Source organism: Eleutherodactylus coqui, chromosome 4 (assembly GCF_035609145.1).
Source record: "Eleutherodactylus coqui strain aEleCoq1 chromosome 4, aEleCoq1.hap1, whole genome shotgun sequence".
Classification (NCBI taxonomy): Eukaryota; Metazoa; Chordata; class Amphibia; order Anura; family Eleutherodactylidae; genus Eleutherodactylus; species Eleutherodactylus coqui.
In genome coordinates this window covers 51,310,082-51,454,260 of record NC_089840.1, presented here as the reverse complement: position 1 = coordinate 51,454,260, position 144,179 = coordinate 51,310,082, and the positions used below count along the sequence as shown (strand labels likewise).

Here is a 144,179-nt window from a genome sequence, read left to right as displayed (position 1 = left end):
TCACCATTGGACAGATGGCAAAAAGACATGACTTAGATCAATCATAAACAACACCAGACAGACAATCATCCAAACAACATACATGCACACAGCAGAATAACCAGTGCCCATGTGAGGGCGGGACCAGAATAACTACATATCCTTTATCACTGGTTAGCAAGCTAGGGGAAACACCACACCATTGGCCAATCAGGCTATACATCACAGGAGATATTAAAGAAGAGAAGAAGGAAATATTATACACTGATAGATTCCTGGTGGACAATTTCTAAGTGAACCTCTTCAATGACAGGAAACCCAGGGGGATTTTCGACAGACATCTCCTAAAGGACCTTCTACATCGGCTGAAAAGAAGCATTCCAAAGTGCCTAAGATACTGTCATTTGGACAAAGCTGACGTAAAGACACCATCTTGGTTCTACTCCCTAATTGCGGCTGGCGTGCTGCAACACTGTGTTTTTGAAACATAAAACTCCAGATCACTGTTTTTATTCACACAGTCAAGAGTTAAATGCTAGAAATCTGGCTGCCTGGAGCCACCACTAGGGGGAGCTCACAATAGATGAAAAATATATGGATCTGTATGCACTGAGCTTCTCTTCCTGGTGGCTGTGGGCAAATTCATAGAGGGAAGCAGTTCAGTGTCAGGCCTGCTCTTACTTGAGTCCTTGTAGTAGTTGCATTGTCTTATCTGTATGAAAGATAGGCCACTGATGTACGTAACTAAGGTTTTCTTAAAATCTATCAAATGTTGAAATGCAGAATCCAAAATACCACAAAAGCACGCACTGGAGACATTGATAAATGCACCCATCTGATTCTTTATTTTTATTATTTCGCAATACATATCCTGTAAATGTGGATTAAAGCATCTGTTCTCACCACAATATCAAAGTATTTATATATCAAAGCTCTACAGACCGTCATGGTGCACATACGTGTCATATTTCCCATTAGGGCACTCAGCCGGACAGCTGTAGAGGGAGCGGGAAGAGAGCATCGCTTTATTATTAACTGGCAATGTCATGAATGAGCTATATAAGTAATATTTCAAGGCCATGCGCCAACTGAGACTGCTAATGACAGACCATGCTTAAACCACCTTGGAGAAAGTTATGAGTGACAACCTGAAGTCATCTATGCCCCTTCTGGGCAGTGACTAGTCCATTCAGCCACTACATTTATCCATTTTTGGGAAATCTCACTGACCACTATTGCAGTATTGGCTTCCCCATTCCATACTATAACTAGTAAGAATTGCCTTTCAGTAGTCTTGAAAGGCTTTCCAACAACCCATATGACAGCTGTAATGGTAATCATTGGTGGCTGTAACGAATGGTAAACAGATGAAATAAGAGTTAAGTAGACTTTACAATGCAGGATAATCAGCAAAACAAAAGGTGATACCCACAACTTCTCTGTCACCAAGGAGTGGGCAAGAAAATCTACTGAACATGGGGGGTATAGGCACTAGACACCACTGGCTGGGGCAAAAAATATCCAATGATCACCAAAACTGAGGCAATTAATCAATGGAAACCACATAATTCGGTACGAGATCACTAGATTTCACAGACCAGAGCACAACATCATTTCATAAGCTGGAATCCACTAAATGATCTACTAAATACCACATTCAGTAGACTGGAGCCAGAAAAACACTGCCTGAAAAATACTAGGCTGTGAAATACCAAAACTACTGGACACCAGCAATGGGGTCCTAAACCAGTAGACACCAGGCACTGAGACACTTAACCACTAGACACTACAGATTAAGACACTAAACCACTAGGCACCAGGGACTGAGACATTAAATGAGTAGACAAAAGGAACTCGGTCACTAAACCACTAGGCACCAGGGACTGAGACATTAAATGAGTAGACAAAAGGAACTCGGTCACTAAACCACTAGGCACCAGGGACTGAGACATTAAATGAGTAGACAAAAGGAACTCGGTCACTAAACCACTAGGCACCAGGATATGACTAACTAAACTACTCGACACTTGCAACTGGCTGACTAAAACATTACGCAGCAGGGCTGAGACAATAAAGACTAGACATGGGGACTGGACCACTAAACCAATGGATACCATGCAGTAGAACACTAACCCACAGGATACCAGAGACCGGGTCATTAAAGCAATAGACACCAGGGATTAAGGCAGTAAAGCAGTGGACGACAGAGACTGGGTCAATAAACCACTAAATTAAATTTGAGAGTATGGAGTGGGAGCGTTATAGTCTGCAATCCGTTAAGGGTATACGTTAATTTTGGTAGAATGCATCGCTGCGCTCCTTTGATTCCCTATGGAGACGGATTTCTGTTTATTAGCAACGAGGCATGGCGCTTGACGCCAGCCTCGGACGCCAGTTCTCCAATGGAACGCACCGCTGCGTTCCTTCTACAGAGCGTGTCTCCGTACACAGGTCACGTGATATGGCCTCTAACGTCGACAGCTCAAGGAGGCGTTTTTTCTGTTCACCAGTCACGAGGTACGGCCTCTGATGCCAGCCCCGGACATTAGTTTTCTAATGGAACGCATCGCTGCGCTCCTTTTGTATATAGCGTGCCTCCGCAACACGGGTCACGTGGTATGACCTCTGACATCGACCCCGAGACGCTCTATAGCGCGTCATGATTGAAACGTCATCTTCCGTAGCCAAAATGGCGCCGCACACCGGAATCAGGCACAATTCCAGTGACCTTTGGGGAAAGGTATGTAATTAATGATTGTGCTATTTATACCATGTTTTGCTGACTTCGTTTATGCTTGAGAAAGGCGTCTAGAACGCCGAAACGCGTCGCATATTGTTCCGCAAGTATTGTTTGTTTTTTACATGAGGCTGTGACCTCTGATTGTACCAATAAATGCCGTTTTGGTTCTTATCTGGAATTGACCGTTGAAATCTTTTAAGAAAATCGGTCTTTTTCTATGTGAAGTAGCGCAGAATTTCCGTTTTTTTCTGTCTATACCTTTGTACTATCCAACCTCTTATGGGGTACGGAGTTTTTGGTGAAATCTGCAGCTCTCCAGTGATTCAATTCAGTGGATTTTGGGAAAGTAAATGCTATATGCACACCGGGACACTGGGTGCTGATATGATCACCTTAGGGTGACATGTCTGGCACCAGGTGAGTCATTATATTTTAATATACATCATCTTTAAAGTTGTTTGGCGCTCTCCTTGACTCATATTTTCTGAATTCTTACGGTTTCCTATCTGGAATCTGGATCCTTCTTTTTGGATTGGAGCGACAACACGATGGATTTCTTGGAGAATGGGTGGTCTCATCTTCCATCACGCTTTTTGGCGGAATTACAGAACTTTGAGAAGAAACCCGAGAAACTCAACGCATCATCAATCCCATTAAGGTTTGAAGGGGATTTAAAATGGGGTACATTTCCGGAAGAACAACCACAATTGAAAGGAACTTTTAAATATGACCTTAAGAACAGTATACATGCATTATGGCGTCATGCGATTGACTGGTTGGCCCTGAATATTTATGTGGAGAATAAAATTGTACCCAGGGGTCTCCGGGTCAATATAGGCCCAGCATTCCAGGGTGATGATACATTCTCTGGAGAATGGCACCTGATGCTTGGTACTTTTACTGATTTGATATTGGCGAAAATCATGACAAAAAGAAAAAGTCTGATGATTGAAGCCCTGCAAAGGGTGGCATTTATAGCAGATTTTTGTAAAGAGGATGATTTTAAGTTCACCCTTAGTTCTATGGAGGATTTGGAAAAAAATCTATTTAATAGGAAATTCAATAAATTTAGCCGTGACTCAGCTGACTATGCACAAGAAAAATACTTTGCATGGGATTGTAAAAAAGTTAATACCCATCCCAGACCGAAAAAGAAGAGTCATAACCATAATAGGTATCATGTTTACAATCCCCCTTATAGGAAGCAAGGGACCTATCAACAAAAGAACACTAATGTGCCAGAGACTGGAAAGAATTCATCACAGGGGGGTACGACAGTGAGAAGCTGGTCTGGGAAAACCAGCGTCTTTACGGATCAGTTGTATTTTAGAAAGTCCCACAACAGTGGACCTAAGTATATAACCCCTGAGAAGGATGAGAGCAATAATAAAGATAGGTACCCAAATAGTAGAAATAAACACATTAAAGCGAAGATGCAACACTGGACTGCGAATTTGGTCCCTAGCGACCATTTGTCGCCTGTTTCCCCCTTGACTACAGCTATTAAAGTTAATAAATCAACTCAAGTCACTAGGGTCTCGCGCCTTTCAAGTATCCCAGAAATAGTAGAGGTAGACCCTATCCAAGAAATACCCCTAATAGATCTATCTAACCATAGTTCTGTTTGTTCAACTCCCGGAGCAACAACTTTGTTATCCTCAGTACCCTCTGCCTGGAGGATTGACAATTTAAGCAAGACAGAGAATGTGAACCCTATTGATGCAGCGGACCTTGAAAAGGCTCTGTTAAAATCCCCTCTGGCAGACTCTCCACCAAATTTTACTGACATGGGATCTAGATCTACATCTGGAGATAGTATGCCAGTGGAGATTCATACTAAAACACCAGTTCCGGTTAAAGTATATACAAGTAGAGACCCCCTTTTTCCATTACTGGAGCCCACGGCACCCCGAGTGGTTCCCTCCCAACATACAACCGGGGCCAAAAACAAAATATTTCAGTTTTATCAACCACTCCCATCCATCAAATCCTCGAGGAAACGAAGCCTCGAAGACGTAGAGGTAAAAGAGGGGGAAGAAGGTCTAAACGAAAGGAATTGGTAAAGAAGGGGAAAATGATAAATGTGATTTAACAATTAGCAATGAGAAGGCGAGGTCTATGGGGATTTTCAATATCTCCAGTCATATTTTAAGAATTAAGGAAGCTGAGGTTTTAGCAAAGGGCCTTTCCTTTAGTCCTTCTGTGAGTGCAAATTTATTTGATCTTTTTGTTGACTTGAACCATTTTATAAGGAATCTAACAGTGACTCGTTTTTTTTCTATTCAAAAATTGAAAAATGAATATAGAGAAAATGATGAATTTGACGTGTTTAATTTGGAAGATCCTATACCCAGTGGTCTGAAAGCACCCAGTAGATTTTTTCCGTTGGACAGCAAAGGTAATCATATTAATTTATTTTACCAGAACGTAATGCATGAATTTTCGGAGCTATGTACCAAGGAAAAAGGTTTAAAATATAATTTAGATAAAAAACAACATTTAGCAATAAAAGGATTAACAGAAAATCCCAATATTGTCATAAAAAAAGCTGATAAGGGAGGAGGGGTTGTAATTATGAATCATGAGTATTATAATCTTGAATCACTGAGAATTTTGGAGGACCCTGTATATTATCAAAAACTAGACAAAGATCCTACATCCCTTATTTCATCTAAATTGCAATTATTGGTGGATTTAGCTGTGGAAAATAACTGTTTAACAAAAAAAAGAAAGGGATTATATCTGTATCCCTAATCCTGAAGTACCATTTTTTTAATTTTCTACCAAAGATCCACAAAGACGCAAATACCCCCCCTGGTCGTCCGATAATTGCAGGGATTAATTCAATCACTAGTAATTTATCTCAGTTCATAGACCATCACCTACAGAAATTTGTTACCACGTTACCATCATATATCAGAGATACTGGTCACATTTTGTCAATAATCAAGCAATTACCATGGAAAGAAAATTATATATGGTGTAGTTTGGATGTGACCTCTCTATACTCCAACATCCACCATCATCAGGGAATTAGAGCAGTACGATATTTTTTAGAACAAGATCCTTTGATGCCAGTACAACAAAGGAAGTTTTTACTTGATGCAATATATTTTATACTAACGAACAACTACTTCACTTATAACAAAGCTTTTTTTCAACAAATTAACGGTACCGCCATGGGTACCAAATTTGCGCCAAGTTACGCAAATTTGCTAATGGGCTTTTTTGAAGAAAAAGCTTTCAAGGATGATCACATTATCCTACATCGACGTTTCATAGATGACATCCTGTTAATTTGGGAGGGTGAAGCAAAAGATTTAGAACAGTTTGTTATAGAGTTGAATCGTAATGATTTCAACCTCAAGTTCACAAGTCATATCAGCAAAACTGAAATAATTTTTTTAGATTTAGTTCTAACATCTGAGAGTGGCCTTATTAAAACCAAGACACACTTCAAACCCACTGATTGTAACAGTTACCTAAACTTTGATAGCTGTCACCAAAAGAGCTGGAAGGTTAACATACCTCAGGGGCAATTTAAGAGAATTAAAAGAAATTGTTCCTCATTAGGAGACTACAAACAGCAATCAAAAGTCCTTATAAGTAGATTTCAAGAAAAAGGCTATCCCTCTGAATTGATTATGTCCGCATATGAAAAGAACTTACAAGACATACCCTCGGACGAACTCTCTACACAGAGTAGGGATAGTACCGATATAACTATAAACGAAACTAAGAGTGAGTTTAACAACAAAAAAACGTTGTTTATTACCAAATATAATGTACAATACAAGAAAATCAAAAACATTATGGAAAAACATTGGTCCATTTTAAAACAGGACCCATTTCTTCAGGACATTATTTTGGATAAACCAAAAATCATCTATCGTAAAAATAGGACCCTGCATAATATCCTGGCTCCATCAAATCCGGATAAATTCCATCAAAAAGAACAGAATTTGGTACATTCCAATACAGTAGTCGGTACCTATAAATGCCTGAAGGCTCGCTGCAAGTGTTGTTCAGTAATAGTACAAGGGAAGAAAGACATCTTTGTAAATCGGGAGAAAACGTTGATGTGGATTAACCAATTTTTGAATTGTGGTTCATCTTTTCTTATATATCTTTTAGAATGCCCGTGCGGCCTACAATATATTGGGCGCACAACTAAGACATTAGAATCAATCAGCATAGACACAATATCCTAAAGGGCTTTCAAAAACACAGCGTCTCACAACACTTTTTAGAGAAGCATCAGAAAAACGCGTCTTTGCTAAAGGTTACACCAGTAGAATCCATTGCCTCTCGGTCCTTTTCTCGTTTAAAAACACGAGAAATGTTTTGGATATTTCGTATGGACACCCTGTTCCCCAGGGGTCTAAACGAATCTCTAGAAAAAATCTTTTGAAAATAATATACTAACTGGTACACCTTCTTTAAACTGTATGGGTATAATATAGGCCCTCTATTAACTAAACCTATATAGATTAATATGATTATTAAATATTATTCATTTTAAGCATTATTTATACTTATTTAAAGGACTATATTTTATTAAGATATTAATCAATTTTATATTTGACAATAGTTCTTTATATAATGATTGTTAAACAATTTTTATAAGTTTCTATAGTGATTTATTATAACAATAACACGTGGAAACAGTAATTTTTATATCATCAATAGTGCTGCCCCTCCTTCCCTCCTCCCCCCCTCCCTCCGCCCTCACCCCCCCCCCCCTTTGTTCCCCTCCCCTTTTATTTCTGTAAACACAGATTATGAAAACATTAGTAGTCTATGTATAAATGAATAGAGAGTATGGAGTGAGAGCGTTATAGCCTGTAATCCGTTAAGAGTATACGTTAATTTTGGTAGAATGCATCGCTGCGCTCCTTTGATTCCCTATGGAGACGGATTTCTGTTTATTAGCAACGAGGCATGGCGCTTGACGCCGGCCTCGGACGCCAGTTCTCCAATGGAATGCACCGCTGCGTTCCTTCTACAGAGCGTGTCTCCGTACACAGGTCACGTGATATGGCCTCTAACGTCGACAGCTCAAGGAGGCGTTTTTTCTGTTCACCAGTCACGAGGTACGGCCTCTGATGCCAGCCCCGGACATTAGTTTTCTAATAGAATGCATCGCTGCGCTCCTTTTGTATATAGCGTGCCTCCGCAACACGGGTCACGTGGTATGGCCTCTGACATCGACCCCGAGACGCTCTACAGCGCGTCATGATGGAAACGTCATCTTCCGTAGCCAAAATGGCACCGCACACCGGAGTCAGGCACAATTCCAGTGACCTTTGGGGAAGGGTATGTAATTAATGATTGTGCTATTTATACCATGTTTTGCTGACTTCGTTTATGTTTGAGAAAGGCGTCTAGAACGCCGAAACGCGTCGCATATTGTTCCGCAAGTATTGTTTGTTTTTTACATGAGGTTGTGACCTCTGATTGTACCAATAAATGCCGTTTTGGTTCTAATCTGGAATTGACCGTTGAAATCTTTTAAGAAAATCGGTCTTTTTCTATGTGAAGTAGCGCAGAATTTCCGTTTTTTTCTGTCTATACCTTTGTACTATCCGACCTCTTATGGGGTACGGAGTTTTTGGTGAAATCTGCAGCTCTCCAGTGATTCAATTCAGTGGATTTTGGGAAAGTAAATGCTATATGCACACCGGGACACTGGGTGCTGATATGATCACCTTAGGGTGACATGTCTGGCACCAGGTGAGTCATTATATTTTAATATACATCATCTTTAAAGTTGTTTGGCGCTTTCCTTGACTCATATTTTCTAAATTAAATTTGGGGACCAGGTCACTAGCTGACTAAACACTAGAGATTAGGCCACTACCTAATAGACACTCTGGGCTGGGGCAGTAAACCACTAGATACGAGAAACTGGGACACTAAACTAATGGAAACCAGAGACTTCAGCACTAAGGCAAGAAACTGGGTCCCTTAACCACTAAACACCAGGGAGTGGGTCACTTAACAAGTAGACACCAGGGATTAGGTCCTTAGAGGGAATCTGTCAGCTACTTTGAACCCTATAATTTTATGGGCTAAAGGTAGCTGACATGCTGAGTCCAGGAACGGAAGTTTTATCTTTACCTTCCCTTGGTGTCAGCTGTCAAACCCGCATCTAAATGCTTCCTGCTGACAGCTGGGGAACGGCGGGGCCGGTAAGTATAATATTTACATCCCTAGACTCAGCATGTGAGCCACTTCAAGGCCATAAGCTTAGTTTATAGGGCTCAAAATAGTTGACAGGGTCTCTTCAAACTACTAAACACCAGGAACTTGGTCACTAAACAACTACACACCAGAGACTTGGGCACGTACTGACTAGACACCATGGACTAGGGCACTAACCCATTGCATATCAGAAGCCAGTGCTGGCTCCAGGTTTATGAGGGCCCTTGGGTTTTTCTTTCCTGTCATTTTGAGAATGCAAAAATGAAATGTGAACAGACCCTAAATAAGGGCAACTGTATTAGGTATAGTTGATTGTCTCTGTATAGGAGAAAGTACAAAGGACCTAAAATGCAGGCAGTATTGGGTCCTTCCTCCTTCGGGGGACCCCAGCATTTGCCTGGCTTAGTTGAATGGTTATGATGACCCTGTTAGAAACCAAGCACTAAGCCCCTGTACAGTGGGCACTGAACCAATGGACATCCTCCAGGAAAATCAGGCAGTGGTTGGAGTGGACACATTTTGCCAGACTTGTCTTAGGTACCAACAACTCTTGTCTTAATACCCCATTTGATCATATTGGCCTCTACTATATTGAGTACAACTTGACTGCTCTTTTTATGATTACGGACACACTGAGGCAGATTTACTATTAAAAAACATGCCAATTTTCTGCTTTACACATTTATAATGTATTTTAGACGCTTTTACATATTTTGGCTCTGAAAAGGAGTATGGCTTTATAGGAAAGGGTGTGACATCATTGGAATGGGGTGTGCTGTTGTGTGCCAAAAATTGGGCCAAAATGGAGTAAACTAAGCCAATTAACAAGTGGTATAAAGTTTGAAGTATCTAAAAATGTACAAGATTTATCCTCCAGCAAAAGTCACTGTGATAAATCAGGTTTTTTAAGACTATCTAGTCTAAATTTGCACTATTAGACAGTAAATCTGCACCAATGAACCCATAAAGTTGGTTGGAACAATGCAGGTTTAATAGGCCAGCTTTACTTTACTCTCCCTTCCTTCTATTGCTGCTTATTATTATTTTTTTGCATTGAAACATTTTGTACAGAAAAAGCACAGAGTTTGGATGAGAAATATCATCTCTGCAGGTGGCAGAGTTTATAGTCCTCCTCAGGCTTGTTATGAAATTCGTCTGTACGGCTCGCCTGTCTTGGGATTTGCACATCCAGTGGTTAATACTCACATTCAATGTTTGCAAGCACATATATTCATTCCGCTATTCACTATTCAGGTGTTCTATTATGACCCACCATACTGTATATTTCACTCTGACAGTTGACTAACAATGTATGTGCATAATTTAAACTACTCTGATGTATGTTAATTAGAGATGAGCGAACGTACTCGTCCGAGCTTGATATTCGTGCGAATATTAGGGTGTTCGGGATGCTCGTTACTCGTAACGAGCACCACGCGGTGTTCCGGTTACTTTCAGTTTCCTCTCTGAGACGTTTGCGCGCTTTTCTGGCCAATTGAAAGACAGGGAAGGCATTACAACTTCCCCCTGTGACGTTCAAGCCCTATACCACCCCCCTGCTGTGAGTGGCTGGGGTGATCAGATGTCACCCGAGTATAAAAATCGGCCCCTCCCGCGGCTCGACACACATGCCTTGTGACTTAGCTGAGGGAAAGTGCTGCTGCTGGTGCTGCTGTAGGGAGAGCGTTAGGAGTCAGTGTAGGCTTCAAGAACCCCAACGGCCCTTCTCAGGGCCACATCTACTAGTGTGCAGTACTGTGTTAGCACAGTAATTTTTTTTTTTTGTCCAAAATTGGATCTGCAGAGCATTGCGCCCAGCAATAGGGACAGAAGTGGGGGTTAGGCAGGGAGAGTGTTAGCAGTGAGTGTTAGGCTTCAAGAACCCCAACGGTCCTTTCTAGGGCCACTTCTATCCGTGTGCAGTACTGTCCAGGCTGCTGTTAGCAGTGTTGCATATTTTTTTTTTTCTCAAAACCGGCTGTGCAGAGCATTGCACCCGGCATTAATACTACAGGGATAGAATTGTGTAGGCAGGGCCAGAAGACATTTATTATTCATTGAATACACGCAGTGGGGTCTTCCCTTTGCTAAAAAGGAAAAGAAATTATATTTGGCCTGCCTGTGTCAGTCCTAAGGTCTCCGTGTACGTGTGTGCTGCGTGTACTACGTACAAAAATCAGACGCAACCAGCTACGCTTTACTGCAGCCTAGCGCCATTGTCTTTCCTGACTGGCAAATACCTGCTCTGCTAGAGTTAATAACTCTGCTACACTATAGTTGTGTGACACTTTTTGAGGGCCACACCACAGATATTAAACTTCTTGTTCATTGAATATACGCAGTGGGGTCTTCCCTTTGCTAAAAAGGAAAAGAAATTATATTTGGCCTGCCTGTGTCAGTCCTAAGGTCTCCGTGTACGTGTGTGCTGCGTGGACAACGTACAAAAATCAGACGCAACCAGCTACGGTTTACTGCAGGCTTGCGCCATTGTCTTTCCTGACTGGCAAATACCTGCTCTGCTAGAGTTAATAACTCTGCTACACTATACTTGTGTGACACTTTTTGAGGGCCACACCACAGATATTAAACTTCTTGTTCATTGAATATACGCAGTGGGGTCTTCCCTAAGCTAAAAAGGAAAAGAAATTATATTTGGCCAGCCTGTGTCAGTCCTAAGGTCTCCGTGTACGTGTGTGCTGCGTGTACTACGTACAAAAATCAGACGCAACCAGCTACGCTTTACTGCAGCCTAGCGCCATTGTCTTTCCTGACTGGCAAATACCTGCTCTGCTAGAGTTAATAACTCTGCTACACTATAGTTGTGTGACACTTTTTGAGGGCCACACCACAGAAATTAAACTTCTTGTTCATTGAATACACGCAGTGGGGTCTTCCGTTTGCAAAAAAGCGAAAACATTATATTTGGCCTGCAGGCTTGCGCCAATTTATTTCCTGCCTGGGAAATCTAATCACTGGTAATACAGCATGCTGAGGGGTAGGGGTAAGCCTAGAGGACGTGGACGCGGCCGAGGACGCGGAGGGCCAAGTGAGGGTGTGGGCACAGGCCGAGCTCCTGATCCAGGTGTGTCGCAGCCGACTGCTGCGCGATTAGGAGAGAGGCACGTTTCTGGCGTCCCCACATTCATCGCCCAATTAATGGGTCCACGCGGGAGACCTTTATTAGAAAATGAGCAGTGTGAGCAGGTCCTGTCCTGGATGGCAGAAAGTGCTTCGAGCAAGCTATCATCCACCCACAGTTCTGCGCCGTCCAGTGCTGCAAATCCGAATCCTCTGTCTGCTGCTCCTCCTTCCTCCCAGCCTCCTCACTCCACTACAATGACACCTGCTCAGGAGCGGGAACACTCCCAGGAACTGTTCTCGGGCCCCTGCTTAGATTGGGCAGGAGTGGTTCCTCTCCCACCAGAGGAGTTTATCGTCACTGATGCCCAACCATTTGAAAGTTCCCAGGGTCCGGGGGAAGAGGCTGGGGACTTCCGCCAACTGTCTCAAGAACTTTCTGTGGGTGAGGAGGACGATGACGATGAGACACAGTTGTCTTGCAGTGAGGTAGTAGTAAGGGCAGTAAGTCCAAGGGAGCAGCGCACAGAGGATTCGGAGGAAGAGCAGCAGGACGATGAGGTGACTGACCCCACCTGGTGTGCAACGCCTACTCAGGACAGGTCTTCAGAGGGGGAGGCAAGGGCATCAGCAGGGCAGGTTGCAAGAGGCAGTGCGGTGGCCAGGGGTAGAGGCAGGGCCAGACCGAATAATCCACCAAGTGTTTCCCAAAGCACACCCTCGCGCCATGCCACCCTGCAGAGGCCGAGGTGCTCTAAGGTCTGGCAGTTTTTCACAGAGACGCCTGACGACCGACGAACAGTGGTGTGCAACCTTTGTCGCACCAAGATCAGCCGGGGAGCCACCACCAACAGCCTGACCACCACCAGCATGCGCAGACATATGATGGCCAAGCACCCCACAAGGTGGGACGAAGGCCGTTCACCGCCTCCGGTTTGCACCGCTGCCTCTCCCCCTGTGCCCCAACCTGCCACTGAGATACAACCTCCCTCTCAGGACACAGGCACAACCGTCTCATGGCCTGCACCCACAGCCTCACCTCCGCTGTCCTCGGCCCCATCCACCAATGTCTCGCACCGCACAGTCCAGCCGTCGCTAGCGCAAGTGTTGGAGCGCAAGCGCAAGTACGCCACCACGCACCCGCACGCTCAATCGTTAACCGTCCACATAGCCAAATTTATCAGCCTTGAGATGCTGCCGTATAGGGTTGTGGAAACGGAGTCCTTCAAAGCTATGATGGCGGCGGCGGCCCCGCGCTACTCAGTTCCCAGTCGCCACTACTTTTCCCGATGTGCCGTCCCAGCCCTGCACGACCACGTCTCCCGCAACATTGTATGCGCCCTCACCAATGCGGTTAGTGGCAAGGTCCACTTAACTACGGACACGTGGACAAGCACAGGCGGGCAGGGCCACTACATCTCCCTGACGGCACATTGGGTGAATTTAGTGGAGGCTGGGACAGAGTCAGAGCCTGGGACCGCTCACGTCCTACCCACCCCCAGAATTGCGGGCCCCAGCTCGGTGGTGGTATCTGCGGCGGTGTATGCTTCTTCCACTAAAGCACCCTCCTCCTCCTCCTCCTCCTCAACCTCTGTCTCGCAATCTAGATGTGTCAGCAGCAGCAGGACGTCGCCAGCAGTCGGTGTCGCGCGGCGTGGCAGCACAGCGGTGGGCAAGCGTCAGCAGGCCGTGCTGAAACTACTCAGCTTAGGAGATAGGAGGCACACGGCCCACGAACTGCTGCAGGGTCTGACAGAGCAGACGGACCGTTGGCTTGCGCCGCTGAGCCTCCAACCGGGCATGGTCGTGTGTGACAACGGGCGTAACCTGGTGGCGGCTCTGCAGCTCGGCAGCCTCACGCACGTGCCATGCCTGGCCCACGTCTTTAATTTGGAGGTTCAGCGCTTTCTGAAAAGCTACCCACGCTTGTCAGACCTGCTCGTAAAGGTGCGCCGGCTCTGCGCACATTTCCGCAAGTCCCACACGGACGCTGCCACCCTGCGCACCCTGCAACATCGCTTTAATCTGCCAGTGCACCGACTGCTGTGCGACGTGCCCACACGGTGGAACTCTACGCTCCACATGTTGGCCAGGCTCTATGAGCAGCGTAGAGCTATCGTGGAATACCAACTCCAACATGGGCGGCGCAGTGGGAGTCAGCCTCCTCAATTCTTTTCAGAAGAGTGGGCCTGGTTGGCAGACATCTGCCAGGTCCTTCGAAACTTTGATCAGTCTACCCAGGTGGTGAGCGGCGATGCTGCAATCATTAGTGTCACCATTCCTCTGCTATGCATCTTGAGAAGTTCCCTGCAAACCATAAAGGCAGCCGCTTTGCGCTCGGAAACAGAGCCGGGGGAAGACAGTATGTCGCTGGATAGTCAGAGCACCCTCCTGTCTATATCTCAGCGCGTTCAGGAGGAGGAGGAGGAGGATGAGGAGGAGGGGGAAGAGACAGCTTGGCCCACTGCTGACGGTACCCATGCTGGTTGCCTGTCATCATTTCAGCGTGTATGGCCTGAGGAGGAGGAGGAGGAGGATCCTGAAAGTGATCTTCCTAGTGCGGACAGCCATGTGTTGCGTACAGGTACCCTGGCACACATGGCTGACTTCATGTTAGGATGCCTTTCTCGTGACCCTCGCATTCAACGCATTATGGCCACTACGGATTACTGGGTGTACACACTGCTCGACCCACGCTATAAGCAGAACCTTCCCAGTCTCATTCCCGAAGAGGAAAGGGGTTCGAGAGTGTTGCTATACCACAGGACCCTGGCGGACAAGCTGATGGTAAAATTCCCATCCGACAGCGCTAGTGGCAGAAGGCGCAGTTCCGAGGGCCATGTAGCAGGGGAGGTGCGTAGATCGAGCAGCATGTACATCCCAGGCAGTGCAACAGTCTTTAAGGGCCTGGCCAGCTTTATGGCTCCCCAGCAAGACTGTGTCACCGCTCCCCAGTCAAGGCTGAGTCGGCGGGAGCACTGTAAAAGGATGGTGAGGGAGTACGTAGCCGATCGGACGACCATCCTCGGTGACGCCTCTGCCCCCTACAACTACTGGGTGTCGAAGCTGGACACGTGGCCTGAACTAGCGCTGTATGCCCTGGAGGTGCTTGCTTGTCCTGCGGCTAGCGTTTTGTCGGAGAGGGTGTTTAGTGCGGCTGGGGGAATCATCACAGATAAGCGTACCCGCCTGTCAACCGACAGTGCCGACAGGCTTACACTCATCAAGATGAACAAAGCCTGGATTTCACCAGACTTCTCTTCTACACCAGCGGACAGCAGCGATACGTAAGCAATACGTAGGCTGCACCTGCGGATGGAAGCTACGTTCTCTCTCACCATCCAAAACGGGGACATTTCTGCTTCATCAATCTGTGTCTAATATTCCTCCTCCTCCTCCTCCTGCTCCTCCTCCTGAAACCTCACGTTATCACGCTGAACGGGCAATTTTTCTTAGGGCCACAAGGCCCACTCATAATTTTTCGAAACAATTTTTAGATGTTTCAATGCTCTGAAAAGCGTTGGAACTTTAACTTGAACCAATTTTTCGTTAAACTGGGCTGCCTCCAGGCCTAGTTACCACTTAAGCCACATTAACCAAAGCGATTAATGGGTTTCACCTGCCCTCTTGGTTGGCCATGGCCAATTTTTTTCAGGTACATTAGTACTGTTGATACAGCAATTTTTGTGGGCCCTCGCCTACAGTGTAATCAAATAAATTTTTAGCCCACCTGCATTAAGCACGACATTACTACCTCAGCTGTGTTGGGCAATGCAATGGGATATTTCTATGTACCGCCGGTGGCTTCCTGGCACCCACCCATGCTGTAGGTGCACACGGAGTTTTTACTATATCTGTACACTTGAAAAGAACCCCAGTCTGACTGGGGCATGCAGTGTGGGCCGAAGCCCACCTGCATTAAGCACGACATTACTACCTCAGCTGTGTTGGGCAATGCAATGGGATATTTCTATGTACCGCCGGTGGGTTCCAGGGAGCCACCCATGCTGTAGGTGCACACGGAGTTTAACCTACATGTGTCCACTTGTAAAGAACCCCAGTCTGACTGGGGCATGCAGTGTGGGCTGAAGCCCACCTGTATTAAGCACGACATTACTACCTCAGCTGTGTTGGGCAATGCAATGGGATATTTCTATGTACCGCCAGTGGCTTCCTGGCACCCACCCATGCTGTGGGTCCACAGGGAATTATAAATGCATCTGTTTCCACTTGTAAAGAAGCCCAGTCTGACTGGGGCATGCAGTGTGGGCCGAAGCCCACCTGCATTAAGCACGACATTACTACCTCAGCTGTGTTGGGCACTGCAATGGGATATTTTTATGTACCGCCGGTGGGTTCCAGGAAGCCACCCATGCTGTCGGTTGACAGGGACTTCACAATAGGGAGTTGTACCTGCCTGTGTCTATGAATTAAAAAGCCCGGTCTGACTGGGGCATGCAGAGACACCTTGACAGAATGAATAGTGTGTGACACATAGGTTCCCCATTGCTATGCCCACGTGTGCAGCTCCTGATGGCGGTGGCACAGGATTCTATTTCTCATTGCTTCTGTACAGCATTGTGGGCTATCGCCCCGCCACACTTAAAGAGGGTCGCTGCCTAGCCGTGCCAACCTCTGCAGTGTGTGCCTGCGGTTCCTCCTCATGGCAGACGCACTTCTAAATAGACATGAGGGTGGTGAGGCATTAGGGCAGCTGAAGGCTGCGCAGGGACACTTTGGTGTGCGCTGTGGGGGGGAGGGGGGGGCGGTTGGGCAGCATGTAACCCAGGAGAAGTGGCAGTGGAGTGTCATGCAGGCAGTGATTGTGCTTTGTTGGAGGTAGTGTGGTGCTTAGCTAAGGTATGCATTGCTAATGAGGGCTTTTCAGAAGTAAAAGTTTTTGGGAGGGGGGGGGCCCACTCTTGCCGCTATTGTGGCTTAATAGTGGGACCTGTGAACTTGAGATGCAGCCCAACATGTAGCCCCTCGCCTGCCCTGTCCATTGCTGTGTCGTTCCCATCACTTTCTTGAATTGCCCAGATTTTCACACAAGGAAACCTTAGCGAGCATCGGCGAAATACAAAAATGCTCGGGTCGCCCATTGACTTCAATGGGGTTCGTTATTCGAAACGAACCCTCGAGCATCGCGAAAAGTTCGTTCCGAGTAACGAGCACCCGAGCATTTTGGTGCTCGCTCATCTCTAATGTTAATACGACAAGTGTGGAAGGTGAAGAAACCTGCTATATATTATGATGGCAATAACAATGTCAAAACAGTTACACCTACAGCATCATAGGGTGGGGATATCCTTTAAGGGTACGTTCCCACATAATAGGTACCGCCAATTTCATCCAGCTGCAGTTGACAATTGAAGCACAATATTGTCGATAAGGTCCAGAACCCTTTAACCCTGCATTATCCCAGTTTATTTTATGGCTTTATTGTGCCTATGCTACAGCCTTGGTGGATTCTTCTGCATGTCTCTATATATAAGAGAAGGTCGCCCCTGAGGAAGTAAAGTACCTGAGGAAAGAAAGTCCCTGAAGAAGCAAAACCTTCAAAAGGTCCACAAGTTCTTCTCGATTCTTGTTTTAAAGTTTTGTCTTTTTTTTTTTGTTTTATAACCTCTGCATAGCTCTCAGTGAATAATAAAAAACCTTCCAACAAAGTTCACTATTAGAGATGAGCGAACGTGTTCTTAACGAACACTTACGCTCCCGGACACCGGCTTTGCCGAGGACTTCAGTGTCCGCGCGTAAAGCTTCGGGGGGCGCCGGGGGGCGGGGAGAGGCGCGGCGGCGCGGGCGGCAGCAGCGGGGAACAGGGGGGAGCCCTCTCTCTCTCCCTCTCCCCCCCACTCCCCGCCGCACCCCCCCCCCCCCCCGCGCTGCCACGGCGACCCCCGAACTTTTTTCGCCCGAGCACGGAATTGCTCGCAAAGTTCGGTGTTCGGGCGAAAAGGGGCGGAGCCGAACACGTTCGCTCATCTCTATTCACTATGCATCCAGATCAAAAAAGTCACCCACCTACAAATCTCCAGAAGAGATCAGGACCACCCAAAAATGTTGAAGAGCACATTAATATTTTAGCCTCTTCATGAACTAGTAAAGGTGAACCAAGATGTCACAGATTTTCATTGTCAATTTCTAGAGTCACAGTCACTCTGGATATGCCAGTTAAGGGCCATCACCGCTTGGCTTTAGGCCTATCCTGTTACTCTACTGAATCAACAGGAAATCCAGAGACAAATGAGTCAGAACTTGATATTATGACTTTCCCTACAAAATGTATGATGGCTGTTGGGACAACTTTTTACAGAAGGTGGTCACAGTGTATGTACAAGTGACAGGTAAGGGCCATCATCACAAGATCTTTGGTCCAAGTTATTCTACTAAATAGACTTGAAATCTAAGAGCTACTGAGCCAGAGTTAAGAATTATGAGTTTTACACCATCACAAAAGCATAAACAATCTAGAACAACTAGATATTAATACCAGCAGACTGCTGACCCAAACCAGAACTTCCAACAGGCAGATGAAAAACTTGCGCCCTTTGAGAGGAGAGGCTGGAAAAAATATACTACAATAATTTATTGGTTGGCTGGGGGAACCACCATTGACCAAAACCCACAAAGACAGATGTGTGTTCATGTCAGCGCCCACCATCGAATGACAAGTTGCATGTGCTGGCACCACAATCACATGGACCGATACTGACATTATGACATCCCCTCCGGATAGTGGCTGGTGCGCGATAAAAAATTATTACAGTAGCTCTAGAGGTATCGGTCCAGAGACATCATTTATTACCATACTGACCCAACCATCCAGGCAAAGAATGAATGGAAAGGTGGCTAATTTTCTCTCCATTCACTTTTACGGGACTTCTAGAAACAGTCGAGCATCATTTGTAGAGATGAGCGAGCACCAAAATGCTCGGGTGCTCGTTACTCGGGACGAAATTATCGCGATGCTCGAGGGTTCGTTTCGAGTAACGAACCCCATTGAAGTCAATGGGCGACCTTAGCATTTTTGTATATCGCCGATGCTCGCTAAGGTTTTCATTTGTGAAAATCTGGGCAATTCAAGAAAGTGATGGGAACGACACAGCAACGGATAGGGCAGGTGAGGGGCTACATGTTGGGCTGCATCTCAAGTTCCCAGGTCCCACTATTAAGCCACAATAGTGGCAAGAGTGCCCCCCCCTCCCAACAACTTTTACTTCTGAAAAGCCCTCATTAGCAATGCATACCTTAGCTAAGCACCACACTACCTCCAACAAAGCACAATCACTGCCTGCATGACACTCCGCTGCCACTTCTCCTGGGTTACATGCTGCCCAACCCCCCCCCCCCCCCCCACTCTGCACGACCAAGTGTCCACAGCGCACACCAAATTGTCCCTGCGCAGCCTTCAGCTGCCCTCATGCCACACCACCCTCATGTCTATTTATAAGTGCGTCTGCCATGAGGAGGAACCGCAGGCACACACTGCAGAGGGTTGGCACGGCTAGGCAGCGACCCTCTTAAAAGGGGCGCGGCGATAGCCCACAATGCTGTACAGAAGCAATGAGAAATATAATCCTGTGCCACCGCCATCAGGAGCTGCACACGTGGGCATAGCAATGGGGAACCTATGTGCCACACACTATTCATTCTGTCAAGGTGTCTGCATGCCCCAGTCAGACCGCGTTTTTTTATAAATAGTCACAGGCAGGTACAACTCCGCAATGGGAATTCTGTGTGCACCCACAGCATGGGTGGCTCCCTGGAACCCACCGGCTGTACATAAATGTATCCCATTGCAGTGCCCATCACAGCTGAGGTAACGTCCGATTAAATGCAGGTGGGCTTCGGCCCACACTGCATGCCCCAGTCACACTGGGGTTCTTTAGAAGTGGACACATGCAGTTACAACTCCCTGTAGACCCACAGCATGGGTGGGTGCCAGGAAGCCACCGGCGGTACATAAATATATCGCATTGCATTGCCCAGCACAGCTGATGTAACGTCAGCTTTAATGCAGGTGGGCAAAAAATTAATTGGATTACACTGTAGGCGAGGGCCCCAAAAAATTGGTGTACCAACAGTACTAATGTACGTCAGAAAAATTGCCCATGCCCAACCAAGAGGGCAGGTGAAACCCATTAATCGCTTTGGCTAATGTGGCTTAATTTGTAACTAGGCCTGGAGGCAGCCCAGTTAAAATAAAAATTGGTTCAGGTGAAAGTTTCAACGCTTTAATGATCATTGAAACGTATAAAAATTGTTTACAAAAATTATATGACTGAGCCTTGTGGGCCTAAGAAAAATTGCCCGTTCGGCGTGATTACGTCAGGTTTCAGGAGGAGGAGCAGGAGGAGGAGGATGAATATTATACACAGATTGATGAAGCTAAAAGGTCCCCGTTTTTGATGGTGATAGAGAACAATGCTTCCATCCGCGGGTGCAGCCTACGTATTGTTTAGGTATCGCTGCTGTCCGCTGGTGGAGAAGAGAAGTCTGGTGAAATCCAGGCTTTGTTCATCTTGATGAGTGTAAGCCTGTCGGCACTGTCGGTTGACAGGCGGGTACGCTTATCTGTGATGATTCCCCCAGCCGCACTAAACACCCTCCCCGACAAGACGCTAGCCGCAGGACAAGCAAGCACCTCCAGGGCATACGGCGCGAGTTCCGGCCACGTGTCCATCTTCGACACCCAGTAGTTGTAGGGGGCAGAGGCGTCACGGAGGACGGTCGTGCGATCGGCTACGTACTCCCTCACCATCCTTTTACAGTGCTCCCGCCGACTCAGCCTTGACTGGGGAGCGGTGACACAGTCTTGCTGGGGAGCCAGAAAGCTGTCAAAGGCCTTAGAGAGTTTTCCCCTGCCTGTGCTTTACATGCTGCCTGATCTCTGCGCCTCCCCTGCTACCTGGCCCTCGGAACTGCGCCTTCGGCCACTAGCGCTGTCGGATGGGAATTTTACCATCAGTTTGTCCGCCAGGGTCCTGTGGTATAGCATCACTCTCGAACCCCTTTCCTCTTCGGGTATGAGAGTGGAAAGGTTCTCCTTATACCGTGGGTCGAGCAGTGTGTACACCCAGTAATCCGTAGTGGCCAGAATGCGTGTAACGCGAGGGTCACGAGAAAGGCATCCTAACATGAAGTCAGCCATGTGTGCCAGGGTACCTGTACGCAACACATGGCTGTCCTCACTAGGAAGATCACTTTCAGGATCCTCCTCCTCCTCAGGCCATACACGCTGAAAGGATGACAGGCAAGCAGCATGTGTACCCTCAGCAGTGGGCCAAACTGTCTCTTCCCCCTCCTCCTCATCCTCCTCATGCTCCTCCTCCTCCTCCTCAACGCGCTGAGATATAGACAGGAGGGTGCTCTGACTATCCAGCGACATACTGTCTTCCCCCGGCTCTGTTTCCGAGCGCAAAGCGTCTGCCTTTATGCTTTGCAGGGAACTTCTCAAGAGGCATAGCAGAGGAATGGTGACGCTAATGATTGCAGCATCGCTGCTCACCATCTGGGTAGACTCCTCAAAGTTTCCAAGGACCTGACAGATGTCTGCCAACCAGGCCCACTCTTCTGTAAAGAATTGAGGAGGCTGACTCCCACTGCGTCGCCCATGTTGGAGTTGGTATTCCACTATAGCTCTACGCTGCTCATAGAGCCTGGCCAACATGTGGAGCGTAGAGTTCCACCGTGTGGGCACGTCGCACAGCAGTCGGTGCACTGGCAGATGAAACCGATGTTGCAGGGTGCGCAGGGTGGCAGCGTCCATGTGGGACTTGCGGAAATGTGCGCAGAGTCGGCGCACCTTTCTGAGCAGGTCTGACAAGCGTGGGTAGCTTTTCAGAAAGCGCTGAACCTCCAAATTAAAGACGTGGGCCAGGCATGGCACATGCGTGAGGCTGCCGAGCTGCCGAGCCGCCACCAGGTTACGGCCGTTGTCACACACGACCATGCCCGGTATGAGGCTCAGCGGCGCAAGCAGCGGTCGGTCTGCTCTGTCAGACCCTGCAGCAGTTCGTGGGCCGTGTGCCTCTTATCTCCTAAGCTGAGTAGTTTCAGCACGGCCTGCTGACGCTTGCCCACCGCTGTGCTGCCACGCCGCGCGACACCGACTGCTGGCGACGTGCTGCTGTTGCTGACATATCTTGATTGCGAGACAGAGGTTGCGTAGGAGGAGGAGGAGGGTGGTTTAGTGGAGGAAGCATACACCGCCGCAGATACCAGCACCGAGCTGGGGCCCGCAATTCTGGGGGTGGGTAGGACGTGAGCGGTCCCAGGCTCTGACTCTGTCCCAGCCTCCACTAAATTCACCCAATGTGCCGTCAGGGAGATATAGTGGCCCTGCCCGCCTGTGCTTGTCCACGTGTCCATTGTTAAGTGGACCTTGGCAGTAACCGCGTTGGTGAGGGCGCGTACAATGTTGCGGGAGACGTGGTCGTGCAGGGCTGGGACGGCACATCGGGAAAAGTAGTGGCGACTGGGAACTGAGTAGCGCGGGGCCGCCGCCGCCATCATACCTTTGAAAGCCTCCGTTTCCACAACCCTATACGGCAGCATCTCCAGGCTGATAAATTTGGCTATGTGGACGTTTAACGCTTGAGCGTGCGTGGTGGCGTACTTGCGCTTGCGCTCCAACTCTTGCGCTAGCGACGGCTGGACGGTGCGCTGAGAGACATTGGTGGATGGGGCCGAGCACAGCGGAGGTGAGGGTGTGGGTGCAGGCCAGGAGACGGTAGTGCCTGTGTCCTGAGAGGGGGGTTGGATCTCAGTGGCAGGTTGGGGCACAGGGGGAGAGGCAGCGGTGCAAACCGGAGGCGGTGAACGGCCTTCGTCCCACCTTGTGGGGTGCTTTGCCATCATATGTCTGCGCATGCTGGTGGTGGTGAGGCTGGTGGTGGTGTCTCCCCCGCTGATCTTGGCGCGACAAAGGTTGCACACCACTGTTCGTCGGTCGTCTGCAGGGTGGCATGGCGCGAGGGGGCGCTTTGGGAAACAGTTGGTGGATTATTCGGTCTGGCCCTGCCTCTACCCCTGGCCACCGCACTGCCTCTTCCAACCTGCCCTGCTGCTGCACTTGCCTTCCCCTCTGAAGACCTGTCCTCAGTAGGCGTAGCAAACCAGGTGGGGTCAGTCATCTCATCGTCCTGCTGCTCTTCCTCTGAATCCTCCGTGCGCTCCTCCCTCGGACTTACTCCAATTACTACTACCTGAGTTATAGACAACTGTGTCTCATCGTCATCGTCCTCCTCACCCACTGAAAGCTCTTGAGACAGTTGCCGGAAGTCCCCAGCCTCATCCCCCGAACCCTGGGAACTTTCCAAAGGTTGGGCATCGGTCACGACAAACTCCTCCGGTGGGAGAGGAACCATTGCTGGCCATTCTGGGCAGGGGCCCGGGAACAGTTCCTGGGAGTCTGCCTGCTCCTCAGAATGTGTCATTGTAATGGAGTGAGGAGGCTGGGAGGAAGGAGGAGCAGCAGCCAGAGGATTCAGAGTTGCAGCAGTGGACGGCGCAGAACTCTGGGTGGTCGATAGATTGCTGGATGCACTTTCTGCCATCCACGACAGGACCTGCTCACACTGCTCATTTTCTAATAAAGGTCTACCGCGTGGACCCATTAATTGTGAGATGAATGTGGGGACGCCAGAAATGTGCCTCTCTCCTAATCCCGCAGCAGTCGGCTGCGATACACCTGGATCAGGAGCTCGGCCTGTGCCCACACCCTGACTTGGGCCTCCGCGTCCTCGGCTGCGTCCACGTCCTCTAGGCCTACTCCTACCCCTCAGCATGGTGTATTACCAGTAGTGCAGAAACAGAACGCTGTAATTAAATGTGCCGCTTATTGGCCTGTGGTTGGAGGCTGACTTCGCTTACGGAACGCACAGCAGAGGCAGGAAAGAATTTTGCGCAAGCCTGCTGTAACACTTAGCTGGCTGCGTATGAATTAGGACAACTACCCCCAGCAGAGACCCAGTACACTTGTGGACAGGAATACAGCGGTGATGTAAGAGGCAACACAGAGGCAGGAAAGAATTTTGCGCAAGCCTGCTGTAACACTTAGCTGGCTGCGTATGAATTAGGACAACTACCCCCAGCAGAGACCCAGTACACTTGTGGACAGGAATACAGCGGTGATGTAAGAGGCAACACAGAGGCAGGAAAGAATTTTGCGCAAGCCTGCTGTAACACTTAGCTGGCTGCGTATGAATTAGGACAACTACCCCCAGCAGAGACCCAGTACACTTCTGGACAGAAATACAGTGGTGATGTAAGAGGCAACACAGAGGCAGGAAAGAATTTTGCGCAAGCCTGCTGTAACACTTAGCTGGCTGCGTATGAATTAGGACAACTACCCCCAGCAGAGACCCAGTACACTTGTGGACAGAAATACAGTGGTGATGTAAGAGGCAACACAGAGGCAGGAAAGAATTTTGCGCAAGCCTGCTGTAACACCTAGCTGGCTGCGTATGAATTAGGACAACTACCCCCAGCAGAGACCCAGTACACTGAGGATGGTCACAGGCAGCCCAAATAGATTTTTTTTCCCAAATGTTTTGGGAAAGGCCCACTGCCTATATACACTAAATATGTCTTCTGTCCCTGCCTTACCACTACTGGCCCTGGACAATGTAAAATTACTGCAGGACGCAATGCTCTGCACGGCCGATATACAAAAAAAAAAAATGTACAACACTGCAAAAAGCAGCCTCCACACTACTGCACACGGTCAGATGTGGCCCTAAGAAGGACCGTTGGGGTTCTTGAAGCCTAAAATAACGCTCTCCCTATAGCAGCTCCGGCACCAGCAGCACTGTCCCTGAACTATGTCAGAATGCATCTGTGGCGAGCCGCGGGAGGGGCCGATTTATATACTCGGGTGACACCTGATCTCGCCAGCCACTCGCTGCAGGGGGGTGGTATAGGGCTTGAACGTCGCAGGGGGAAGTTGTAATGCCTTCCCTGTCTTTCTATTGGCCAGAAAAGCGCGCTAACGTCTCAGAGATGAAAGTGAAAGTAACCCGAACATCGCGTGGTACTCGTTACGAATAACGAGCATCTCGAACACGCTAATACTCAAACGAGTATCAAGCTCGGACGAGTACGTTCGCTCATCTCTAATCATTACATGTTTCCCCAACCCCCATTGAAGTGAATAGAAAAAACATGCTTCCTTGGCTGTTTCCACAACTCCTAAAGAGCCCATGAAGAGAGTCTCACTGCCCCCTTTCTATTTATTCTCTGCCTATAATATGGTTTCTAGATATCTGTAAAGAGCTATTAGTAGTCCAAGGTAGAGAACACCTTGAGTACAGTTGTTCTTAGACATAACTGGACAAATGATCTTTGCAATGCAGAGTACAACACAGTATATTTGCTATATGCCCTGATCTGATCAATATACTGAGAAACGATGGGAACGTTTATATGATTGAGAATCTGTGTTTACATCTATGGCACAATGAGGTGGGTGCAGAGCAAAATAAGCAAGTGCATTGTTCTCCAAATTAATAACTTCCCCCAGTTCCTTGCCCAGGAGACTCCATTCATCTGCTCGTTGAGATAAGTCTTGACATTGTTTTTGCACTATAGGTTGAGACTGATTCAGTGGCCCAAGAACAGAGTTGTGGCTTCTTGCGACTCGAAACCTACATAACAAGGAAGTCCTAAGGAAACAGTGGGCAGAGAGATGTTAATGACAGATTGAGGGCTGCAGATTCCAGACTTTACTGTAGACTGAGGGTAAATCAATTAGATGGAGGTGAACACATATAATGGGGGTAGCCATGTCTGAGAAGTATGTTTGGAATTATTAGTGGGATGAAGTAAAGGATGTTATCAGCAAAAAACACTGGTGGTTATGTATGTGAACCGAGTGTAGAGGATGAAGAGTGGCACTGCTCATCACAACCAACTGGATACTTTTTTTTTTTTCAACTGTGTACCTCTTGACATATGCCAGCTGTGACAGTGTCACAACACAACAATTGTGAGCCAGAAGTGGGTCCAAGCTGACGTCATGACCTATGTGACTGCGGCATCGGTGCATGTGTCTTGTCTTTCAAGACTGGGCACCAATGTGCAAACATCTGTTTATGTTGGGTGTAATTGGTCAGCAGGGAGGTGGTTTCTCCAGGCGGTCAATGAACCATTATAGAAGTGTAAATATTCTTCTTTATGGTAGTGTTCTGGTCTTGTCCACATCCTCTGTGTGTCATCTCTGACTTAGATAGGTCTCTGGTTTTTATATGCATTATCTGGTATTGCACATCTGTTACTTTGTACTGTTGTGTTCATTAATATTTACATCTGTCAATTGTACCCCCCTTTATCATCTAGCAAGATTCTAGGTAGCCCTTAGGTTTCTGGATGTGGGGCCACCCTTATCAGGGTGATCGTCCTGCTTTTAGCAGGATTTTCCTGTATTAGTATGACAGGGCAATATTTCCCTTTCCCACAATAATTTAATTGAGCTATTGATCATTTTGTTCTCTAAAGTATAAATAGTGTGTGCTGTATATCTGTCCTTTTGGACAACTATTAGGGCTCATGTCCACGGGCAAAATAAGAATTAAAATCCGCAGCGGATTTTAACTCTTCTCCTGCCCGCGGATCCGCGCCCCATAGGGATGCATTGACCACCCGCGGGGTACATAAATACCCGCGGATGGTCAATAAAAGGGATTTTTAAAAAAATGGAGCATGAAAAAATCTGGACCATGCTCCATTTTCATGCGGGTCTCCCGCGGGGACGGCTCCCGCGGGCTTCTATTGAAGCCTATGGAAGCCGTCCGGATCCGCGGGAGACAAAAATCGGGATTTACTCACACGCTCCGTTTCTTCTCTTCGCGCAGCGCCATCTTCTCTCCGTCGCGGCCGGATCTTTTTTCTTCGAGACGGCGCATGCGCGGGGCACGTCACCGACGTCATCATGCGCATCCGCCGAGCCGAAGAAAGAAGATCCGGCCGCGACGCAGAGAAGATGGCGCCGCCGCGAAGAGAAGAAACGGAGCCGATGGGAGGTGAGTTTATTCTCATTTATTCTGATTTTCAGCGCTCATGTCCGCGGGGCAGGAGGGACCCGCTGCAGATTCTCCATGGAGAATCCGGAGCGGGCCTGATTTTCCCCGTGGACATGAGGCCTTACGTGTGATGAGGTGTTTATGGTGTCTGGCTCGGATATAACAGCACCATCAAAATGACCAATAGTCAAAATCATTGTTCTGATTTCTAGCAGAGTGTTGTTGAAGTTCTACAGACTAATGTACCTTCCACTTTTTTTTAGTATGCATTCTTTGTGACTCAAAAGAGTAGGAGGATTCATTCAATAGTTTCCCACCCCAACATCAGCTTATTGTCTGTGGAGACACATGGATGGCAAACTTGGCTGAAATTCTGCAACAATTCTGCTGTATGTGATCTCTGTGCAGATGATCTATTGTTGTTTACGGGAGATGGAATTAGATCAGTGAATCCTTCTATGTCCATTTTTTATACATTTGGTAAGATGTCAGGTCTCACTATCAACTTGGGTAAATCTGTGATTCGTACTTTAGATCCCTTGCCGGTGGACTATTCATTGGAACATATGCAATTGCAAATCGTGCAGGAATTCAAATATTTGGGAGTTGTGGCATCTTCTAAGCCTCAAGATTATATTTCTACCAATTGGCTTCCATTGGTATGAAAGTTTGGGGATAAGGTCAAAACGCAGCACCATAATGGAGGCCCATTGTGACCCGTTTCCCATCTGTTTTGTATCTGGAGTTCTTCCGTCTTTCTTGGTTTATAGATAAGGTTGCTTATGTCACTAGACAAACATATAATAAGTTTCAGTACATATTGTACAATTACCAGCTTCAGCCCAATTACTCTGTCTTATGACTCACGTCTGTGTGCGGACAATTTCGCCTGTGCCTTCTTGTACCATGTGCATTGCTTGCTTACAAACATGTGGACCCTAGGACTGTCCAAAATAAAAGTATTATAAAGGGGCCATTCAATATTAGAAAAACATGACTGCTTTCCTCCAAAAACAGCACTACGCCTGCCCATGGCTTTTGTCTGGTATGCAGCTAGGCTCTACTACCATAATGTGAATAGGGCTTAGTGGCAACACCACACAACATACTTAAAACAGTTATGCTTTTCTAATCCTGTATGAGCCCCTTTAGACCTCTTTCATATGGACAGCAGCGATATCGCTTCTATGTACACAGGATTTTGCAGCGTCAGTAATGCTTTTGGCCTCTCACACGGGCGACAAAGTCACGTGATTTTCACGCATTGCGACAAATCGCATGTATGTGAAGCCCATGCTTTCCTATGGGTTCTTTCACATTTGCAAGGTTTTGTAGCATGCAACATTGCAAGTCAAAAACCACGCGGGTTTCGTGATATGCACGCGACTTGTGAGGTTTTGTAGCCCATGTTTCCCTATGGAGCCTTCCTCTCTGTTACATCGTATCGCGCAAACTCCTGGACGAATGTAGGGTTGTGTTCACACAGGGGGCAGACTGCAGAATGGGGTGAAGTAACATATCAAAAACAAAAACAAAAGAAGGAAGAGACAAGCTCACCATGAATACTAGGACAAGAACAAACCTGCCTAAAAGCGAGGTTATCACCTTGATAAAGGCGGCCCCACGCCTCCTGCCTCGACCACTGATTCTAGCACCTGAAAGAAAGGAAACACAAACGGACAGCAAAAAGCACCACTTTGCATTACAGCAGAATTAAAAAACAAAAACAGCACTTAGCTTAGCAGTAGAACTCCAATGAACACGACCTCCCTCCACCAAGGCTGAGACAATATTCAGCAACAACCACACCCCAAAAGCAGTCTTATCTAATGACGGAGGTAGTGTGGTAGGACAGACAAAAGTGTCGTAAAAATCAGGGTAAGATCAACATATGACACAGGAGAACAAAATCAGGGAACCACTGAGGGAATACAGACAAGTGAGACATGTAACACCTAAAGGAATGACAAACCACAGAAACATAAATAGTGCAGTCAGTCAGTCAGTCTACGTGTCGAGAAGAATTTACATAATGATCTGGCCCCTTGGCATAAGCTTTACAAACATGACCCATTTCCTGGACTACGTGAAAATCTGTTTGTAACCCCTTAGGGCTTAGTCACACGGGTGCATCACTGCAGTTGCGGAAAAAGAACACATGACCGTCTCCATTGCCAGCCATGTTCTTTCTTCCGGCACTACGGAGAGTCGTCCACACCTGCAGTGCGGCCGTCTTCTTCATGCAGGAAGACGGGTGCATCAGTGTCAGGATGCGCCCGTGTGACTAACCCTTTAGGCTATGTTTATGTTTATTGTTGTATTTTTGAACCACAATTAAGAACCACAAAAAAACTGCATACGGTATTCAAAAAACCACATGCGCTTTTAAGAAACAGCAAACACAATTAAAAACCACATGTGGATTTAAACAATACATGCAGTTTTTTTAAACAGTGTGCAGGTTTTTGATACGTTTTTTCATTGTGTAAAGTGTGTAACCATATACAGGAGTTACCCAGGTTATACCAGCATGGTTTATATCACTACATACAAGAAGTGTATAACTTATACCAGCTGTACATATATAATTACATACAAGAGATGCCTAGGTTATGCCGGCATGATCCATATCACTATATACAGGGGGATGTACATCTGCTATATATAGTGATATGGAGCATGCTGGTATAACCTGGGTATCTTCTGTATATAATTATATATGCACAGCTGGTATAAGTTATACATCTCCATATATATAGTGATATGGAGCATGCTGGTATAACCTGGGTATCTTCTGTATATAATTATATATGTACAGCTGGTATAAGTTATACATCTCCATATATATAGTGATATGGAGCATGCTGGTGGTATAACCTGGGTATCTTCTGTATATAATTATATATGTACAGCTGGTATAGGTTATACATCTCCCTGTATATAGTGATATGGAGGACGCTGGTATAGCTTGGGTATCTTCTGTATATAATTATATATGTACAGCTGGTATAGGTTATACATATCCATGTATATAGTGATATGGAGCATGCTGGTATAGCCTGGGTATCTAATAGAGGCTGCAGACCTCTATTTTTATCCTTACAAATCAAGGGACCCGAGGTTGGGCAATATCACTTGAAGAGACCCAGAGAATCATCTTGCAGCCAAACATTTCCTCAGCCATGTCTACAATGCAGCCAAAGCAATGATGTTACATAACTTTCCATGAAATATGTTTATTAGGCTGCCTCTGCCTCTTCGGTGACAGAAGAAGGCAAGTGCATCTATTCGTGGTAACTGCGTCAGGTGAAGAGATCATTTTGAAAACTGTCACAAGAGAGTTCTGTACAGACTCAAGAAAGAAAACACTGCCTCGTCTCATCTAACTATGCCTAAGAAAGGAGCCTATGCTGATGTGTAGGATAGAGGAGTGACATGGAACCCCGGGCCGCAGTGCAAAATTTATAACCGGACACCTACCTAGCAGGTGCCATTTATAATACTTATGGGAATTTTGGTCCCCTTTAGGCACCATGGCCTTTGTGCAATGTCTTCCTCTGCACCACCTACAGTCAGCCGGACCGCACTGAGAACTGCACAAGTGTGGAAGAGGATGGTGAGCAATGGGGAGCAAACATTATAAATAGGAATGAAAGAGATTGATTGGAAACTGGAGAAATAGGTGCAGTGAGCATTCATGTGAATGACTGTCCATCCAAGAACTATCATGATGATTAAGACTATGGTGGGTAAGTTTGCTGCCCAAACCAGTAAGTGACTTACTTGTCAGGTAATTGGTATTAACACTTGATTAACCCCTTTACTACACTAAACCAGCGATGCATACATTAGGTAACTCTTTAAAAGGGATTTTGGCTTCGACCTAGATCACCAAGAATGTTGGCATTGACCCCTTAACTTCTCTAGACTGTGATAGTGTAATTAACAATTACTTAATGGAAACGGATGAGCCATATGGCACTTTTCATTTGCTGGAGTGGGGCAGACCAGTAAAGAGCTATTGTTGGCCTATCCTGAGAGTGAGCCATAAGTGGCCCATCCTAGTGTAACATTGTCACTATACAATCATGGACAACCCCTTTGGTACGACCAGCAGGACAGAAATTGGGAAGCTTCTGATCCCACCTGTCTTGGTCAAGCTGTAAGAAGAATTGTGCTTCCACGCACACCTCAGTAACCCCTGAGCCCCGCATAATAGGCAGCCATTGAACTATTCATGCCCTATCAACTGCTAAGATTCAAATTTTTTTGTCAAAGCATCCTGAGGAACGGATCTCAAATGCATCAATTCTTATTCGAATGTACTTCAAAGTGGACATTTCTGGAAGGATTTTGTAGATGGGTGAGGGCTTAAAGTGTCCCACAATTGGGTATTCAATTGTTGTGAGGTATGTACCAAGGATACAGTCAATAACCATTTTTCTAACTTAACCCCTAATGGTATTAGACAATCATTTTTGTTAAGTGACACCCTCTTTTAGTCCAGTCAGCACTTTTTGATGGAACAGATGGTGACCTTAGTGATGGGGTGTATTTAGCAACCCTGGCCTTGAGCACCAAGAAAGCTTTTCCTGTTTCTGATGTATACAAAGAATAAAGTTGGCCATACACTAAAGACTTTAAATGGCCGAAAAGGCTGATTTAGACCAATTTCTGCCAAACACCAGCACCTTTTCGGCACACAAACATACACTGATAGACAGCAGATATACAGTAGGTTGAAAAACCGATCTGCTGTGCTGAATTTTTTTTGTTGTTGTCGGGTGTTTTAGTTGAAAAGTCATTTAAGTTGAATGACAGATCTGCATTCCATCAATGGAAGCCCAGACCAGGCCACAGACTATGTCACAGATCACCGATTTGTCATTTTAACTTATGGCATTGTTATCCAAAAACGGCAACTGTCACAGAATAATAGTGAATGATAAGTCACTCAGAAAACAGTCATCTGACGTCCATCGTGTATGGCTAGCTTATATAAGCACAAGAAATTCTAGGTGCTATGTAGTAGACTGCCTTTCCATGTCACACAGTCTTGTTATAGGACGCTCCCACTCAGGTACAAAAAGTATGAAAAAGCTGCATGAGGAGGCTCCTCAAGCAGGTAGATTAAAAGACAGAGAACATATTACAGTAAACAGTATCAGTCTTTACTTGGCAGCAGAATTAGTGGTACAGTCTTAGACATACAGTTTCAGAACTTGGCAACACCGACTCAGCGTGTCAACCCTTGCAAGATAAAGTTAAAGTTGGAGATGAGCGAGCATGCTCATTTAAGGCTGATGCTTGAGCGAGCATCGATCTTCTTGAGTAACTAATTACTTGTCCGAGCACCATGCGGGGGGAGGAGGGGGGGAGGCGGCGGGGGGGAGCGAGAGGGAGAGAGATCTCTCTCACTCTCCCCCCTGCTCCCCCGCATGGTGCTCAGACAAGTAATCAGTTACTTGAGAAGACCGATGCTCGCTCGAGCATCAGCCTTAAATGAGCGTGCTCGCTCATCTCTAGTTACAGTCTCTTTAAAGATCAGCCCCGTACTGGCATGGCTCCATGGACACGAGTTCACAATGGTATGCACTCACAGTCTCTATGGTGTAAGGTCTTCCTCTCTCTCACCAGTACAGCAGGTCAATGACCATTACTCCCTCAGCTCAACAGGCTGGACTGACTAGGCACTTTTTGCTCTAATGAGGAGGCTCCAGGGCTTCTCTCGCAGCATAGACCTTCAGACTTTACCCAACTCCTGAGGAGGCTCCAGGGCTTCTCTCGTTGCTTACAACTTCTGGCTGCACCCAACCTTGCACAGACCTCTTGTACTTGATTGTGCACCTCACCACAGCAACAACAACCACACTTGCATGCTACACCTCACCATTTGTACCAAGCACAGGCACCACCCTGCAGGCAAGACTTGCCCTACCATTCGTCCATCAGATGCACATGTAGTGACCCAAATGGGTCCTACAAAAGCTCCTTACCTTTAACCCCTTCCCGCTTTAGGGCGTAAGTTTACATCCTGGCAGTGGAGTACTTCCTGGGGATAGCACAAGATCATAAGCGAAGGGGTATACTGTTCACAGTTCACACCACTGAAGAGCCATTTAACCGGCCCAAGGAAAACTAACAGCGCTGTCATATGTTACCAGAGCATCAGCTCTGTCTGTAACCTGAAGAATCCCAGGTACATTTTTCCTGTTAACCCCTTCATGACACGGCCTATTTTGGGCTTAAAGATGCAACAATTTTTGGCGGATTTTCTTCTCCGTATATCAAAAGTCATAACTTTTTTATTTTTCCGTCGACGCGGCCGTATAAGGGCTTGTTTTTTGCGTGGCGAACTGTAGTTTTTATCGGTGCCACTTTTGGGTACATAGACTATATTGTAAAACTTTTTTTTTTTTTTTTATGATAGCAGGGAGAGAAAACGCATCAATTCTACCATAGATTTTTTTTTTTTTTTTTTTACAGCGTTAATCATGCAGCATAAATGAGACATTCCATTTTTTCTGCGGACCGGTACGGTTACAACGATACCAAAATTCTTACATTTTTTTTAGGTTTTCCCACTTTTCTGCAATAAAAACCCTTTTTTTTGGAAATCTTTTTTCTATTCTAAATTGCTGCATTCAAAGTCCTGTAACTTTTTTATTTTTTGATGTACGGCGCTCTGTGAGGGCTTATTTTTTGCGAGACGAGCTGTAGTTTTTACTGGTACCATCTTGGGGTACATACGGCTTTTTTGATCACTTTTATTGCGTTTTTAGTGAGGCAAAATGCTAAAAAATAGCATTTTGCCTCAGTTTTTTAGCGTTTTTTTGTGTGCACAGTCAAAAGCATGTGCAATTTGTTGTACTCGTCGTTACGGACGCAACAATACCAAATATGTGGGGTTTAATTTTTTTTTACCTTTTTTTATGCTAATCTGAGAAAAAGCATAAAAAAGGGGGGTTTTTTACATTTTTTTTTACATTTTCCTTTTTTTAAATTTTTCTTTTATTTTTTTTACATAATTTGAGTCCCTCTGAGGGACTTACAGCACTGTACCGATGATCGCTGTCATAAGGCATGGCAGAGCTACTGCTCTGCCATGCCTTATCGCTTATACAGCGAGCATAGGCATTGGCAATACAGGACGCCAGTGTCTGGCGTCCTGTTGCCATGGTGACAGGCCGGGCTCTCGCAATGACATTGCGAGTTCCGGCCGGAGACAGAGGGAGCGCGATCCCTCTGTGAACTCTTTCTCTGCCGCGATCTACTTAGATCGCGGCAGGGAATGGGTTAACAGCGGGGGGCGCATCTCCGATGCCCCCCCGCTGTTGCAGCGGGACGCCGGCTGTGACTGACAGCCGGCTCCCGCTGCGGGATAGCACGGGATCATATGTGATCCCGCGCTATCTCCAGTACGTAAGTTTACATCCTGTTGCGGGAAGTACCAGGCTGCCAGGACGTAAACTTACGCCCTGCAGCGGGAAGGGGTTAATCATACTCCTAACATGTAAAGAAAATAACCCCTTTTAATGAAAGGCTTGTATGTGTGCACTGATATATGATCACTGCTGACATCAACAAAGAAAGAGAAAAGACAATTATTATGTTTTAAAACTTGGTTTTTGTAATTTCTTAATTGCATCACATTTAACATTTTTGTGCTAATGTAGCACTGGTGTCACGATTTACTAATAAAAAAATAAAATCGCAATAACGCCATGAAGAGGCCATTGTGGCTCTGTCGCAGACGACAGGGATAGGGAATATGAGAGATTTGATAAAGAAGGGTGGTTTCAAGTCACAAATCCATAGAAGAATTTGGGAATATAAATTGATAACTTTTGACACGCTGAATAGAGGGTTAAATTATTCACAAGGAATTATGGGTGAATGGGAGGTATGAGACATCGGTATTAGTGTATCTTGACGCCACCGGAACTAGGAGTTTGACAGGGCTTCCATGCAGGAACGCCACTGTCAAATCCCTAATTGTCGATTGGTGCAAGATGTAAAGGTCCTGGAAGATCCTACCGGCATCAGTGAAAGTCGACAGTGCTGTGATGTGTGTGCGGGGGCCGTTACTCACTGTCCCCCGTCACTGTGTCCTTCTAGCATCACTCAGTCAGTGGTCGCCCAGCGCTGCATAGCCTCCGTGGTGTCTTCCTGCTGGTGGCGCTCACATTTCTTTCTGCCCTGCGTGGTCTCCTCTGCGGATGCCTATGCTAGGATACCTGCTGCCATCTGCGTGTACCGGCTTTAACTGTAAGTCCCACGGCGCTCTGCCCTCCGTCCTGCAGGGCCGGCAGGGAAGAGGTTTCACGCTGTGCTCTCCCTCCTGATGGCCCCAACCCCCGGGTAATGTGAATCGCGTGGCTGCGGGGAAGGAGACGGCGCAGTGGTGTCCCTGGTCAGGCCCCCCCCTCTTAGCATTGTATGGTATGCCGTTGGGGAAGGACCTTGACGGCCCTGTGGTGCTGCCCCTGCCTGCGTTCAATGGGGCACTTAGTGTGTGCTTCCAAGTACGCCTTGTTGGCGCTTAATGCTGCGTCGACAGTGAAGTCGCTTAACGGCGCAGTGGGGCTGGGGCTGGGTACCCCTGCAGTGGTGGCGGCTATATTATTTCTCCATGTCTCCGTAGTGGGCTGCCAGGACCTGTGGCCCATCCAGCTGAACTACCAATCACGTTCAGGGGGCGTCCCCCACTGTCAATCTTGACTCTACCAGGACTTTCTGGTGGCGTCAAGATACACTTATACCTGAGACATCTATAGCACAGATAACACTGCTGGCCTGGTGAAAACACCCATGAACAGTAATTCAGGGACCATAAACTTTTACTCCCTCATCAGTGTCTAGTTAAAAATATTTGTGTACCTCTTACAGCATTCCTGGCCTGACGACCCCCCCCCAACAGTGAGCGATCATCGGCCCCTGTAAACCAGCCTTTATTTAGGGACCATAAACTTTCACTCCGCTATCAGTACCTAGTCAAAAAAGTTTGTTTTCTGTTGCAGTATTCCTTTTAAGTGCGAACCAATCACATCCATATCTGTGCCTTGTCATAAGTATGTATGTTATAAGTGTGTATAAATATTCGCGCCTCTTCGGATCTATTCCCTTTTAGCCTGACGAAGAACCCGAGAGGTTCGCAAGCTCGCTATTACATCATGTATTTTTGTTAGCCATTAAAAGGTATCATATCTACAAGATGACATGCTTTCTCTTGCTGGGAACAATCACAGACGACAGGCAGTCGCTTCAGAGCACCTAAGCAGCCAATCTTGCACTTGCCCCACCCATTACAGTGACCGATTATGCAAGCCTTAGAATGCCTATCGTAATTTGTATATAGACCACTGACATAATGTCCACAGGGGCCACAACAATGTCATTTATATCAATTGCATAATAAATATAGATGAGCGCGTATACTCGCTAAAGGCAATTGCTCGAGCGAGCATTGCCTTTAGCGAGTATCTCCCCCGCTCGAGACAGAAGTTTCGGGTGCCGGCAGCGGGCAGGGAGCTGCGGGGGAGAGCAGGGCGTAACGGAGGGGAGATCTCTCTCTCCCTCTCTCCCCCTGCTCCCTCCTGCTGACTGCCGCTACTCACCGCTCCCGGCACCCGAACCTTCTGTCTCGAGCGGGGGAGATACTCGCGAAAGGCAATGCTCGCTCGAGCAATTGCCTTTAGCGAGTATACTCGCTCATCTCTAATAATAAATATTAGCAGCTGTGCAATAAACCTCAGTAACTACGGCATTTATCTCCCTGCATATAAATAGTCAAGATGTGGGGGGGCAATTGCAGGAACAAGACTGAAGGTACTTTATGTGTGATGTATGTATTGTGCGGCCTTGCAGAAGAAAACTATGTTCCTGGAAATAATTTAATGCAGGAACTCTTACGCTGAATCCTCATAGTCACTGGTTGACTTTGCTGGTTGTCTATGTTTCCTAGTCAGGTCTCCCAGCCTGCCCTGCCATAAAGCTCTCATGTTCTACAACACTATGTGAGATGTAAAGTGGGCAGATTACACAGGGAAGGTATTTTATCTGAGCTACTATGAGGCGAAGGAAGATGTGATAACGATGTGTTAAAAGTCAAGGAGGTGCCAGTGATGAGAGTGCTCAGAGTCACACTCTTCGCAGAATCATGTGGTGCGATGGTTCAGCTTATTCTATGGCATCGTCATCCCTTCAGGTATGGAGACTCCTACTTACTAAGGTTTTGATGTATCATACATTCCATGAAAATATTATGGAAAATGACATTTCATGTGAGGAGATAATGGTGGCCATTATTGGTTGTCATCCAATGTCTGCTACTGCTATATCTACTATAATAGCCCAGAAACAGCTCAGTACCATCATAGAAGACTCATGATCAGTGTTGGATAGTTTAACACTTTCATAACCAGGAGGCAAAATTACATTTTTTTGAGCACTTAAATAACATCTCTGTCTATCCAAAATGTTCTTTTTCTTTTTCGCTAGAACACATAGGGCTTTTTATTGGTCCAAATGTAACATATATTTACAAATAGGGTGTCCTTAACCCTTTCCAATCCAGTCTGATGTCTGAAGACATTATGATTTAAGGCCGTACAGCTCCAATGTTGGAAGACATCAGTCGGGGTTCTCTTACTGTATATTGCCAGCCTCTCTGCTGTCGGAGCCTATCCAACGTATCACCTCATGCAGTACTGGCTTTAGCCAGCATATAGCGCCATTGTATAACGGCAGAAGACGAGTGAGCCCCCTAGGAAAACCAGAAAAGAAATTGGATTGGAAAGGGTTAATATTGTGCATGCAATATAAAATGATCACAGTCAGTAAATAGTTTACCCTGACCAGGGTCAAATAACTCCACAGATGCTGGTTGAAAATAAAAGTCTCCTCTGAAGTAACTTAGTCTTGCAGGAACTTCAGTTAACCAAATGGCTCAATCTGCTAACTAAAATATGCAATCACTGTCCCCTCATCAAATTATTAGCACAGTATCTTTGGGGAGGTTGTATAGAGATAAAGTTAAAACAATATGATTTACTGGTGAAGAACCTTTGTGATGGTTCGCACAATTAACATCACTGAGACTTGAGTATCCAGATACTGGCTGTCGCTGGTGGACTCTCTTCCAATGAAGGCTGAGTGCTTACGGTCGGTTATTACAGATGATCTTTCCCTGGACAACTGGCAGATCTACCTTTGATATTCGCATTACAACAGCTGGGAAAATGAGTTGTGCTCTCTCTTTCTGGTCCAGGAAAATCCAGTTTACCAGTAGTGCTGGGGCAGCTCACTCCTCACAAGGCTCTCTGCAAACAAAACTATTCTACCCTGGCTGCAGAATTTCACAAGTGCAGCTGTAGTTAAACACTGCTGCAGCTCTCAGTAGAACAGTCTCTTCTCTGCACACTCTGAAATGGCTGAGCCTGTCCTTAATACCTAGCAGAAAGCTCAGGACCTGATAGTCCACAGCAAAAAAGTTACAAAAACACAGATGTGTGACCTCTCTCTGAAGTTTCTGGACGGTCTCTAATGTTACTCAGCAGGCCTGGCTTAACTTCGTGAACACTCTCACAGTTCACAATAGTATGCACTCTCAGTCTTTTAATGGCAGACTTCCATTGTTTCAGCAACACGACAGATTCATGATCAGAGGTTCCATAGCTATGACTACCCGACTGACTGGACGCATTCCGTTTTAACCAGTAGGCTCCAGGGCTTCTCTCACAGCACTTATCCAGGCTGCACCCAACCTCTTACACAGCAGGCTTCCAGGGCTTCTTCACTGGAATATGACTCGGGCCACTGTCAAACTTGTACTGACCTTATACACTTGTGGTCCCTCCACCACAGCGACCAACCCCCTTTTTTATACGAAAACAGGCCCTACCCTGTAAGACAAGACAGGCCCTACAGTTCTTCTAAAAGGCACAGATGTTGCACCCAGCGCTGTGCCTTATGGTGTAATCCTTCCAATGGCCACTGTGACCAGGATGGAGACCATTCACACAATGTCAACACAGGGCACAACAGAGACTGTTACATAAGTCAGTTGCACAATACACAATAACAATACATGATATACCTCAGTAGATGTACAATACTCCTCCATACTATACCATTTCTCCTAATAATCATTCACATTGCTTTTCCCAGCAAGCATTACAATTCTACGCCACCTCTTTAAACAAATTCTAACAAGCGTACCATTAAGGATGCTTTCACATCTGCGTCAGAACCTCTGGTTGGTAGTTCCGTTACAGGTTTGGCTCAAACTACTGGAAGAAAAAGCGCTATATGCAGCGCTTTTTTTCATCCAAAAGCCGGTTAGCTGGGTGGAAAGCAGGCAGACCCTACTAAAGTCAATGGGGTCCGTTCAGCACCGTTCGGTTCAGTCCAGACACGGAGCCTTTCAGCTGTGAGGATTCCCCTTTCCTGCTCCCCAAAAGGAGAAGTAAAACGGAATCCCTGAGGGCACCTTCACAATGGCAAGAAAACCACCCAATGTTCTCAAGATGCGAGAGTAAGTGAAAATGCATGATTATGAAACCAATGATTTTCAATGATTTCATTCTCACTTGCAATGCTTTCACTCCCGTGATGCTGCGTGTAAGAAAATTGCAGCATGTCCTTTCTTTTTGCAATATTACCCATTGCTTGCAGTGGGGCTGGCGACAGCAGCACCAGCCCTATTGAAAACAATGGGAGAACTCCACGATTGTCTACCGCGGCTGTGACATGGGGAATCCCTTTCAGCCTCAGCAGGGAAATCCTTCTAGCCTCAGCTGGGGAATCCCTTTCAGCCTCGGCTGAAGAGATTCCCCACAGTGATGCAAGGCTGTTTTCACATGAAAACGCCAGGGGTTTCACATGGATTGTGAGGGTGATATCCGGCTGTAATTCATGGCCCAATATCGCCCTCACCACTGTGAAGGAGCCCTGACGAGGATGTGAAACCACCTTTATCTGACTATGCTAAATTAATTTTTTATAACTTTTTCCTCCTTACATACCAGCCATCATTACCTCAGAAAACCCCTGTGATGTAATTAATGACATCACAGGCATTCTTGGCAACCGCCTAAATGCAAAAGCAGCAGCTTCTATGCTTGGGAACACAACGCTCATCTACAAGGTTTTTCTAGGGATAGGTGACTGTCTATTTCAGCTCCCTGCAACAGTACAGGAACAGACAGTCAGGGTGATGGTCATGCATTGTGGAACATGCCATTAGATCATTAATTTACGAGTGCAGGATATTTAACAAACTGAGAGTATAGAGACAGTGGTCTAATCTAGGATTCTTGCAGAAATTAAGATATTGCTTCTTGTCTTTGGGTGTTTTCCCGACTATGATCCAATTTCAGCTAAAGCACATAAACACGGGATTGTGAACTGATGATATCTGCAGAGATCTGGCACAATGTAACTTTTCGTCTTATTGTCTAGGAAGATTGTGTCTATGTTAGGCATGGCTGCTATATTTATACCAGTGAGGTATGATAAATCAGATGACTCAGAAGTTCAGATCAAATCAGTTTATTAATATTCTAACTTTTATGAGTAGTGCTGTCCATCATATGATCTAGAATTGATCAAAAACGTGCAAAATTAAAGGAAACCTTGAAGTGGTTTAATGTAGGGGCCCCTCACACGTCCCCCCCACACACACACACTGTTTGTCACAGCTACCAACCATGATTCACACAGAACTTGCCGCTGCATCTCCACTAAGTGGCGCATCAAAATAGCAATAGCAGCCAGGGAAGTTGCTAGAGTCTTGAAAGCACGCCAACATGGTTACAGTGGCCCCCTCCATGCCCCAACATAGGTATAATTGCCCCATTTCCGAACATAGTTCAAGTGCCCCCCCTCCATGCCGAAACATAGTTACAGTGGTTCCTCCTTTGTGCCCCAACATAGTTACAGTGGCTGCCCCTTCAGTTCCCCCCATTCACACATAAGTGAGCAGTACCTGCTCGCTTGCCCTGTCGGGTACCGTGTTTACATAGGATGACAGACGATTGTAAACAGTCTTTTGAGTGACTACTTAGGCAACTATTGGCCCTTGTAAAAGTAACCTAACATTCTAGCTGCCTGCCATCACTACTAAGGGGGTGGGGGCGCTCAGGAGCCTACTGTATGCTGTGCTCCCTCTAATGGTGACTGCAGGTAGACAGAGTATTATATAAGTATGTGTCTATACAGGGGATTTAGGGTTCCTTTTAGGAAAAATGGAACTCTGATCTCTATAAAGATATAAAATAAGAAATGAATTAGCACAAAATGCCCTTCTCTTCACTTGTAGTCAACACTTTATTATTGCGTAAATGTCCTCAGCATTATGAAGCCAGGTGTGTTAGATCAGCTTAAGACCCTCTGACACCATCAGTCTCCAGGATCGGACATATTATTGTATTTACGAGTCTGAAAGTTGTTTTCATTACTTTTATGTTACCTCCAAAAACACTGAATCTCCCCATGATACTGAGGGCTGACGTATCTTACAGCTGTGTGTAAATGAAAGAGTCGAAAGAGACTGAAGCGAGAGAAAACAACCCGGTGCACCCTTCTCAAAGTTCAACTCTAAGTATCAAAGAACAAATTATAGGAAACCCATCACCAGGCCATTTCTCTTGCATTACATCTTACAGGCACCCTGATATTACTGGACTAGGGGATAGATTTGTACCAAGTGGGTGGCCAGTGTTACTATTCTGGAGGGGAAAATAACTTTTTGCCCTCTCATCATTCAGCAGAGATGACAAAGGCCTACTTGCCTCGAGACAGAGTCCAGTTCTAAAAAGTCTGAAAGGCCGGGCTTAATTCCTTCTATTCAGTAGATGCAATTGGGACCATACCCTCAACCATGATGGATACATAATCTAATATAATGGTAGGCTTTGTGCTGCTGACTTGGCAGTGGTCTCAAATCTGTGGCTCCTCACTTGTGGAAAATTGCAAATCTCATCATGTTCTAATAATCACAGGATTTGCTACTTCCTCTCCGTCCTCCAAGCCACCCTAGACCTCCAAGAATATTCTTTATTAAGCCATAACCAACGTAGATCATCATGGATATTAGCATGATATCAAGATATTGACAAATAAACCATCCTGGACTTCCAAAGATGACCCCTCGTATATTGATCCCTAACTAACCTTAACCACCATGGATAACAGATATCATCATAGACTTCTGGGAATGTCACATATTAACCCATAACCAACCTGGATCATCGTGAATTATAGATGTCATCTTAGACCTCCAGGAATATTATACACCAACATGCGTAAAGTCATGGCATAGGGGTATGTAAATTGATTATGAAGTGGTGCTACCTCAGGTGATGGCTTGGGAACGCCCGCACCTGTATAAGTTGTCAGGTGGTATCTTGTCAGTGAGGTTGAAAACTGACCAGCATGCTCATGGCAAGGCGACGAGAATTATCGGAGGCATGATACTGGGTGCCTGATGGGTAGGACATTTTATTTTCAAAGCTGTATGGGAATTAAACATTCCTCAATCCACAGTGTCACGTGTGTACCAGGAGTATATCATAGAAGGCAATACCACCCACAATATTGACCACTAAATTATTCCAGACCACCACTGATATCTCAAGAATACTATCACAAAGTCCTAAACCACTGTATATAAAGTGTGTGAGTGTATTTAAAAAGTTGGTTAATTATAATGAAGGGTATGTGCTAAAACCAATGTTGGCATCAACACATTTGGATCTCCCCATTTTGCTCCCAGACAGGTAAAGGTACTTTTACGGGGGGATGACTATTGGCCGAAAAATTGCCAGAAAGAGTGAATTCAAACAATGGTTCTTCAGTGTAAACACGGCCACTGACAGTGACATGTGATAGGTCGCTAGTTGTTGCAGCTTACCAAAAAATAGTCACCGGTTGATCAAAAGTCGTATGGTGCAAAGTCACAAGAGTTTGTATTGGAACGACTTGCAAACGCATTTGCATGGAGATTCCCTCTATGAACAATATCTCTAGGCAAACAGCTAATGAACAATCATCGCTCTGTGTGAAAGCAAATGAATGGCTCTTGTTTGTACACTTCAATGACTTTTCTGAGAGACTATCTGAATGATAGTTGTACCATGTAACGTTGCCTTGAATCTGGTAGCAGACTAGCTGCGCCTCTAACCCAACCCAGTCTTTACCTATACATTTTGAATTCCACCCAGTCTCCTTCGTGCCCCCATACATTCATGATGTGCCCTTAGTGCCTTCCCACACAAAGTATTGCATCTTAGTGCCCCCTCACAATAGGCATACCCCCTTAGTGTCCCCACATGGTAAGCCTTTTCCCTTAGTGCCCTAAACACAGTAATGATGCCCCTTAGTGTCCCAAATACAATACGGATGCCCACTACAAATACAACCTTACTCACCACCCCTGGTACTCCATCCACTTTTCTATTGACAGCCATGTACTGCAATTTTTGTTAGTGTGACAACTCAAAACACAAAAAGTTGCCGTATAAGCCTAACCTGGTTCTAAGCTATTAGTATGAATTAGTCAGATACAGCGGGGAGCTGGAAGTTGGATCCTCGCCTTCTTAAGTGTGACTGTTGTTTCGCGGCAGACACTGCTCTGATTGTTCCCGTCTATCTGACGTGTCTTTAATGTCCGTGAAGAGCATCGATTTGCTGTTGGGGATAAGATATAATTGTTAGAAGTCCATTTAAAAATTCACATGAGGATCACATGTCCTGACATCAAAATCATCCTGGGAGGAAGCACCACTCTGCTCGTTAATCATCTCCCGTCATAAACATCACTAGAGCCGCTCTCATTGTTTCCCACACAGCAGAGTATGGTTATGGAGATATTAAACCCTGTATAGATAATTACAGCTTTGTGTAACATTAATGTACATGTTCATCATCACCGGGGCTTAACAAACACAATGCCAAAAAAACTGTACTAAGTCCTGTCCATGTGCTGTGCTCCGCGCATAGAGCTGGACCGACTGGGCCAGCATTTGGGAACGACCATCAGAGGTTGTCTTACTTGAATCATAAGCTCTGCCCTAAAATAGTGACCACACCTTATGGGCTAATTCCCACGGACGTATTTCTGCCGTGTGTCACGCAGCGATATCCTGCAGCTATTAGGTTCTATTGAACCTAATAGTAGAGATGAGTGAGTATGCCCGCTAAGGTCCATTACTCGAGCGAGTAGTGCCTTAGCCCAGTATCTCCCCGCTCGTCTCTAAAGATTCGTGGACCGGCGCGGGTGACAGGTGAGTTGCAGCGGGGAGCGGGGGGGGAGAGAGGGAGGTCTCCCCTCCGTTCCTCCTCGCTCTCCCCCGCCCCCCGCCGGCCCCCGAATCTTTAGAGACGAGCGGGGAGATACTCGGCTAAGGCACTACTCGCTCGAGTATTGTGCCTTAGCGAGTATACTCGCTCATCTCTACCTAATAGCTTTCTGCCTTTCAATGTTTACACTCTGGAATTCTATTGCGGAATTCCTTAGAGTGAAAGAAATCGCGGCATGTTGTAATTGCCACAGAAAAGTGCGCGGCTGGCTTCCTTTTTAGTCAATGGAAGCCGTCTGTCATGCGATACTTCCGCTGTGAGCACAGCAGAAGTATCACGTGATTACGCGTTACCGCCCACTGCCGACGTGTCATGCTCCAGACCGGACTCGCACAGCTGATCCAGAGAGGCGATTATGAGGTCTTTGGGAGGGTGCCATGTCGGACTCTGCTGAGATAGTCCGCTGGGAGAGCACGGCACGGCACGTATAACAACTACTAGACCCCTGTCACGGGTGGATGATATTGCGATGCACATTCAGGTGCGGTAGAAGGAGTTGCAAAACAATGCAAGTAGAGAATAATAATGTTGGTAAAACAGTAACGATAATAATGCTGTAATCAGATCAGTTCCATTGGTCCAATCTAATTCACATAATGTCACATACAGTTCATCTTGCATAGGCTCCGACAGCAGTGAGGCTGGCAATATACAGTAAGAGAACCCCGATGGATGTGTTCCAACATCGGAGCTGTACAGCCTTAAATCATAATGTCTTCAGAGGTCAGACAGTGGATTGGAAAGGGTTAACACTCTACTATTGACACAGCCTCCTGAAACATGCTATTGCAAGTCCAGGTTGTTAGGTAGGCTCACACTCTTGTATTGCTATCTCAGTCCATATCTTTGAGCAATAAAAGTTTGCTTAAGGCCTCCTTCACATGGGCGATATGGCATCGCCGCAAGAAAATCACAGTGATATCGCATCACTGCATCTTCTCATGGCAATACCGCAATTTTGTAGCGCTACAAAGTCGAGCAACTTTGTAGCATCACATGCAAGGATTTGGGGGGGGGGGGCTTGAAATATAAGCCCTACCCTGAAAGTAAGCTGTAGCTGAAGAAAAAAAACAGTATACATCACCTCTCCTGCACTATATGGGGCGCCACCGCAGCTTCTCCCCGGGTCCCAGCACTGATCATCTTCTTCATCTTCTAGCCAAAGATTAAAAAATCACCAGCTGCTGGAAGAGCCGGCTTTGATTGGCTGACGCTTAGCCAATTGGTTCAGTCACAGCCACTCATCGTCCACTGGCTGTGAGTGGCTAAGCGTCAGCCAATCACAGCCAGCGCTTCCAGGGGGCAGGGATTTTTTAATCCCCGGGCAAACGATGAAGAGGAGAAGCTGCGGCTGCAGCGGAGAGCGCTTCTAGGGTGATGCATCTGTTTTTGTTTTTTTTTTCCCTGCAGCTGGGGCTTAGATTTGGCTTTGACAGTAGGATTTCCTACTGTCAAAATTGCATCGCACCGCACGAAAATCGCTTTTTCATGCAATACGATGCAACAGAGAGGAAGGCTCCAGAGAAACATGGGCTGCAAAACCTCACGTGTCACGGGCATACTGCCGGACCCGCGAGGTTTTTCTGTTGGGTTGCTGCATGCTACAAAACATCGCATGTGTGAATTAAACCATAGGAAAACATGGGCTTCTCATACATGCGATTTGTAGCATTGTAGCAACGCAACAAAATCGTGCGACTTTGTCGCCCGTGTGAAGGAGGCCTAAAAGTCCAAGTTTTTTGGAGCGTAGCGCCCTGCTATGTAACAAGTCAGTTGGCCCTCTAATGTGTTACACACACAAACCCCGCAGCTTTACTCTGTAGGACCGGCGTGTTTTTACAGCCCTGTAGATTAAAGCCCAGACACCCAGGATGGAAAACACGTATGGGTGGTCAGCAAGAGGTTAACATGTTGCTATGACATATTAGATGTTTATAGAATGTTTAGTTACTCTTTAAATAGGTTATCCAGGATTAGAAAAACATGGCTTCTCTCCTCCAAAACAGCACCACCCCTGTCCACAGGTTGTTGGCGGTACTGAAGCTTTGCTCCATTCTCTTCCATGGAGCTGAGTTGTAATTACAGACACATGGACAGGTATAGAAGGATTTTTGGAAGAAACCAGACATATTTTTTTAACCATGGGCAACCCCTTGATGAATTCTTCTGCCGGTAAATGGCGAATTGAGGATAGATTAACGACTTCAGTCCTAAAGACATCATAGGGTGTGCCAGCCCAGTTAGTAATATGAAATGTATTCCTGGCATAAACAGTCAACTCACTGCTTCTGTTTTGTTGATTCCCCTAAGAACTTTTATACATCACATGGAGTATGATGTGCGGCTGGAAGACTCTTCATTAAGAAAGAACTCACTCAATGGATGCTGAGGCATGAGAAGCATGGAGATGTGACTCACTGCATGGTTTAGTAGTAGTCATCCTCTAAACCTAGTGTTCCTGAAAATGGTCAGAACACAGACACAAACATGCAAAAAATTGTGCCCCCTAGAAGGAGTTGTAATTTCGCTGCAAAACTCGGCATGCAGTTATATCTCAGGCAGATATACAAATGACTAAAGTTGTGGTGTGATTAGATGACGGTCTTGTCACCTGAGGCCCTAAAAGTGGTTCCACCCTTGGCTTTTAAAAGGCTCTCGGAGGCTCCTTGTGTGTAGTGACCTCTTCTTTGTGTAGAGCTTGTTGACACCTAGACGCCTCTATGATGCAATCCAAGAGATTTCACCCAGTTACAGAGTTTGAGAGGGGCGCATTATTGGAATGTGAGAAGCTGGATATTCGTATCGATGAATTGCCACCACCTGGGCCGGTCTGACCAGGTGTTGGGATCAGTGGATATGTGAGGGCATACACACAAGGAGACTGGGCTCAGGGCAACCTCATTAGACCACCAGTAGAGGATATCGTCTGATCATCTGACAAGCATGAGCAGCTCCAAATGTTTCATTGTCCGCCATTCAGAGACAGGGGGCGCCATCGTTACAGACCCCTATGTCTGTCTGAACCATTTGCTGGCACTTGGCTGAAGAACATTTGGTCTCACGGTGCCGATTACGTCTACGGTCTTTGACACCCACCCACTGTCACCTCTGTTTGTAGTGGTGTCGTGAACAACGAAACTGCTATGGACTTGAACCTGGTTGTCTTCAGTGACGAATCCAAATTTAGTTTGGGCCGGACGGCCATGTTCATGTCTGGAGACCTAGGGGTGAGCGCTTTAATCCTGCCTTTGCTGTTAAGTGGCACACTGCCCCCACTGCTGGTGTGATGGTCTGTAGTGTAATATATGGTCTGTAATTCATGAATGGGTGTGAGTCAGCGCTGAGCCAATCAGGGGGCAGGTCTGACTCACACCCACTTCACACCCACTGCAGGCCGGCCGCACGGAACTCTGGCTGCCGGGAGCAGGTGAGTATATATATATATATTTTATTTTAACACTTTTCTGGATGAATTGCAGGGAAGGGCTTATATATTTAAGCCCTTCCCGACAATTCATCCCACACTCGCCCGCAGCGCATTGCTTTCAATGGAGCAGGCTGTATTGCCGGCTCCATTGAATGCAATGCGCTGGACAGCTCCGGCCCGTTTCTAATGAAACGCGGCTAGAAGCAGATTTTCGGGCACCGGTCACGTGATTTGCGGATGCGCATCCGTCATGCGATCCGCGAATCGCGCGAAAAAACGCCCGTCTGACTAAGGCCTGAAAGTGAGCAACAAATGAAAAGTAAGCAAATAGTGTGCGACGGCTTTACATTTAGACATAACCATTATCACACATTTTTGTTTGTTTTAACAAATTTTGCGCTCTAGTCATTAACCCTTTACACTTTGCAGCAATAAGTAGGTCTGAACTAGAAAAGTAAGTATTTTATTTTGTCAGTTTGTCTGAAACGTTCACTAGTAGTGGAGGTAGTAACTATGCTGCAGCGTCACCTGCCTGAACTCCTGGAATCATGGCGCTTAACACGTGAGTGCAGATGCCAGGTGAACAAGCAGTGACATTGCCGCAATCACCTGAGTGACGTCATCTGTCACATCAATAGTAATATCACTAGAAAAAGTTTTTAACCACACCCACTTGTAACCCAACAGTTACAGGTTACAGTTACAAGCAGGATAATTCTAATAGTATATTATATCTACCAATTAGGGCTTAAACAGATGATCACACGAGCTAATACGCTCGCCGCTACAGAGCGTATTAGCGCATGAACAGTTGTTTTTTTGGGGGGAGGGAGCGGTTTGACTATTCAAACTACTGCGCGTGAGTTTGAAAAACGAAGTGGGAAGATAGGTCCTGCCTTGTCTTTCCTGCGTGTAGTATTAACGCATGAGAATCTTGATAGTGAAAACGAAATTATTGAAATCAATGGTTTTGTTTTGTCTGGTTTTGAAATTCACGGCCGCAAAATAGGGGCAAAAACATGCCGATCTGTTTAAGCCAAAAATCTGCATTGTATTCTATATTCTGAAAATTCATTTGATTCTCTCGATCTTCTCCTAGCAGGTTGCGAGCAATTCCACCACCAATATGCAATTTTAATTGCGCATTGGCTGCAGGTCTCACGCATCCATAGACATCAATGGAGCCTTTCCGCTCGGAATCCGTGGTAAAACAGAGCATGCTGCGATTTTTCTTTCACTCGCGAAATACACAATGCATACCCATGAGTGTGAAGGAAACTTCATGCCTTTCAGTGCCACCGCATTACCATGGATCGACTGTGCAGACCGCAATCGTAGAATCTGCTATTCAAATCCGGTTGTGTGAGACCAGCCTTTGACAGATCCAACACGTCATTTTATATTCTTTCTTCTGTCCCAGAACAGAACAGAGGAATGGAGCTGAGCCTAAGTAAATTACGTAGTAGTTTATATTATATCCAAAAGTACAACAATCTACATTGCATACAACTTGACAGCCAATGGTAAGGTCTGCATTTTATACCATTCACCAGGAATGATAAGCAAACTTTAGAAAAGTTAGGTAATTCGGCAAAAAGTTTGGTTCTGTCTGAATTAGTTCAAACTGAACTTTCACCAATACCCTTAAAATTGTCATATAACATCATGGTGGTGGAACTGTAGCTCAGTGGTGACATCACTGCCTTGCAGTGCTGGGGTCCAAACTGATGAAGGACAACATCTATATAGAGTTTGTATGTTCTCCATGTGTTGCATAATAATCATCTTTATTAATATAGCACATGCATTATGCAGCATCAGTTGAAATTGTTTGTCCCCCATGGGGCTCACAATCTATATTCATCTATGAGTGTGTTTTTGGATTGTAGGTAAAAGCCCACACAAAATCAGGAAGGACCTACAAACTCCATGCAGAGGTTGTCCTTGACCAGATTTGAACCTAGATTCGATCCTCTTCTTTTAGCAGACTTCGACCCAAAACAGGGTTTGATTGGTTTGGTTCACTCGACACTATTCACCACTAGGTTCTCCGATTTAGCAGCGGCTCACCAATAGATAAGTATTCAGGTCAACTGGTTGATTGCAAAAACATCCAAAAGTAAGTTCAGAAGACACCTGTGTAGAGGCCCAGAGTTATGGTACCTCTCTCTGTGACGTTTACCTACCTCATGTGGATTGTCTTTGTGTCACTGTATGTGTATTCGTGTCCATCTATGTACTGTGTTAGTGTTACCTATCTAAATAGTGTATTCTGACCCCCTAACCTGCTGAACGTGTGACGTGTTTGGTTGATTAGGAATGTTGGGGGCGAAGTTTGAGGTGTGGAAGGAGAGTGCAGAGATGTAGTCGGTTGAGGAGGACGTGTAAGCAGGAGGCTGAAGCTCTGTTGCTTCTGCCAGAGCAGAGCATTGAGCCTATCTCATATGCTATGGGATATGTCCCCTCCAGGAACTGGAGCTTGAAGTTCAGATCCTGTTCTCAGGAGTCGGTGGTGGTGCTCGCACCGCTGCTCTGCATAACTCCCGCAGCCCCGAGAGCGAATGGGGTCTGGGCAACCAAACTGTTGAGTGTTGCTGGAACAGAGAAAGAAAGGTTGTGACAAGAAACAAAAGAACATTTTGTGTGTTCCCCTACATGCCAGGAGTACACCCTCCCCAGAGTTTGTCCATCAGATAACTGCGACTATGGATGTTCATATGTCGGATGAGAGGAGTGACTTCTAGATGCAAATGTGTTGAAGACTCCGAAGGAAAGGAACAACATGCCTGAATTGTTATGCCTAAGACTGTTGTAATGCCTTGTTCTTGGAAAATCAAAATTGGAAATGTGAGTAGAAGAAAACCATGTGCCTCCAGTTTAAAACTATTTCTTTGACTGTGGACGTTATTTGGTCCAGTTGTTCGATCACATGGACGAGGTACTGGCGTCACGTGAACAAGTAGGTAATGAATTCATTCAACATGGTTGCTATTACCGGGCCCTGTATACAGCTGGGCTGACAGCATCTTGGATTCACCTTGAGGCAGGGGCGTAACTATAGAGGGTGCAGGGGATGCGGTTGCACCCGGGCCCAGGAGCCTTAGGGGGCCCATAAGGCCCCTCTCCTCCATATAGGGAACCCAGTACTATGAATAAAGCGCTATAGTTTCGGGGCCCCGTTACAGGTTTTGCATTGGGGCCCAGGAGCTTCAAGTTACGCCTCTGCCATGAGGGGTTGGTAGAGCCACCCACGACACATCATTAGTTTTTCCCGGACAAAGGACTGACCCTGCCCGTTACACCTGTACAGCGCAACCGCTTTGATATCACCTGACATTGAGAGTTTCTTGCGCTTTTCCCTCATCTATGTAAATCTGAGGAAGGCAAACTAGTAGTATGTGTGTTATACACCAGTCACGGCGGGTCGGGTTCACTGTCATGTACAGTCTTATCATTCAATGCTCAGAGCAATTCTTTATTTACAGCACAGGAAACATACAAATAAAAGCCAACCGGAGAATAGGAAGTAATGATGGAGACCCCTCCCTACCTCTCCGGGAGAGAAGCGGCTCCATGTCCAGCGCACATGATGGATGCATTTACAATAAGGGACATAAGTGAAAGGTGAAGAGCAAGAAGCACGGAAAATAATCATCTCAGCATTTCCTGCCTCTGTACATAAAGGGAACTTGTCAGCAGATTCATACCGCCATAACCACAGAGCATGAAGTACCGCCAGGTTCCCGGAGGACAATGTACTACGCTGCAACATGGAGGCAAATTTACTGACGGCTGGCAATCCTATGCAGCTCTTTAATACTATTGCGCTGAAGTAAGATCAGTCACATTTATTAACGGACATTCATCACTTAATACATTTGCACCTCTTTAGCCAGCCTATGCGCCAGAAAGGCAGATCTCCTCCAACTATGATCTGGCATAGACTTTTTGGCATAAATTGTTGTAAGCCTGTTGGGCTGCAGAAGGCACCAATAGAGAGATAGAGAGAGACCTGTCCATCACTCGTCTATTTAGCATGCAGGGATCAGTACTAGTAATACTCTATGTATATATCTGGTGACGCCAAACATGTTCAGGACGCAAACACCAGAAATACAAGTGATTCCCACTTAAGAAGTTCCTGCCTAAGAAGTCGATTTGTCTTGGTCCTGAATTTTTGTCCCTAAGATCTATGTAATATTTTCCCACCTAAAACGTTTTCGCTTGAGACGTTTTCCCGCTTTTTGTTGAGGCATTTTGTAGGTTCCGGAACAGAAAAGTTTCCCATATAAAATGTTTTAGACCATTTTTTTAACAATGCAATCCATAATCACAGCAACACATGTTGTTGTGTTTTATATTTACAGAGCCCCCTGACCAATCCGGAAGCTTCTTTCACCTTCTAGGTCAGGTGAACCAATGAGAGCAGGAGGTCCTGTTGCAGATTACCTAACATTCTCCCAAGTCCTCAAGTTTTTGCCCTGGAGTGCCGTGATTACACTAATTTAACTCTGCTCTGGCCACATCTCCTAATTACCTCTCATGAGCATCACCACCTCTTCTCAAGGAGAAGCAGATAGGACTGTGGATCTTACCTTGCAGCCAAGTGCTTTCCTGTAGTGCCGTACTTTAGGCCACTACATAGTTTATGTTAACTTGTGTATGCCCTAAAGGGAAGCCTGGAAATCTGAAGGTTTATTTGAAAATAAAGGAAGACGAACCACGCTTGATGAGTTCCTGAAGAAAGACTATACTGTGCACAGCGTTGTCACTTTTGTCGTGTCTGTGCGCTGTCCTATATGCTTTTATTTAAGTACTTCATGTAAAAAATTGTATTTATTGCAAGGGTTTAAAGACATTAAATCAATCAAATATTATTGTCGCTTTCAAGGGTAATTCTTATGTATTTTTGTATATAGCGTGCAGCATTATAATAGTTATATTCTTGTACATAGGGGCAGTATTATAGTAGTTATATTCTTGTACATAGGGGGCAGTATTACAGTAGTTATATTCTTGTACATAGGGGCAGTATTATAGTAGTTATATTCTTGTACATAGGGGGCAGTATTATAGTAGTTATATTCTTGTACATAGGGGGCAGTATTATAGTAGTTATATTCTTGTACATAGGGGGCAGTATTATAGTAGTTATATTCTTGTACATAGGGGGCAGTATTATAGTAGTTATATTCTTGTACATGGGGGGCAGTATTATAGTAGTTATATTCTTGTACATAGAGAGCAGTATTATAGTAGTTATATTCTTGTACATAGGGGGCAGTATTACAGTAGTTATATTCTTGTACATGGGGGGCAGTATTATAGTAGTTATATTCTTGTACATAGAGAGCAGTATTATAGTAGTTATATTCTTGTACATAGGAGGCAGTATTATAGTAGTTATATTCTTGTACATAAGATCAGTATTATAGTAGTTATATTCTTGTACATAGGGGCCAGTATTATAGTAGTTATATTCTTGTACATAGGGAGGCAGTATTATAATAGTTATATTCTTGTACATAGGGGCAGTATTATAGTAGTTATATTCTTGTACATAGGGGGCAGTATTATAGTAGTTATATTCTTGTACATAGGGGGCAGTATTATAGTAGTTATATTCTTGTACATAGGGGGCAGTATTATAGTAGTTATATTCTTGTACATAGGGGGCAGTATTATAGTAGTTATATTCTTGTACATAAGATCAGTATTATAGTAGTTATATTCTTGTACATAGGGGCCAGTATTATAGTAGTTATATTCTTGTACATAGGGAGGCAGTATTATAATAGTTATATTCTTGTACATAGGGGCAGTATTATAGTAGTTATATTCTTGTACATAGGGGGCAGTATTATAGGAGTTATATTCTTGTACATAGGAGGCAGTATTATAGGAGTTAAATTCTTGTACATAGGGAGGCAGTATTATAGTAGTTATATTCTTGTACATAGGGGGCAGTATTATAGTAGTTATATTCTTGTACATAGGGAGGCAGTATTATAGTAGTTATATTCTTGTACATAGGGAACAGTATTATAGTAGTTATATTCTTGTACATAGGAGGCAGTATTATAGTAGTTATATTCTTGTACATGGGAGGCAGTATTATAGTAGTTATATTCTTGTACATAGGGGGCAGTATTATAGTAATTATATTCTTGTACATAGGGGGCAGTATTATAGTAATTATATTCTTGTACATAGGGGGCAGTATTATAGTAGTTATATTCTTGTACATAGGGGGCAGTATTATAGTAGTTATATTCTTGTACATAGGGACAGTATTTTAGTAGTTATATTCTTGTACACAGGAGCAGTATTATAGTAGTTATATTCTTGTACATAGGAGGCAGTACTATAGTAGTTATATTCTTGTACATAGGAGGCAGTATTATAGTAGTTATATTCTTGTACATAGGGGCAGTATTATAGTAGTTATATTCTTGTACATAGGAGGCAGTATTATAGTAGTTATATTCTTGTACATAGGAGCAGTATTATAGTAGTTATATTCTTGTACACAGGAGCAGTATTATAGTAGTTATATTCTTGTACATAGGAGCAGTATTATAGTAGTTATATTCTTGTACATGGGAGGCAGTATTATAGTAGTTATATTCTTGTACATAGGGGCAGTATTATAGTAGTTATATTCTTGTACATAGGGGGCAGTATTATAGTAGTTATATTCTTGTACATAGGGGGCAGTATTATAGTAGTTATATTCTTGTACATAGGGGGCAGTATTATAGTAGTTATATTCTTGTACATAGGGGGCAGTATTATAGTAATTATATTCTTGTACATAGGGGGCAGTATTATAGTAGTTATATTCTTGTACATAGGGGGCAGTATTATAGTAGTTATATTCTTGTACATAGGGACAGTATTTTAGTAGTTATATTCTTGTACACAGGAGCAGTATTATAGTAGTTATATTCTTGTACATAGGAGGCAGTACTATAGTAGTTATATTCTCGTACATAGGAGGCAGTATTATAGTAGTTATATTCTTGTACATAGGGGCAGTATTATAGTAGTTATATTCTTGTACATAGGAGGCAGTATTATAGTAGTTATATTCTTGTACATAGGAGCAGTATTATAGTAGTTATATTCTTGTACACAGGAGCAGTATTATAGTAGTTATATTCTTGTACATAGGAGCAGTATTATAGTAGTTATATTCTTGTACATGGGAGGCAGTATTATAGTAGATATGTTCTTGTACAGAGGGGGCAGTATTATAGTAGTTATATTCTTGTACATAGGGGGCAGTATTATAGTAGTTATATTCTTGTACATAGGGGGCAGTATTATAGTAGTTATATTCTTGTACATAGGGGGCAGTATTATAGTAGTTATATTCTTGTACATAGGGGGCAGTATTATAGTAGTTATATTCTTGTACATAGAGGGCAGTATTATAGTAGTTATATTCTTGTACATAGGGTGCAGTATTATAGTAGTTATATTCTTGTACATAGGGGCAGTATTATAGTAGTTATATTCTTGTACATAGAGGCAGTATTATAGTAGTTATATTCTTGTACATGGGAGGCAGTATTATAGTAGTTATATTCTTGTACATAGGGGCAGTATTATAGTAGATATATTCTTGTACATAGGGGGCAGTATTATAGTAGATATATTCTTGTACACAGGAGGCAGTATTATAGTAGTTATATTCTTGTACATAGGGGGCAGTATTATAGTAGTTGTATTCTTGTACATAGGGGGCAGTATTATAGTAGTTGTATTCTTGTACATAGGAGCAGTATTATAGTAGTTATATTCTTGTACATAGGGACAGTATTAGAGTAGTTATATTCTTGTACATGGGAGGCAGTATTATAGTAGTTATATTCTTGTACACAGGGGGCAGTATTATAGTAGTTGTATTCTTGTACATAGGGGGCAGTATTATAGTAGTTATATTTTTGTACATAGGGGGCAGTATTTTAGTAGTCATATTCTTGTACATACAGGTACTATATTTGGCAGTTATGCTGTGACGCTGATCTTGAGTTACAGCCTAAAGTGTTCTCCATAGGTATATATACAACGCTTTTGGTTCATATTGCAAATTGCTTATCATCAGACAGCACCCTCATAACAACATTCTAACAGGTTTAGGACAAGTTCTTACTCCCCCCCCCCCCCCCCCTTGTGTGCATCTGAGAGGAAAGTATTTACCTGTCCCACCATCCTAAAGTTCCCTTGGTTCTCTCCAGCCCTGAAGTACCAGAGAAACATGGCTTTTATGAGGAGCACCAGAAAGAATTCTCTGGCATCAGGCTAGCTTATTTATCCCTCCAGTTCTTGTAAGTTAGTCTGTGGCCCTTCAGCTGTTGCAAAACTACAACTCCCAGCATGTGTCTGTCAGGTCATATTGGTCATTGTAGACTTCCAGCCACAGACTACAGATCATTGGTGTCTGCGGTTCCAAGAACCGTGGAATTTTAAGTGCGACAATTCCACCACATCTGAACTTGGCCTTCGAGGGGAAACTTAAGAGTTTGTCATCAGTGATGCGCTTGTTTTCTTGACCTCCTTTAAGAGAAACTTTATATTAAAAATCTAGTGGCTGAAATAGAGAGGAAGTTCTGATTCCGGGCCAAGGGACACCACTCACTGTCTGTGCAGCATCACATTTATATTCCAGTGTAAGGCAGCCCTTTGAAGGGAGAGCAGGCAGTGAGCTGCTGCTCAGTGTCAGGAGGAGTCCGAGGCAGCAACACACAAGGGAGAGATCACAACTATTCCTAAAGTGCTGGACCCTTGGGGCACTCACTGTGCCAGGACCTGCCTGCTGCCCATCAGTCTTCAGGGAAGAACTCTCATGGGCAAGAAGGAGTGAGTAAGCTGCAGAGGAGACTCAGTATGACAAAAGCCGCCGGTGGGACTCTAACTTCAAACTTGTCACCAAGTGAATCTGCCACCCCTCATGTTCCTAGAAGACACTGAACCATGAGGTAAGAGTCTTACTATCACCCCTTATTGGGCCGCTTTGCGATGTTATAACATGTCTTAGTTTAATTAGAAATTGTGGTTGACATACTTATATATAGATGTAGCAGAGCTGAATTTGTCAGATGCAGCAGAGCCGTGTTTGTCATTTTGTTGGGTATAGTTTTACACAGGAGTGCAGAGAACCCAACTACATTGTTGCAATTCAGTTATCTCTGGGAAGAAACAATGTTTCTTTGATCTATCTATCAAACTTTGATCTGCTGCTTCTGAACGTTATTCTATGAGAAAAATGTATATTAAATGATAATATAGTACATTATAATATACAATATAGATGTAGACGATTGCTATGATTTGGCAGAACATACACGATATAATGCGTTATCTATGGTTTTACATAGGACTGTACTTATGCACAAATGATGCAGCCCTAAAGAATGAAATTGCGAGTTCAGCTCTGCTGCATCCATACATTCAAGCCTATAAAGACAATACAATACATGAAATATATCATAGTTTAACACCTTCTAAATGTAGTAGACTTGAATTTGCCATTTGGCCCAATGATGTCATAGCAAGATGCGGTTTTATATATTTAAGGCTTAAACAAGCGGCCGTGTTTGCGGAGGTTTTGGCGCACGTGAAAATCATGTCTGCAAAACGTGACGAAGCAAAGCCATTGATTTCAATGGTTTTGGTCTCACAAGCGTGTTTCTCGCACGCAGTTCATGTGTGCGAGAAAAATAGGTTCTGCCCTATCTTTCTGCTTTTTTTGCGCACGCAATAGTGCTGGGTTTGAACAGTAAGAAATACGAAGACTTAATAAGTAAATATGCTCCGTTGTGGGGAGCGGATTTGCGCATACAGCCCTAAGCCTGCTATACCTATATATATAATGTAGTATTGCTGAGTTTGTCACGTGGCGCATTGTGCATGATGGGATAATGTGAGAGTGGTCTATGGTGCCAATCCTGCTACACACGCACATATACATATATATATATATGGTCCTATTCACACTGGTGAGTTTTAGATGGGAGTTCTGTCCAAGTTTGCAATTGAGCAAATGCAGAGAGAACCCAGATCCTATTAAAGTCAGTGGGGCTTTTCAGACCCCAGGATTGATGATCCGTAAAAAAAAAGTGTGCTATTTTGGCGTGATTCATGGACGAGAGTAGGACATGCAAAATTCACTCCCCCCCCCCCTCCTCCTTCCTTGCACATCTACCAGCACAGGGTCCGTGTGTTGTATGATGCAAATTGTGCCCGGGAGACTTGGACACATCTCGCCCTCGACCATGTGACTGCGGCCTATGAGAACACTATAAAACACATGACAAAGAGTAGTAGAACGTGCAACACAGATAAGCGCCAAAACGTTATATTAAATCTAATAAAAAATATAAAAGTATAAAGGAAAAAAACAGATTTATATCCCATCGCCAAATGTAAAACCAGTTAAATAGATGTAGCAGAGCTGGCTTCATAAAGTAGCTGCTTCATGTGTGCAGCAAGGTGACACACCGAGCCAAGATAGGGGTTACCTGCTGGACTGAGTGACATCAGAGATAAAACATACAGCTGTGACATTACAATGGCCTGCAGCATTTGACAAACTCGGCTCTGCTACATCTAAAGAAGAACTCTCAGATGCTATAAGGATGAGGCAATATGATGAACACAAATGAAACCTACAGTGGTGACCCCTGGGTCAGTGATATGGGGCTGACCTGATGTATTCTACAAGCATAAAACATATTTATTGCTCTATTGAAGTAGATTTATTTAGGGCTCAATCAGACAAGCAATTTTTTTAGCGCATGAATAGTCGCAATAAAAAAAAACAATTAAAAATAAATAAATAAAATCGCACATCGCGTGTAGAAAAATCGTGTGATAATTTAGCACCTCTAAAAAGCGGACATGTGACCGCTTTCATTGGAAAGCATTGGTTCTAATAGAGCCGATTTTTAATCGCGCCTATTCATACGCTTGAAAAAACGCCCGTCTGACCACGGCCCAAAAAGAATAATGTTTAATTAAACATTAATGCATATTTAATTAAAAGAAACTCTGTAGGGTTCATTAGCTTCTAGCTTAATAAAAATAATAATTCTATTTTTGCCTTCAAAACATGAGATAAGATGATTTTTGTTAAAAATAATAATAAAAAATATTTTTCTAAAATGGAATAATCTAAAGTAATAAGCAAAAACAAAGCATTTTAAAATATCTTGAAAAGGTGTATTCCTGTGCTATAATGTGATGACATCACTAGAATATATCATCACTTGATGACTTTGGACCCCCACTAATCCTTAGCGTAAAGGAACCTCCAGGCTGGTTTATTGCTAGGTCCTCTTATCATTTTTGCTGGTACACTCTTAGGATTCTTGTGGATCCCAGAGGTTGGACTCCTCGATAATCAAATGATGGCATATCCTAGTGACATGCCATCACTTTATAAACCCCCTTTGTCATTGGCTTCTGCCCAAACCAAGATAAAATAGTTCTATGTCTGCATGCAAAACTTTGGATGAAATTAAAAAAACAAAAACCATAAGAAATAAATGAAAATATTTAAAAAAGGTTAATTTATTCCATATCTGCAGACAAAAATAAGCCAAAAACATTTTCTTAAAATATTAATTATCATAAAAAAATTACAAAAGAAATTAAAATATTAAAAAAAGAATCTCTTAATTTTCATTGGCTCCTAACTAGATGAAGATAAAATCCTTCCATTTTGACATAAAAAAACGTTATGATAAAAGGATTCGAATGAAATTGAGAAAAATAATTGTGGCCAAGTTTATTTCCAGCCATTTCTACTAGCATTTTGCAGCACTTCCTGTAACATGCTTTACTGCACATGACCCAAAGCCAGATTCTTATGGCAATCAGTATAGTCACAGCCCCCATGTGTATGATAATTGTGTGTAATGCTATTTTCAGCCTTGTTTCTGGCCGCAGGCTATGGCACGGCATATGATTCTAGTTTGTGATCAGTCAGGGGAATGTTTACAGGCAGATTCACAGGGCCCGAGATTATCCAAACATTTTAGGTGGGTTATTCAGTTTCACTACAGCACACAGAAATGAGGGGAATGTACACAGGGCCATGCCGCAATATGTCAACATATCAGCACGAGCCCGGCAGATACACACCGACTGTCAGGCAGAACATACCCGGCCCTTAATCCCTAAAACCACAGGTCTATCATGTGCTAAACATGACGCTGGACCTACATCCAGGAATGTTCCCTAATTTTATGGATTACTGGAAATCCAAAAATAGTTAATGCTATTAAATACTTTTAATTTGGTATGTGATAATCCAAAAAGTCCGATAAACCACCAGAACCGCGCTATAATGTGGAATTTCACAAAATTAGAAGCAGAAACTCTTAAGGGGTATACCTGGACAATATTGGACATCCGACTCTGACAGCATTTAGGAGCTAGAAGTGTAATAGAAGGCAACGTCCTATTGATTTGAGTGTGAGTGAAGCCGGATCTTACATTCCCCCTCCTTACCACCTATGACAACATCTGATCCGCTGCACCTACAGCTGGCTGAACGATCAGCTGATCAGTGGGCATCCTGAGTGGTGGGCCCTCGTCGAGTAACTGCCGATGACTTATCCTGAGTCATCGAACACCCCTCTAATAGTTTTGTATAATTAATATGACATTCAATAATTCAGAATATTCGATAATCTGGCACCTATCAGCTCCCTCAAAGCTGGGCAAAAGCAATTTCACTGTAGTTTGCAAAAAAATCAGGCATCGCACCGTTTTTGTGACTGCTGTTTTATTGGAGTCTTGCATAAGTAGTAATTTTGGGTGTTCCATGGTTATAATTATACATATAGCACTGCTGTCTAATATGACATTATAAGGAGTTGTCTTTATAATACAACATTTAGGTTTCTTGTCTATTTATAGACTGATACATTGCCTGATAATAATTATCAATGTGTATGTTATGTAATGTCTATCTATCTCTAATATCTATATATCACATATCTATCTATCTATCTCTAATATCTATATATCTCATATCTATCTATCTATCTATCTCTAATATCTATATATCTCCTATCTATCTATCTCTAATATCTATATATCTCATATCTATCTATCTATCTCTAATATCTATATATCTCATATCTATCTATCTCTAATATCTATCTATCTCATATCTATCTATATATCTCATATCTATCTATATATCTTTGTATCTATCTATCTCATATCTAGTACCTATCTATCTCTGTATCTATCATCTATCTAGATCTCTCTTATCTATCTATCGCATATCTATCTAATATCTATCTCTCTCATATCTATCTATTTATCTCTCATATATGTCTTTGTAATTATCTATATCATCTATCTTATATCTAGCTCATATCTATCTATATCATCTATCTAGCTCTCTCATATCTAACTATTTATATCATCTATATATATATATATATATTTATTTATCTCTCTCATATCAATCTATATCATCTATCTATCTAACATCTATCTAATATCTATCTTTTTATCTAGCTATCTAAACCGTATTTCATATCTAGCTTAATATCATTTATCTACCTATCATTGAATCTGTATTTTAATATTCATGTAGTTTTAAGCTATATATTACTTATCATCGATATCATGTCTTTTTATATTTCATATTTAGCTATATATCATCTACAGTATCTATCTAATCTACATTTTAATATCTATGTAATCTCTATCTCAAGTATCCACATATGTAATCTGTATTTTAATATCTATCTCACATATAGATAGATGATATGTGAGATATGGAGATTACAATATATTAAAATGAAGATTAGATAGATAAAACACAGAAAGATAAAATGTGAGAGAGATAGATAGATATGAGATAGATAGATAAAGATATCATGTGCTCAACATAACACTGGACCTACATGCAGAAATGTACTCTATTTTTATGAATTCCTAGGATAGTTAATACCATAAAAGACGTTCAATCTAGCATGTGATATTCCAAAAAGTCTGATGAATCATCAGACCTGCAATATAATGTAGAATTTCAAAAGAGTAGAAGCAGAAGACCTAAAGGGATATTCCAGGACTTAATTGGACATCTGACTCTGACTTCTTTGAGGAGTGGGAAGTGTACTAGGAGGCAACGCTTCCATTGATTTTAGTGAAGCCAGTTCTTCATTTTAATATCTATGGAATCTCTATCTCATTCCTATCTATATATCACATATCATCTATCTCAAGTATCAACATACCTAATCAGCATTTTAATATCTATCAAACATGTAGGTAGATGATATGGTAGATATGGAGATTTCTTGGTTATTAAAATAGAGATTACATAGATAAAAAGACAGAAAGACAGAATGTGATATGGATAGATAGATAGATAGATAGATAGATAGATAGATAGATAGATAGATAGATAGATAGATAGATAGATAGATATTAGATAGATAGATAGATTCTGTCTTTCTGTGTTTCCTCTATCTAATCCCCATTTTAACATCTAAGTAATCTCCATATCTCACATATCATCTAATATCTATCTATCTATCTATCTATCTATCTATCTATCTATCTCATATCTATCTCATATCTATCTATCTCATATCTATCTATCTAATTTCCAATTTATATGTATCTAATCTCTATCTCATATCTATATATCACATTCTATCAGACTCTCTATCTATCGATAGGTCTATTTATCAGCTACCTTTTTTTGCATCTCCCCACCCATTTGAACTATTGCTGTGAGAATGGTCCCGCCCCCTCCGTCCACCAAGCAATATTTGCTTTAAGTTGGTCATTCTCGCACTCCCCATCATAGTTATCAGCTGTGGATCTGGTGATTCCATCCTCTGTTCTACAGCAGAATTTGTTGGTTGTAAAGGCAAGTGTGATGTTTTATTGTTAGAAAACTGCAATTAGTTCCGATTTATTTACATCTTTGAATATTTCATTGATGTTCTGCATATCTAGTTATCATAGATCATTAGATTTTTGTAACTTTTTTACTCGTTTATGTGTCATTGTCCTTTGCCTTTTATCTATCTTTGATTGTGTGTTGCTGCCTATGTGTATGTAGCAGTGTTTTTCATGGTTATGTTTAGTTTGGTTTTTTTTCTGCACACGTTCACTATGTTGTCATTTATATCTATTTTTGTATTACTTTTCTGTATTTTTTTTATTTATCATTGATAAATAGCTGCTATTCAGTTTTATGAATTAACCACAAGTTGGTTTCCTTCGCACACACTTTAAGGTGGTGTTATTTGTTGGTATTTAAAAAAAAAAAAAAAAAAAACAGCAAATTTTAGTTGATTTTATGATTTATATACTTTTTGGGTGGTATTTTTTTTATTTGTGCATGTGAACATGTAGGTTTTTTTCTGCCATTTTTTTTTTCTATAGAGAAGCCAATGCAAAAATGTCAGAAACAAATGACAAATCTACAGGCACCTGTGACTGAAAAAAGTTCTACTGACTTAAAAAACACATGACAAATGACAAAAAAAGGCTACAAAAACAGTGCTTGTAGTACCTTTTATATTCCCCGATTCACCTGCAGCTAACATCCGACCACAGCGATTTTTGCCACAAAAAAGAAGCAAAAAATCTGTGGAAAAACACCATTAAGAACGTTGCAGATTTCCGAAAAGTGCTGTGTGTGAGCCACCCTTAGGATGGCTTCAATTCTAGGGGTAACTGATATTTGTAAATGGAAGGACAGATCTTTGGGGGCTGAGAACCTTTTTTTTTAATTCTATTTGTTTATTATAATTTATTATCATTCATTTATTTGTCTTTGATGGCCAAAAAAACCCCACTCAATGCAACTTTTTGGTTTTCTTCCTGGAGAATTCCAACTTCAATACAATAAAGACATGTCAAGGGGTAACATTGTTAGGGACCACCAGCTGAGAACCCAACTGATTTCCAAAAGGGAAGGGGCTCCTTTATACATTCCATGTAAAATTATCTTACTAATTTTCTGTGCTTTGCCACGCAGGACAGAAGAGACTGATATTTGTTTGACCCCTCCACACCCCTTCCATGACTCTTTGGCCAATTCCTTACCCCTTTTTTTGCGAACTGTGCAGTGTATGTAGAGAACATAGTTTTTCGAAGGGGTTGGGAAAAACCAGAGCTGGACTTTTTTTCTCTAAGGACCCCATAGTAGGCCATGACTAAGAACAAGAGGTGTTCAAATTGCGTAAGCCACTTTGCTTGGACTGTATATGTGGTAACATGACTTTCAATAAGTTGATTCAATAAAGAAGAAAAAGCTTATTAAGGTTACAGGATGTTGGGGTCTATTCTTTTCCATAGTCTTGATATCCACCTTGGAGCTAGCAAAACATGCGCAGCACCCCTTCAGTAAGCAAGGACTTGCAGGTGTAATATTAACTAGTGATGGGTCAGCAGGACATTTCTTTTTTGTCTGTGTATTATAGCAGGCACACAGTCTGCCTCCGTGGTATGTACGACCCTTGGGCTCACTTAGGAGTAGTTTTTTGTACAATTTGGCTGACAGAAGCTTAATAACAGCTTATGCTGGTAGCGACCCAGGAGCCTCTCAGGACCCATTGTAGATTAAATGAAATAATAGTAAATATATTGGGACATGATTAGAGTTTTTTATTGGGTACCACTCATATCAGGTTGCCTACAAACAACTGAGAAATAATGCTGGGTAGATACAACATAAGGCTGATCTCAGACTAGAGTATTATGGGCGTTTGTAATAAGGACATGTGACCCAGCCTGACTGGGGGTATACTGACCCAAACTCGGAGCATTGTAGGTCCCTATGATGCTCCAAGTTTAGGTCAGTAAACTCCGTGGTCAGGCTGGGACACACGTCCTTATTACGGATGCAGAAATGAGCCCATAATAAGCTCATCTGAAACCGGCTTTACTAATGATAGAAGCCAAAGCAGAATCTTCTCCATAATGAATGGACACCCACCTGCAGACAGCTGTTTCGAGGCATTGATCCTCATTAATGCAGACTAAGGTGCTGGGTGGTTAGATGAAGAGTGTCACGTCCGTGCAGCACACGAACACCTTGCTCAGCACAGACGTAGGGTGATGATTACCACTATCAGGACCATATCCTCACTTAACAAGGAAACAGGTCTTTGCTTGTGTTGAAATCACCACGCCACAACATTGTTGTGACCGACAAGCCGCGACAAAGAGCCTTGATGTTGGCCTGGAGGGGTGGAGAGTGCCTGCTAAATGGTCAGGCAGAAAATGTGAAGGGTTTTTATGCAATAGGTGGCACGAGAGAGACAGTCTTCTTGCTCCTTGGTAAGAGCCACTTTGCATACCATTTTTTTTTTCAGGGAATATTGCATGGCCTACAAGACTCCCTATCCCACCTGTCCACTAAGAAAAATAGTACCATCCCAGACACACATCAAGTACCCTGAGCTTCACTGACATGGGGCAAAAAACCTGAACCAGCTGACTGCTGATGGGCATCGTTTTTCCTACAGGGAACATTGTAGTTTGTCTTATATCCTTAGTAGAGTTGAGCGAACATACTCTGCTGAGCTTGATGCTCGTTTGAGTATTAGCGTACTCAATGGTGCTCGTTACTTGAACGAGCATCAATTCGTGTTCAACCCCGCCCCAGTTTTTGGCTCCTCCCCGCTGTGACGTGCCTGTTTTGGCCCCTCCCCGCCGCGACGCAGCACGCGTTAATGGAAAATTTTTTGTCTGGCAGGCAGGAGGGAGAGAGAGAGAGAGAGAGAGAGAGCGTGAGAGAGGCGAACCTAGAAAAAAAAAAGCTCGGCACCTGGCCTCCCACATACAAAAATGCTCAAGTCACCCATTGTAGTCAATGTAGTTCGTTACTCTAGTAGAGCTCTCGAATTTCACAAAGAGCTCGACGCGAATAACGCGGACCCGAGCATTTGGGTGCTCGCTCATCTCTAATCTTTAGTTATGTTTTACGGTCTTTTAAAGGGTCTGACATTGATTCATGGGGAAACTACCTTCGATAGTTAGTAGATAGCCAGCTCTTCCTCCTGGTTGAGGATTAATTTGCATACATAGACTATAGTGATTGATTTCTGAATTAAAAAGGAAACTCAAGGCTTTACAGGAAGGAACATTTTACATAAGAAGGTTTAGGAGGTAATGATAAAATGTCAAGGGAGGGGGGGCTAATGGTTTGAAATGCACAACTGCAGATTTTGCCTCAGATGTAACCCACAACAAAATCTGCAACAATATATTTCCTTGAAGATTTATGGTGGATTTTGACCCCCGTGAAGTCAGTGTACAGATTCTGCAGAATAAATTGACATGCTGCAGATATACAAATCTGCACTGGAGGTCAATTTCCATTCCAATTCAATCCATTTAGTCGTGTCCGACTGTTGGATAATCTGTAGACCCATCCTCTCCAAGCTTCTCTATTCTCTACAGCTTCTTCCAATTGCCTAATGTCCATTTCCTTGTCCTTCTTGATGGTGTTCAGCCAACGTGTCTTTTGTCTTCCCTATTTCCTTTTAACACTTACCATTCCAAGTAGCATCTCTTTTTCCAGTGAATTCTCCTTCATCGCGTGCCCAAAGTAAGTCAGTCTCTATCTAGTGATCTTGTCTTCCAGGGACACCTCTGGGTTGATACGGTCTTGGACAGCTTTGTTGGTGACCCTAGCTGTCCAGAGGATTCATAGAAGCTTTCTCCAACACCGCAGCTCGAAAGCGTCAATTTTTCTTCTGTCTGCTATCCTCAATCTTCACATGTGTTGCAATCTGGAAGACAAAGGCTGTGATTAACCTTCATTTGATGGTGATTGAGACAGCTATATACTTTCATATTTGATCCAAGCTCACCATAGCCATATTCCCCAGTGCTAATCGATGCTTTATATTATCTATTGAGATGTCACCATGATCAATGAGGGACCCAAAGAATACAAAACTATTAACCACTTTGATTTCCTCGTTGTTGACCTTTATGTGGACTTCCTTGTTGGCCATGGTCATGATCTTTGTCTTCTTGATGTTTAGGTAAAGTCCCATTTTCTCACTTTCTTCTTTTAGCTTCAGGATCAGCGTCTTCAGATGCTTCGCTGTCTCTGCTTATCGTCTGCGTATCTAAAATTACTGATGGTTTTTCCACCTATTTTCAACCCAATACCTTGATCACTTAAGTCCGGTTGTCTCGTGATCACTTCCATATAGAAGTTGAAAAGAAAAGGAGAGATGATGCATCCTTGTCTTGTGCCTTTTTTTATCTTGAACCATTCTATATCCCCATGCCTGGCTCTCACTATGGCTTCTTGATTGCTGTAGAGTGACCTGATCAACGTGATCAGGTGTACTTGTACTCCTACTGCCCTCAGTGCTTCACAAAGCTTACTATGCTCAACGCAGTCGAAAGCCTTGATGTAATAAATGAAACGCAGATAGAGATTCTTCTGATTTTCTCTTGTTAAAATCAATCCCCTTTACTGCTATTGTATTCTTCTGCTGATTTTTCGTGCACAAACCCTCATGGATAATTAGCAGCAAATCCGTCCTATGTGCATTACCCTTGGAGTAAACCTACTGCTTTGCAAAACCTTTGACACATCATGCTTTCACCGGTGTTGGTCCCTTCACCTTATTCTTTGATTCCTCTGTCTTGGCCTCTTCTGATCAGGATGGTGTAGAACTACTCAGGCAGCGTAATTATATCAGTATACTACCCGCGTGACATAGAAGGTGGCGGACAGCGGAACAGGAAGTGCTCGGTTTCCTGCATTGCCACGGTCACAGTCAGTTCTATCCATGTTTTTACGGCACAGATAGGATTAATTTCAAAGAATGAGGTCTAGATCAATCTCACCCCTGAATGGGCACCTCCAACCTCAGTAGGTTCTGGTACCTGCCTTTGCCAGGTGCTGAAAAAGGTGTGTCCACCACATGACCAGGACTAAGTTATACTCCATTGGGAGTATACAATGAAATGCCAGCAATCCAAGGTCTTGAAACCCATGAGAAATTGATATGCAAAGTATATTGGAAACTTACATCATTTTTTTAATGCAAGGAATATATACTTGCTGAAACCAGAACACCCCTTTAACCTCTTAATGCCACAAGACATAAGTTTACATCCTGGGCACATGGTACTTAACGCAACAGGATGTATACTTACATCCTGTGGATGGCATGGGCCCATGCCATTGCCATCCAACAGCAGGAGCTGGCTGTGACTGACAGATGGCCTCCCGCTGCAATAGTGGGAATCTATGAGAACATCGGTCCCCACTGCTAACCCATACATTCACAGACGTCATCAGCACTCAACAATGTAATCGTGGAGAGCCAATGGGTTGCCATGGCAAATGCACGCCATACACTAGTGTCAGGGCTAGCCATGGCCTATGATCGCTATTGTAAGCGATAATGCATTGCAATACAGAAGTACTTCAATGCATTATCATAGCGATCATAGTTTTTATGATTCAAGTCCCCTACAGGGACATAAAAAAGGGGGAAAAGAGTGTAAAAAAAACCTCTTTATTAAAAAAAACCTTTTCTGCGCACTTTCACCTGTTTGTATAACACAAATGTTGAAAATCCAACATATTTGGTATCATCGTATCTGTTCAATAAATTGAACATACTATTTATCCTGTATTGCAAAAACCCTAAAAAAAACACCAAAAAGACAGAAGCAAAATGCTTATTTTGTTCACTTTGCCTTTCAAAAAATGCAATAAAAGTGACCAAAAAAGCTGTATATACCATTCAAATCTACAGCTCGTCATGCAAAAAACAAGCCTGCACAGAGCTCCGTCTATGGAAAAATAAAAAAGTGAAGGAACTTTAAATGCAACGATGTAAAAAAAATAATAGCTTTAAAAAAACAGGGGTTTTTGCCGTGCAATAATGGAAAAATCTAAAAAAAAAATTGGGGTATCATTGCAATCATAGCAGCACACAGAAAGTAATTTATTATGTAATTTAGGGCTTATTCAGACGTCCGTATATCGGCTGGGTTCTCACCCCCGGCCGATATACGGTGTCCCTCTTTGCAGGGGGAGGAGGCTGGAAGGGCCGGGAGCAGTGCACTGAGCTCCCGCCCCTCACCACTATTTGCAATGGGAGGGGTGGGACAGGGCGGAGCTAAGTTCTGGAACAGACGTCTGAATAAGGCCTCATGCTGTCTGATTAACACTGTCAAAAAAGGCAGATTTTTTTTCTCCCAGCCCCCAAAAATGAATAAAAAATTTACAATACATTATATATACCTGAAAATGCTACCAATAAAACCCTCACATGGTCATGTCAAAGAAAAATATAAAAGTTATGGCTTTTGAAAGGTGGAGATGAAAATCCCCCAAAAATCATTGCGACCTCGTGGCCAGAATAGACCATGTTCTTAAGGGGTTAAGGCCGGTTTCACTTCAGTGCAAACTTTTTTTGTGCATCCAAATTAAGACAACAGAGTGATTTAATCGTTGTCCCCGGTGGCCATAACTATAAATCTACCTGCAGTGAGATAAGTGTCTTCACCCTGCAGACAGAAGTTTGTATTTGCCAAAGAGCAGAGGAGGAGAAGAGAGAATGTAAGTCAATGGAAAATCCATCTGTCATGGGTAAGTGACAGAAAACACGCATCAGCGGCTCATTTCCATTTTCACACTTCTCTCAGAGATACAAAGTTCCTCTCTCTTCAGCCCCGTGTGAGGTTCATGGTAATGGACATTGTCTGTGCACTCACTACGAGCCACTGACAGGCGGAACGCGGGAGGATTTAGTGGTGAAGTCTCCATGTTTCACTATAACAAATTTCCCTGACTTAAGAAATTAAACAATATAATTGGCGCTGCACTCCTTCCAGAGGTCTGCTTAACCTACTAGTGGCTAAACCTTCTTAAAGGGGGAAGGTGTTTAATATTGCTCTAAGGATCAGACATGTTTTATATCTACATTTTTAGGGCCTGTCTGCTTTTGAGGATCAATTTTTTTCACTAGAAGGGCCTCCTGCATATAAGCTGATCGCAGGGTTCACCACATATCAGTTGTACTCTATGGAGAAGTGTTCAATCTCCCCACAGCACCACCTCAGGGAAAATAAAGTATTACAAGCTGCCCATTGAAATTATGTGCCGAGTCCTCCAGAACAAAAGACAGTCTTTTTGCCAATCAATGGAGATCCAGATTGTAGGTAACCCCTATAGGGTTTGTGCCAAGAAGGTAACCCCTGTTCATATGTTCTTTTAGGGTATATGAATATCATAGAGCTGGGTCTTCCACTCAGGACCCTCCTCTGTGATCCAGACTGATTTTGTGCTATCCTATTATCGGATGATCACTCATTTAAAATGCCTCTCTATAACACTACACTCCCCTGAAGCTGCTGTGCACATACGGGATAACTATCACTGAAAATCAGTGTTTCAAGAGATTATTCAGATGATAACCTTCCTATGTACCTTAACCCTTTCAACCCCACAATCAATACTGATTACAGCATTCAACCATTCACAGCCATTCAATGAATGACATCACTGAATGGCTGTGATTGGCTCATCGAGCGCCGGCTGTGATTGGCTGTCCGCTCAATGCAATCACAACGCTCGCTTTGCTGGAGGCGGGGTATAAGTATAAGGGTATAAGGGCTGCGGAATAAGTTGGCGCTATACAAATAAAGATTATTATTATTATTATTATTATTCAAAGCCCTGTTTACCAGAAAGAAATTGATATGTCAGTGCGGAAGACACTGCTGCTTGCCGCAGCGCTGCCAGAGACCATTGCGAGGCATCGGGACGTCATCAACCAGTTGAGTATAAGCCCCCTCCCTCAAAAATAAGACACTGTGCCTCTTTTGGGGCAAAAATTAATATAAGACAGTGTCTTATCTTCGGGGAAACACAATATATATTTAATGATAAATCCAAAGCTGGAAGATGAGCCCTGACTAGATCAGTGGATCTGATAATGAAAGCAGTGGGTAACATACTTCAACAGCGCCCTGCATGTAATCATCGCTCATTCTAAGTAATTTGTTATGTAATATAATAACATACCCTACATGTCAAACGTTTTACAACACCTCAATTTTTCCAGTTTTAATGATATTTACACAGTTTAATGCCGAAAATAAAATGAAAGTAGAGGAACAAATAAATAAGATGAATACAAATAACGAATTAACCTTTTTTCACCCAATTAATTAAATCTAGTTTTTTGACTCTTCAAAGTAGCCGCCTCTAACTGATAGAACAGCTTTACACAATTGAGGCATTCTTTCTATAATAACATTCAGATATTGTTCAGAAATGTCTACCCAACGTTGTTGCAGAAGTTCCCACAAATGTGCTGCACTTGTAGGTTGCTTTGCTTTTCCCTTTATGTTCCATTCAATCTTAACAAGCTCAATGGGGTTGAAGTCTGGAGACTGTGCAGGCCATTCCATTCTTTGAGGTGTACCGGCTTCTTCTTGTCTTTTTAGGTAGTTCTGACATAACCTAGAAGTATGTTTTTGCATCATTGTCTTGCAGTAATATAAACCTGTGAGTAACTAGGTTACAGCAGAGGGTATTGATTGGCATATCAAAATGCTGTGGTAGGCTTTTTTGTCCAGTGTGCCGTTCATCCTGTGCAAGTTGCCAACTCTAGATCCAGCAAAAAGGCCACAGACCATTACGCTTCCTCCTCCATGTTTGACAGTTGGTGTCACGCACTCAGGAAACACCCTTTCACCTACTCGATGACAAAAAACCTGCATGATGTACCAAAGATGTCAAATTTTGATTAATCAGTCCTTAAGACCTTCTACCACTCTTCAGTAGTCCACTGGAGGTGATGCTTGGCCCAGGCAAGTCTTTTATGTATTTTTAGAGATGAGCGAGCATACTCGCTAAGGCAAATTACTCGAGCGAGTATTGCCATTTTCGAGTACATGCCCACTCGTGCCAAAAGATTCAGTGGGGGGCGGGGGCCGGTGGGTAGAGCAGGGAGGAACGGGGTGAGATCTCTCTCTCTCACTCCCACAACTCACCGCTCACCCGCGCCGGTCCCTGAATCTTTTCGGATGAGCAGGCATGTACTCGAAAATGACAATACTCGCTCAAGTAATTTGCCTTAGCGAGTACGCTCGCTCATCTCTATTTATTTTGCAATCTTAGCAGTGGCTTTCTTACTGATCGACACTAATCTGTTTCTCAAACCTGCCAATAGACGTCTTCTCTTAACAGTTGAAATGGAAACTTGTTTGTTTCTTGCTGCATTAAGCTGCGCTCAAAGATTTTGTGCTGTGAGGCGCCTATCATACAAACTGTTGACTTTCAAAAACTTGTTATCTGATTTTGTAGTGGCCTTTGGACTGCCAGAACTCTTCCTGTCAGCTTTTCCTCCAGTTGTCAAGTGCTTTTTGATGGTATAGGAAACTGTACTAACTGTCACCATGGCTTTCTGGGCAATTTCTCTTTAGGACAGACCTACACTTCTAAGGCCTCCCTCACACAGGGCGTTTGCAGAAACGTAGCGTTTTTCAATGCTGCGTTACTGCAGATTCCGCCCCGTTTCAGCAGCGCTGGCATACTTTATGCCAGTGTTTTGGCTGCGTTTTCAGCTCAGCTGAAAACGCAGCCAATAATGCTGAAAAGAAGAAAAAAAGCAATACTCACCTAGCCGCTGCAGTCCGGGACGCGGCCGCTGGTCTCTGCCGCTGATCCGGGCTTCCTCGGCACTCCCAAGTCTATTGCCGGAGGCCAGGTTTGAGAACCCCGCCTCCGGCAATAGAATGCTGTGATTGGTTGTCGGTGCTTGCTCGATGCCCAATCACAGCCCTTCATTGACTGTCTCAGCCAATCAGAGCTTGCCGGCGCTGAACCAATGCTTCTATCAGACGTGCTATTTCTTTTTGCACACATATCCGGGTGCAAAAAAATGCTCGTCTGACTTCGCCCTGAGGAGAAAAGATAACGTTCCTGACCAACATCACAGGCCTCTCACTAGCTAAGCCAGAAACCTATTGCACACTTATGAGGGGTAAACAACCCGAAACAGCTGTCTGTGTATGGATTCTGGCTTGGCTTTCAATTTCCAGTCATTGTTACAAGGCTTGTATAAAGAGTCTAACATTGACTTGCAGGAAGCTGCTTTCCAATAGGTGGCGCTGCAGAATATTGTTCCATCTCCCTTATTTGCAGAGTTACTTAATGCACAGTCTACAAAACACTCCGGCAATGCATTTCATTCACCCACTTCAAGTGTATTATGTCTATAGTTGATGTTAGGAGATGCATGACTTTAATTTCCAGGGTACCAGATCAGCCTCCATCTGCCCATCTTAACCTTTTTATATTCCCGGATTCCTATTTGTGTACTGTATATACATGTACATATGTGATGTGAAGGGTTCTTAAGCACTGAGCCACCCTCTACTCTAAAGAACACACGTGTAAGTGTGGGAACATGGGTGCGCACTTGTGAGATCTCAGCTTGATGGCAGCACAACAACCAGGCGCAGCTCTCTCCGGTGGCTTGTAATATGAATGCATGTTGCTGTACTGGGCAACTGCCAGCCGCAAGTGCAATGACAGGGCGAGGTATCGGAGATTCATAGCAGGCTGTGACAAGTGCTGACAATTAGAAGTGGATTAGCTGTGGAATGTGTGCTGCACTAGAAATGTCAGGACTGGGATCTGCTCAGCGTGAGCGAAAGCGTTAAAAAAAGACCTGCAAATACTGCTCAGCTGCTCACTGCTGAATCCCCAGGCCGGAGGGACGTGGGTGGGATTCTTTTCTCTCCCCCAAAAATAAAAGTAATCTATCCCCTCTGCTTTCACTTGGGTTTATAGCTTTAATATAGTTTACAGTTTATAAATAGCTACAATTGACATTAAAAGTTGAGTCACTTTGTAAATATATTACCTAATATATTTTTGACTGATCCCGAGTTCATCCTGTATTACACTCCAGAGCTGAATTTACACTTCTGCTAGTGGAGTCACTGTGTACCTACATTACATTACTTATCCTGTACGGATCCTAAATTGCATCTAGTATTACACTCCAGAGCTGCACTCACTATTCTGCTGGTGGAGTCACTGTGTACATACTTTACATTACTTATCCTGTACTGATCCTGAGTTACATCCTGTATTGTACTCCAGAGATGTGCTCACTATTCTGCTGGTGGAGTCACTGTGTACATACTTTACATTACTTATCCTGTACTGATCCTGAGTCACATCCTGTATTATACTCCAGAGCTGCACTCACTATTCTACTGGTGGAGTCACTGTGTACATACTTTACATTACTTATCCTGTACTGATCCTGAGTTACATCCTGTATTGTACTCCAGAGCTGTGCTCACTATTCTGCTGGTGGAGTCACTGTGTACATACTTTACATTACTTATCCTGTATTATACTCCAGAGCTGCACTCACTATTAAAGGGGGTTTCCGAGTTATTTCTTTTATATAGTTTTGGGCTCTCTGTCATGTGAGCTTTTAATGTAGAAGTGGTGATGTAGTGTATGTGATCACTTACTAATTATTCGGGGACTCCAATTTACTCTTCACTAGAAGTAGTTTATATGGAGTGGCCGTCGAACATGTTTGCTACTGCTCCATACAATTCTATGGGAGCTACAGAAGCAGCTGTGCCCCCTGCTCCATGCAAACATGCTCTGGTCTCGCTGATAAAGAAGAATGTGGGACTTAAGAACCTTGTGCTACGGATTATTGCAGCCCCCAGCAATTTAAGGGCTCATTCAACCCAGCGTTACATATCTCTTAGGGATTTCCGTTTCTCTGTTCCATTTTTGGAGCATAGAATTGGACTTAAATGCTTCCATTTTTCCCCACTGATTTAAACAGCTTTTCAAGGATAGGAAACTTTTTCATTCCATTTGGTTTCCATTCTTTAAATGGAACAAATAGCGCTGCAGAGGGTTATGGTGGTGCTAGATACTGAGATGGAGATGTTGAGCGGAGGTCGGGTGGTGGAAGGTGGAAATACAAGGAGGTCCTCCAAAACCTCACCGACTGTTGGTCGCTGTCTCAAACCCCATGTCCTTCCTCTTTCTCAAACTCAACCTTTCAAAAACTGACCTCCTCGTATTTCCATCCTCCACCATCTGACCTCCCACCAACATCTCCATCTCAGTATCTGGCACCACCATAACCCATAGACAGCACGCCCGCTGACTTGGGGTCACACTGGACTCTGACCTTTCCTTTACCCCTCACATTCTCTGCTCAACTACTGCAATTCACTGCAAATTGGCCTTCCCCGAACCAGACTCTTCCCTCTCCAATCCATACTAGCAGCTAGACTCCTCTTCCTATCCAGCCGCTTCTCAGATGCCTCTGCACTATGCCAGTCGCTGCATTGGCTGCCCATCCACTATAGAACTCAATTCAAGCTCCTTACCCTCACCCGTAAAGCTCTCCATGGAGACATACCACCGTACAGCACCTCCCTTCTGTCCATATATCACCCAGTCTGCGCACTTCCACCTGCTAATACATTCAGACAAAATGCCCCTCTAATTTGAACCTCTGATTTTCGCCTCTAGGATCTCACCAGAGCTGCACTGGTCCTCTGGAACGCGCTACCCCAAAATATGCGGACAATCCCCAACGCAAAGAACTTCAGATGTGCCTTAAAAATGTAACTATTCAAAGAAGCATACCTAATCTCCTGAACTAGGCCTCCCCCCTCAACCCCTACAACATGCCCCCCTAATAGACGTCTGGACTACTGCCTAACTAGAGAACCCCACATTCTCCATTTTGCCTACCTTGCACATCCCATTCCACTGTACCTACTACATCACCTTGGTGCAGACCCCCAAATGCCTACTGTCTCTTACTATCTGATTACCACATGTAACTGTTGCACCCCCTGTGTTTCGAAAGCACTGTGGAATAAGTTGGCGCTATACAACTAAAAATTATTATTACTCTGATTTTTCTCATACTTTCCGAGATATATAATCTATCCAAAACTGAGAACCCTGTATACGATTACGCTAAGTATTTATATTAGCCGTGTAGCAAGGTGCCGGCTGGATAAGTACTACAGACACATGGCGGCTGCTGCCTTCCCTGCATTGTCTCCCCAGTACATACCTAGACTGTGCAGCACATCCAGCCATAGACATACTTTAGGCATCTAAACCTCATCTAGTCTCTTATTGACAAACCCCCAGTCCCTCTGACTGCAGCTTTATTCCAGGGGGTTCACATACATTTTTATACAATCTACTGTACGGTCGCCTTCTACGAGGTTTACCCCTCCTGCTTCTGGCTGTATCTTCTGCAGACTTGTTAACGACTTGTATATTTACATCTCAGCAGCGCCAGCAGCTAAACAGCTCTTTACACAAATGCGATAATGATAACAGAGTAAGAGCGTGCAGATAAAAAAGGCAATAAAGCTGAAGTTCTGTTAAAAATATTATCTCACATTTTTTTATTTAACACAATTGCCCAAATGAGAACATATAAAAAGAAAAAAAACAACAACTACACATATTATTTAAGGTATGTAAACTTTTGCAACCACAATTTTATTGCTCAGTCTAGGGCACACATGTCAAAACACAAGGTCTGCGCCGAATCAGCCTCCCGCCCGTCCTTTTATGAATATACCGTGTTCTTCATGTTTAAATTATTTACTATTTTTATGCGCTTTGTGTAATTTTTGGGGCTGTTGCCCTGTTTTCATGTTAATCCACTTTTGTTTTTCTTGTTTCTCTGGTATGGTTAGTAATGTTTTTAGTCATGTGACTAAAAACATGACTAAATAGTCTGATCATGTGATTGGGTCATAGGATACTGTGACGTCACACTCACTTCCCCCGCACTTTTAACATGTCCCTGTGTTATGTATGATTTAATAAAGGCTGGATGAAGGTGCTGAAACGCGTTGCTGATCAACCGCTGACTCTCCAGGTCTTCTCCTTTTTCCAAACGCCATATACCCACTATTTTCTCTCATTCACATTGCCTCTAATGGCGGCTTTAAAGAGACATTTTCCAGCAGGATAATGCGCGGCCGCAAACAACAAGAGTGCCACAGGAATGCCTCCCCAATATTGCCACACTTCCATGACCTACCCGGTCGCCAGATTTATCATCATTAAGTCATGCATGGGACCATCTGGGATGCCAACTTTGACAGGCTACAAGTTTACATGATCTAGAGGCTCAGTTACAGCAAACAGGGTCGTATTTTGATGCTTCTGTGTCCCAATGCAAAGTCTGTAACGGGGTCCCCAAATATAATGCTTTATTCATAGTACTGGGATCCCAATACGGTGTAGAGTGGCCTTATGGGCCCCCTAAGGCTCCTGGGCTTGGGTGCAACTGCATCCCCTATAGTTACATCCCTGACAGCAAATGTGAACTGATATGCCACAGAATACAATATGGAACCTGTATGCCTCCATGCCTACCCGAATGACATCTTGGATCCAAGCTAGAGGTGTCCCAACAGCGTACTAGAACTTTGATGCTCGCCCGTATCACATCTTGTGTCCAAGCTAAAGGTCGCCCAACAGGGTACTACAGCTTCAAAGCCTGCCCGTATCACATCTTGTATCCAAGCTAGAGGTGGCTTAGCAGGGTACTAGAGCCCCAATGCCCGACATATCACATATTAATCTAAGCTAGTGGTGGTCCAACAGGCTTTCATGTCTCTAAGTTCTAATTTTCAGGTGGTCTTCCTTGTTTTTATGTTGCTCTGCTGCTTGCAATCCACTTTCAGGTAGGATTGCAAGCATTCTTCCAGTAGTTCACTGTCCTGAACTTTTCGCCCCTCACTTCTCATGCTACATTGTGCTGTCTTTAGTTCAATTAGCGGTAAGTCAGTATCTGAATGCTCACCCCTTTGATGTCTCAGGATACTTTTAGGAGTTGGGCATTCACAAACATCCTGGCCAAATGTATAGTAATCCCCAAAGTAATGTACATACATATGCTATAAAAGTAGCGGAGGCAGAGATTGTGAAGAATGCAGATACTTTGCAGTTCTGTCAGACAGATCTGTGAGTGCCGGGAATGAGCCTGTGAAAATAGTCCTTCCTCCACAGCTAAGAAAACATCCCAGCATCCTAGTTACTACAGAAGCTCAATACCTAACAACAGTCAGTGGATTGCAGAGGAGCTGGAAGGGAGACTATTAATGGCAGTCACTCCAGGCTCAATTTACAATGGTAAAGTGCAAAAATATTACAAGATTTATGAGACACACACAGGCTGTTAGATGAGCAGAAGTTGTCTGAAATGTTAGTGCCCCTTAACTGTAGTTTTCTTTAAGTGTCCACTCATGGTTCATCTCTTTTTAATGAAATAGTCTTTAATAACATAGGTGGTACTTTACCCGCAGGCCAATATGACCTGGGAACATAGATATCTGCACATGCTCATCATAAACACCCAATTAATAACTAATTTCCGGCCCATCGCAGTGTGGGGTGTGAAGTGACAACTTCAAGTACTGAAAATATTTTACTATTCACAGCAATAATACACAAAGAGCTCATCATATCAGGTCTTACACTATATTCTCTCTTTGATTTGTTTGAAAATGGAGACGGCCATGAGGAATATTATCACAGCTCATTTATTATATTTATTTTTAGAACATCTTAATATTTATACGGAATGAAAAAGGGTCGGGCAAGGTTTAGTCAAAAAGGCAGCAATATCAGCAGAACCAGGATATAGAAGAATGAAAAGAAGCAGGTCAAAACTATGGAGATGACGGTACATAAATGACAGTGATGGTGGTGAGACAACCTATTGTATTAGACTTGAAAAACCATCTGCTTCTCTTTGTTATATTCTTGTACATAGGGGGCAGTATTATAGTAGTTATATTCTTGTACATAGGGGGCAGTATTATAGTAGATATATTCCTGTACATAGGGGGCAGTATTATAGTAGTTATATTCTTGTACATAGGGGGCAGTATTATAGTAGTTATATTCTTGTACATAGGGGGCAGTATTATAGTAGTTATATTCTTGTACATAGAGAGCAGTATTATAGTAGTTATATTCTTATACATAGGGGGCAGTATTATAGTAGTTATATTCTTGCACATAGGGGACAGTATTATAGTAGTTATATTCTTGTACATAGGGGGCAGTATTATAGTAGTTATATTCTTGTACATAGGAGGCAGTATTATAGTAGTTATATTCTTGTGCATAGGGGGTAGTATTATAGTAGTTATATTTTTGTACATATGAGGCAGTATTATAGTAGTTATATTCTTGTACATAGGAGCAGTATTATAGTAGTTACATTCTTGTACATAGGAGGCAGTATTATAGCCATTTTTAATCTTGTACATAGAGGGCAGTACTATAGTAGTTTAATACTGCCTTGTATGTACAAGAATATAACTACTATAATACTGCCCCCTATGTACAAGAATATAACTACTATAATACTGCCTTCTATGTACAAGAATATTAGTAGTTATATTCTTGTACATAGGGGGCAGTATTATAGTAGTTATATTCTTGTACATAGGGGGCAGTATTATAGTAGTTATATTTTTGTACATATGAGGCAGTATTATAGTAGGTATATTCTTGTACGTAGGAGCAGTATTATAGTAGTTATATTCTTGTACATGGGAGCAGTATTATAGTAGTTATATTCTTGTGCATAGGAGCAGTATTATAGTAGTTATATTCTTGTACATAGAGGGCAGTATTATAGTAGTTACATTCTTGTACATAGGAGGCAGTATTATAGTAATTATAATCTTGTACATAGAGGGCAGTACTATAGTAGTTTAATACTGCTTTCTATGTACAAGAATATAACTACTATAATACTGCCTTCTATGTACAAGAATATTAGTAGTTATATTCTTGCACATAGGGGGCAGTATTATAGTAGTTATATTCTTGTACATAGGGGGCAGTATTATAGTAGTTATATTCTTGTACATAGGAGCAGTATTATAGTAGTTATATTCTTGCACATAGGAGGCAGTATTATAGTAGTTGTATTGTAAATAGGGGACAGTATTAAAGAAGTTATATTCTTGTACATAGGGGGCAGTATTATAGTAGTTATATTCTTGTACATAGGGGGCAGTATTATAGTATTTATATTCTTGTACATAGGGGCAGTATTATAGTAGTTATATTCTTGTACATAGGGGGCAGTATTATAGTAGTTATATTCTTGTACATAGGAGGCAGTATTATAGTAGTTATATTCTTGTACATAGGGAGCAGTTTTATAGTAGTTATATTCTTGTACATAGGGAGCAGTATTATAGTAGTTATATTCTTGCACACAGGAGGCAGTATTATAGCAGTTATATTCTTGTACATAGGGGGCAGTATTATAGTAGTTATATTCTTGTACATAGGGGCCAGTATAAAAGTAGTTATATTCTTGTACATAGGAGCAGTATTATAGTAGTTATATTCTTGTACATAGGGAGCAGTATTATAGTAGTTATATTCTTGTACACAGGGGCAGTGTTATAGTAGTTATATTCTTGTACATAAGAGCAGTGTTATAGTAGTTATCTTCTTGTACATAGGGGGCAGTATTTTAGTAGTTATATTCTTGCACATAGGGAGCCGTATCATAGTATTTATATTCTTGTACATAGGAGGCAGTATTATAGTAGTTATATTCCTGTACATAGGGAGCAGTATTATAGTAGTTATATTCTTGTACATATGGGGCAGTTTTATAGTAGTTATATTCTTGTACATAGGGGGCAGTATTATAGTAGTTATATTCCTGTACATAGGGGGCAGTATTATAGTAGTTATATTCTTGTACATAGGGGGCAGTATTAAAGTGGTTATATTCTTGTACATAGGGGGTAGTATTATAGTAGTTATATTCTTGTACATAGGGAGCAGTATTATAGTAGTTATATTCTTGCACACAGGAGGCAGTATTATAGCAGTTATATTCTTGTACATAGGGGGCAGTATTATAATAGTTATATTTTTGTACATAGGGGCCAGTATTAAAGTAGTTATATTCTTGTACATAGGAGCAGTATTATAGTAGTTATATTCTTTTACATAGGGAGCAGTATTATAGTACTTATATTCTTGTACATAGGGGGCAGTATTATAGTAGTTATATTCTTGTACATAAGAGCAGTATTATAGTAGTTATATTCTTGTACATAGGGGGCAGTATTATAGTAGTCATATTCTTGTACATAGGGGGCAGTATTATAGTAGTTATATTCTTGTACATAGGAGGCAGTATTATAGTAGTCATATTCTTGTACATAGGTGGCAGTATTATAGTAGTTATATTCTTGTACATAGGAGACAGTATTATAGTAGTTATATTCTTGTACATCGGGAGCTATATTATAGTACCGGTAGTTATATTCTTGTAAGTAGGAGGTAGTATAGTAATTGGAAAGTTACAACTATTTTTCCAAGCCTGACGTATGATCACAGTGGTTGTCAGTTCCCTTCCCCCACTTTTTTCGTCTACACATATAAAATGCATTACTCAGCAGGTTGCAAAACTAAATGCGGAAAAAGATGGAGAAATTAATATAAAACCTATATTCCATCCTATGGCATGAAAGGCGTGACATTAAGAATTAAAATTAACGTTTAGCAATATCCATGTTTTACATGTCTATCATTTTGAGGTTTACGTTATCAGTTATGTTAGCATTTAAGGTTTAAAGTGCGCCCTATAGGAGATATGAGAACTCCCCTTTATTTCTTGTACAGCTAAATGCATCGCTTTGCTCATTGCTAGCCGTTTCAGGCTGGAGAGACTGACTGTAGTGATCCTTGATAGCATGACTGACAGGAGGTCCTGGATCAGCCATTCCTTGCCACCTCGATCATAACTTTATGTCACATATCCCCAGTGCTGAGAACCTCTAGAACCTTTACATCCCTATGTGACTGATATCTAGTATAACACTGCTAGGCTAATGTACTAATATTCTCTGTGAATGTATCCATATGTTCAGACCTGAAATACTGATTGTCAGACATCCGTCAGTTTGTTCCAAAAATAAAGAAACAGAAATACCTGGCATGCTCTCCAGTCGTATTACCCATCAATACATTTCTGGCATTCTCAGACCGTACAGCTGCCACGTCTGATGGATAAATAAGGAATAAGTTTAGTGCCGAGTTCCTCTTACTCTTCTGTAAACAAAACATACCCCAGTATGAAATTAGTTAGCAATTCGAGGTCTGCTATGTTCAGCTCATTTGTCCTCTGCTTCGGGATAGACTATGGGAATGCTAAAAGCAACACTAAGTATTTCAGGAAAGGTGTCTGATGATCTTGGGGGGTCGGGGGGGACCCATGTCAACTCCTGTGATAATGCTGGTGAGCAGTGGCCCACCTATATCTTGAATGGTGACATACTATGACGCTTTGATGATCATATCTCTAGCCACTTATATGTTGTATTGTTAGATGATAATTGAAGTGAACGGACTACCCCATTATACATGGCCATGTTGGGTCGGCCGGAGCTGGTACCGTTTTTTCCAGCAGCTCTTCGCCAGTAAGGGCACCTATCTATGATGTCTATGTGTCCATAAAGGATGATCCCTTTAAATGGGTTGTCTAGTTAGGATTAACTTTTTAAAAGCTGAGCCAAATGGATTAAAACAATAAAACAAAGACTACTTACCCATCTTCACCCTAATGATCCAGCGCTGCAGCCCTGCGATTCCTCCGGTGTCTGTTCACAATGGAAGTCAGGTGACCACTGCCTGCCAATCAGAGGCCGCAGCGTCACCAGCTGTTCTCCTAGCATCAACGCTCCATGATGCCAGGAGTTTGGAATGTTGACGCTGCAGCCTCGGCTTGGCAGGCAGCATTCACCGCTTTTGCTGTCAACAGAAACTGGAGGAATTGCAAGGCTGTAGCAATGAATCGCTGGGGCTGATGATGGCCAAGTCCCTTTTTTTAAATTGTTTTAACCCTTTTAGCTCTGAATTTAAAAAATTAACTCATACTGGACAACCCTTTTGATCTCTGGATTTCTCCTATACCTGGCGGCATAACTGATACATAATAGCCTATGGATAATGCCTTCCATACATAGTAGGTTCCCTCATACGTGTTTGGTGATAATCAGGATATTGTGTATGTTTCTGACTGGGAAAGGTAAGGGTAAATGGACATCAAATAGTATAACCGATAGTCTCCACTGCCCAAGGTGACATTAATAATGTAGCACCTATTGTATAGACCAGGGGTGCACAACTTTTTCTAGTCTGAGGGCCACATTGCCATACTGAACCACTTTCAAGGGTATTCCGACCTGAGACATTTGTGGTATATTCTAATTATATGCCATAATAAATCAATTAGATCAATTAAAAAATTAATAAGTACGTTTCAATTCCAGGACTCCCACCTATTGAGATAATGGAAGTCCTACTCCCACCTCCCATCCCCAATAAGCACTCCAGTGAAGAGGAGACAATGCATGTGGCTCTCTCCATTGTAGATGATGGATGTCGAGGTAACAGCCTGATATTTTCTACGCCCTATAAACTACAATGGAGAGAGCTGTCTGCATATACGATGCCTTTAACTCATATACTCTTTTCTGAGGTGTATTTCTAGGGAATTAGGTCATCAGGAAAGGAGTATGCTGAGTTCAAATCATCAGGCTTCTCTAAGACTTAATGGACCGTGGCAATGTTTGGTTACAAGATGTCTGTCTCTGTAGCCCCCCACCACCACCACCACCATAGTCATGGTGTCCCCTCTGTGCCTCTCAATAACATTGCTGTCTCCCTGTGGCCACTCAAAGCATTGGCGTTTCCCATGTGACCATTCAAAGCACTGATGTCCCATCTGTGGCCCTGCTCAAAGCACTAGTGTCCTCCCTGTGGCCCCCCAAAGTATTGGCATCCATCTATGGCCACAAATCACTTGTTTCCTTCCTGAAGCCCCCACAGCACTGGTGACCATGCTCTCGTGCCTCAAAGCACTGGTGTCTTCCCCCTGTGTCTTCCCATTCCCCTAAAGGTCCAGCAGCACAAGCTTCTCTTACATTCCCACTGCTCTCACTTAATGCAGGCAGCTCCTCCTCCCTTCCTCAGCAGTACTACACCGAGACCAGGAAGCCTGCACTGACAACTATACCACTATAGGTGAGACTCGTGGTGTTCTACATTCTGGGAAAAGGGGAGGCGGGTCAGTGGTGGAACAGAGGGTAGGGCTATTCAGCCTTGGAACCCCCTGTCCCATAGCAGTTGTGGGGTCTGCTTACATTGGAAGGATACCATTATTTATGGTGCCATGCTCCCTAACACTATGCCCCACACACCGTTTGAAAAGTGGCAGGGCCCAACATAAAATTCCAAAAAGTCCCAATTTTGATGTGCAAGCCAAACCTGTGACTTTTGTAAGCCAGAGATCTGTTGTACAAAAAACAATACATATGCCCCATTGTGTATCAATTTCTAAGCAATTTCAGGATCTCATTTTCAAGCGCCCTTGAATCTTCAAGGGTATGTATACTTTTGCAAGTATTTTTTATTTTTATTGCTACATTGCATTTACAATAAACGAAAAAAAAAAATAGAACTAGTCTTGGTTAAAAATATTTTACCATTATGAGTATACAGTTTCTAAGTTATGCAGACCCATTTGTCTCTTGGGTACAAACTAGAGTGTCTTCTTCTTGAAGGACAGTATAAGTGGAAGGGACAGCTGAAGGAGAGTAACGGTGCCTTTACATGGGATGACTATCGGCTGAATAATCGCTTGAAAGAGCAAATTCATACGATTGTCATTGTCACAGGCTGCTGTCCGTGTCGGATCTGGACCGGGGTGACGTCATGGCATCAGCCCACCCTTCCCCATGAGATCCGGCACATGCTGAATGTTATTTCGCTGGTTACTGACATAAATGCTTTCGGACGTCGTGTGGATGGATTGGTTGGCTGGGAGTGTGTCACATTTATTCCGAGTCCTCTTTATTTCCTCTGCCCCCACTTTTGATATTGCTATTCATCTCATTAATATATTGTGTATATACCTGTCCTCGGTGGACACCTAGTGTTCAATGTCCAGCTTGGATATAACATTTATTCGGTGTAAACATAGCCATCAACAGGGTGATGAGCAATAAGTCGCTAATCGTTTTGTTTCAGCTCACCAAAAATAGTCACTGGTTGATCAAAAGTTGCGAGGTGTATAGTCACAGTTGAACAACTTGCAAAGGCATTTGCATGAAGGTCCCCTCTATGGATGATATCTTGTTATTTGTATAGCGCCAACTTATTCTGAAGCGCTTTCAAGTTATTTTTATTGACTCTGACCTCGGAAGGATGAAGGCTGAGTTGACCTTGAGCCAGCTACCTGAACCAAGCGGTGATTGAACCTGCAACCTTCAGGTCATGAGCTTAGGACTGCATTTCTGCTGGCTTAATCTGTGCCACATGAGGTTCTGATATCTAAATGATAATTGCTCCGTGTAAAGGTACCTTAAGGACTTCTTCAGATAACCGTTTTTGCGTGCAAAAAATCTATATAATATCAATGGGTTTGTCCCCATGAACGCATTGCAAAAAAAAGGACCTGCTCTATCTTTCTGCGTATAGCAGCTGTTTATGCAAAACTGGCGATTTTAAATCAAAACTATTTGCTAAGTAGCCTAATAATTTGTAATTCTTAGTAATAAAGGTATACAAGCTAAGCTTATATTACTGCATTGGCCGCCTAGACAAGCCAACATATGTTCAAGGATCATCTGAAACAGCAGTAACACCTTTCTATCTTGTCCTCTTAGTGGATCTGGCGCAGCGTCAGCCGGATGACAGCGCAGTGACTCTGATAAGATTCATTACATGTGAGGCTGGATTGTCTCAAGCTTTCTCAGAACACATTTTTAGAGTCTCCAGCACGTGTTTTTGTGTGTTCATTGTTTATGAGGTCAAAACTGGAATATTAGCCAAATCACTATGGTCCCTTGGAGATAAATATGGTGATGGGCCACGCTCCCCGTCATTGGAACGATGAAAATGACTACTAGCTGTACAGTATGATGCTACAATAGACAACTCTAAACTAAAAGTGCCATTCACTGCCCAAAATGAACAGTTAAAGAGAAGCTGCCAGTGCCATTGAGCCCTGTAAACTACATTATGGTGAGGGAATTGGGAGACCGGGCTGCTGCATGCTAGACTCACCGGCTCCCCTGCTGCAGAAAAGTCACGTTAGCACTCGGCGACTTCTTCGGGGCACAATGCTAAGTAAATGTAGGCGGCTCAAAGGTTCTGATAGGTGGCCTTTAACTTATCCTGAGCAATAAGCATTTCTTCTTTGGTTCAGCTGGATGCCAAATGCACATTGATGGAGGGTCTGAAGGTCTGAATACATCAGATCTCATTGCTGTGATGTCACACCTTCAAATCTGGAGGTCTACCCTATATTGAAGTTATCTACTGCATGGTCATATACAGCACTGGGCAAAAGTTTTAGGCAGGTGTTGGAAAAATGCTGCAAAGTAAGAATGCTTCAAAAATAGAAGGCGTCTGATTGGCTGCAAATTCAATCTGCAGCAGAACAACGACCCCAAGTCACAAACATCTATCTTCAGTGTAAAGAAGAACAGGGAGTCCTGGAAGTGATGATATGGTCCCACCAAACTGATCTCATCTTCATCCAGTCTGTCTGGGATTACTTGAAGAGACAGAAGGATTTGAGCAAGCGACATCCACAAAAGACCTCTGGTTAGTTCTCCAAGATGTTTGGAACAATTTCCCTGTCTAGTTCCTTCAAAAACTGTGTGCAAGTGTACGTAGAAGGATTGATGCTGCTTTGAAGACAAAGGGCGGTCACACCAAATAAGGATGGGATTTACATTCCTCTTTTGTTCATTCACTTTGCATTTTGTTATTTGACAAAAAAAAAACTATTAACACTTCTATTTTTGACAGCTTTCTTACTTGCTGCATTTTTTCCGCACCCACCAAAAACTTCTGAACAGTCCTGTATATTACTAACATCGTTGTGCCATGTTTAAAGGGATTTCCCAACTGTAAGAAATGATAACCTATCCTCAGGATAGGTCATCTCTAGTTGATCAGCGAGGGTCCTCCATGTCGGACTTTATGGATCAGTCTTTGTTACTGCATACGAGTGAGTACAGAAATCAGACAGTTTTGTACATTAAGCAGTAGCCCATCATGGTATTGCGGCACAGTTACAGAAGCGTAACTTGAAACAGGTGAGCCCCAATGCAAGATCTATAACAGGGCCCCCAACTATAATGCTTTACTTATAGTACTGGGCTTCCTTATATGGGGAAGACAGACCTTATGGGCCCTTTAAGGCTCCATGGCCTGGGTGTAATTGCACTCTATACACCCATTATAGTTATGCTCCTACACAGCCCCCATCCACTTCAATGGGTGCTGTGCCTGCAATACCGTGCCTGGCCACTGCACGGAGTTATCTGCTTCCTCATCTGTACACCCTGACAGTAACCCAGGGATCCCCGGTAGCAGACCCCGCTGACCTATCTTGAGAATAGGCAATCGATTTTTTTTTTTTTTTAGACTTGGAAAGCCATTTTAATTAGCTATTTTTGTTAAACTGAAAGTGTAATTGGCATAATTGCTCTACTCATGATACCGCTTTGAAAATGCTAGGTGCCCAGGATGGTATGGCACAGTGGTGCATGTGTACCTCTCCAGTATAAAACAGTAAGCAACAGATGTGTGTTGGCGTTCAAAAATAAGAAGGCGCCCTGTAGAAAAAAAGAAGAATCTGTTTTCCCACCATACACCAGCATCCAAGCAGGACTTATACCCCCCCCCCCCCCTTCATATATATATATACCTTATGGAGGCAGGTCTTTCATAGGTTCATACAACCTCTAATAAGGTGCTATATAGTACATATATCCTTGATCAGGGACTTGATTGCATTAAGCTGACCAAAACTGAGAAAGGCTGTTAACACCACAATAACCACCTATTTAGGGACAGCTTTTGTTTATCCTGCATTATTCCCAACTCTTGTACGAGAAAATGATAATGAGACACTTTATTAGGTTGCCTCTTACCTTGTTGGCTTATATTATAGTTCCCGATCGGAAGCTCTATAGTGGCTGACTCAATGAGGAGTGTAGATGAGGCAACCTGAACTGGGTCTCCTTTATCAACAGGCCAAAAAATAGCTGCATGGGCCATTCCTGGTATGTGCACCCTTGAGTGGCAACAACAGCAAGGCTCCTTGACCCCACAATCCTATTATATACCCCCTTTGCCCATAGCATCTAACCCCCCTCCCCCTGTGGCTTTTTAGGCTATAATACAGTATATCAGAAGCTATAACTGAAGGCCGTGTCCGATGAGGTAAGAGAGAATTGAAGGAAAAGCTTTGGGTTGATGCCTGCAGAGATTTTGCTGTACTTTTTAAGTTGGCCTTTTTAGGTTGTTCCTTTGGGTTTCCTAAGTCTGAAGAGGAGCTCTGCCAAGACCTTAAACTCCTGAAACTTCAGGAACCTGTTTTATAAAATAAATGATGGGAAGGATTTATTATACTTTCAGCTCCATGTCAACAATGAAAAATTCTGCTCCTCCAGAATAAAGATGCTGTATGATAAAGATTTACCCCCATATCCTTCTTGGGGTAATAAAAGGGGAAACATCCCGCAAACATGTGGACATTTAGGTATTAGGGTGCCTACCCACTAGCAATTTTTTCCTGCGATGTGAGAGCGATGATTATGAAACCAATGATTTTCAATGGTTTCATACTCATTTGTGATTTTTTTTTTTCTTACGTCTCACAGCGCAGAGAAAATATCTGCGATATCGCTCAGTGTGTTCAATTGAAAACACAGGTTGTACATCACGGATTTCTGTGACAGCTGTGGCAGAAGTCCGTGATGCTATCCCATTGTTTTTAATGGGGCTGGCACTGCTGCGGCCCCATTGGAAGCAGTGGATTGCAGGCAACCCCCGCAATGATGATTTTCGGAGAAGGGCTTGAAATATAAGCGCTTCCCTGAAAATCATGGCTAACTGTAGGTGGAGCACGGAATCTGGTAAATGACAATAAGCTTTTCTTGGCAGCTGAATCAGCATTTATTTTAATGGCAATCAGTGGGTACATTCACTTGAAAATAGACCATTAAGAGGAGGAACATCCAAGGCTAGACATTTATGGGGGGAGGTGGGACTGTGATGACTGGACACCTATTGGGGATGCCTTTATTCAGGACCTCCAACAATAAGCCGGAGCAGAGACATGTTGCAAAGAGCATCTTTTGCTCTGGAGCAGGGGTCCCCAACTCCAGTCCTCAGGGACCACCAACAGGTGGTATCCTATGGTAAGAGCACCTATGGCAAGGTCTGAGGCACTGATGATAATGACATCACCTGTGCAATACTGAGGAAATCCTGAAAACATGACCTGTTGGCGGTCCCTGAGGACTGGAGTTGGGGAACACTGCTCTGGAGGACCTGGCACATCCATACATTACACTGACAACTCATTAATTTCAAGCTGTAATACCACATATCTCCTGTGGTGGCACTGTAGGGCAATGAAAAACTTGCTTTCAAGTCCCGCTGCCTGTTTACATCTTAATGAAGGGGGGGTGTCAGCAGTAATACCCCCCTTCAATAACTATTCATCCATTGTTTGATGAGAAAGGTCATGTATGAGGTGGAGACATCTCCAAAGTGGGCTAAGTAATTTTTACAGGGCTGTTTACATCAACCTTTTAGCCCGGTCTTTGGGCCCCACAGAATAATACAGAAGAGTTTTCCTTTGCTGCAGAGAGTTTACAGAACTTTATACATGTCGGCGTAGGTCATATTCCCCATGACAACCCTTGCCCAAGCTTCACATATGCATTTTCTGTAGGAGATCTCATGTGGAGCCAATATTTTCACATTCCCAATTCTAGTTTTTTCTAGTATCATACAGCCCACACCCAAGCACAAATATGCATAGCGCACACAGTTCCACCAACACCTAGTCAGGGTGCAAGCTAAAACCATAAAAAATGAGAGTCCACAAAAACTTATTGTAGTCAACTCAGCAAATCCATATCAATATCCAAACATCAAAAATGTCCTATAGGCAGACTGCTTCCAGGAGTAAGAGGCCTTGGAAGCAGCGGTCTGAATTTTTCTAGTATACATTTCCCAATATGACCCTAATATTTCTCAATTACAACTATAATTTCTATGTCTTCACAAAGTAGAGGAAGATTGGGGTCAGATGAAATGTGCACCAACTCTAAACCAAACCATCTCAAGGGCACCAAGAGGGTCATGTGATCCTAATTAGACTCGTGTGAACCAGGGTCATTGAGCATTATAAGCCCACTGCTGCTGAGATTGGCAGTTTTGGGTTCAGGCTCCTATATACTATAGAGATGGCCCATGTAGCAGACAAGGTGCCCATGGACAAAGGAGGAAGCATGGTGGCTCACTGATTAGCACTGTTGCATTGCAGCACTGGGGTCTTAAGTTCAAATCTGACCAAGGACAACATTTGCACTGACGTTTGTGTGGTTTTCTACAAACATTCATACAAACTCTATGCAGATTGATCATTGGTTAGATTTGAACCTAGAATCACAGTGCTGTAATGCAACAGTGCTAACTACTGAGCCACATTTATTAAGAAGGAGGAAGAGTTTTATTGCTCTTAGACAGTTTTTTACACCACTTTTAGGTTAAAAAAAACAAAGTTCAGGCCAAACTGAACTTTTTGTTGGAATTCGGCGAAGCACAAGCACCACAAAGCTTAAGGAGTCTTATAGGCCATGCAATACTCCCTAAGAAAGAGTTTTGCATGGGAAAAAGCTATGTAAATGGGCGATTGAATAATTCTCCAAAACATCTGCGGCGTCCGAGTGGAGGCTGGCCATTGCAGGGGAGACCACGGGGTTCTCAAAGTGGTTGTCACCGGTGGCTTTGCGATCCCTCCTGACAATGGCGGAATGTGGCCCAGCTCGGGCACGCAGTGCAAAAACAGGCAAGAGTAAATAGTGGTAATAGTCCCTAACCATATGTAACGTGAGGCCAGTGCCTCTGCTCAAGCCAACAGTCACTCGTTGCAAATAAAAAAATCCACAGTCAAGAAGTTACTTTTAAACCGGAGGCACACAGTTTACGTTTACTCACACAATCAACTTTGATTTTCTAAGAACCGATTGCGCTGACAAAACATTTCTGGCAAATTTCCTTCCTTCCCAAACTCTTACACACACACACACAAACGCTTTCCAGGAGTCATTCTTCCTTCCCGTCATTTAGGTGTCCTCAGTCTAAGTTATCTGATAGACAATCCCTGGGGGTACATTCCTGACATGGTTGACAACTCACAACTTTGCCTTTCTTTGCTTGCTAGGTACTTCCTCCAACTACTACAGCAGGATATGAACTCCGAGCTTCAGTCCCCTGAGGGGATACATCCTATGGCAAATGAGATAGGTGGCGGCTCTGTGCAAGCAGAAGCATCAGAACCTCAGTCTCCCGCTGACACGTCCTCCTTCTCCGACTACATCTCTCTACTCTCCTCTCTCTATTCCGCCTCCCAACTTGGCTAACCCTCCAATCACAACACAGACACCAAGTTAGAAGAGACAGACTTGCCACCACAAAACTTGCTAACACAAAACAACGAAACACACATGGCATACACACCTCACCCAAAGACACTCCAACTCTGGGCCACTACACATCACCTATTGGAAGGTAGCTACCCTATGATTCAATCGACTTTTTAACAGGTCTTCCAACATGACTGGGGATGTAAGTCACACCAGAGTACCCATGTACATGCAGCTGTTGCAGGTTTCTTGCCCCTCATCAGTGCTCAGTAGGGGTCTGGTTGGCTACTATACACTGATGAGGGGCAAGAACCCCTAAACAGCTTTTTCATATATATATATATATATATATATATATATATATATATATATATATATTGGTACTCTGGTTTGACCTCCATAGTTGCAAGACCTGTAAAAAAATTGGACATTGACTCACAGGCTACCTTCCAATAGGTAGTGCTGTGACGGATTATTCCATCACTCATTTGCATAATTGGTGCAAGAATGATAAAATGGAGCAGCTGTTATTGGACAACCATCTTCCATCTGTGTCATCTGTAGGATCAATGTGAGAGCATTCCAATTGGGCACATTGAGGGGCATCATAATGAGACCCCACCAATGCAAGGAACATTGCATCAGATATTTTTACAAAATAGCTGTGTAAGAAGGGTGCAATTACTTTCCTTTCTCTTGTTACCAGGATCACTACATTCTAAGGAGATCCAGGAGAAAATCACATCACCAATGCCCAAACCACAAGATGGCCATGGAGAACAATGATTGACCTGTGTCATGGCCATTGGTAATCAGCTGATCGTCTTCTTCCCTCGTAACTGATGAGACCGCAGGACAAGCGTGTTGGAAATGTAATAAATCTATTATATATTACACTATTCTGTAACTTGTCATATCCAATTTAACATGCACTCAATCCCCTTTTACCTGAGGTTAAATGGTGATTGGTCAATATCTTCGGGGCAGTAATGTTGACAACTGGTATGGCGCAGCACCGGGAAGACTTGAGCAGATGTCAGTGTCTACTGGGTTTAATCGAGGTGGAACATACAGGCAGCAACATCAACAACATCACCTGTAATCACTGGAGATAACTGCACTGTAATCACCATTACTGTGTAGAGCTGCTATTATATTAACTGTAATATGTTAACTGCATTATTTTGAGGTACACAAGAGCGGAGCCGCTGTATCTATGCCCACTGCATTATAAAGGTTGTCTTATAGACTATATATCATTTATTTTGGTGCTTTAGTACTTTATTGATGCTATGAACCTTTGCTCTGGTACTTTATTTATGCTATGAGTTTGGTTCTGCTACTGTATTTATGCTATGGGTTTGGTTCTGGTACTGTATTTATGCTATGAGTTTTGCTCTGGGACTGTATTTATGCTATGAGTTTGGTTCTGGTACTGTATTTATGCTATGAGTTTGGCTCTGGGACTGTATTTATGCTATGAGTTTGCTTTTTGTACTGTATTTATGCTATGAGTTTGGTTCTGGTACTGTATTTATGCTATGAGTTTGGTTCTGGTACTGTATTTATGCTACGAGTTTGGTTCTGGTACTGTATTTGTGTATTGAACTTGAATCTGGTGCTGTATTTATATACTGAGGTTAGTTCTTGTTCTTGCAGATCCACAGTAGATGTCACCCCTTCAGTTGAAGGGGTGTCATTTGCAACAGATATGCACCAAAATACCCATCAAAATCCACACAATATGGTGCGGATTTGCTGTGGATTTTTTCTGCAAAACTTCAACATACTCCAATCGTGGACTGCTTCTCATGGAATAGTGTTCTGTGCTTACCTCCTAGGCTAAAATTTGCTGTCCAGCCCCTGCTGCTAGTCCACTTTCTATATGAGTAGTTCAGGACAGATGGCCACAGAACCCTTCTCTAAGACAGGATAAAGCACTTTAGGAAACCTCCAGGCCAAACTGCAAAAAATTCCATTGTGATGCTCATAGAACTACATTTATGCATTTTTTTGCCAATCAAGTACCTTTACCCCAAACGGGTTATCAGGGCACAAAAGATATTGAACAGCTCAGAGTACTGCACAAACATTCAAAAAGCAATACCCACCTTACCCAATCCCCTGCTGCTCCCGTAACACCGATGCCTTGTCCTCTGCTACTCATCATTTCCTGCTGCAACAGTCATGATGTCCCGACAAAGGGACATGCGATGGCTGCCGTTAATCACAGGCCGAAATGAGCTGGTGATTGGCTGTAGCCATTACATGTCATTGGTGTCAATAACAACATCACTGGATTGCTGCAGGAAATGGAGAGCAGTGGAAGATTGGACACGCGTGGAACGGGAGTTGGGGGGTTCGGGGGAGATTAGTATGCTGGGGGACATTTCAGAGCGGGAGCATCTACGGGTCCGCTGGTTTTCAATTTTTAACCTCTCGAAGTAGGATCTGGTCTTAGTTGCAGGAGCCGCAAGGTTGTTACCCCAAGAGTAGTGTCGGTGCAAGGACAGCTAACATAAACAACTCAGAAGCACCGTAGTGCATACTGGAAGGACTGGCAGAGATGTAGTCAATAGACAGGCCAAGGTCAGGACAGGCGGAGGAAAACTGGGTGAACAGGCACAGGTCAGAGTAAGAAATCAGGCAGAATGCAGCAACAGCTTTGCAGGAAGAAACAAAAACTATTGCTCAAGCAACCTCCAGTGGGAAAGGGTACCTTAAATAATGGGTGAAGTGTCCGAATTGGCTGGGGATGGGAAAGCTGGGTGCACACATTGGTCCTTTAAGATGGGGAACAAGCACACATGCGTGTCCTACTGGTAGATGTGACAGCCGTGTGACACTGTGTGTCATTCCTGGATTACAGAAGGTACCAATGACTGCAATTAGCGGGGAGGGGAGATGAGGTGATACACCGCCGGCTGTGGCTAGCGGTCATAAAATATATCATTGTTGTCTTACACAACCCATTGAGTCAGCATAGTGCTCCATTTGGCCCCACTAAAAACAAGATCCTAACCAAAGAGATGCCATCAGATTCCGAAGAGCAACTCAAGTAATCTAAGAGATTGTTATAGGGGTGTAGAAGTAGCAGTCACATTCAAACTTGGGGACACGTATGAAGACCCTAGTCTGTTGCAATGGGACCTAAGAGCTCATGCTCGTCTAAGGCTAATCCCATAGTTATGAATTGAGTTTCTTAACAGATCCAACTGTTTATGGGAAAAGTGTTACAATGTTAAGTACATGTTCCAAAAATATAAGAACATAAACACCAGAATGTGTGATATCTAATGCTGTTTTTGTTTCTTATTTCCACAGAGAGATTTGGAGCCGTAAGGAGCCATGGGTGACTGGACCTTTCTAGGAGAATTCTTAGAGGAAGTACAAAAACATTCCACAGTGGTGGGAAAAATATGGTTGACCATCCTCTTTATTTTTCGGATGTTAGTTCTGGGCACTGCAGCCGAATCTTCTTGGGGAGATGAAAAATCTGACTTTATGTGTGACACCACCCAACCTGGTTGTGAGAACGTCTGTTACGATAAAGCATTCCCTATTTCTCACATTCGGTTCTGGGTTCTTCAGATTATTTTCGTCTCCACTCCATCACTGCTCTACATGGGACATGCCATGCACACTGTCCGGATGGAGGAAAAAAAAAAGCTCAGGGAAGAGGAGGCAAAATCGAAACAGGACATGAATGGAGACTCAACTTATCATCAAAAAGAGTACCCAGCCGAAAAAGTAGAACTTCCATATCGGGATGAGGTAAGCGGTAGGATTAAGCTTCAAGGAAGCCTATTGAACACCTACGTATGCAGCATTCTCATCCGCACAGTGATGGAAGTAGCTTTTATCGTTGGACAATATATGCTCTATGGGATCTTTTTGGATACCCTCTACATATGTGAAAGGAAACCTTGCCCCCATCCTGTCAACTGCTTTGTGTCCCGGCCAACCGAGAAGAACGTCTTCATTATCTTTATGTTGTCTGTTGCCATTCTCTCGCTTTTGCTTAGCCTTGTTGAGCTGTACTACCTGTCATGGAAAAAGCTCAAGCAGAGTTTATCTAGACAGTCTGTCAACAGTGTCAATGCAGTTAGAGTGGCCACCATAGAACCGGAACACCGGTCTCAAAGTTGCACCCCACCGCCAGATTTTAACCAGTGCTTGAACAGTAAGGGTAAATTCAATAACCCTTTTAACAATACTCTGGCATCTCAGCAGAACACAGCTAACTTTGCCACTGAAAGGGTCCAAAGTGAAGATGACATTGGCCAAGGGCAGTTCATCCACATAAACTATGCACAAAATGCCCCAGTGAACAACCATTCGACGTCCCACCAGACTCCCAATGGGTATTGCCAAAATGGACGTCGCTTGAGTAAAACCAGCCGTACGAGTAGTAAGGCTCGTTCAGATGATCTGGCGGTGTGATCTACCATGAGGATTTTTCAGAGTTTTTTTAATCGTATCCATTCATTTCGTATTTATAAAGCAATAGAAAGCATCTTGATTCCTGGATCTAATCCGGAGAACTCGTTTTTGTACTGTATTTTATGCCTTAAAACATTGTGCCAAAAAACAATAAAGAGAAGTTTGCCTATATGTTTTACATGATAAAGGATTGGTTGTTAGTGGAGATGATTTCCAATGTCAAGTCCCAGAGGCGGTCTTGGATTAGATGATTCCCTGTGCAGAACCTTCTTAACATCTTCCTAAATGGTGCCCAAATGATACTGCCGTACTGTGCTTAATTACCATCACCATACAGTGTTTAATTACCACCAGCATACAGTGCCTCATGACTACCCAATAACCCAATACTGCTAAAATAACAAAGCTATGAAGGTCAAATAACTTAATTAATTAAGGATGTATCTGCCTTCCCATACGTCCAAACCCTAAGGGTGCGGGCAGACGAGCGCATAAACGGCGCGTTTTTGCGACCAAACGTATATACGTGACCATCTGAGGCAATGGTTTCGAATGTATTCGTTCACATGGGCGATTTTACGGCGCGTAAAAACGGCAATTCGGAAAAAAATGGAACATATGCGACCGAAATACGCGCCAACGCATATTCGATCGCCGAAAAGACCGTTTGCAAAGTAGGAACAAACGAAAATACGCTTTCTAGCTCTGGTCGTGATCGGTGAAAAACGATCGCTCGGGCGATTATACGTTGCGCTCGTGCGAACGTAAATACGCCTACGCTCGTCTGCCCGCACCCTAAATGTGGAATTGGATGGGCATGCTTTTGGACCCCAGGCCATCGGCACCCTCTTATACCATAAGAAGGTGCCTCATTTTAAAAAGGTCCCTCCATGTGAAAATATTGTCTTCAAGAAGCCACGTTTTTTATGAGGTTATCCAGGTCTTATTAAATACAGTTTGAGAGGGGTCGTCCCTCAGAATAACGTTATCCACAGGATAGGGGATAACTGATTGTTGTGGATGTCCAACCACTGTGATCCCCACCGATCACGAGCGCCCTGAGGGATTCTAACATGTGGTCATACATGCATACTACAGCTCCATTCTTTTTAATGAGACGGCCACTTTAGGTTGGCTATGTGTGACAACCGTTCTCATCATTTTGCAGCCTTTGGGAATCCCGTTCTCGTGATCGGTGAGAGTCTTTATGCTACTTTATTTCATGAGGGAACCATTTAAAAGGGGTTGTCAAGTATAGTTTCCATTTCAGTTCCTTAATTTTTTCAATACTTCTACTTCATGTGGGTGAATGAAAGCTTTTTTCATTACATCCGGAGGCTTAAAGGGACATTCCCATTTTAGGCACTGCTGCTTTCCTTAAAAGAGTTGTATCAGATTAGAGAAACATTGCTGCTTTCTTCCAAAAACAGTGCCACTCCTGCCCATGGTTTGTGCCTGGCACTGCAGCACAGCCCAATTAAAGCAAATCAGCCTGAGCTGCAATACCGCACACGACCAATGGACGAGAGTGGCGATATTTCTGAACAAAGCGGCATGTTTTTCTAATCTAATACAACCCCTTTAAAGGGGTTTTCTGGAGACTGGACGAGATTTTCAAAATTTCCCTAACATTTCCACTTATAGCCATTATTCCAAATATTCATATAAACCATCAAACTGAACTCCAGTACCTTTTTTTGCCGACCTGCGCAACCGCAGTGTTCCAGCCATCTTCCAGCCATGTAGTTACTTAAATTGGCCACCGGAGAGTGCAATAACAACATTTCCCACAATGCCCCACTGTCAGTTACTGACGAGTGCACATTCAGGACTGCACAAACTGTGTGGCCATTACAGAAGTTGAAAGCATTGAGCATGCCCGACCAGTAACACAGCAGAGCCTACAGGTCGTAACCATTGGATACCAATGGAGAACTAAGTTGGTGGGAAGAACAGGGAAAGCCATATCTCTGCAGCTGTATAAAACAAGTTCTAACAATATATTGTAAAATTATATGTTATCACCTTATAAGCCATATAACTTTTAATCACTGGAATACCCCTTTAACTCCCTACACATCAATGGAGAGGGGGCAGACGCATGGACAACTCTCCATTAGCCCTTTGCAATCCAATTTTGGATTCAGGGCTTCCTAGGGGGCTCTCTCTTTCTGCCATTATACAATGGTGCCATCTGATGGCTAGAGCCAGTACTGTGGTATGAGACATGCTGGAGAGGCCCCCGACAACAGAGCGGTCAGTAATATACAGTAAGAATACCCTGCCGGATGTCTTCCGACATCAGAGCTGTATAGCCTTCAACCAGAATGTCTCAAGAGGTTGGACAGTGGATTGGAAAGGGTTAAAGTGTGCGGAGAATGCTGTGGCTGAGATTCACTGCACCCTTTCTTCAGATAGATGAAGGTCTTGTGAATACGCCATAAAGCCTAAGATAGGAATACCCCTTTAACCCTCTCCATTCATGCTCTATTCATTTCGGTGGGATTGCCATAGATGGCCAAGTTCAAGTGCTCGACTACCTCCAGCCGTTCCGGTGACGTGAATGGAGCGGCCGTATGTGTGACCTCAGCTACATTCAGTTGGGAACTGTCTAGACCCTCATTCTTGTGATCAGTGGGGATCGCAGTGGTCGGACCCCCAGCGATCAGTTATCCCTTGTCTTGTGGGTAATGGATGACTGTGTTATATAACCTGGTTGTGGCCGTGTCTGCTCGCTAAACTATAAATGACGTCCCGGAGGATTCGCCGTCATAAAGGAATCTAGAAAATTCTGGGACCAAAAAAGTATCCAAAAAAGGGAATAAAGTGTCGGTTTCTGGCTTGTTTTCCTTGTATACTTGTATACTGTACATTCTTTGGTAAATGCATCATAATGGTCGGGGCTTCAGCCTCTCCGTGTACTATCTGTATTTTTTTACTGACTGAATCACATGGGCGAGAAAATTGCGCGATTTTTGCCTGATGCGTTAAGGCGCCTTCACACTGGCGATAAAAACACGCGATTTTTGTGTGACGTGACAATGAGTGAAAATGCAGAATTATGACACATTATGAAAATCATGATTTTCAATGGTTTCCTTCACATTTGCGATGTTTTCACTCATGCGATGTTGCGAGAGAAAAAAAATTGCAGCATGCTCTATCTTTCTGCGCTTGCGTTTTTTAAAAATCTCCTATGTTTCCCTTTTTATTGCATCGCAAAGCACAAATTTGCATTTTTCGTGCAATGCGTTTTTAACATTAAAAAGTCCTATTTTTAACATTCGCATGAAAAAAGCGCATGTGAAAATCGCAAGCGGCAGTGATGATTTTGCAAGAAAAAGCAGTGCTGATGCTCAAAACTCGCCAAAGTTGCGATTTTCTCTCGGCGATATCACAATCGCCAGTGTGAAGGAGCCCTTAGGCTCAATGCGCACGAATGGGTCAGATTCTGGCTGCGAAATCTCGCAGCTGGAATCTAACCCTGTGCCCCAGCGGTGAACCCCGCGTACCTGTCCGCTGTCCGTGTGCAGGCAGCCTCTGTGCTGCTGGTGGGTCGGCTGGCGCACATGCGCAGTACAGAGTGTGACGCACCATGGCTAGGCGATGACACGGATCCCGTGGCCCATGTGCATTGCTCACTGCGAACAAGCCACAGGACAGACGGCTTCCATTCACATCAATGGAAGCCATCCATTCGTGGCTTGCACCAAAACAGAACGTTCACGGCCGGACGATGTACGCTACCATCTGATGCATCGGATTCCAATGCATCAGATCACACAGGCGTATTTCCGTGGTGTAAAAGCGCCTGGCCGGGCATTTTCACTACGGGCAGGAAGGATAGTCCTGGAACTATCTTTTTGGGCGGACTACAGCTGCTTCCATAGACTCCAATGGGTGCCAATGACAGCGGCCGGAGAGGGGAGGTGGAAGGGAGTTTAGCAGCGTGACGGGGGGAGGAAGGGGGAGGGAGTTTAGCAGTCACGCTGCTAAACTCTCTCCCCCTTCTCTCCTCCTATCCGCCCCTTGCAGCTGTTTGCAATGAGAGGCGGCGGGGGCAGAGCTAGGCTCCGCCATCCCTCCCCCTCCCATTGCTGGATGCGGACAAGGGGAGGGAGTTTAGCTCCGCCCCTTCCCATTGCAAACAACTGGTGGGGAGGAGGGGAGGTGAGCCGGTGAGGGAGAGGGGAGAGGGGGGAGACAGCGTAGCAGAGCTATGCTGTCATCCCTGGCGACCGCATATACGCCGCGCCCGTGCATAACATGGTAGCGTATATCGGCCGTCCGTAAATACGCCGGCCGATGTACGCTTCTGTGAATAAGCCCTTAGTAAAAAAGTAGTTTAGGAAACCAATGATTCTCAATGGTATCGGCGATGTTTTCCAGGTGCGATGTTGCGAGAGAAAAAAAAAAAATAGCAGCATGCTCTATCTTTTGCCATTTGCGATTTTTTTAATCTCCCCTGTTTCCCTATGGAGCCTGCGTTTTATTGCAGCGCAACAAACATGCGTTGCGATGCGATTTTAACATTAGAAAGTCCCATTAACTTGCACTATTTTATCGCAGGTAGCAGCAATGTGATGCAAGTAAAAAGCATCACTGGCGCTCAAAAATCGCAGTGAACAAAGCCGCAAGAAGAAAATCGCGATCACCCGTGTGAAACTAGCCTAAGGACAGCACCTGCACCCATTGATGTAAACTGGTGCATTGAGGCTCTGATTTGCATGGTGAGCTGTGAGACCTTATATAGACAGGAGTTTATAACATTATGTCCAATCAACTGAATTGACCCCAGGTGACCCCAATCAAGGTGTAGAAACATCTCAGAGGTGATCAAGAGAATTGCGAGGCAACAGGGCTGAATTGTGTCATACCAAAGGGGCTGAGGACTTATGTCAATGCAGAATGTTAGTTTTTCATGTTTTTTAAAAAATATGCAAAGACTTCTAACATTCTGTCATTTTGTCACTATGGGGTATTGGGTGCAGAATGATGGGGGGGGGGGGGACAATTGCACAAGGGTAAAATATAACAAAATGTAAAATAAAGTGAAAGAGTCTGCAGACTTTCCGGACCCGCTGTAGGTATGGGATGTGTGTGTCTGAGATGTTCTGGCATCAGCACCTCTTGTCTCATTTCCAACAGCGCCGCCTGCTGGGTTGTCTGTTTCTCCTCAATGTCTGCTCCTCTTCCTTCTTATCTGCCTAGTTATATGTTAATAAAGATTGCCATAAACTTCCAATAAAACAAGTGCTGCAGCAGCCGAGGTCTGCATTACATAGTATACTTCCCCAGCTGCTTACGAACCTCATAATAAACATCCCCTGTTGTTGCTTTGAATTGTGGTCCTTTGGGCCGGTTTCCCGCAGATGACAAAATTGCGCAATTTTCTCACGGCGATATCGCTGTCGCCCATGCGAAAGAGGCCTTATGTTAATCAGTGATTAATACATAGAACACGCTTCCTCTTCAAAAGGAGGTTCTGCAGCAGCAAGAGTGCGTATTACAAAGTAGAATAACCGTCTACATAGTGAATATTAGGGCATGTTCACACACTTAGGCTTTATTCCCACAAGTGCATATTGGCCGCCGTTTTCACAGCTGGCCGATATACGCTACGTTGGGAGAGAAAAATCTGGTGAATGGGTGCACAAATTAAACGTTTGTGCACCCGTTCAGATGGCCTGGGGCCCAGCTTATCATGCCGTCGCTCATTTCCCCTACCTACCCATTGCAGGCTCACCTCTCGTCTCCTCCCCGCTCGTTCTTTGCAATGGGAGGGGGCGGAGCTAGGCCCCAGTCCATCCCGCCTCCTCCCATTGATGGCTATAAAAGGTGCGGGGAGAGGGGGGAAGCTTACCTCCGCCCCTTGCCCATAGCCATCAATGAGAGGAGGCAGGACAGGATGACGCTTAGCTCTGCCCCCTCCCATTGTACAGAAAAAGCAGGGAGGAACAAGAGGTGAGCCGGCATCGGGGGGGGGGGGAGGGAGTTTAGCAGCCATGCTGCTAAACTCTCTCCCACCTACAGCCGCTGCCATGAGCTCCCATAGGAGCCCATGCAGCGGCCGCCGTATTCCAGTCGCAAAAAATTGTTCCAGGACTATCTTTTGGGCCCGACGTAAAAACTTCTGGTGCTATATTGGCTAGCAGGGCACTTTTACGTCTCAGGAATACACCCATGTGATCTGATGCATTGGAATCCAATGCATCAGATCACGCGTATATCAGCCTGCCGTGAAAACTCGTGGGAAAGAGTCCTAAAACTGTCAGATCCGCGTTGAATTTTTCCAACATGGATTAGTCATTTTAGCAGCGGCACAACTGCACGCCAAACCTTAATAGAAAGCTACAATTTGCTACAGATTTGGGTGCAGGTTGACGGGGGTCTAAATTTGCAGCGGATCTCCAAAGCTCGGCTAACGTTGGCCAAAGTTCTGCTGCTCATTGAACTACCAGATCCACGCCAGAAAAATCTGACTGTACAACGCCAGTGTGAATATGCCCTAAAAATCCACCCCAAAGTTTTATGACCGGTGTGGTTTTATATGGCCATCTCATTCTGAGGTCGCTGCTAATATCATACCTCCCAACATTTGAACGCCAATTTATGGGACATGCTAAGCTACACTCCCGAAGCAACCGAGACATATTTTTAATGCTAATTTGACAAAGCCTTCCATGTTTTTGCAGTTCGTGGCATGGCCCAGCAAAAAATGGGATTGCTTGCAAGTATAGAAACAGCGCCATCACCTATTCCCCAGGAAAAGGGCTGCAGACCTCTGTAAAGTCTTATAGACTGGTCCAACACTGGAGACCTCTGACACAATATCCTGGATGGAGCACCAATTCCAGCGCCAAAGTTGACTGGGCAGTCTTAAAAGTTTTGAGGACCCTTTGTTTTGGGGGCATGTAGGGGTCCCGGATCACAGACCTCCACCAATATTATTCAAGAGGTCTGTACGACAATATGTTTGTATCCGGATTTCTCCTTTATGGCTCGTTAGAGAGACCTTATAAGATGATGTAGATGTCTCCGGGTCATATGAGCAGGACTTGCCCAGTACAACATCCCGCTCACTCGCTATAGTCCTGAGTGGTCACATGTTTATAGTGAGGCGATCCCGTGAAATCAATTACTGACTCTAAGCATGAAGGCGCCAGCGCTGTGCGGTGATGCAGCGCTGCTATGAATGTAGTATAGTCATATTCTTCTGCTAACCTCGCTTTGCACAAGGCTTGCATTAAACCCCTTAAAAGGCTTGTCACCCAACTTGACCAGAGTACTGAATGACAAAGTGAAAGCTACCTTTACACGGTACAATACCTTTACACGGTACGACTGTTGGGTGCATAAGCGCCTGATAGCTGTACCAGCAACTATCGCAGGAGTCATAGTCATTTAAGTGAATGGAGGCGAAGTGGGCTGGGAATCACTGTCTCACACAAGCCTGTTGTGATTGCGCAAAACATGCGTGGAAGACACGATGACAATAGCCCATTGATTTCTACAGGGCCACTCACACTCAAGTTTTTTTTTTACGCATGTGCTATTCGCAGAAAACAAAATTGTGGAATGCACCATCTTGGCGCGTATATTGTGCGCATATACGCCTAGATAGTGTATAGGGATTGGTATCACGCAGCAAGTACGCATGTCATTGTGTACTTGCTGCATGCTCGCGTGTGTGTGACTTACTCTTGTATAAGCAGGTGGATTCTCCAATCAGGAGTCTGTGAAAGTTGACTGATAACCCATAAGGCTACTATTACAGCGCTCAAAGGTATTGCCATCCAGCTTTCTCAGACCTCGGCAAGTCAGATATGTCTAGTTATGCATTAGTTCATCCTTCACTTCACTAGTAATGCGTATTTAGGCAGATTTGTCTTTTCAAAACTCTAGGGAAGTTGGATGACAGTCCTGTGAGGTTAGTAATGGTATTTATACTGGTTGTCAATCTGAAACTTCTAGCCTTTTTTTCCTCAGATGGTCATGTCATCTCAATTCTGACCAGCTCAAATTTACTTGGGATTATGATGTCTGAAACTAGACAATTTCTCAGTCTGCGTGATGCTATTACATGCCACATAAACTGCCTAGAAGAGGACACGGACTCTGCTATCACAGTGCCTGATGATAATAATAAAACTCCTGTCACACATGTATAATAGAGGAGATCACAGCTTATCCTCCTGACTGTATACCTATTGTCACGTCAGCCCTGAATGTAAGATGCACCACATCCAGGACGCAAATAAGGTTGTGTTCACACAGGGAGCAGACTGCGGAATTGAGTGAACTACAGTCTAAGGCTGCATTCCCACGAATGCATATCTGCTTGGTTTTCACACCGAGCCGATATACGTCGTCCTCGTGTGCAGGGGGGGAGGCTGGAAGAGCCAGAAGCAGGAACTGAGCTCCCGCCCCCTCTCTGCCTCCTCTCCATCCCTCTGCACTATTTGCAATGAAAGAAGGTGGGTCGGGGGTGGGGCTAAGTTCCAAGAATTAGCCCCGCCCCCGCCTCTCCCCATTGCAAATAGTGCAGAGGGGCGGAGAGGAGGCAGAAAGGGGACAGGAGCTCAGTTTCTGCTCCTGGCTCTTCCCCCCTCCCCTCTGCAGATGAGGACGGCGTGAAAACCGAGCCGATATACGTTCGTGGGAATGCACCCTAAACTAGATGGACATTGTCTTCATTCAGCCTAACATACTATGTTACTATATAATCAAGAACAAAAGAAGGAAAGGACAACTTCACCCCGACTAGTAGGACAAGAACAGACCTGCCTAAAAGCAAGTTTGCAACCTTGGTGAGGGCGGCCCCCATGTCTTGTGCCTTGGCCACTGACTCTAGCACCTGAAAGAAAGAAAACACAAAAGGACAACTTATTTAATGACCAAGGTAGTGTAGTAGGACAGACAAAGTGCCACAAACACCAGAGTAAAATCAAGACACAGGAGAACAAAATCAGTGATAGGGAAACCACTGAGGGAATACAGACAAACGACATGTAACACCTAAAGAAATGACAAACCACAGAAACATAAACATTACCCTGTAGAACAGACTGGAATAGTGCAGCCAGCCAGTCTACGTGACGAGACCCCCATGTCTCAACCCCATCACAGGCAGAAATGGCATAGCCTCTACCTAATGCTGTGCTGATGCATCATGGGATTGATGGGAAAGTGAAAACCAAATTTTCACTATGAAGATAGTGCTTGCATCAGACAGAGAACTGCACTGCATGGAAGTGACCGCAATACACAGAGGAGAACTGCAAAGTGTGGCAATCAGGTGAGGGGAGCAGAGATGGAAAAATGTGTTTTTGCCAGAGAAGTCCTTTGAATGTTCAATTCCTCTACAGCGCCTTCACAGGAGAAATGATGCATTACATATTGGAATCAATTAGCTGCCTGTATACTGTCCTCCAGAGAAGGAGAAAGATTCTTGTCAGCTGCTCTCAACTCTGGTAACCCTGATTGGATGAAAGACCCCCTGCAATGACTCTGAGAGTCCTAATAGGGTATTTGATCATTGGTTTCCAAAACCACCTGACCCCTTTAATGGGGGTGAAGTAATGGCTCTGCAGGAGATTCAGGTTTAACAAAAGAAAGAATGGCAAAATTGCAAATTCGAAAAAAGTTCCATCACAGCTTCTCTGGCCACTGCCCACAACTCAGTATTCCGGAGATTAGGTTTTCATCATGTACTATATCACTGTCTCATGTCCTAATTTGCAGATTTTCTGTTTTTTCTTTGTTCTTGCTGCAGATTTAAGCCAGTTTCCTACCCTCTGATCACGGCTGCATCATAATCACAATCATATGGCATTGGTGCCTGGTTGTCTACCATAAATGGGTCAATTAACTAATTTATAGCAAACATCCAATTAGTGAATGACATGACTGCCTGTAATAGGCTAAGCAGCTCGCCTGACAAACGACACCTAATATATCACTACGAGGTTCGAGAGAATGGAGAGAATTTCTATATGGTAGCCAATGGTGAAGTTATAGGGAGTGAAGAGCTAGCAGTTGCACTTGGGTCCTGGTTCCCCATGGAGCTCAAAGGCCCCTTTGCAGTTGGGGGCCCTGGTACTAATTTTCCATTGGTGCTTCTAGTTACATGTCTGCCAAATTGGGCACCTTGGCAGTTGACACCCGATCTGAAGAAGAGAAGAGTGGAAGACTGCTCTGATCTGCTGGAAGCGTTTGAAGTCAATGCAGACACGTTTTTTTCCACTCTGGTAACGGGATGAAATATGGATATATCTTTATGGTCCAGAAAAGAAGAATCATTCCATGGAATGGCATCACACCTCTTCCCCAAGGACCAAGAAATTCAATAACCAGCGATCAGCAAGAAAAATCATGCTGATTGTTTTTGTGTATGACAAGGGTGCCATTCTCCTTGATTTTCTGGATTGTGGCCGTACCGTGACCAGCAGGTACGTTGAGGCATTCAATAATTTTGGAGAAGCCATAAGGAAAAAAAGAAGGAGCAACAATCTGAAAAGGATCCACATTCACCATGGCAATGCGTGACCACACACCTCTGGCAACAGATCAGGCGATGGGCAAATTGGACTGGTTGGTGATGCCCTATCTACCCTACAGGCCGGATATAGTACCCTCTGACTTACACCTACAATAAAGGACAGTCTTTGGGGACATTGATTTGATGGCGCAGACAAGGTGAAAGTGGCTGCGAGGAAGTGGAGGAACTCTTCAATGTTTTTAAAGAGTATTCCTGAGCTGGGTTCAACAATGGCGCAAATGCATCCCTTGTGATGAAGACTATGTTGAGTAGTACCTATGTAGAGAGGAAGAGTTCCTCTACCAACAAGTACAATTTGAACAACCTATTTCTGACCACTTTTGCATTACTTTTAGTACGACTTTCGTACATAGAGGTAGAGCTCCAGTTCATGGCCCTGTGTTGCTCAGAAATATCTCTGCAGCGCAGCCGTTATGCTGTTGACACAGAATAAAAAGTGTCTTTGAGTTGCTCACAGGGGTCCTGGTCTCCCTCCAGCATTTTCCTGCCCTGGGTGCGCTCCGGATTCAATACATTCTTTTATGTATTTTCAAATATTTTGGCTTCCAAAATAAGCAGCGACGCTGTGAGCAACAGGTTTTACTCTTTGACCAAACAGTTGGGATCTTGTACTAAAAACATTCTGCTAGGACCAAGGTCCCCCATAAAATTCCACTCAACAAGACTGTTGTGTAATCGCGGATAGAAGATACTCGTCCCCCTCATAATCAGGAGCAGGGATCAGTCGTATTATACTCTTATATAACATAAGAAAACATCATTATGAAATAAGAAGAGAAATGAAAGCATAAGTCCATATACAAAGTTGAGTGACGTTATTTATTCTCATCCAGAGCTGCACTCTGAATTCTGCAGTATGCAATACAGATCAAGTAGTGAAGTGTATTTATAAAGCAAGGCTCTCTTCACACTGCCCTCTTGTATCGTCGGCTCCAACTCGGGTTCCTGTTTTCTATGAAGAAAACTGCCTAGGGAAGGGAACGAGGATTGAATCGGACATAACAATAGGGGTCATTATGTGAGACAGAGACCTCAATAGTCTCTTTCACATGGTCTCTGTCAGTCTCTAAAGGGGTATTCCCATCTCAGTCTTATGCTATTTCCGTAACACCAATTGAAGTGAATGGAACTTATGAAAACAGCGTAAGGCCTCATGTCCACGGGCGGATCGGATTTTGCGTGCGGGAGCACGCAGTGGAATCCCACCCTGCCCAAGGCCGAGTGCCGCCCCTACCTGTGCGGACAGGTGTAGGCACCTGTGCGGACATCACTTCTGCTGGGACATCTGCACTGCGCATGGTCCACATGGCTTGAGCGGGGCACCTGCTTGTATTCCGCAAATCAAATATGCCCATGGACACGAGGCCTAAGGCTGCCATGCTGAGCTGTTTCCATTACATCCGGCAAAGTGATTGGGAAATCAGGCGCGGGTTTCTCATCCCAGCCAGGAAGTGCTGAGATGGAACAACCCCTATAAAACTGGATAGTCCTTGGTTTTTGTCCTCTTTTATGTTTGTTCCTCATTCAAACGCTCCCATGAACAGTGCCCCAGAGAGTGCCCCATAAAGAGTGCCGCTAGGAGCAGGGTTAGGATGCCCCGTAAACAGTGCCAGAGTTCCCAATGAGCAGTGCCAGAGTGCTATTATAAATGGTGCCAAAGTGTCTCCATGAAGTGCAAGTGTCCCACCATAAATAGAGCCTCTAATAATAATAATCTTCATTTACGTAGCACCAACATATTCCACAGCACGTTACAAATCAGAGGGAACATGTACAGACAAAACCAGGCATTACATATAATATTACACTATTAAATAATTGGAACAATAGGGGTCCTGTTCACAAGAGCTTACCATCGGTCAGGAAACAGAGAGCACACAAAAGGTACAAGCGCTTGTTCTGTACATTGGTCCAGCCATCTTTTATACGAATAGGGTAGTATACTCTAAAGGTGTTTGAGTCAAATACCGGCTGGCATCTGTGTATATACAGATATGAGGTGTATTAGGGACTAGAGATGAGCGAGCACCAAAATGCTCGAGTCCTCATTATTCAAGTCGAGCTTTTCGTAAAATTTGAGAACTCTATTTGAGTAACGAACCCCATTGACTTCAATGGGAGAATCGAGCATTTTTGTATGGGACCCGCCGGTTGCCAACTTTTTTTTTCTCCTGTGATCGTTCTCTCTCTCTCTCCTCCACCAAGCCAAACACAAACAACCATTGATGTGCGCAGCGTCGCAGCGGGGAGGGGTCAAATCTGACACGGGGTCGAACATGGCGTGATGCTCGCTCGAGTATGCTAATACTTGAATGAGCATCAAGCTCTGAAGAGTACATTCGCTCAACTCTATTAGGGACCTTTCAGACTGCATGGAATAGGCCATACAACACATCACAAGTCGCGGTAAATTCGGCACCAAAATCTGCAGGCTACCTGTGGATCTTGATGCGGAATTGAAAATGGCTTAAAACCTGTCGGCAATTCCGCATTAAAATCCATGGTTTGATCTGTGGATTTTGCTGTGTCCTGCAGTATAATTCTGTCCCTTGTGAAAGGTCCCCTATGGAGTGTTGGGGATACAGTGGGATGAATGGGGCAAGTCCTGAAGGAGAATATAGAAGAGGGTCAAAGAGTTAGATTGGGAGTTGTCTAGGTGTCCCTAAAGTGATAGGATATGTTTAAAACTGTGGGTGTTGGGAACTAACCTGACTGTTTTGGGGTAGCACATTCCAGAGAACTGGTGCAGCTCAAGAAAAGTCTTGAAAAAATGAGTAGAAGGTTCAGATTAAATAGGAATTAGGGAGGTTTTAGATGGGAAGACTATTGCTCTTCACACAGAAATCATAGTCATTCAGTGAATGGAGGCAAGGCACGCTAGACATCTCTTCCAGACACCCACCTAAGTTCGCTGTAAACAGGCCATTATTCAGAGATGAACGACTGCCTATTTACACGGAGCGAGATGTCACTCACTAGTCATTCCGGATCAGCTCACTGAAACCGAATAGTTAGCGACTACTGAGTGACTTCTCACCTAGTACCCTGTTGGGTGCAATGTCTTTAAGGGCCGACAGCCACCCACAATTGCTTTGATTTTTTGAGGGATTATCAGCACGTGAAAAAGTAGCATTAGGGGGCCTTCACACTAGTGTCAAAATTGTGCAAGATTTGTGCATTGCGTGATGCACAGATATGAGACCCATTGTTTTGAATAGGTTCATTCACATTTACAATGTTTTTCTGCATGGCACCGCGATGTGATACTATGCAGGAAGAAAATCGCAGCATGTTCTATCTTTTGGCAATATCACCCATTGTTTCCAATGGGGCTGGCGGCAGCAGCATCAGCCCCATTGAAAACAATAGGAGGTCTCCACGATTCTCTGCTGCAACTGTGACAGCCATGCCGGGGGATTCCTTCAGGCCCGCAGGGATGTGAGGCTTTGAGATGAAAATTCCTTGCATCCAGGGGATTTCAGAAGGATTGCGAGGGTAATATTGGGCTGTGATTCACGGCCTGATGTGGCCCTCGCCAGTGTGAAGGAGCCCTTAGCGTAAGATCATTAGCACAATGGACAGCACGGGTGACATACGAGATACAAGATAGTTCAGCTCTGTGGAGAACTTCATGGATTAGTGATAATCATTGCCCGCATAAAATGTGCTTTCATGAATGGTGCCTCAATAAACAGTAGCCTATTAACAGTGCCTCTATAGATAGTGCCAGAATGGATCGGTAAACATTGCCTTTATGAAAGTGCCTCTGCAGCAAGCCAGACCTAAGAGGGGTTAAGCAGTTAGGAAAATTAAGATGTAGTCACGGTGGCTCTGCTGCTCCTCTCGGAAAAGTTGTGAATATGGTCTGGACCAGGTGCTACACAGTGGTAAATTTTGGCAGTTCTCACTGCGCGATGCCCGCAGAGTTGGGAAGGGTAAGATGGTGATACCTCAGTGGGGCATTACCTGCAAAGTCGGGTAGGGGAAGATGTTATTTTGTCGTGATGCAAGTCCGTATACGGGTAGGGACCCTTTCTGGACAAAATACAAGAAATATAAAAAGTGGAGAACTAAAGAAAAATGAGGTAGTAGCCTTTGCTTCTGGAGCATTAGTGTGGTACCTCAGTGCAGATGTTGTAGATGGTGGGAAGGTACTCCAGGAAGTAGGATTTAGCTGGTAAAACACTTTAAGGCTGGGTCCCCACAGGACGGAAATCTCGTGGAATGTTCGCAGTGGGACTGCACGGAAATTCTGCAAGATTTCTACAGTGGAAAGGCTGCTTCAAAACCCGCACCATTTAAAGCGCCTTTTCAGCCTGTATTCCGCTGCGGAAATCTCTTCCCATAAAGAAAAGAGAGCCTGCAGCGGAATAGGAGATACAATTGACATGTTGGGATTTGAGTTCCATGCCACATGTCAGTGTCTGCGCAGCTTGTCTGCAGCGGACTGCCTGAGGCATGTAATCGAGACTTTTGCAAATCGCGTCCACTTTGCAGCTTAGACTCAGGTTTAAAAATGCATGCGGAATTTCCGTGCAGAAAGTCCACATGGAAATTCCGCCCCGTGTCAAGACAACACTTTATTGGCAGGGAGAGCTAGAGTTCTGCTTCCCCGTGGGCATTATAAGCATCAAGGTCGGTCTTCCCTCCTTGACAAACAATGCCCATTGGTTCTCACAATGAAGCAGTCAGTTTACATGTAGCTGCGATGTGACGCGTTTCATAGAGTAACATGACTGCATTTTGCACCATGTATCCCAAGCCTCACCCTAGATCTTCTTGCATGAGCTTCGATGGTAGAAAAAAAAACACTTTACGACTGCGGAGAACAGGTGGACAGCAAATATAGCCGAGAAATGTTTAATAATAGGCTGGAATCCCTGGGCTACTATGGAGATATTTGGTGTCATCTGAACTCGGAGGCGTTGAGCACCTGTCAGAAGAAATGCAAGCAAGTCCGGAAAAGTGAACTTCAGTGGATTTGTCAGGAAACATCTGCGCTTTATCAAGTCGTGGTGTCAATATGGGGCAGAGACAAGTGACGGCAGCCACCGATTACTCAATATTGTCATGGAGAATTAAAGGGCTGGTCGGACCCTCATGGAGTATCTGATGGGATTATTGGGTTAAAGGAAACCCTTTTCATTACTGGGGGGCAGAATGAGAAGAGTAGACCTAACTGCTGGAGAGCAAGGGCCCAAATAATGTGCTGCACAGGGGCCCTCTATGTCCATTTGTGGGGTTGTATGATCAATAGGCCTACGAATAAAAGATGACAGACTGGGTATCACTGGTGACACTTCGGCGGAGGAAGGGTTCTTCTTGTGTTTCCTTCTGGAAGAAGGTAAAGAACCACTAATTTATACATAATGCAGCAGAATCTCCTGCGGTTACACGTCTGGACTGGCGCCAGTAAGTAGCTGCCACATGTTGGGAGATACTAATACAGCACAGATTTAAAGACAGAGTGACCTCTAGTGGCGGCCATTGGCATTGCATGCTTGTAAAGGAGCCACAGCAGAAACTGACATGTCAATTCTTTTTATTTTAAAACCTGCGAATGGAAAAATCTGAACTACAGCACGGCTTTCCATAGAATTCAATGAGATATAAAAATGAGGAGCGTTCTAATATGGAGTTCTGTGCGCAATTTGCATCAATGACACTTTAAGTGAATGCGGCCTAAAGCTGTTCATCTAGTTTCACGTAAATAAATGTTAACGCAACCCTCTGATTTCACAACAAAATCCTGAGGAGAGAATGATGCCATAATGATACAGGGTGGGCCGAGGAAAAATAGGCCGGCACTCCAGTATTATGAGGGCTGTCTGTTGCCCATAGCAACCAATCACAGCACAGCTTTCATTTCTTATACTGCTGAGGTAAAATGAAAGCTGCTCTGTGATTGGTTGCTATTTCTTATACTGCTGAGGTAACATGAAAGCTGCGCTGTGATTGGTCGTTATTTCTTATACTGCTGAGGTAACATGAAAGCTGCGCTGTAATTGGTTGTTATTTCTTATACTGCTGAGGTAACATGAAAGCTGCGCTGTGATTGGCTGTTATTTCTTATACTGCTGAGGTAAAACAAAGCTGCGCTGTGATTGGTTGTTATATACTACAATGCTGAGGTAAAAGAAAAGCTGTGCTGTGATTGGTCCCTATTTGCTATACTGCTGAGGTAAAATGAAAGCTGCGCTGTGATTGGTTGCTATTTTTTTTTATTCTGCTGAGGTAAAACGAAAGCTGCGCTGTGATTGGTTGCTATTTCTTATACTGCTTAGGTAAAATGAGAGCTGCGCTGTGATTGGTTGCTTTGGGCAACAGACAAATTTTCTTTTTAGACAGCTTTCATAAGAGTGAGGTGCCGGCCTATCTTTCTGTGTCCCATCCTATATCTTCACATCAGAGACCAAGCTTTCCTGGGACCCTGAATGGCATGCGGTTTGTGGATAAAGTGATGGGGTGAGGGCTCCTGTCCACGGGTGATTGTGCATTGCGATACCCACAACGATAATCCGGCCACGGGGAATGCAGTGAATACTTTCCATAGCATCGCTATGGAGAGCGCAGCCCCCTATCCACAAGCGGAGAATCATTGCGATTCTCCACTCGCGGGACTCAAAATGCGGCGTGCTGCGATTCTCCGTGGTGAGCCTATCTGTCAGATAGGCTCACCGCAGGGAACTGTCAGTTCTCTCCCCTGCTGTCCGGCGGCGGATATTCCGCCTCGCCCGTGGAGAGGGGACTTTGTAGCTGTTTATAGCAGCACATCTGCCTTCCAGGATCTTGGAGACAACGGGCGGCTCACACCGGTGTGTTGGCGCTGCCAACGGAACCCACCAATCTCACCGGCTTCATTCTCATTTCTCACGCATGCAAAAAAAACAACCAAAACCTGCTCCATCTTTTTGCACATTTGTGCACCACAGGTCCCCATAGAAGTCTACAGGGGCGCGCACGATGTGCGATGGGGTGTTTTAAACACGGCGCAATTTTGTGAAAAAAAGAACACGTCTGGAATTCCTTGGGCTGAATAGCCATTTAGATCACGTCGTGTTCGCCTGCTGCGCGCTAATGAACATTTCCTGCGTGTGCAAAAAGTACAGTAAAATGTCCCGATATGTGCGCTAAAATAGACTCGTTCGCAGCGCAAATACGTTTCGCTGAGATGTGCGCAAAAATGCCTACGCCCGTGTGAAGCCGCCCTTAAGGTCCGCTTATACCAAACGATTACTGTTAGCAGGAGCGACTGACGTCGGAGTTCGCCGATACATCGCTGGCGCGTTCTAACCGCGAATCATTCAGTCGTTCGCAGTATAAGTGATGAGAACGACTGAACGAGCGCGGTGCAGGCCGGACACAAAGTGAGCGACTCTTGTCCGCCGCGTCTAGACTGAACGATCATAATTCTACTCACTTTCGCTCATTTGAAGGATCGCTCCGTCTAAAAGGGCCTTTAGTTGTAGAAATCCAACATCCTACTGTTGCATCCGGTCGTCCATGGCTGCCATGTACTGTGTATGGCTGGTATTACCTGGGCACAACCTGCACATGGCCTACACGGACGGTGCCAGGAAGCTGCCGCACAGCTGGTTGTCTTTGTGACTCAGCGCGCCATAATCTGCAGGCGTTGGAGCCGCTGCCTTCTGACACTTTGCAGGGACGTCACTTTAGCCTCTTAAAATATTTACATACTGCTACCCTGCGGCCCCCCGCGTCTCTGTAAATAACTGGGATCAGCAGCTGCAGAAGACGTCCATAGGGTGACAACAGAGAGAACCAGCACTGTCACACAAGGGAACTGCATGAATAGCAACTCCACAGTCTCCCTACTAAATAACATATGTCCTGCTTCCTGCCTTCCGTTGCTTTGCCTCTGTGTCAGTCTTTACTGATTTGCATTCTACTCGCTCCTATATCCAGGATTACCATGAGTCGTTGGGTCATCAACCCTGCAGTGGCCTGACTGCCTCATGCGCTGCTTGGTTGCTGGTAAGGATACTAAGCTTGGGGTGATTAATCCTAACGATTATAAGGGGTGTTTACCGTGAACGCCTGCTGCAGTCAATCACTACCGTGTTTTCCCAAAAATAAGACTCTGTCTTATATTAATTTTTGTACCAAAAGAGGTACAGGGTCTTATTTTTGGGGGTGTCTTATAATGCTTACCTAGCAGGCGGTATCCAGGTCCCTCCCGCTGTTCCCCGCAGTTCGCGGTAGGCTTCCGTGCAGTTCTTAGTGCCAATAGAAAATCGCTAGCTGGTAACGGGGTTTGAATTAATTCGATGCGATGGCTGTGATTGGTTCATCGATCACCCCAGTGATTGGCTGAGCCGCAGCACTTGAAAACCAAGCAGAGCAGAGGCGGGGTTTTCAAACCCCATTACTAGCCAGCAATGTTCTGTCGGCACTGAGAACTGCTCAGAAGCCTGACGCAAACTGCGGGGAACAGCAGGAGGGACCCGGACGGCACCCGCCCTGAAGCTCATGTGAAGCAGGCCTTAGTGATGCGTTGAAAGTCCCCCGAGGGCGCCTTCACACAGGCGATGAAATTGCGCGATTTTCGCTCAATGTGAAAACGCAGAGTTATGAAGCCAATGATTTTGAATGGTTTCCTTCCTTTTGCGACGTTTTCACTGTTGCGATGTTGCGAGAGAAAAAAATCGCGATATGCTCTATCTTTTTGCGTTTTTTTTTTTTTCCTTTTTATTACCACCCATGTTTCCCTCATTTTTATCGCATCGCAACACACAAACTTGCGATTTTCGTGCAATGCATTTTTAACATTAGAAAGTCCTATTGACTCTCGCTGTGAAAAAACGTGCGAGTTTATTGCGGGCCGCAGCGATGTGAGATTATTCTCAAGAAAGAAGCATAGCTGACGCTCAAAAATCGCGGGAACAAAGACGCGATTTTTTTTGCGGCAAAATTGTGATCGCCCGCGTGAAACTAACGTTAGGCTGGGAACGGTTTGAATGTGTAGCCCCCCTCAAAGCATCATGGCGGCAAATTTCAGAAGTGTGGATGAGTTTAGGGTGAGCTTTGCAAAAAAGTCCTGAAGGCAAATCTTGCGTCCCCCGCGCTCCGGAACCTTCCATGCAGGACAGAATATTCCACAACAGTGATGCAGAATATGCCGTCCCTAAACTCCGCACGGTAAATTGCGGAATCGATGCGGAATTTCCGGGAGAATTCTACAAATTCCAGTACTGCACTAAAATCGTTAGTTCACTGTTAGCGCCGTGAATATTCGGCAGGACGGCGCACTGTTGCGGAATATTCCGTCTGGTGTGAAAGGTCCCTAAATAGGCAGATTCGCCATTCAGGACTCTGGGAAAGCTGGTTGACAGCTGCTGCTATGGGTGGATATATAGGACCTTTGTCCTGGAGAGGGCGGTGCGGCCATTGTAGTCAATGGAAAAATCCTCCCTGCGACTTGTGAGCCGCACCCTGATTCCTGCTGGAGGCGCCTTGTCTAATCCATCATCATCACGGAGGCCAAAGTCCAGCAGCGTGATGCAGAGAGCAAGCACACAGCGCTGCCCCGTCTCCACCACTGCGGACGGCGGCCATTATGGCAGTGCCACAATCCAGGGTTTCGTTCTTCCTACGTGTTCCTTCCCATGTTTTGTCGGCTGCTATATTGCGTGAAAAAAAATTGCGAGTTGCTAAATATTGCCGCGATTTGCGATGCTTCGGAGCCCTTGATTTCCTATGGAGTCTTCCTTTTCGTTGCATCGCAGGCTTGCTGTAGTTTTCACCCAGCGGTTCCTGGCTTGGAGGTTCAAAATCCCGCCTCCAGGAAGCGCTGGCTGTGATTGGTTCTCGATTGCCACGGCTGAGACAATCAGAGCGGCACTCAATGAACCAATCAAAGCCATTGCACTGAATGGCTGTGATTGGTTCATCGAGCGTTGGCTCGGATTGGCTGAGCCGTGGTGCTCGAGAACCAATCAAGCCCCCCTGAAAATCCCGGCAAAACAAGGCTATAAAGTCACGCGACATTGTAGCATTACAATATCGCACAGGAGAAGCGAAGAAAAAAGACTGGATCCTTTACGGGGTTAACCTGAAGATAACTTTCACATCCTGTCTGACTCTCCCCTCAAATATTACACAGCATGTAAAGAAGTGGGCGTTCTCTTGATGTTCGTGGGCGTTTCTGACTGGATCTGGGGGCGGGGCTTAAAATCATCCTGCGAAAGCATTGGCTTTCAGATCAAACAGTCTCTTCCAACATGGCTTCTCCTCCCCTGCCGAGAAGACAACCATCCGAGCGGCATTGCGACCTCTAGCGAGTGAAAGCATCGCGCGGTGGACGATTGGCCGAATCTTCAGCGCTATGCATCATGGTAGTTGTAGTCCAGATAGGGAAGTTCATTGTTAGGTCAACGTGATGTAGAAGCGCTGACGAGACTACAACTCCCAGAAGTCCTCGGTGAATGCCTGTAAGTCCAAGGGGATGCCGGCTGTCAGCCGCAGGAAGAATCCCCGAGCAAGGCGAGAAGCTTCTGACATTCCTATCAGTGCTGCGGACTGCTGTCATTCATCCCTTCTCTGGGTGACAACCCTGCTGCCCCTCAGCCACTGGTGTGATCCCCCTTCTAGCACCAGGTGATGACTGTGCCTGTATTGCCATATCTAGAATATATCTTCTTATATCCTGCAGGCGTTTGATAAGTTGGAGGATGCAAACGATTCATTTATTGGCTTATTATCGCTGTGTACGGCGGCATCGGGGCGTAGCATCCAATCGGAGTGAGGACCGCTCTATATTTGTAACTATGGTGGGCGCACAGAAGAGGATATAAGTCCGGTAATGTACGGTAGAAATGTGTTCTAGGCTATATTGATGCGTTCTACATTGAATGGTTGTGATTGGTACATCAAGCAGTGATTGGCTGAGCCATGGCGCTTGAGAGCCAATCAGAGCCATCACTTCCTGGAGGCGGACTTGACTTCAAACAAGTGCTGGGGACCAGTGGCGGAGTCGGACAGCGCCTGTTAGGTGATGTATTGCGGTTTTTTTTTTTTTTTTATGGGGGATTTCTTACTGTGAGGTCGGCTGCACACGGACCGGTCGGATTCCGAATGCGGAACCCGCAGCGGAATCCGACGCCGTGCCCATCCGGTGACCCCCCGCGTACCTGTCCGCAGTCTTCATCATCTGTGCTGCAGGTGTGTCACCGGATCCTGCGAGCTTTCTGCAATGACTTCAATGGAGGCTGTCCATGTGGAATCCGCCCAGAATTACAGCATGCTGCTATTTCTCCTCTGCGAGCGGAAAATGGCAATCGATGTAGAGGAAATGGTGTTTTACCATAGCATGCCGAGGGCGGTATTTGCTGTGGAATCAAGGGACCGACGCCCGCTACGGATACCGCAGTGCAGGCGACCTAAGGGTGCATTCAGACGACCGTATATCGGCCGCGAATACACGCCGGCCGATATACGGCGTCTCTCTCTGCAGAGGGAGGAGGCTGGAAGAGCGGGGAGCAGTGCTCTGAGCTCCTGCCCCCTTTCTGCCTCCACTCCGCCCCTCTGCACTATTTGCAATGAGGGGAGGTGGGATGGGGCGGAGCTAATTCCTGGAACTTAGCCCCACCCCCGTCCCACCTTCTCTCATTGCAAATAGCGCAGAAGGGCGGAGAGGAGGCAGAGAGGGGGCGGGAGCTCAGAGCACTGCTCCTGGCTCTTCCAGCCTCCTCCCCCTGCAGAGAGAGACGCCGTATATCGGCCAGCTTATTTACACGAGCGTATATCAGACGGCGTTTTCACGGCCGGCCGATATACACTTCCATCTAAGCAGGCTCTCTGCTTATCTCCTCCAGTCCGGCGTTTGCAATGGGATGGGGCAGGGCGGGGTGGAGCTAAACTCCGCTCTGTCCCGCCCACTCCCATTGCTGGCTATGGACAAGGGGAGGAGGTGGGAGCTTTGCTCCACCCCTGCCCCGCCCACTCCTATTGCAAATCGCTCGAAAGGGGGGTGAGCTACTCAGATGGAAGCGTATATCGGCCGGCCGTGAAAACAAAATACCTTTTGCTTTCTGTCTCCGTCTTTTAAGCCCATAATTTCTATTTTTCCATCACTGCAGCTATCCGACGGCTCGGTTTTTTTGGGTGACTTTGTAGTTTTTTATTGGTACCAATTTTAGGTACGTATGGCTCTTTGATCAATTTTTATTAAGGTTTTTTTTGGAGATGGGGTGACCAAAAGGGCACAATTCTGCTAATGACGGCGTTCACCATCCGGCATTAATGATGGAATACTTTCCTAAATTGCACTTTACAGACGCAGCGAGGCCAATTTTTGTAATTTTATTTTTTTTGTGACAATTCTGATAATGTTTTTTAACTTTTTAATATTTGTTTTTTGTAATAATTACAAAAAAACTTTATTTTACTTTTACGCGAGAAAGTTAATGGGAGTTTCTACTAAAAATGTAATGTATCGCACGAAAATTGCAAGTTCATGCTATGTGATGCGATAAGCAAGACGACTCTATAGTGAAACATGGGAATTAAAAAATAGCGCATTGCAGAAAGAGCGCACCACGATTTTTTTTAAAAACCTCATATCAGTGAAAACATTACTAATGTGAAGAAACCTATGGGAAAGCATGGGCTTCACAAACATGCGTTTGGAGCGTTGCCACATCACCAGAAAATCGCGTGATTTTGTAGGGGCCTAAAGGTTGCCAGTTGTAAACTACTGATGGTCTGTCAGCAGAATAGATCATCATAATAGATTGCAGTGGTCTGCCACTGGGACCTCCCGCTCCATTCCCAGTGCAGTGGTCATACTTGGTATTGCAATCCTAATTTCTATTAACTTAAATGCGCGAGCTGGACCTGCAATACCAAGCCTGGCCACAGCAGTGTGAATGGAGCTGTCTGCTTCCTGCAGAAATCAGTTCAAGCACAAAGGCTCAGCAAACGGCTGATTAGTGAGTCCCTGGCAGCATAATCCTATTGATCTACTATTGATGACTTATACTGCTGACAGGCAATCAATAGATTACAACTGGACAACTCCTCTAAAAGTCGCTGTTAGAATTGAAAGTGGTGATTAATTGGTTAACAGCTGTGATTTGAGTAATCCAATCGCAGTTGTTGCCAGTGGGTGTTGGTTATCAAAGATTGCTCCGTGTATGGAGCGGTCTCCACTCCCTAGCTGGCTCCATACAATGAAACGTGACTTGCATTGTATGTTTACATCGTTTGTCGGGAAAGGGTTAAATGTTCATATTTTTGCAGCCACCACTAGAGGGAGCCCACTGCATAGAAATGTATACATTTCCCATACAAACACATGTGCAGTTAGCTCCCTCTAGTGGCCGAGGGTGTGTGACACAGAATTGTCTACATTGATATAACACCTGCACTGATACAGTGTAACAAACCATCAGCCCGGATGTTTAGTCACATGGTAACTTCGTCTTCTTTTTGCCCTCAGCAGGACTTACCGACCCCGGAACACATGATGATGACGTGGACTCGAGCCGCGCTGGTGGGCTCCATCTTTACCTGTCTACACAAGAAGAGAGCAGCACTTGCTGAAGCGAAACGGGACATCGTGCAGCACAGCGCAGCGGATCCGAGCTACGAGCTGAAACTGGTGCAGGTTATCTTTCGCCATGGAGCTCGGACCCCCCTGAAGCCGATCCCACATAGCGAACAGGTAGAATAGGAAACCAAGGGAGGGAGTCGTAAAAGGCTTTACAGCAGAATCTTGCTGTTTAAATAGTTGCAAATTTTTGTGTAAGTTCCACTTGCACAAAAAGTTTTGCAACTTTTCTGCACTTTGCACTACCCTAGCCACTTATCTAAGGCTGATGTGTCAATAAATATGTCCCTGTAGAAACCAAGTCATAAAATATGTAGAATTAGTCTTGAAGCTCCCTCTACTGGTCACATACATGTAGTGCAGCTGAGCTTATCTGTGATATGAAGTCCAACAATTTCCTAATATACTTTGTAATTCAATATCATGTGTCATGAAACATTCAAGAATGCCAATTACACTTCTAATACTCGGCGCAATGGCCTCTGTTTCATAGGTAGAGTGGTCACCGACGCTCCTGGAGACCCCTAAACACACACTGTTTAATTATAGGGTGACAGATCTGGAAGGCGGGCCCAAGCCCCCCTCCCCGTTTGAGGAGCGATACAGATCTAACAAGCTGAAGGTAAATATATGTACAATCGCCATATATCTCACTGCTCTGCCACCCTGCACTCTGCTCAACGCTTGCTTCTATCATAGGGTGGCGCCTTCCCCGGTCAGCTCACCACCATTGGAATGCAGCAGGCGTTCTCCCTCGGAGCTAGACTCCGGAAGGACTATGTGGAGGAGCGGAGTTTTCTCTCACCCACGTTTAAACCATCAGAGATCTAGTAAGTTTCCTGACAATCAGGGCAGGTATCTATATAATTTGCATCTCTGTATCCATAAATGATCTGTTCCGTATCCTCTTTGTATTTCAGTGCCCGCTCCACTAACATCGTCCGTAATGTGGAGTCCATGCGGTGTTTGCTGGCCGGTCTTTTCCAGCAGCAACAAGAGGGTCAGTACTTCACATATCACAAATCATATAAATTGGATCTCTGTATCCATTTCAGCAGAATCCGACGAAATCTAGCTCTGAAGTAGAATACAGGCTATACGGTTACTAGAGAAAGTAAGTGAACCCTTCAGAATTACCTGGATTTTTGCATTGATTACTAATAAAATGTGGTCTGGTTGTTATTCACCTCACAATAGACAAACGCAATCTAAGTAATATCACACAAACAGTTGTACCCTTTTCACGTCTTTCATTAAGCGCATTGAGTAATTGGGGACAGTGCAGGGAAAAAAAAATAAGTGAACCCTTTAAATTTTTATAATCTGCAGATTCCCCGTTTTGGTAGCAATCCCCTTCCTCAATCGTATGTGAACCTTTTGACTTCTTCAAGAGATAATTGGCAAAACGTTTTTCCATTAAGGAGCTGAGATTGGCAGCGCAGGTTTCATAGGTGCTCTGCACATTATATAAGAGCACACAGAGCCTGGTTACTGACAAATCTGTTCTTCTCAAGAAATACTGGTTAGTGTGAAATGTGCCTTCAGAAGACCCCAGAGATGGATGACCCTGGAAGGGCTACAAAAGCGTTGCTAAATACCTAAGTCTACATCAGTCCATAATTATATAAAACCACCAAAAATGAAGGAAAATTAGGACTGTTGCTACTCTCCCTAGAAGTGGGTGTTTTGGTAAGATTGGTCTAAGAGCACCACAGGCAATTCTGAATGAGGTGAGGAAGAACCCAAGGGTGACTGCAAAGGACCTACAGAAGACTCTACAAACTGCGCTATTAGAAGAACCCTGAACAAGAATGGTGTTTCTTGAAGGAAGCCACTGCTATCCAAAAAATACATTGCGGCTCGTTTCAGGTTTGCCCAAGACCACCTAGATGTCCCACAATGGATTGGGAAAATGTTCTAGGGATGGAGGCAAAAGTAGAACTTTTTAGCACAAATACACAATGCTATGTTTGGAGAAAAAAAAGACCTGCACACCAAAACCTCATCCCAACTGTGAAGCGTGGTGATAGTGGTGGGGGGACATCATTTTTTTGGGTTGCTTTGCTGCCTCGCAGCCTGAACACCTTGTGGTCATTGGAGAAACAATGACTTCTAAGGTGGAGCAAAACATTTTACAGCAGATCTAAGGACAGCCATCCAAAACCTCAAGAGAAGTTGGGTGAAGCAACAAAACAAAGACCCAAAGCACACAAGTAAATCAAGTAATGAATGGTTAATAAAGACTTCTGTTTTGGAATGGTCAAAGGAGAGTCCTGACTCCGGTGACATGATCTGAAGTGTGCTGTGCACTCAAAGCATCCCAGAAATATTATTGAGCTGGAACACATTTGCCTAGCGGAATGATCCAAAATTCTCCTCGGCATTGTGCAGATCTTATTTACAGCTACAGAAAATATTTGGCGGAGGTGGCTGCTGCTAAAGGGGATCTATTGCTAAAGGGGATCTATAGCTTATTAACCCTTTACAATCCACTGTCTGACATCTTCCTACTTTCTGATTGAAGCCTGTGCAGCTTCGATGTCGGAAGATGTCCAGCAGGGTATTCTTACTATATATTGCAGTCCTCTGTTGTCGGGGCCTCTCTGGCATGTCACATACTGCAGTACTGGCTCTAGCCAGCAGATGGCGCCATTGTATAATGGCAGAAAGAGAAAGCCCCCTAGGAAACTCTGAATCCAAAATTGGATTGTAAAGGGTTACGTTCTGGGGGTTCACTTCTTCTCCCTGCAATGTGCTCAGTAACAGACATGAATCGTACAACTGTTGTGTGTTATTATCCAAGTCACAAGACCACAATTTATTAGTAATCAATGCATAAATCCAAGATGCTCCAAAGAGTTCACTTACTTTTTCTTGCAGCTGTATCTATATATATATATATATATATATATATATATATATATATATATATATATATATATATATATATATGTATGTATGAATGGTAAAATAGACTTGAGTGTGTTCGCATGAATACGGGGCTGAGATTGTATGACTTTGGGAGGAAAAAAGTCTTTTGATTGACTATTTTTAGTATCTTGCCTCAGAAGCGGCAAAATAGTGACTTTTGTTGAAAATGTGACGGTTCCTACAGCCTTTAAAGCTTCTCTGACTATTGCTACACAGTGTGCATTAGTATACATCCTTACTCTAAGACACTGCACCTGCTTTGATTGGCCACATGAGCAGCGCTGGCCAGTCGGAGCAGCATGTAGTGTCTTGGACCAATGATGTACACTAATTCATAGCGTGCAGCAGGTAGTCAGAGAAGCGGTTGCGGCCATCTTTGTTTCTCCAGGAGTGAGGGGGGGGGGGGGGCGGTCGCTTTAATTTCAGTGCATAAAGCTAATCACTGATGTCAGCTTGGCTTAGGAGGCCACTCACCATCTTGGAGGCTGTGGCTGCTGGTAGACTAATATATATCATTATACATTGAGATCGATATATACACCATATAGTATATTCATATGCTATAGATCAGCGGCCCGTAACCTGTGACTCTCAAACATAATAGAACCACAGCACCCTGCATGTAGGGTCATGCTGGGAGCTGTACCACAGGTTATAGGCATCTAATATATAGATGGCAAACTCCTATTGAGAGACCGGTCTCCTATGGGTGATTAGAGCTGCTGTGTGTTATTGTAGGGGGTGCTAAGTGCATTGTGTCTGATCGGTTGTCACTTCTCTTCTAGGACCCATTACTATAGTCACGTCTGATGCTGAAAGTGAGATTCTGTACCCCAATTATCAAGGATGCAAGAAGCTGAAGTATCTGACCAGGTGAAACATGAGAAATCTTCTATTCCGTCGGCAAGGGGAGCATTGAGGCAGTTGTGTATTTTGGGGCAATCTTTGCCTTTGCAGATTAGGGTGCTTTTACACGTGACGACCTGTCAGATGCAGATGCTTGACAGCTTGTCGCAGCGACATCGTTCCTGTGATTTTACACAGTGGAGGCGGAGGGGGCCGGAGATCGTTCTAGACCACCCACCTCCATTCACAGTAAACAGGCAGTCGTTCATAGACACCCAATATGTGCTGTTAACCCCTTAACAACCATCTGAGTCATGTCAGTTGTTACCGAGCTTTCTCAGATATAGATATAAGAAGCACCTGAATATGCTATTTGATATATTAGTATAATTAAAGAACTTTTTTTTTATTAGGGAGAAATGATCTTGAAATGGGTTTTCAGGATTACTATTCTTACTGTTATCTTTTTTTTTTTTGGAGAAACAGTGCCACTCTGTGGCTGAGTCTGGTATTGCAGTGTTCAGGTGAATGTGGTTCAACTGCAGTACCAGATACAGCCCATGGAGTGGTGCTGTTCTGGGGAAGAGAGAGTAGAGCTTTTTTTTTTCTGATCCTGGGCAGCCCCGTGAAGGAGGCCGCCGTTCTGGCGCATATAAGGTGTACGACTATGACACCTGGTTTGTTTTTCAGCCGTCGCATGCCTCTCGCCTTCTCTCAGCCAGGGATGAAAGACGAACTGACAAAACTTCATCAGGACCTTCATATCGACAGCTCAAATGAAGTGGACTTCTTCGTGCTGATTGACAATTTGCTTGCTGAACAGGTCAGTACTACTTAACCCCTTAGAGTTCCTTTACCACTTGTACCACTTTATTGCCTATCCATAGGAACGGTGGTAAAAGCCTGATTGGTGAGGGTCCCACTGCTGACACTCCTACGATCCTGAGAACAAGGGGTCCCGTATCGTCCTCTTCTTGTCACAGCACCCACCCGTAGTGATGTCAGATGGAATGGAGCAGCGGACGCACATGCACAGTTGTTGCTCCATTCATTTCAATGGGGCTGAAGGAAATGGCGGAGTGCAAGCTCTTGGTTATCTCCGGCAGTCCCCTTAAAAGTGAATGGAGCCGCACCGCGTATGTTCTACCACAGGACTTTCGTTCTCGGGATTGGTGAAGCTGTCAGCATTGAGACCTCCACCATACAGACTTGCATCACTTACCCTTTGGATAGGTAATAAGCATCTGTTCTGGTACAACCCCTTTAATGAAGGGCCTGTGAGGTCCTTGGACCAGTGAGATTGGCTGTGTACCCTTACAACTGCTTCCCTGCAGATTCCTCCAGTGTTTTTCTTGTGGCAGCATTCCTTTAAATCAATGTACGACATTTTAAGAAAAAAAAAAACACTCTTGACCTACATCATAGGCCTCTCACCAGCCAAGCCAGAAACTTACTGCCCACTGATGAGGGGCAAACATCCCGAAACAGCTGTCTGTGTATGGACTCTGGCCTGGTTTCCTATTCCCAATTATTGTGTTACAGACTTGTTAAAGAGTCATACATTGATTTGAAGGAATGCTGCCATCCAATAGGTGGCGCTGCAGAGATATTGTTCCATCTTCCTTATTTGCATAAATTACCCAGAGGAGCGTGCATGACCTTATAAGTCTCCTCACTCACTTTTCAAGTGTCTTCTCACACCCCTCTGGGTGCTCTCCTTGGGGAAAGACGATGCATCCCCTGACCCACTCACCCCCTAGATGTCTCCACACACTTTTTGGGTGCTCTCCTTAAGGAGAAATGACACCCCTCTTGACCTAGAGCCATTTTGGCAAAGGAGAAAAATAAGAACCAGAGGAATCGGCAGCGACTCGGCTATAAAGTGACCCCCGCAGTGACGGAAGAGCAGGACATGGGAGTCCCAGATCGGCAGGGGTCTCAGCAATGAGGCCCCCACTGATCAGCAAATTATCCCCTATCTTTGTTTTGGCCCCTCCTTATTTGTAAGTCTATGCTCTTTTGGCTGCTACCTTTATTTGTACCCTAATACACTATAATGATCCCTGCACCTGTTTCACTTGCAGGACAAGGATTTCAGGCTCTGAATGTAAACCACAATTCTTGCATTCACAGACAGCAAGCAGAGCTCTTGATAACTGTAAGCCATTGAGCTTTCCATCATGTGTTTATCAAGTTACATAAAACAGGAAAACCACACATGATTGTGACACTCACTAATGACAGTCATGATAACTTCAGCTGCTAGGGCATGATGGGAGTTGTAGTTCTGCTGGAGAACCCTGCAGTGGAATATGCTGACTAATGTAACGGCGCCCCCTATGTTCCATCTACAGGCTCACGGGTTCCCATTCTCTGTACAGTATGAAGGCTACCTGCAGCGGACGGAGCGGAAGGTCATTGATATCGTGTCTTACATGGTGAGACCCAATGACAGGTACGTATGGACATTATACTGCCCTCTAGCTGCAGAGCAGATACAAGCCCTTTAGTGTATGCTGGACTCCTCAAATCACTGGAGTTACTTTGTATAAATGTCTAATGCCTTAAACATCAATTTATTAATCCCTCCAGAAAGCTAATTCTGTGATTGGCTAACTCACGCGGCGTCAGCCAATCACAGCCATTCAATGTTGAATGGCTGTGATTGGCTGACGCCGCGTGAGTTGACCAATCACAGCCATTCAATGATGTCATTGAATGGCTGTAATTGGCTGACACAGTGTGAGTTAGCCAATCACAGCATTAGCTTTCTGGAGGCGGGGATTTCAAGCCTTGCCTCCAGAAAGCAATGCTCTGTCGGGGACAAGGAGGGAGCAACAACCTGCAGCAGTGCCGCAGAACGCCGGGGGGAGGTGAGTACTGCTTTCTTGTTTTTTTGACAATGTTGAATGGCTGTGATTGGCTGACGCTGCGTGAGTTAGCCAATCACAGCATTAGCTTTCTGGAGGCGGGGATTTTAAGCCCCGCCTCCAGAAAGCAATGCTCTGTCGGGGACGAGGAGGGAGCAACAGCCTGCAGCAGTGCCGCAGAAGGCTGGGGGGAGGTGAGTACTGCTTTTTTGGGGTTTTTTTGCCACTTTTTTTTGTATACCCGGCGTATAAGACGATCCCCGACAGCAGAGCAGATATTTCGGGGTTAGAAGGTCGTCTTATATGCCCGAATATACGGTAGTTTTTTTTTAGGTTTTTCATATTTTGCACAATAAAAACATTTTGGAATTTTTTTTTTGACTTTCTAAAATCCCTTTTACTGAATTTTTTTGCAAGGCAAAAAGCATTTTGACTCCATTTTTTTTTCTTTTTTTTTTTTAAATAGTTGGCTGTGAGGGATAAAACGTGTGTTCAGTTTATTGTGTGCAGTATGGATACAGCGATACAAAACATTTTTCTGTACTGCAGTGTATTATCGCTTATCAATCACAGGTCATGGCAGACTCGGACAGCATTGGTACATGGCGGAGGGCCAGTGACGTCACAGAGGGAGCGCCCTCCCTCTGTAAACCTCATACATTAACGTTCACTGCTATATATATGGCGCTAATAGCGGGATTGCAGTAGTCAGTCACAGCTTGCTTCCATATGCCATAAATATGTGGCATTTTATCTAACCCCCCCCCCCCCCCTCATCCCCATGATGTTTATATCCTTTGAGGACCTTCATTCCTAATTTTGCAGGCTTCAGAGCTGAAATCTCCTAGTATTCTCTCCTGCTTTTTCTGCATAAGTAATGTCTTGTAGTTATACAAAGTGAATGAATCTATATGTAAACTGATGATCAGATGTTCGCACGTCCTCTTACTATGCTGTGTTGGATCTGGTCAATGTACGGCTAAGGGGCTTTGGCCACTCCATCAGCAGCGGGTGTCAACTGTAACAGATGTAACAGCCAGGATTGGCTGTTTAACCCCTTAGCTGCTGGGACATTAGCGATTGTGGCATCTAAGTGGTTAGATAGGCTTATGAAGGGAGCCCCTTCCCTCTATCTGTGCTCCAGCAACATAATCCTCTCGAGACTCGCAGCCACTTCAAACAGCTGATTGGTGGGGGTGTACCGCTCGGGATTCCTACCAATCTGATACCGATGAGCTATCCTGAGGATAGGTCATCAAAATTTCGGCCTTGAAAAATGCAACTTGTTCCACAAAAAAAAAGCCCTCATACGGCTGCGCTAATGGGAAAGTAAAAAGGTTACATTCAGAATCCGGAGATGAGAAAACAGAAACAATCACTGCTTCCTTAAGGGGTTAATTTGGTGGAAAGAGGAGAGGTGGTCAGCATGTCTGGTTTCTGATTTGCAGGGAAGTAATGAAGCTGATGGTGGGGCCCTTTCTCTACGCCCTGCAGAGTAACATCCTGGAGGCGACGAGGCGCTCATCTGATGACACGCAGTCCAGGTACGCGAATCACATCATGATTGACGTATATGCAGTATGTATCGTGTGCTCCACAGCATCATGTATAGATATCAGTCACTATAGACAGGCAGGGAAGAAAAAAAATAAGTGAACCCTTGTGGGAGAACACAACTTCTCAGATATCCTAAATACAGGGTGCCATGGAAAAGCAGCGTGGTACCACACTCTTATGAAGAAGAACATCTGTCCTTGTTGCCCAAAGCAACCAATCACAGCATAGTTTTCATTTTACCTCCGCTCTTATAAGAGTGTGGGGCGGGCTATTTTTCCGTGGCCCACCCTGGGTAATCTGTGATCCAGCACTGGATTGAGACTTTATAACATGTATGTAATCTGCTACCTCTTAGGCCGGCTTCACACGAGCGTGACGGGCTCCGCAGCGGAATATTCCGCAGTGAAGCCCGTCACGGCGCCCCCCAGAGACCCCATACTTACCAGCGGAAGATAGCGTGAAGACGCTTCCCCGCCCACCGCCGTCGCGTCATGTGACACGCCCACCGCGTCACATGACGCGGCTGGCTGTGTCACGTGACGCGCCGGCCGCGTCATATGACTCGGCGGCGGTAGGCGGGAAAGCGTTTTCACGCTATCTTCCGCTGTGTTACAGCGGGAGATAGCGTGAACGGACGGCTTCCATTGACTGCAATGGAAGCCGTCAGCGCGTACACCCGCTGCAAATAGAGCATGCCGCGGGTGAGGACGGGAGATTTCACGGTGCAAAATTCCGCGGTGGAATTCCGCATCGTGAGCATTGAGCTATTAGGTTCAATAGAACCTAATAGCTGCGGGCAACGCAGCGGATTTTTGCCGCGAATTTACGCGGCGTAAATCCGTTCGTGGGAAGGAGGCCTTAGTGTTTGCTTGATCTTCTCAGCAGACTTGAAATTGTTTCTATTTCCAGGAAACTCTTCCTCTATGCTTCACATGACGTGACTCTCGTACCTCTTCTCGTGGCCTTCGGTATCTTTGACCAGAAGTGGCCGCCTTATGCTGCCGACATAACGTTGGAACTCTACCAGCATCAGCCTTCCAGGGAGTGGTTTACCCGCCTCAGCTACAACGGGAAGGTAAGATGTCGCATATAAACAGGTTTTTTCTAAAATAGTTCTCCTTACACACACATTTGCTTCTGTTTGTACCCTGTTTTATGTTTTTAAGTTCTTATTTTCAGGTGGTCTTTAGCATTTTTCTGCAGCCCTGCTGTTTGTGATCCACTTTCAGGCATGGGACATGTTGCAAGCCTAGCATTCTGCCAATAGTTCACTGTCCTGTACTTCCTTTCTCTCACTTCCCATGCTGGTCCAATCATCACGGAGAAAGTATAAGGAGAGGCAGAGAATGTGGAGATTACAGATATTGTAAGTGCAGGGAGCAGCCGTGTAGATGGCCCCTACCCCACAGCTAACGCAAAAGTCCCAGTAACTATACAAGCTCAATACCTACTCTGTTTCCCTGAAAATAAGACATATCATGATTTTCCAGAATTTTTGAGGATGTAAAATGATTTTTCAGGCTTTTTGAGGATGCTTGAAATATAAGCCCTACTCCAAAATTAAGCCCTGCTAACAGTTAATTAAAAAAGTCAATTTAAATAGTGTCCAGGCAGCTATACATGTAAAAAAGTTAAACCTTTTTGAACAAAAATTAATATAAGACCACTGTCTTATTTTCGGGGAAACACGGTAACAGGCAGTGGATTGCAAAGGGGCTGCGAGACCCGTAGTGGCAGCCAGTTCAAAGTTGATTTACAGTGGTAAAACAACAACATTTTTAATAAAAGTATATTACAATATTGATGAGATGTTGTTAGCTGTTCAGTCGTTCACGACCCTCGGCGACCGGTAATGAGATGCACACAGACTATTGCATGAACATAAGTTGTCTAAAACGTTTATGCCCCTTTAAGTCATTGTACAGTACCTGACTATATGCTGCACTTCCTCCACTTTAGTGCAAAACATACAAACTGTCTTTTTCTTGCATTTTCCCTTGTGTGTACAAGAGGAATAACACTATTTCTGATCGGTATGTCTTGTATCCTGAATTTTTCACAAGTTTTCCGGTCTGCAAGCTCTATATCTAATTCTCAGTCTTCCCTGAGCTGTAGGTGGAGACTAGCTTCTATGATATCTCCCATATACTGCGCACAGAGGAGAGCAGGATATCTTCCCTTTTCTCTGTAGCTCACCCTCATAACTTCTCCCAGCAAGAGAAACCAAGTAATCTTGTAGATATGATACCTTTTAATTGGCTAACAAAAATACACGATGTTATGGTGAGCTTTACAACCTCTCTGGGTTCTTCCTCAGGCACCCTCATAAGTAACAGCAACATAGAGGACTTTATACAGCGGCAGTGAACATTGTAGATGTGATTTCAGTAGCCATCAGGCAGTAAAACTCTTAGGGCATATGCGTAAAATGCTGCAGGTCTCTCCACAGCCTTACGCTCCAACATCAGGGGCCGTGTATGGCTGCGAATGGCTGCGTACCACACGGACACACACAGTGTGACTTTTTTTTTTTAACTCCTGCTTTGTTCAGAGTGGGGATGCGTATGAAACCGCTGCCCTTACGCAATGTATTGCATATGGACAGCATATCGTATGCAGCCCATACAAGTGTATAGGGGTCACACTGCATGGTACACAGAGAAATATAGCATGCTGCGATTTATTTCTCTTGTGTATGAATACACAGTATCCACACGCCGTGTGCATGGATCAATTAAAGTTCATTGACTTTCATTGACTCAATCACCGCGTATTACCCGCATGGCTATTACATGGTGACAATACACCCCATGTGAACAAGCCTATAGTATTAGCTGTAGCAGCATCTGTGTGAGTCACTCCACTTCTCTCACTCTGCAGTTCCTTCCTCCTCCTCCCTCCATTCTCCATAGACTTCTTAAGTCAACATGAAACACCCCCCCCCCCCCCCCTCCCATCACTTCTTTTAATCTGTCTCAGTGTCTTTGCTGCCCACTTTCTGTTGTCATATGAAGCTTGTCTCTAGCAACAAATTTCTGACCACTAGGGGTCTCTACTTTAGAGGGATTTTTAAGTACAAAACCATCATTTTAAGTAAACAAAATGATTTGTACCTTCCCTTGTTAGTCTATAGATTAGCACAAGTTTGCGTAAAAGTGTAGTCATCGTTTAAGCATGTGTGTATAGGGTATCGGTTGGTACAGAATATACGATGGGGCATATATCTAGCTTTCCCCTGCACTTCGCTCCCAGCCCCCCCCCCCCAACCACCTGGCTGTGCAGGGAACTGCAGCATGAATCCATTCCGAATGAGCTTGTCTTACACAACTGGTGGCCGTGTGCAAACAGAAGTGAAAAGGACGAAGCCCTGAATCAGTATTGCAGCGCTTTCTTCTCCAGATCAGTGAGGTGCCATAACTCAGACCCTCGTACATCACTATGCTGCCATGTCCTAGTGAAGTGCCATGACTCGATGAGCTGGGCATGCCCGGTAATGTGCCCCTCCAGAGTGGCCGTTTTGTAGTTGTAAATCCCCGGCCAGGCGCCGTAGTAATAATGTTGGGAGCGCGGCCTCCACATCTTTGTTCTTCTAGTTATTGATTTTAGAATTGAATTAGATCACCCGGCTCCTCCGCTCCTCTATCAGGGCTGATCGTACCGCTCTGTCTGGAAATTTAATGAACTCCACTTGTTTCCTCCGATCTGTGTTGCCTGCGGGGCTGAACGTGTTCTACTAGGCTGTTCTAAAGACAACAGATACGGGTATCCCTCGCCGTCTCTTCCCCTGCGTGTATATAGAGGTATGTATCTACGCCCTAATGCTGACGGGTGACGTGAATAACACCGGTGACAGGGCCGCCTGTCTATATTAGGCAGCAGGTGAACAGGCAGCTCTTGAAGTCGATGTGTTTTATTAAGCAGGTAAGCATAAGGACTTGAGCAACTTTGACGAGGGCCGAATTGTGATGTCTGCAGTCGTGGCCAAAAGTTTTGAGGCTGACACATTTTGGTTTTCATAAAGTTTGCTGCTTTTAGATCTTTAAGGTCCGGTTCACACGAACGTATTGTTACAGCGTATTCCATGCACGGGTTTTGCACGCTTCATACGCAGTAGCAATCTCCAATAGGTGGCTTTGTTGCCGCTCACACCAATTGCGCGAAATACATGCTCAAGAAAATCGCAGCACGTTCTATCTTGGTGGGAATTACGCACACATTCACTCCAAGATAGGACATGGCGATTGGCAGCACAATGTACTTGTTGTACTTGCGTACTTGCTGTGGGCGGCATGCAGCAAGATGCGCTCATGTGAGCCCGGCCTTCGTCACAGTAACTTAAATAGAATTACGCTTCCTGTCCACGGGCGAGTTGTCATTGCTAGATCTGCGGCAATAAATCACAAGCGGAGCTCGCATGACAAACTTTCCATAGGAGACGTATGAAAAGCGCACGAGCGGAGAATCAGAGAGATTTTCCGCTTGTGTGATTAAAATCGCGGCATGCTGTGATTTGCCACGGTGAACCTATCATTAATTTAGGCTCATTGCGGAGACCTTGTAGTGCTCCCCCCTCCTCCTCCTCCTCCACGGTGGAATATCGTTACGGTATTCCGTCCCGCCTGTGGACAGGTGGCCTTATAAGCATTTCATAAGTTTTTAAACTTTCATTGACAAATATATCAAGTTTGTTTTACAGTGTTGACCCTTAGGCTGGGCTGACCATGTCAATGTTTTCTTCACTGAGCCACTTAGTTATAACATTTGCCTTGTGACATGGTTGTCCATCATGCTAGACGAACCAATGTCCCTAATCAAATTGCTCCCAGATAGTTGGGAGAAGTCGCTCTTGGAGGAGGTTTAGATCCCATTCTTTATTCATGGTGGTGTTCTTAGGCAAAATTGTGAGCAAGCCCGCTCCCTCGGATAAAAGGCAACCCCTCAAGAATGGTTCCAGGATGCTTTACTGTTGGCATGGCACAGGACTCATGGTAGCGCTCACTTCCTCTTTTCCGGACAATCTTTCTTCCAGATGTCCCAAATAGTCTGAAGGGGGTGCCATCAAAGGAAATAACCGAAATCCTCTGGAGCCCAATCCCCGTACTTCCTGCAGAACGTCAGTCTGTTCTTGATATTTTCCTTGGAGAGAAGTGGCTTCTTTGCTTCCCTTCTTGACACCAGTCCGCCTCCAAAACCCTTTACCTCTCTGTACACGCAGATGCTCCGATACCTGTCTGCTGGTCTTCCTTTTTTTTAATTCAAATCTTTTTTATTAAATTTTTTTTTTTTTGCGTCCGAAGACACTTTGTAACATACAACACTAAACAAAGGAACTGCATGCTGGTATTTCTGACCAGCGCTGCGCCGGTGTTGAACCGGTCCTGTAGCTGAATCCTTTTAGGCCAGCTGCACACGACCGGGTCTGGTTCCACATGTGGGAGCCTGCAGCAGAATCCAACACTGTGCCCAGCCGGCACCCGTACGTACCTGTTTTTCTTCTTTTCCTGTAATGCGAAAGGTCCGCACAGCGAGCTATCAGATATGCGCAGTACAGTTTTTAAATTTATTTTAAAATCCTGCGTTGTCGCTAGGCGATGACGCAGAATCCGCTACCTTTCCACAATCTCATTACGGAAGGGCCGTGGGTCGGACAGCTTCCATTGACTTTAATAGAAGCCCTCCGCAATCTTACAAGCGGCAATGTCCCTGCCTGTAAAGCCCTTTGGATGCTAGGCAATGATGACTGCGTGTTTCTTGGGGGTAACCATGGTTAGCAGAAGACGACAATAATTTCATGCGCCATCCCCTTTTAAAGAAGCCAGTCTGAATTATAAGGGCAATCCGATATCAGTTGCCTTGTCCTCGTTAACAGTTTCTCCTGAGCTAATGAGACAATCACTAAAATGATGTTAGCAGGTCAGTTTGTGTCAGGGCTGAAATCCAGTGGAAATAGGGTTTTTGTGGTTTTGTTAATTTTCATGGTGAGGATTGACTTGACAATTTATTGCAATTCATGTGATCGCTCTTCAGAACAATAATGCAAATTACCACTATAAAAACTGAAGCAGCAAAATGTCGTGAAAACCAAAGTTTGTGTCGGTCTCCAAACTTTTGGCCACAACTGTAGATGATTGGGTCGGAGAATCTCCAAAACAGCAGATCTCGTGGGATGTTCCGGGTATGGAGTGGTTAGTATTTACCAGAAGTAGTCCAAGCAAGGACGATCGGCAACAGGTTATGGGTGCCCAAGGCTCATCGATGTGTGGGGAGTGAAGGCGTCTGGTCCGATCCCACAGAAGATCTGTTGGAGAACAAACTGCTGAAAAAGTTACTACTGGCGATGATAAAAATTTGTCAGATCTCACAGGGTCTATTCAGCTTACCACAGACTGGTCGAAGTGCCCGTAGTGGGCATATTGCCATCCCAACTGGAGCCTAGAGAAATAAATTAACCCCTGTGTTCTCTACAAGATTTGTGAGGATTACTTCATGAACTCTAAGAAGACATGTGACATAAGATAGCGGTCATAAGATGATCCTCTTGCAGGGGTTTTCTGACCAATGGAGGGAAATGCCATAAAATTATAAAAGACCCATTTCTTACTCCATTGCTCCAGTATTCCCTGGTGATCTTTGTTTACTGTGCTGCAGCAATGCTAGACTGCCTACATGATTACTGCAGCAAGTCACTGGCCTCAGAGGGGTGAGTAATAGGTCTTATTTTCTGGCATCTCCCCTTTCTTGGCTAATTTTTTCTCATCTTGGAATACTCCTTTAAGAAAGCTTTAAATTAAAAACTGCTTATAGTTGCTTCCAGACCAAAACTATAAACATTTTGTATTTTTATTTTAGTAAGTAATGTTTCTATCCCCAGATATTCCAGGCCTAATGTTAGAATAGCGCCACCTGCTGTTTATATCCCCAGATAATCCAGAACTATTGTTAGAATGGCGCCACCTACTGTCTCTATTCTGTGACCACCTCAGTAAGTGTTCCAACGTGGTCGCACCTGCTCAATCTTGCTTCCCTGCAGTGATGCTGCCTCACTCTTTTATCGCTCGCTGACATCAGAAAAAATGCAGCAACTTCAGAATCAGCCGCTCGCCTCTACATAGCCGATGCAGCAGAGAGGGAAGCAAGATGAGCTGGTGGAGCAATTACTGAGGTGGACACAGAACAGAAACAGCAGGTGGTGCTATTCTAACATTAGTTGTGGAATATTTGGGGATATAACCAGTAGGTGGCGCTATTCTAACATCAGTCCTGGAATATTTGGGGATATAACCAGCAGGTGGTGCTATTCTAACATTAGTCCTGGAACATCCAGGGCTAAAAACCTTATTTAAATGGTCAGAAATGCAAAATATGTTTAATTATGGGCGGGATATAATGGGAACAATGTTTTTCGTTAGACAACTCCTTTAAATCCAAAGTCTGCCTAGGTAAGTGAATGTTGTGTTCTTCTCCGGACTCCTTATACTTGCTTCCATGTGTGAGATGTAAGTTGGCAACTTTAGTTACTGGTCCCTTAAGAATAAGTCAGGCATAAAAAAAATGCTGCACACACACGTAGATCCATTTTTTAAATCAACCCGTTTAGTGTGTGGCACAGGATCCTTACTCGTGAGGAGGATCCCGCTCGTGGAAGTCGCTCTTTCATCAACTTAATAGAAATCCCAGAAATTCCTTTCAGCCCTTTGCTACCACTTTTGCAGCCATCATCATGATCGATAACTCGTAGAGCAAAGGCTTCCGTAAGGAATGCTCCTTAGAAATGCATCTGTTTTCTCTCACCGACAGCACAAGACATGGGCAAGTCATCTCTAAGACATGTGTAATTGTGAGACTCCTGCAGAAGTGTACAGCAGTAAGACCTCATCGAGGAGGCCTTTAAGAGTATACATTAAAGGGGCGCCCCTCCCTAAAATATATACCCCACTACTTCCCTGCCGGATCCCTAGATTACATGTTCTTCTAGGATAAAAATATTCACGTTTAGAAATCTGATTAATAATGCATGCAGTCATTGTGGACAGGTTGGTTGCTAGGGAAGCGCTACCTAACAACCAGACTTTTATAGGGTTGTCGGACAGCATTTGCACATCAACCGCATTACTCAGAAATGAGGGGCCTGGGTTGGACATTTTCTGTGTATTTACATAAATTTGACCAAAAATCGAATTAATAAGGCAGTAAAGACATATATAGTAATAAGTGCTTCAATATGTAGATGCTTTAAATCACACCGCACATAGGGCTTAAAAAGGAGGAAAGAAAAAACGGGTCATAATGGATAAAAACTCATCCATTTTTGTAGCGTAGCTCTAGTTTATTACACATGTGCAGCCATATTAAAGGGGACCTGTTACCTCTGCACAGTTACGGTGCTGCTATGGGAGGTCAGACCCATTACAGGCAGGTGTCGGCTGTTTAACACCACTTGCACCCACTGGGTACGAAGCGGACTTGACTCCTGGTCTCCCCCATCCCCACCCTATGCCACAACATATGACCTATAGTACATGTTTACATTGTCGATAGTTGAGAGATTACTAGTACACCGTGAGGCACATACTCTGTATATCTGAGGCCCAAGGTGATTACACTAATCAATAATACCATTTTTTTCTGCTCTTCAGGAACAAGTTGTAAAAGGATGCAGCTCCAGCCTGTGTCCCCTCGATCAGTTTCTGAATGCGCTCTCCGAGGTGGTTATAAATCCAGAAGACTATAAGACAAAGTGCTGCTTAACTGAGGCAGAGACTGCTGAGAAGACTCAAGCTGACTTTATACCTTAGATAGGGGTCAGCCAAACGCTCATTCAGCTGAGATCCTCAGAGAGAATAAGCCGCTGGCAGTAGCTTATCTCCCTTAAGAAGAAAAAGATTGGTCATGCTTAATTCAACAGCCAATCCTTCCTTCTCCTGACATCTGCAATCGGGCAGTGAGTCTAGATATTCTCATGCACATTAGCCAGGCAGTTGGTCCCACTAAGAGTGGCAGGTTTAGTTAATCTAGATCTAATGTTGTATGGGCACATTAAAGAATAGGACCCTGTCCCCAACTTGTACCCAAACTTCCCATATTGCTCAAAAAAGGCTAAAACTGAAATAATTTCATTGTTCACATTCTATAAAAAAATTTTAAAATACTTTAAGCCCATAAAAATTAGGGCTCCGTTCACTATCCAGTTACCAGCATTCCCTGCTGCTCTGCACTGAACTCCTGCTAGTGACTTGCATGCTAGTGTCATATTTACACCAGGCTGTGTGCAGCCATCTGCTGTAGGAGAAACTAGCTGCCCCCCTGTATTATAGGAGTTTAACAAAGTTGTTGCGGGGTATGTCAATGGCAACCTTGCTGACTGTTTCCAGTTATAACCAGCAGAATTGATAATACAAATCTCAAATGTAATACAGGATATAATCCAGAAACGGTATGAGATATGTAATGTATTTATACAGTGATCCCTGTATACAGACAACTCATTAATATGAACTGGCAGAGTATTCCTGTATACTCTGTATGTCCTGTGGGGGTGCTGCAGGGAAACTGAATACATACTGCCAGATTTCCTAACCAATACAGCTGATCGCCGGGAGTCCCAGCAGAAAGAAACTTTCTGATCATCTTATTGTAAAAAGGACCCTTCTAAGGAGTAGAAATTGTCCAATGCGGAGGAGCTTTTCCTTATGACAGACCTCTTTAAATTAGAGTAATATTAGTGTCCGTTATAGCAATCTAATTGCATTCTTTATATTGGCTGAGACAACCTATTTAAGCTGCTCAGAACCTCAGGTAAAACATTTCAGTTATTCATTTATCAGGGATGCAATCTGTATATGGAATGAACAAATAATAAAGCGGTGTGAAGATATTTTATATAAAACTGTCATATTTTGAGAAAAATTAAATCTGAGACTTCCAAGTTGTTGTGCGATTTCTACAGAGAAGGCAATTGGGAGTTCTGATTGAACCTTAAGGTACATATATCTCCTAATATCACTACTCTAATACTGCCCCCTATGTACAAGAAATGTCAACTGGCATTTTAAGCTGAATGTGCCTGCTCTCGTCAGATCACGGCCACCACTCAGCTTGAGGCTTGGCAAGTACCTGTATGGGTACCAGTATGGTTGACTTTTTTGGGTGTGCGCTCATTCTGCTATATGTCTTTTAAATAATACAAAATATAAAATTGATTTAATAGATTAGTACAAGAATATAACTACTATAAGACTGCCCCCTATGTACAAGAATATAACTACTATAATACTGCTCCCTATGTACAAGAATATAACTACTATAATACTGCCCCCTATGTACAAGAATATAACTACTATAATACTCCCTCCTATGTACAAGAATATAACTACTATAAGACTGCCCCCTATGTACAAGAATATAACTACTATAAGACTGCCCCCTATGTACAAGAATATAACTACTATAATACTGCTCCCTATGTACAAGAATATAACTACTATAATACTGCCCCCTATGTACAAGAATATAACTACTATAATACTCCCTCCTATGTACAAGAATATAACTACTATAAGACTGCCCCCTATGTACAAGAATATAACTACTATAAGACTGCCCCCTATGTACAAGAATATAACTACTATAATACTGCCTCCTATGTACAAGAATATAACTACTATAATACTGCCCCCTATGTACAAGAATATAACTACTATAAGACTGCCCCCTATGTACAAGAATATAACTACTATAAGACTGCCCCCTATGTACAAGAATATAACTACTATAAGACTGCCCCCTATGTACAAGAATATAACTACTATAAGACTGCCCCCTATGTACAAGAATATAACTACTATAAGACTGCCCCCTATGTACAAGAATATAACTACTATAAGACTGCCCCCTATGTACAAGAATATAACTACTATAATACTGCCCTCTATGTACAAGAATATAACTACTATAATACTGCCCCCTATGTACAAGAATATAACTACTATAATACTGCCCTCTATGTACAAGAATATAACTACTATAATACTGCTCCCTATGTACAAGAATATAACTACTATAATACTGCTCCCTATGTACAAGAATATAACTACTATAATACTGCCCCCTATGTACAAGAATATAACTACTATAATACTGCCCCCTATGTACAAGAATATAACCACTATAATACTGCCCCCTATGTACAAGAATATAACCACTATAATACTGCTCCTATGTACAAAAATATAACTACTATAATACTGCTCCCTATGTACAAGAATATGACTACTATAATACTGCTCCTATGTACCAGAATATAACTACTATAATACTGCCTCCTCTGTACAAGAATATACTATACTGATATCAATTACGTACAGGAATAAATGTATTAGGAGTGTTGCTAGACTATGCACACATTTGGGGTATCTTTTGGCAGTGTTATATATAATGTATTAGAGGGGGTGTTCATGATTATTATATCTATGAAGTTTAGGCAGGAGCATATATTTGCAAAGTACAATGAAATGATCGCCCAGGACCGGCGCAGACAGACATGAGCTCACATTTAATTTATCGTCCACCTAAGTACAAATACGTTGGGCAGTACATCGAAGAACAGAAGAGCCAGCGCTCAGTGGGCCAATATAGTACTGCTGAGTTCAGAGCCTGAGGGGGCGATACGTCAGTCACGCTCTTCTTGGAGAATTCCTCTGCCAGGGTGCGGTCTACAGCTAGGCAGCCATGTAACGTGATGATAGCCACTGCTCACATCAGACTTCAAGTGCAGGCCCCGTGCAGCTACAATTAGAAGAGAAGCGCTAATACAGTGCTGTATGTGTAGTAAGCAACGCCACTAGTCAGAAGAGGCATTACGTTCCAACCACACAAGCGTAACACAATCACAAGTCATTTAAGTGCAGATGATCAAGCTGCAGAGGTCTGAAGAACGGGTCTGCAGAGATAATTACACTCACCGCTAATTTGATTTTCCAGAGCCCATAAAGCATCGGGAGAGAGAAGAGAGAGAAAGGGAGGATCCAACCGAAAGGACAGGAACCCTGCAGATGTAAAGGTGGAGCCTCCCATCACATCGGTGGTTTATAGAGCAGAAACGGTCACCTAATTTGGTTAAATTAGATCTAAGTTTTTTATTTTTTAATATATGCAACACCATGTGAACACCAGGGGGAAAAAAGGGTGGGGAGGAGGGGATTTTCATGGGATCTGGAAAATCAAAATTACCAGGGAGTATAAATTTTACCTTGACGACACCAGGAGAGAGACGGGTATCTAAATAGGGAGTAGTCTGGGACCACAGCATTACCCTAGTAGAGTGAGCCCTAAGCCCTTATGGCAGCTGGTCAGCTGACAACTATGTGAGAGCAGAATGGCTAGCTTAATCTATCTAGCTAGCCAGAGGGGCTTTGAACGCTGCCTTCTCTCTATTTGGGCCTTGAAGAATTCCAAAAAGAGCGCTAGTCTTCCTCCATTCAGCCGTAGGCTGGACAGACCGAATTATGCCTCTGCAAACATCAGTATGAAATGCTTTTCCTTCATGTCTGGATTTACACAAAGGGATGGCAAGGCTCTCTTCATGACAATGAAATCTAGAAGACAGTTTTGGTAAAAAGGCAGGTTCTGGAGCGGGCAAATGGTAGTAAGTGGGTTGATTTAATTAGCCCGCCATTCACTCACCACACGAGCCGACGTTAATGCTACCAAGAGCCCCAATGCAGGGCGGGTTAAAAGTTTGAAGGTGGCGTTGGTCAGATAATTGAGCACCAAGTTGAGATGCCAAGAAGGAACTTGACTTTTAATAACTAATCTGGACCTAGAAGATGCTTTAATAATCTAATTTTTTCACTTTTGTCAGTAAATCATGAATCCCCCCAAAATGTATGATTCCTGTAGTGATCAGGGAAGAAAAGGTGAGAGGGATTCTAATCCCTCTTTTTTGGCTAAGGAGGAGCTGGTTCAGCTGGCTGCGAATCCCATCAGTAACTGACCCTTGGCTCTTCCCAGAGATACCGACTCTTCTGTCTCGGGGCCCCATATTCCATCCACAGATAAGGATTCTTCACGTAGCGGCATGGAATGTGAATGTGAGGATATAATGACGGGGATTCTCGGAGCCGGGGATTTCTGCTATACAAAAAAAAGCAGCTGGAGAAAAATTTATGCCAGAACCTAGAAGTTCCTAAATTTTAGTAAAAACATTTTCTTCAACTAAACCACTCCCTAAAAGGGTCTAGCAACAAACACTTTGAAGGTACAGGTGTCAGCGCCGGGGGCTGCCTTGGATTTTAGTTTAGCTTAACATCCCTGTATCGTTGTTGCCCAGACCTTCGTCTCAAATCCGGAAGAGTTGTCAAACATAAAATCCCTTCCCCCATCTTGCCGCTGACCAATCCATCTCGTTTCTGTCTTTAAGGCCTCTTGTCCACGGGCAAACGAAGAATTAAAATCCGCAGCGGATTTTAACTCTTCTCCTGCCCGCGGATCCGCATCCCATAGGGATGCATTGACCACCCGCGGGGTAGATAAATACTCGCGGATGGTCAATAAAAGGGATTTTCTTTTAAAAATGGAGCATGAAAAAAATCTGGGCCATGCTCCATTTTCGTGCGGGTCTCCCGCAGGCTTCTATTGAAGCCTATGGAAGCCATCCGGATCCACGGGAGACAAAAATCGGAATTTACTCACCCGCTCCGGTCCTTCCCTTCGCCGCGGCTCCATCTTCTGTCGCGGCCGGATCTTTTTTCTTCAGGCCGGCGCATGCGCGGGGCACGTCACCGACGTGCCCTGTGCATCCGCCGGGCCGAAGAAAGAAGATCCGGCCGCGACGCAGAGAAGATGACGCCGCGGCAAAGGAAAGATCCGGAGCAGGTGAGAGGTAAGTTTATTCTTATTTCTATGCCTCATGTCCGTGGGGCAGGAGGGACCCGCTATGGATTCTCTATGGAGAATGCGTAGCGGGCCTGATTTTCCCCGTGGACATGAGGCCTTAAGGGGTGAAAGTCTCTTGAAGTAAAAATAAATAAATTTAAAAAAACGCAACTGGACTTTTTTTTTTTTTAGCAGAGGCTTTATTCAATAGATCATCCAAAACGGGGCCAAATATATATTCTTCGGGAAAGGCACAGAAACGGTTTTTGGATGAACGATCTATCAACCAATTCTGAGCCATAAGGGTCTACGGGCTGACTTTTTCCAAGGATGATGGTCTGACCGATGGCTTCCGCAGATGCTGTAAGGCTTCAGCCAGGAAACAAGCCGCCCTCCAACTCTGTCCCTTAGTTGCAACTAACTGCTGCAAGCAAATAAGAGATCTTGCAGTACAAGTAGCAGCAATATGAGACTTCGAGGCTGCCAATGACCCTGACCCCCACCCCCTCCCCCCCAGGCCCTCTAAAGAAAACTGCCTTTTTACCTGAAGGGTCTATAAGCAATCCCAGGTAAAGCGAATCTCCGTAAACTCCTTGAGATTGCTGCATTAATTCTCAGGCCTTAGCCCAACTAGCGGAAACCTACTCCTCAAAAGGATACTTTCTCTTTACCCCTTGTGGCATAAAATTTCTTGTCTCTTTCCCTTCTTTTTAATTAAGGAAAGAACGCCCCGGAAGGTTCTAGGTTTGCAATTCTGTATCCCTCAATGGCTTGAATGGATCGAGACGGCTTTGGTTCCTCTATTTTCATCAGTGGTTCTAATAGCCTTTAGAGAAGCTTATCCATAGCTTCAGGAGGGAAGAAAAGATGGCCGCCTTCAGAACCATCGGAGGAGGAGAAAAAACATCCAAGGAAACTTCATCAGGCTCAACAAATATTTCTTCCTAAGAATCTGAAAAAGGATAAGAAACTAGTTTCCCCTCCGAGGTACTAGAGCCCTCCAATTTATTTTTTTAAAACAAGCCCTTCAGAAGGCTCCAGGCTGCGATGACCACAGATGGGCACAGCCCAATCGCATTGTGCAGGAGCCGTTCAGAGGCCCAAAATGCCAACTGGGGCATTTGAATGCCGTTGTCAGCATTAATAGTCGCATTTAAAATGCTTAACAGCTACGATCGGCATGAACGCCGATAGTGGCTGCTGTTGGCTGTCAAAGATGGCTGGCACCTGCTGTGTAACGGCTCGGATTCATCACATGACTGAAGGGTTAACCTACCTGTTACATTTTCAGTATTCTACAAACATACTTCTGCATTAAGTACTTGGAGATACTGTATACTCTACTGTAGATCTACCATCCTGGTATACAAAGTACCGCTGCTCATCCTCCACTCTGGGGTAATGGCTGGTAGCAGGGGTCCCCGAATAAGAGGCAACTGGGCGGTCTCTTTACTTAAATACGCAGCGTTTTTACACAAGTAAATCCCATTGATTTTTTACTTAAATACGCAACGCATCCGTAGGTTTCCAGTATATCTACACACGGCCGTGGGTTGGAATGGGCTATTACAGTGCGTGACACACACCAAAAAGGCTAGGTGCCGAGTTTGTTTTTTTAACACACGACTGAAAATCATGCAGCAGTGAATGAACCCGCTGAAGTCAATGTGCTCCATCTACTGCGTAATAGGCTGCATATTTACGCTTGTGTTACTGCCAGTTACCAGTGTTACACCCAGGCAGGGATTTCAATTTCTGTTCTGTTTCATTTTTGGAGCAGAGAAGCAATTAAAAAAACAAAACAAAAAAAGTTTCCATTTCTTTCCCCAATTTCAGCGGGTTTTTAAAAAAAAGGAGAAAAAAAAAAAGTTCCCACATTTGGCTTCATTCCATGGACTGTCCTATTTGATCAGTTTTAAAAAAATGTAACCTTTTCCTTCTTTTAAAAACCCACGGAAGTCAATGGAGAAAAATGTAAACGGTAAATTCCGTTTCGGATTCAGAAACGAATCAGAGAAATGGAAATCCCTAACTGACGCTAGTGTGAGCGAACCCCAAGAGGAGCTATCTATCTATATCCATCTCATCTGGATCAGGAGCAAATCCTCCCAATAAAACACTTTTTAGGTG

The 144,179-nt window shown here is 44.2% G+C and overlaps 2 protein-coding genes across 4 annotated transcripts; both read left to right on the top strand.

The window, feature by feature from the left end:
• Positions 1-56,375: 56,375 nt before the first annotated feature.
• On the top strand, positions 56,376-96,005 carry GJA5 (gap junction protein alpha 5). Of its 2 annotated transcripts, none has more exons than XM_066599406.1 (3): positions 56,376-56,799; positions 92,106-92,271; positions 94,724-96,005. In XM_066599406.1, the coding sequence occupies exon 3, from the start codon at positions 94,748-94,750 to the stop codon at positions 95,840-95,842; it is 1,095 nt and encodes a 364-aa protein (XP_066455503.1). In that variant the 5' UTR covers positions 56,376-56,799; positions 92,106-92,271; positions 94,724-94,747; the 3' UTR covers positions 95,843-96,005. The 2 variants fall into 2 exon arrangements, with proteins under 2 accessions (XP_066455503.1, XP_066455504.1); XM_066599407.1 differs by lacking the exon at positions 56,376-56,799 and adding an exon at positions 62,650-62,723.
• Positions 96,006-116,838: 20,833 nt separating this feature from the next.
• ACP6 (acid phosphatase 6, lysophosphatidic) lies at positions 116,839-138,102 on the top strand. 2 transcript variants are annotated; one of them, XM_066599405.1, is made up of 11 exons: positions 116,839-117,020; positions 119,866-120,087; positions 120,467-120,595; positions 120,673-120,803; positions 120,894-120,973; positions 123,690-123,777; positions 124,441-124,573; positions 126,105-126,205; positions 128,069-128,164; positions 129,087-129,252; positions 136,814-138,102. In XM_066599405.1, exons 2-11 carry the CDS (start codon positions 119,887-119,889, stop codon positions 136,970-136,972), a joined length of 1,284 nt encoding a protein of 427 aa, XP_066455502.1. In that variant the 5' UTR covers positions 116,839-117,020; positions 119,866-119,886; the 3' UTR covers positions 136,973-138,102. The 2 variants fall into 2 exon arrangements, with proteins under 2 accessions (XP_066455502.1, XP_066455501.1); XM_066599404.1 differs by having other exon boundaries at positions 119,863-120,087.
• The last annotated feature ends 6,077 nt before the right edge of the window (positions 138,103-144,179 follow it).

What these genes read in the sequence shown, in the direction of transcription:
- GJA5 (XM_066599406.1), top strand. Translation starts at nt 94,748, where the DNA reads ATGGGTGACTGGACCTTTCTAGGAGAATTCTTAGAGGAAGTACAAAAA.
- ACP6 (XM_066599405.1), top strand. Translation starts at nt 119,887, where the DNA reads ATGATGATGACGTGGACTCGAGCCGCGCTGGTGGGCTCCATCTTTACC. An exon ending in AAGCTGAAGTATCTGACCAG is followed by an intron (nt 123,778 to 124,440) that starts GTGAAACATGAG and finishes TTTGTTTTTCAG; the next exon opens with CCGTCGCATGCCTCTCGCCT. An exon ending in TCTGATGACACGCAGTCCAG is followed by an intron (nt 128,165 to 129,086) that starts GTACGCGAATCA and finishes TTCTATTTCCAG; the next exon opens with GAAACTCTTCCTCTATGCTT.